The sequence below is a fragment of the Anabas testudineus genome, chromosome 5 (genome assembly GCF_900324465.2).
Source record: "Anabas testudineus chromosome 5, fAnaTes1.2, whole genome shotgun sequence".
Classification (NCBI taxonomy): Eukaryota; Metazoa; Chordata; class Actinopteri; order Anabantiformes; family Anabantidae; genus Anabas; species Anabas testudineus.
In genome coordinates, this window is record NC_046614.1 from 16721138 (window position 1) to 16856096 (window position 134959).

Genomic DNA, 134959 nt, shown 5'->3' on the forward strand with positions numbered 1-134959 from the left:
TATAATAATACATAAGAAGATGTTCACCTGTTCATGGTATTATTTGACATATTTAGTTTTTGCTGATTATGCTTTTTGCTAAAGCTACTAAACGATCATCACTAACAGTCAGTTAATCTGCTTAATTAAATATTCTCCCAGCATCAGTGATTGTTATTGTTGTTATTGTTATTGTCATTATGGGCCTATGTATTATAGTCACTTTAAACTTTGCACGAGTGATTTCAAAAACCATCTGACTGATCAAGCTAGATATTAATTTTGACTCAAACTACATGTATATTTTTTTTACTTCTGATTTGACATCATCAACATGATTCCAACACAGCTGTGTCTATCCTTTAACCCTGTCAAATACACATATATTCTTTTTATTCTTTTTTTTCCCCTTGGATTTGATGCAATTATGCAAAGTATGACCTAAAAACTTGCAACACAAATATCATAGAGATTATGGTTTGTGGTTTGCAGAACACAAGTGCAAAAAGAGTACAGATTTTAAAGACTCTTCTGCTTCCAATCTTGGTCCCAATGGGGAAAAGTCTTTTTCTCTAGAGTTGGCTTATTACTGTTTGAGAATGAGCAGATGTACAAAACCTTGAAACTCTGGCGGAAATCAGACACACCTGGAGTATATCAAGTGTTGTTACAGTGTCATACACACAATGTACATCCCAACGTGAGGTTTTATTAGACTGTGTATCAGATTAGAAATATGTTCTCCATAAATATGAGATTATTTGTCAGTGTGTGATGAAAAATGTGAGCAAATCGTGCCCAAGTCACATTCAATAGGGTTGAAATGATGCACTGTGTAGAATTTGTCTTTTGTTGAGATGCTTTGAGAGTGTTTTCATTTTTCATGATTGGACTTTTTCCTCCGCAATAAAAACTGTAATTGACAAACATACCTGAAACAGAATCATAAACTTATACCTAAATATTACCACTTACCAGTGACAGATTCACTGTGCTTCAATTTAGTCTGTTCCTTTGAATCATGCAGAGAGGGCATATTTGCATTTAATCTCATAATAACCAGCAGCACTCCCTCTTATTATAGCACCCTGCACTATCCATTAATCTATACAGTAATAGTGCTGACTTCAGCAGTCTCAGTCATCGAAGTGTCTCGCTGCTAAAATGGGAAAAACGTCCCTGCTCACGTGTGGTACTTCTGCCTATGTCTAAAATAAGCTCTCTCCTTGAAGTGTGGCTCAGACTGCTAATGAGCACTTTTGTAGGGATGCCAGAGTCACGGGCAATGTGGTAGATAATCTTTATAGCTACAGTAGCAATCAGTGCTGTTTTTTTCCTGTACGTCCCTTTTTTCCTCTCCTCTATCTCTCCCTCTTGTTCTGGGCCTCCTGCCCGAGCTGCCATTAAGATGCTTTCAGCATTTTCTAGACATCCCACACCATTCCTTTCTTCTTTCTGTTCTGTGGAATCCTCTGTGGTGGGTGTGTGTATTTATATCTCACATCAGAGCCGCCTGGCACTTAGATAAAGGACTGGGGACACACAATGTTACTGGGTATCAGTCTGGATCAAGTTTTAGTCAATAATATCTGGGGCTCTGTCTGTGAACCTATGAGCTGTGTGTGGGAGCTGAGTAAAACAAACTCCCAAATATGTTCTCATTTTGGCTGAGATGCTCCAAAGAGATACAAACATACAGAACTATCCCTCATGCATGGAAATACAAACACACTTTATTTATGAGTGAAATCTGTTCCAATCCTAAGGATACGTGATAACAGGATTCCAAAGTTATTTATGTTTGGATATTTTTACATATTTCCATTTTTAAAGGTGAATGTTAGCAGATTTCCATTTAAGGTACAAAAGACAGAAGTGGATGGATTGAAATAAATATGTAGTATTGGCCAAATAATTAATCATATTCACAATTCACAATTATTGCTTAGACATTTTCACTGCATAACTGCGACTATTTCAAAACTAATTTGTAGAGTATTTTGGTTTAGAACCAAACTGCAGAACTAATAACACTGGAGCTCTGCTGGACCTTGTGTTTAATGCTAATTTGCAAATGTTACCATGTTAACATGCTATTCTAATGCTAAGGCGGAGAACATGGCTAACATTATACCTACATTAGTGGCATTCTGCAACCTTGTATGCCCACTAGCATACAAGGTGCATGTGCATATTACAACATGCTGAAGGAGGTTGTCCTCTGCAACACACAATAGAAATAACTCACCTACAATTGTCAAATTAGCTCATAATTACTGACTTAACATATCCTCAAAGTTAAAATGGAAAATGATCAGCTTAAAAACAAACAAAAACTCATTAGACAGGGGTGGGAGTTCATGATGCCAATCAGATCACATGAGAAATTCTCCTTCATTCTTATTAATCTGGTCGGTGTAGACATTGACGATAGTGCCCAGAGACACTAATCTTAGGCCAGTTTTAATCTCCCTTAATGTGCAGGTTTTGTAAGGGGATTTTGTTTCCTTTCACTCTTCTCAGCAATTTTTAGGCATTAAAGTCACACCAGCTCCCAAGTCCACAACGTGGTTTAGTTAACTGCAGGCTCTCTGGAAGGAACCAAATCCCCTAAAATGAGGGTATATTTAATAGTAGGAAACTTTGAATATTTTCAATATCTCTGAATTAGCTTCAAAAGTTTTACAGTCTACATTCCATTCCATTTTAAGATATTATTATACACTAAATAATAATTGATAAAAAATATAAATAACATTTTTTGTTTTACCTATTGTATTATTTATTCTATAAATTATATTTGTATATATATTTACTTACATGAAAAAAAAAGGCAAAAGCAGAATATCTACACATGACAATGAAAGTCACTAAAAATAGTTGGTTTGTCTAAACAGATGACTGAGGCTCTGATTTCACAACTTTTTGTCAGTCAAATTTGGCAGCTGGTTTGAATATCCACCTACAGTACATCAGTTACTCACTGAAATCCCACGTTACATCCCTGTTGTCTACCAGCATTAACCCATTAACCCATCCCATCCCCAAAAACCACAACAATTAGACTCTCCTGAAAATGCTGAAATACACAACGTAGTTCACCTGTTTGTGTTGTCGGGGTGCAACTGTGTGAGGTTTATTGTGTGGAGCAGTTGAGCTGACACAATGACAGCTGCACATAAAATGACTCGAGAGAAACAAAACTGGTTAAAACAGCAGCTGTGAGTGTTGTTGCCCACCACAGACACATGGCACACAGGGCACAACTGAGACGGACCGGTGGTTTGACTTGTTTGTTGGAAAATGTTTGAAAAAGTCAAATCAGTGAATTGGAATTTAACTTGATTTATTGCATTTTTCCTGGATATATGTCTATTAATATATCCATCCAATAATATCCATTTCTATTAACCTTGATCTGTCTGCCTTTGCAGAAGGTCTACAATAAAGTTTCCTGGGTCACTGAGCACATTTCGGCCCCTTTTGTTTCACAGATTCATTCCAGACCACTGCCACCAGAAATCAGATGTCAGATGTCTGAGAGTAAAAAAAGCCTTTCAATTTTTTTCTATCCACTTTCTTTTTAACTTTCATGTTTGAACCTCAGTTTTTTTTCCTTATTACTGCATGTTCCTCACATCTACAAGCACCTGCAGCAATGAGTGGCCACAGAAGGAGGCAGCCTGGACCGTGTGAACTCTACAGATACAACAGTTTGATGTCTTTTCACCCTCTCTCTCTCTCTCTCTCTCTCTCTATTCAATAGCCTCTAAGTATCTTGACAACCTTGCCTGGTATTTTGGCAGCAGTCCCTTGAGTGTTGATGTCAGCTGAGAGAGGGGAGGGAGGGACAAGGGTGGAGGGGCTGAAAGAGAGAGGGGAGGGGGAGGAGTAAGCGGGCTATTCAAGGCACTTGTCCTCTGTCTCCCTCTGAGCATAGAGGAGGGGGAGGCGCACATGCATTGAGGGAAACACACTCACACACATACGAGTAGCCGCCACATTTTCACAGCCTGCTCTTCAGACTGACAGCAGCAAGCGGATTGAGCGCCAGCCCGACAGGGTGAGGGAAGAAGAGAAAGAGGGTTGGGAACAAGGGAGGCATCCACAGAGGAGAGGAAAGAAGAGGAGACCCTTCGCTGGATTTGCACTGTTTTTTCAGTTTTAGCCATTAAAGGAATCACCCCTGTACTCCTCTTAAACTGAACTTGCTTTGCTGAAGGACCTGCACCCTGCTATGGCAGCCCTAATGGGACACGGGAACACTGTCTCCCACTCACCTTGTTCTCCTCATTGCTGGACCACCCTCCTCTGGGTGCTGTTGACTCTTTTAGGCCAAGTGTGGGCCTTTAACCTGGATACTACTCACACTCTGCATAAGTTGGGAGACCGTGGCACCTTTTTTGGTTTCTCTCTAGCACTTCACCAACAGCTCACCCCTGAGCCTCAGAGCTGGTGAGTAAGTGATTGCAGCACTGAGATGGTCCTGTGAGATTTTTGACTCATTTTAAATGTGTGATATCTGCACCTGCTTCTCACACAAACATACATCTTTGTTTTAGGACAGTTAAAAGCTGGGATTTATTGTGTGTGGCCACTAAACTCAGCTTTTCTATGCTGCCCCTGCCCTCAGATCTGCTAAATCATTGCTTCACTGATAACTCTGAACTGGGTGCAGGAGTTTTAGTATGTGAGTCATGTACAGTGAGAGCTCTGAGTTAATAGAGAATGATTTACAGTAAGTGGAGAGTGGATGAGAGTGGTGGGCTTGCTGAATCAGCTGCCAGGCAGTGATTTCTCTAAAAGGAAAGAAAGGGTTTTTAAGAGATTTCTCAGGTCCGATACTGACGATCCTCTGGTAGACCACGGTAGTATCTTATAGTGTGTAGTCATGTGTGATATTGGTTAATGGTTGTACATGCATATTTGTTTGTGTACAGTATATGACTGTTTTTATTCTCTTATCAGTTGTTTGCTAACAGCTGTTTGGTGTGTCGCTCAGTGAGGACAAACCTTGTTCCTGTCCTGCAGAAATCATGAATAAATTATAACAGCTCTGCTTGTAAGTCTTTAGAAGTGCAGTCTGCATTATTATAAATAAAAGGTACTTTTCCATATTTTAACATTAAAGGTTGGACAGCAAAGCAGATATTTAATCTTACTGGTGTTGGTAACTAGTAATTTTTAAAGTTTGATGTTTTTCCATCAGCCCATGAATCTGCACTTAAAATTGACTTGGCACAATTCTAGCTCTGATACATTAACAACTTCAGGAGGTACTTCAGAAGTATGATTTCAGCTCATTTACCTACAGTATAAGTACTGTATGCATTGTGGTATTTGTATTAATGATACTTTTTGTGTAAATAGCATTTTGCTGCTGATGTTAGAGTTAAAGTTGTTAAAGTTTAACCTTTAAACTAGTAAGTATGGCTGTTACTGTAGGAAAGTACATTTTTTTATATAAGTATAAAGTAGTGTAAAATAGAGATATTACAGTACAAGTAACTCACAAACTACAAATGTAACATTGATGTGTGGCATAATTCAAAATGAATGAAGAAGAGAGTTAATTTACTACAGGTTCCTGTTTTGGAGCTCCATATTTAACTGTTGGCTCCTCAGTTTACCCAGGCTCGAGTCATCCTGTCGCCTGGTAAGACCGAAAAAATGACATCAGCATTCAGACAGACATAGTCAGTCAGAGGAGCAGGAGAGTCATGTCACCCCTCTGAAACCTGTTCGCTGTCCAGCAGCATTCTTGGAATAAAAAAGAAATGACTGTGAGCTTAAAGTTACCTGTTTAGGTCTATAAGAAAAACCCTGGTGAGGAAACTTTCTTAATACCAAAATATAAATATATATATATGTGGTTTTAATAGTGCTGGTGGCAGTACAGTAACCGCATGTGCTGATGTGATGCTTCTACAGGAAAAGGGTGCCACAAGTAGTCCAGCTGCCAGTACACTGTGATGTCATCCTTATGAATAGATGACATTATGATGATTTCATCCCTAAACCATCACCTGCTATGTGGCTTAGAGAGATGTAGCCAGAACTATAGAAAGGTTTATGTAGGTTCTCCCTGGGAAAAAAATGAGGAGACACAAGTCATTACTTACCTCTGTCTTAGCTCTGCTTTTGGTCTCCACCAACCTAATGTCTGCATCTTTAGCTGCTCAAAGCTCCACTATGTTTATCTGCTGGTCCTCAGTAAACTGCTACATTAAACCTGTGGCTGGACAGCTGTGCAAAGAGCTAGAATAAACAGAAATAATAATATTGATGATGATTTAATAAGCATTTTCAGATGATGTTGCTGCACTTTCAGTTAGATAAATGTATTAATGTGTTGTTCAGACAGCAATACAGCAGTTCACGTTTTGAATTTCCACTAAGTTTTAGTCTTTGTGTTACTGCAGATCAGGGAGTTTAGTTTCCAAGGTTCTCCTATTGTTAGGCCTGTGTGTCAACTTGTGATTTCTTGTCTTGAGACAATTTGCCTGCAACATTTTGTAAGTAGATGCTATTGACTCATTTTCTCTTTGTGCTCTGACGTTTTGAGTTACTGTTGCCAGTAGCCATAGTGTGTCATCGTCATACTCATTGTGCTATGCCGCTTGATTTAATGGTGAATATGAGATGACTGCTTTGATGTGTCATTCTGTGCTTGCTCTTGATTGTATCACACAGGCTATAATGTTGAAGTGCTAATATAGATTAGCTTAGTCATACTCTGCTTCTTTAAAGGCAGAACCACACAATGTTGGGGCACAAAAAGTTTTACCATATCTCCCCTGTTCTGGCTTGTGACAAACCCAACTGCTCCTTTGAGTATGGTACCAAAGGTCAATACAAAGGTCAACCAATGCGACATGACAATCTCATATTGACTGCGCTGTAACATGATCGTGGTCCATGACATATTGGGAGGAAGTTGAAATATGCCACATGAGAGGGATGCATATCTCAATCTGGCATCCCAGACTTTCCATGTTGTCTGTCTGAATTGTTGTTGGACCAGAGACCCCGTTTGAACTTTGTCTTCCTCTTTTCCTTGACCAAGATGAGACAAGAGGGTATTTGAGTCTAAGTTGTGTTTGTGTCTGCTATTTATATGACAATGAGCAATCAGCAGTCTATCAATACCAAAAGCTGCTGCATGTTTAGTAGTAGTAAATCTGCCAAACATGTGACAGTAGAATACATCACTCACATCTATCAACAAATATGTTGCAATGACAATGGACAATGTTAATGACTTACATTTTTGTGAGTGCTTTGTGAGTACGGTATTAATTCCTACTACATGAGTGCAATTGAAACTGTAATAATGTTGACTTAGTTTATTACTGCAGAGAAGGTCAGAAATATTGTTTTAAATATTACCATTCAGTCAGCTGTACTGCTGATAGTCTGTGTTGAGGATTAGCTGAGTTTGCATGCTGCAAGCTTTTACATTGATGTGCTTAGAACAAACTTATACAGCATGATTTAGTATAAAGCATTCTACATACATAACTGTTTATTTCAGTGCCATAGATGTAGTGTGTTTTCTTTAAATTCATCCCTGCTTGACTATTTAATATAAAAGATTTTTCTGTTTTTGAATACCCTGACAAATGTGTTGCAGTGATGTAGGTCACACATTTTCTGTTATTGTTTCTTTATGGAGCATTTCTATCTAGCCTTGAAAGACACCTATTGTCCTTTATCTCTATCTATCTGGCTCAATTATAAGCTTCGTTATGTTCTAAATTCCTCTGAAGGTCATACAATACCTTACACTACCATGTTATTTTCAATTGACATTTATAAATGTGTAGGTGCCCAGAATCACTGGTTCACCCATTAATATCTCAAAAAAGATTATTTGGGTGCTAATTTGCATTAAAATAGTCCAATAAAAGCTGCCTTTTCAACCTCAGCTCAACAGTTGAGAATGAACCTTCCCCCTTTCCCCCTCCTATTCAATTCAAGGCTTTTCTTCAGCTCCATCTCTCTTCTTTCTAGTTCATCCCACAGTAAAACACGTGAAAGCCTCATAAATGCAGGAACTTCAGCCTGTTGTAGCTTATTTCTATTAGAGATCAGAAAGAGTATATAGCATGGACTTTACAGTCTGGCCTGCACACACACACACACACGATTAATGCTCTCTACTACCTCCCACTCACTCGCTGTCTGTTTAGCATTCTCCCATTCCTCTGCTGGGCTGCCTGGGATTGGACAAAAGCTCAGTGGGAAGCAGCGCAGCCTGGCTGAGAGCTTTCAGGGATATTACTCTGTGCACCACGTGCTTGATGGAGAAAGAGGAACAATCTGCACAGTCAGGATGTAAACATGCAACTTAGATGTGATGGAGGTGCAGAAAAAAAAAAGTGCAGTGTGGCAGGACAGGAGGATCAGGACATGATCCTGCATCTGCACTTCTGAGATTATTGGCATGTAAAGTCAAGATCACACTGGAATATTAATTTGTGATGTTTTGCTTTATTGTCAAATTGCTAAATTACCTTGTTTGAGGCTAATGACTCATGTGTTTAAGGAAGATTCCTGTGTTATTTAACGTAGCTAAGCTCTTAACACATTACCTTGAATTTACTATGAATATCATATGATCTCTGTGTGGGGGAGGGTCTTATGGGGATGGGAGCTGCAGGGATGCATAAATCATGGCAGGCTTCCTCTTTCATTAATTATATGTATGTGTGTCCATGCTTGTGCATTTGGAGGCAGTTGGGTAAAGACGCAGTTTAATCAATCAGCTGATGGCAGGCCTGGGAACTGATACTGAAATGAGATCAACCACGGCAAGCAGACAGGAACAGGAAATTACAAGGGATGTGGAGGCTTTTTGTTTGTATTCATTATAAAAGATTTCATTGATTTTGCTGGATAGTCGTCAGGCTATAAATTGTCTAATTACTTGAACATTTGAAACCATTTTTCACTTGCTTTTCTTTTCTGATTTACTCAAACAATTAAAGGATAAATTGTCTTTCAGTATCTTGTGTCAGGTTTAAGAATGAATGTCAGAAGTAACTTGTAAGTGAAAGAAAGTTAAATATAACAAACTAAAGGTTTTATTTAAATCTGCACCAGTTCAATTTACAAATTCAATTTACTCACAATGTGCTTAGTAAGGGTCAGTTTAGTTTAGTTTTAATCTTGTTTAATTCATGTTTATTCAAATTTTTGCTGATTTGGAACAGTCATGATTTAGTAAACACATATGTGTGAATGGATGATAGAGACATGAATTTAAAAAAGCTTTGCCTAAAAGTGCAATTCTGTGGGGTAGACCCATGAGATATATAAAGGAGGGAACAATCTTATTGATGTGAAGAAAGCGGCAGAGTGACTTGAATATTAACGAAGCAATTAGCATCACTAACCTCTGTCTTTACCCAGATTAGGTGACAAATTACTGGGTTTCTTTTCAATGTGTGCTTCCTTTTATCGTTTATTTTACCCTCTCTGATGACACACACAATGAACATGGTAAGAAAATCCACGACAAAGACAGGTAACATGAAAACTCAGAATTGTGTAATAGACCTACCAGCAAAATATACATTACAGTATTGCAAACATCACACTTGAAAGAAAGACAATAAGTAAAGAAAAGAAGGGAAATATGAGAACCAAAATAGATGTATCTGCATAGATCAATAGACGCATAAGTGCGTAAGATGGAGATACAAAGGGGCTGTGTCCTCTTTACACTCAGGACCTGAGGGCCAATCATTACCCCATCTATGCCTGGAAATGGCTGTTCACTTATTGATCAGTAGTGGGGCAGGTGGTACGCTCAGGGGTTGTTGAAAATACATGTGCAGTAAAGTTGGGATTACAGTTCTCCCTTAATGCAGAGGAGATCAGTGATTGTACACTTGCCCACTTTCAGTAGTGCTGAAGTTTTAGTTCCAGTTTTATAAGTTAATATCTAACTGCCCTTGTGAAGTTCTTGAACATATTGGTTTAGCAGGAAGTTGAGTCACATCTGTGGGCAGTGAACCACAAAGTCCCAGAGGGCTTCTTGCATAGTCTGGCAGCTGTTTCTGTCTCTCTATTCAGGCTTTACTGCGCTTTAACCAACCTGTTTTGCTTGTGCCCGCCAGTGGGAGATAGCTGGGATGTTACAAATGTGATGATTCAAAGCAAAGTCACCTCATTCTCAGCTGTTGTTTTTTCATCAGCAAAACCGACGGGAGAAACTTTTGTCAGGTGTGGCAGCGGCCGTCCAGCTTTGTTTTATGAGACCGACTGACATATAGGATGCTGGACAGGCTGCAGTCAGAGTGTTGATCCATAGTTTACACAGTTGTCGTGAAGTCTTATGTTGTCTGGTGTGTATCCATACATGTGCGCATGTATGTGTGAGTTTGTGAAAAAATATCCAAGCCACTACACAGCATGTATTAATGTCTGCATGCATGCACATGCTGTCCTTTGCATTTATGTCTAGCTGTGTGTGTTTGTGTGTCCAGGTCAGAGGTCACTGTCTTGTCTCAGGATAACAACAGACGGTCTAAAGAGCCCCTGGCCCCTGATCCTGTGGAGCCACTGTCCATAGAGCAACAGCCTCACACTGCTCTCCAATAGACAGATGTTAAAGGGTGTGAACAGACAGATTAGTGGGGATCCACTGAAACAGTCATGAAACTAAATACTGGAAATGTTTAGGGTGTATTTTCATTCAGTATTTCACAAACTTCATTGTCTTTTAAAGTCCCATGCCTGGAAAATTCCAAGCATGGGTTGGGTTTTTAAAAAGTTTTAGATGCTCTTCAGATTACGTGAAGTCACATTTAACCCCTTTACAAATTGCACTAAATACAATGTTATTGTCTGAACTGATGCTCTGACTGTCTCCTTTTTTGGTGTGAGTGCAACTACTTGATCTCCAGAAACAAACAAAACAAGACAAGAGTTCTGTTCAGGATTGCAACATACATTTTTGAAGGAATGCTGCTGTTGCTAAATTTGCATAATCAACATAATTTTGAGCAGCAATGAAACTACAGCCTTGGGTTGAACTTATTGTTACTGGATGCTTTTGTGTTTTTTGGTGTGTGTGTGTGTGTCTAAATTGACTTTAAAGCAATACAAGAAAGAATATACTCAACACAATGTAAAGCACTGTGTGACCTGAAAAAAAAAAACAGATAAATTGTCAAATTGGGGTTTGAATGAGAACTCCAAGCTCATTCAATGAGCAAAGATGGACCAACACTTGCATACATGGTTTATATCTTTTTTTCTGCTCTGTTTCTTTAATATTTGGAGAAGAATACTGGTCAGGTGTGATCTTTTTTTTTCTATTGGATCACAATGTTTCTTTCACTCCCATTGAGACTGTATGCAGGGATGGGACTGCTGATAATGTGAGTGAAGGAGGATGGGATGGTGTATGCAGTGGTTGGATGGGGGGTAGAGTGGAAAAGATCGTGGAGTGTTGGGGTCACTGCACATGGCCCCTTTCTGTAATGACCAATACAGTGAGAGTCCTTTGTGTGTCTTTTATGGTTTGTTTTATTTGTGATGATTAACTGAAAAAACATGGATGAGTTTTATGATAATGGAGGGTGTGATCATTAGTCAGTATCCAAAAAGCTGACAATAAATGGCTCTCAAGGGGTTTTTGCAATAGGTTCACAAATTTGCTTCAGTAGACTTGACATTACTGTGCTATGTGGTTCACACAGCTCACAGTTAGGTTTTGTTATTTTCCAGTTATCAGCCCAGACTATTAACTCAAAATTTAATTTATCCAATATTTGTTTTTAACCAAAGACCTGCAAAATTAATGATATTCCCATCATTAGCTACGGTTTATGTTTACAGCTACTACGGTGATGGACACATTATACAAGTAGCAAGAAAAACTATGTGAACCTTTTGGAATTTCATGGTTTTCTGCATTAATTTGTCATAAAATGTAATCTGACCTTCATCTAAGTCAAGAGAATTAAATAAAATACAAATTTAATGAGCCTTTCATGTCTTTATTGAGACACTTGTGCTGAACTGCTACTGTTTTAGCTCTGTCATATTCTGTGTGGCTCTCTTAAAGTTGTTCCATATCATATCTATTGGGTTGAGATCTGGGCTCTGACTTCTCTGAATCGTTCAATATAGTTTCATATCAGTCCACAAAACATTTTGACAGTACTGCTGTAGAGTGTCAATGTGCTTTTTGGCAAACTTCAGGATTGGAGCAATGTTCATTTTAGTTAGTTTAACGTTTTACCTACTGTAGACTCATGAACACAGATGTTAGCCAGTTCCAGTGATGTCTTCAAATCTTTGGCTGTCACTCTGGGTTGCTTCTTTATCTCATTAATGAGTTGTAGATTGTTTGCTTAACTGTAGACTGGTGAATTTCTTAAGTCTTTGAAATCACTTTAACCCTTTCCAGCTTTCCACACACACACACACACACACACACACACACACACACACACACACACACACACACACACACACACACACACACACACACTGTCATTTACTGAAAGATGAGCGTGGCATTGGATCATGACTCGATCCTGAACAATGAAGTGAGCTATGAAGAGGGGAAATAAATGAAAGCATTATTCAGTCATGACATTTTATCTGTGTCAAATTTGAGACGAGTTGCTGACTGTATCTTTGATGTGGTACAACTTTAGATGATTAATCACTCAGTAATTTCATCCAAAATGATACAGAAGACTGGGTTGTGACCATTTTGAATTCACATAAGAGAATTCTTCTTGTGTGTAGCAAACTCAAAAAGTTTGAGTGGTTTTTGTCAGTCAAAGCAGCTCTGGTCCACAACCTCAAAATACTTTTCTTCTAGGTATGCTAATGCCTGACGTCAATTAGATTAAAAGATCTATGTGTTTTTGTTATATTATTTTAGTCACATTGTATTTGTTAATAGTCTTGACTTAGATAAAGATTAGACCACATTTTATGACAAAAAAAAAAACAAAACAAACAATTCCAAAATGTTCACATACTTTTTCTTGCCACTGTATCATACAGTACTTCAGGTCAAACCAGTGTCCTCTGTGTCTCTGTACATCTTCACTTGCCTGTAGGCTTGTTTTAATCAGTTTATCAGATTTAGAGGTTTCCTGATGCAGACTGGCCCCATGCAGGTATATTATCTAATCTTTTTGTTCTGCACAGCAATGTAAATCACACCGACTCATGCACTGCAGCCATGCTGGTGCTTTCTCTGCGACATCTGGGTTTGTGCAAATACCACTATCACACTTAACACCCTGATATCAGCTCCAGGCTCAGCAGCAACAACATGCCCACAGTGCACACACACACTGTCAAATGTGGGCTTACTGAAAGATGAGCTTGGCTTTAGATCATGACTCGATTCTGAACAATGAAGTGAGCTATGAAGGGGGGAAATAAATGAAAGCATTATTCAGTCATGACATTTTATCTGTGTCAAATTTGAGACGAATTCCTGACTTTATCTATGATGTGGTACAACTTTAGATGATTAATCACTTCATCCAAAAGGATACAAAATACTGGGTTGTGACGATTTTTGAGTACATTTTTAATTTCCAAAGCTTTTCAACACAAGAATGTTTTTTATTTGAAGAGTTGCTGAGAAACTCACTCACACCATCTCACCCGATCCTCACTCTCTCCTTTGGCTCCTTATAGGGAACATTTACTCAAAGCACAGCTTAATACAAGAAGTCCATATTTGTTATGCTTACATTCTTTGTTTCACTGTGTTCAATATTTGTAGCAAAGAATTCTAATGAATTTGGTGATTTTAGTAGTTGGGTGACTCCAATAAAAAAAATAAAAAAACACAAATTCACACACCACCCACACCCGCCCGTACACACGGACACCTGCCTGCGTATCTGCACATATGGGGGGTAACAGAGGTAACAGGGCTAACCCTCGTAAACATAAACCAGAGCCTCCTGGAATGCAAAGCTAGTGGGATGAGATTTTATCAGATGTGATTAGTGAGCTCTTGCTCCTCTTAACCAAATCTGTTGTGTTTAACAAGTGTTTGCATTAACACTGTTTGGTCTGGATGTAGAGCAGTGCCTACTTCACAGCTTTGAGTGGCTGTTTGGAGTCATTCCTGAGATATGCACAGCTGCTCCTCAACAGAGGTATTTGTTAGAAAAAAGAAAGTAGAGCTGTCTGGCAGTCTGTGTGGCATCAGGGGTAGTTTGATAGGTTCAAGTGCATCTACTCAAGTACTCTACTTAAGTGTGATTTTGAGATACTTGTACTACTGCATTTATATTTCGTGCCACTACTTTTTAATGGCTAATGTTTTACGTTTTTTTTACGTTTTACTACTTTCTATTTCACCACACTTATTGCCATTTTACTTACAAGTTATTTTGCAGATGCAGATTCAGAAAATATAATTATAATTAGGACATGTTTGCCTTTGACATAATTTTCCCATGTAAATGTTTAAATTAATAACACATTAAATGAATGTTGATTTTTCAAATCAAATTTCCAGAAAAAGGAGGAGTTTGAAGGAGTGCTTCTATTTGTATTAAAGCACTTTTTTAAGACAACGTTGCTCTTTCACTTGACTGACTTTCACTGAGTACAGAGAACAGAAGAACAGAGTGGCACCAATACTGTAAATGTATTGGAAACTTAAATGCCTCAGTGGATCTAGCTTAAGAAGGGTTACTGCACAACCAACACTCTTGTTATGACTGAATTTCTGTGACCACTCAGACGTCCACTTCTCTGTCATGACTTGTGTCATGCAGTGCTATCAGCTTGCTACGCTGTATTTATAGGCAAAATACTTCTCTGCCACAGAGATAGCTCTAATTTAAGTGTGTACATAATAAGGTACAATGTACACAGTTTAAAATTGATCTCTTTATGGTCTATTTTTCTTTCTCACATTTACTACGTTCTTTCCATCCTCCTGCACTTTAAGCTCTCTTAGATCTGTCTCGTCTCCCTCTGTTCCCATGTCTCGCTTCCATGCATTCAGTATGCCATGGGTGATAGCGTTTGGTGGAATGTGGCTCAAGGTTTGGTTTTTAAATAGCCTCTCAGCCTGAATCAGCCACTCCTAATAAGGCAGAGGGAAGTGACACTGGCCCCAGAATATCAGCAACCACCTCACTGAAAATATTTTTTCCTTCCCTTGATAGTAAAGATGCAGTACACACAGGTCAGGATATCACAACAGCATGCTCAGCTGTGGGAGGTCTTGGCAGGATTTGAATAGCTTTGGCTGAGCTGCAGGTATCTGTAATGTGTGGGACATTTCAAGTGTTTGTAATATAACAGATGTTTTATGTGACTTGATGCGGTCAGGTCAGACAGTTTCCCCTCCTACAGCAGCAAAAACCTAAGATGCTTTTAAGACTCAAATGTGAAGTTGCTTGTTGGGGTACCTAAGTTGAGTTTACAGTGCAGTTTCTGTCCATGACCCATAACCCTTTAGCATCAGCCAGCAGTTGTTCACTTCAGATATTACAATTAATATATCATTAATGTTCCTTCAGGATCCTGGTGGGGGCCCCGCAGGCTGCAGGACAGGGACTATTGCGCGGCAGTCGGCCAGGAGCCTTGTTCAGGTGTCCAATTACACCAGAAGAGTATGACTGTGAGAGGGTGGATATTGATGGAGAAGGTGAGTTTGAGGTTATTTTTATTAGAGAAAAGTGAAATGTAACTTGTATTTGAATAACTTAAGTTACATACCAATGCAAAGTTTGCTTACTGAGTTCCAGATCCAAACCATAATGATTCATTTCCTTCTGTTTTGTTTCTCAGTGAGTCTGGAGAGAGAGAGCAAAGACAACCAGTGGCTGGGAGTTACTGTGAAGAGTCAAGGAATCGGAGGGAAAGTGGTGGTAAGTTCAGTCCACGTCCAGGAAATACATATACTAAATTAATCTTTTGTATTTTGTAATAATTTTGTATCCCAACAAGGACAGTCAAGAGTGAAAATAGATCAAATTTCTTACCCCCCATCAGACCTGCGCTCATCTGTATGAGCTCAGACAACGTGTAAGTCAAACTTCGGAGACTCGTGATCCTATTGGTCGCTGCTACGTCCTGAGTGAGGACCTGACAGAGCGGGATGACCTGGACGGAGGAGAATGGAAGTTCTGCGAGGGTCGGCCGCAGGGACACGAGCAGTTTGGTTTCTGTCAGCAGGGCTTGTCTGTCAGTTTCACTCCAGACAACAACTTCATTCTGTTTGGGGCTCCAGGGACTTACAACTGGAAAGGTATGGTGTTTAAATGACCAAAGAGTTATTGTACAAAACAAACATAAGGAATTTTCCAGATCTCCTGGTTGAACTTATCCTTCACCTGGTTGCACAAAAGCTAGATCAATTAATCCTGGTCTAGTTACCATTGAGATTTATTCTGTGTTGCCTGTGTTTATCCCAACTTCATTTAGCCCAGACTCAGTTGCACTGAAGCAAGTTAAATTAAACTGAATTAGGTTACTATGGAGATTTATTCTCTGAATCCTGGTCCAGAGCAGGCTAACATCCAGGATAGATTCATCCTATACGGACCTGCATTAAGCACAGTTTATTTTGTGTTACAGCCTTCCCAATGTCATTGGTGCAGTGGATTTCACCCACATTCGTATCAAACGACCCTCAGGGGAAAATGAGGGAGACCATGTAAATAGAAAATAATAAGATAGGTAAATAGATATAAGCAAGAAAATAGCTAGTGAGGGTAAAACAAATTAAATGTACAAAATGCGTGGTGTGGATTTTCCTGAGTAACGTATGCACTGCTGATGATCCCATTTTAAGGCATTTATACTGGAACTGTTTAGTGCATATGTTCAGTAACTCTATGCTTTGTAACAATTTTTCTGGAAGGCATCTGGTTGGTAACAACAAGCAGAGTCTGCCAGCATGTTTACTTGATATAGTTCATATGTTAGCAAATTTTATGTACACAATCAGAGAAGATGGAATGCAGTATCAGATTTCATAGTTAAGCCATATTATTGAAATAAATATTAGTAAAGAATACTTTTTTTTTATTTGTAGTTGTTGGGAGATGGGTTGATGTTTATTAATGACTGCAGATTTTTATAATGGACAAAATATTATTTTAATTATATTGAGAGCCAGAGAAGGAAGCCAGCCCATGTTAATGGTCTGCCTTCAACTAACAGGATGATAATCATGCAATAAAGAAAATAAAATTGATTTATTAACCAATTTAGTGAATGGACAGTGGAATGATGCAGAACAACAGCATGCAGTTAATCAAAGGCAGCACAGAGATTAATCTGGTGGTCAGATACTTCACTGATTATATTATACTGCCATACTCTGCAACACAAGATCAATGATGTGCTTCAGTGGGTAACTCTTTTAAACAATTAAACATTTTTCATTCTGCTCAGAGTTTTGTCTCCGATTTTAAAGAATGTGAAGTCATATTTTGGGTTTCTACTGGTCCCATAAGAACTGTACTGGACATGTACACAACATGCATAATATTAATGTCAAATCTGTAATTATGCATGCACGTGGGTATGCATTTGAGAAAATGAATAACCATAGTTCAAGTCTACTGTCAGTGTTTTGTTGTTGCTGTGCCTTCACATGTTTCCATTCCAGGTGAGATGCGCGTCCAGCTTCTAAACCAGACTCTGCTTGACCTCGGTTTATATGATGACGGACCCTACGAGGTGGCAGATCAGAAGCAACTTAATGCCCAGCTCATCCCTGTACCCTACCACAGTTACCTGGGTAGGATTCACCCTCTCTGCCCACTGCTGCCTGTGAACAGCAGAGAAAGAGAGGACCAGAGGAGAGATGATACTAGGGCTCACCCTGTACCCCAACATGGCTGACACAAAACCAGGAGCTATAACTGCCAAACTGCCTCAAACTCATTGAGAGAAAACTTGTTTTAGTGTCCCCACCATTCCCTGCTGAATATTTCTGGCTTAGCCTATCTGTGTATGACTCATGAAGGCCTCAATATTACTCAGCCTTATTTTAAAATACTTTCCCATGTGAACATGGGCGAACATGTCAAACTGACACGAATTCTTCTCATCAACCCACCGACAATGACGTCATCCTCAAATCATCATCCACCCTCTTATAGAAATGAAGCTCTGGAAAATGTGTCTCAACCTTAACAGGGCGGTGTACAATGTGAGGGTACATGCTGAGCCTTAAATGTTGTCTCTCTACCAGATGTTTTGCAGAAAAAAAAAGCGCTGCTGCACCACAGAGGCAAAACACCAATCAATCACAGCTTGACTCACCTGCACCTCCCTTTCCCCCTTTTTTCTCTCTTTTCACTCTTTTGTTATCCTCATCAATTCACCATCCCATCACTCCCCTCCTACACTCCCCCTTCTGTTGCTCTTCCTATCTATCTTTTCCTGTCTTGGGCCCTAGGGCTGTTGTTCATGGCTAGCCCTGTTGAAGATGCACTGCTGTACAAAACTCTGGAGCCCTCCAGGCGGCCCACACCGTTTGAGGATGTAGCTCATAATAGCTACTTAGGTTTGTAGGCGTGAGGTGTTGTTGTTTGGATGGGGCTGGGCTTGTAGTGGAAGTAGCACAACTCTCTTGTCCTCCGTTTTTGTCCTAATTCTTTCTGCTAATTCCACCTTGTGTCTACGTATATAGATTTTAGAGTGTAATTTATGTAAGAAAGGATAGTATCACCTTCACTGTTATAAAGAGGCAGCCATCCCAAAAATTAAAACTATATTAAAACCGTTTATTTTTTATTTCTTTAGGCAGATTATTTTTCTCCATTTTATGTCTAGTGAATTGAAAAGATGGTTGTCTCTTTCCATAGCAGCAGGGTGTTTGTTCTGTCTGTAGCTTTCTGTCGTTTGAAGTGTGTTAGTTGCATGTGTGTGTGCGTGTGTGTGTCAATACAAAGCTTTTCAGGTGGTGGTGGTTTTCTTGCTGGTGTAGTTGTCATATTGATAAAAGAGTTTAACTAATTAACAGATGTCTATAGCTATGTTAATGGTTCTGTATGGCTTTACAGAGCAGAAAAAATAAGTTTCTGTGCAACTAACTGCAAACATGACCAGGAAAACATAATCATATTATTGCGACTAAAACTAATGCAATGCATTTATTGATTGAATAAAGTGCTGCATCCATTTATTAATGGAAAGCAAGTAACAGGGAGGAGGTTGTTGTGGTGGGCACATAATGTGCAGGACTGACAAAAACACAGACCACCACCTAATCTCCCTGTGTGTGGTTGGGTTTAGGCAATAAATCTCTTCGGCTATGCTTAGAGAAACGTTGTGGTTTTGTTTGTTTGTTTAAGAAACGTGTCTAAAGTGTACATTTTTCTCTATTGAGTGAGATCACAGTCTTCCTCCAACCCTAACCGAAGTGCTGTCAGTGCCTAAACCCAACTATAAAGAAAAGTGAGTAGGACTTTGAATATTTTAGCAGAAAAACCAAACGTAATGTTGTATAGGAACATTTTATTGATATGTTCAGTTAAAGCATATTTGACACCTAATTATATTGATAGAAAATGCAAACAGGATAGAGTTACATTTCTCACAGAACACAGGTTGATGGCGGTTTATTTGCATTAAATGGTAATTTTCAGGAGATGGGTTTATTTGAGCTAAATGCCAATATCATTGTAACTGGCTTACAATTAGTGTTAGCATGCTGTTGTTGAATAATGAGGTATAACAGCTAATCGTTACTGTGTTCCTTGACTCAAGGCATGTTAGTGTGCTAATATTTGCTGATTGCACTAAAGACAAACAGCCACTGAGGTTGATAGGAATGTTTTTAACTTGACAGGTACATTGACTATTATTTTAACTTGGTGATACTGTAGGTGTCAATTATTTGGGATTCATCTCTGGGACCTTGAATTTTACGATGCTCTATCCAGTAGGTGTTGAGATGTTTCAGTCTGGACGGAAGTGGTTGTTTTTGGACTATAATATTCTGAAGCTCTTCATTATTGGTCTCTCAGGATTCGGCGTCCATGTGTAACGACACATAATCTGCTCAACAGGAGCAGTTTACTGTTATGTTTGGGGCTAGTTGGTACTTTTCACTGAGTGTGTGGATCCATCATAAATTTCTGTGTTCACCCTCCTACTAACCATATTGAACAGTTTCCTTGACAACACTAATTCCCATAAGACCTTTTAGCCTTTGTTTACAACTCACATGCTTCCATTGATCCTAACCAGATGAAAACCACACCCATGCATGCTTACTAAGATGACAGACACTGTGTAAATATTTCTTTATATTTCTAAAATGTAATTATTATTTTACACAGCATTGCTCTTGCTCTCATATTATGCTCTAAAACCTTGATTACTTATTAAGGAGCAGTATTCTCTTAAGGCAAAATTATGATGCTGTCTTTATAGATGTGTTGAATAATGGTAATATAAAGGGTTAATGTTAATATCTGTGTTAGCACTAATAAATGTCCTGATGTCTTATAACTGTGTCAAGCCAGATCAAAATAACATTTAGCCTCAACAATTATTTAATGAAATAGTTTATATACGTTCACAGTTATGAGCATGATCTTGCTAGTCTAGAATAAAACAGAAAGAAGTGAAAAACTAAAGAAACATATAGAAATAATATATACAGTAACAAATACTAGAAATAGATGGATTAACAGTATCTTAGCATAAACCTTAAGTTCTTAGTTTGACTTAATTACAGCTCTATTAAGCTAATATATATATATACAGCATATTATAGTATTGTACAAGACACTGGGACAAAAATTAAAATAGCATGAAATGTGGAGTTAAACATATAACATATAATAAGTTTCATTATAAAGTAAATAATATATTTATATGATCACACAAGCGAATACTTGAGAATGGAAACGTATAGATACTAGATAATAAATATTTTGAAACCCCAAACAGATACTTTTAATGGTGATTATACATGAAATTAACATAAACCAGTTTATGTGAAAGCAGAGTCCTCTTCTTTTTTAAAAACCTTTTGCTCTATCCCACGTTTAGTTTTACAGTGTTGACCTTGTAGCAAGTCTGTGTGTCAAAAACCACCCTGTGTGGAAATAGTAGCACATTGTGGTCATTCACTGGTTTTAGAGGAGCTGAAATGCAGCCTGTTGCATTCCACACCTGCCACCCTGGAGCTGCTAGCTGTTTGTCTCTGTTGTGTCTCCCTCTGCATGTTTACTCAGGACTAACAAACATGCTGGTCTAGATTGTCCTTACTTTTCAAACACTCTGCATGCAGATGTGAAACTAGTGAAGCAAATGCATGTGGTTGCTTCAGATGAGGTGAAATGTTTGATATGATGTGCTATTTTTCACAACTTGATAAGAAAATGTCACCACAATCTTGCCAACAATCCACCTCCACTTGCTCACTCCTTTGCTTTACCTGATTTATATTCTAACGTGCACACATTCCTTTACACACATGTACACATATGCGGACGTACACTTTCACAATGCACACTCACACAAAGAAGGCAATAAATCTGATTAATGTCCACCCACTGTGTTTACAGACTGCCTTCACCAGAGGCAACTGATTCAGAGCAACAGGATCATGAATCTCATGGGACATTAGACGAAGCTCAGTGCATCTCCTTCTTTTTTCACCATAACCAGCCTTTTTGCTTCCACTAGTAGACACACAACCATTCACAGTAGACAGCCTTCTACTAGCAAACACAGCACACAGGACATTTACACACATCATGAGTTTGGCATGAAATCAATAGTCACTTAAGACACACATTTCATTAGTAAGGAGATGAGCAGGACATGCTACACTGAGAGGGAATGAGCCTCTGAGCCCCAAAATCAATACTCACCCCTGATTCTTCTTTCCTTCTCCGTCCTGCCTTCTTTCTTCTATGTCTAGGATTTTCCGTGGACTCTGCAATGGGCATAATGAGCCTCGGGGAGCTGACCTTTGTGGCGGGTGCTCCCCGGGCCAATCACACAGGGGCTGTGGTGCTGCTGAAGAAAGACAATGTGTACAGGCTAGTGCCACAGCACATTTTCTGGGGGGAGGAACTGGCATCTTCGTTTGGGTACTCAGTAGCTACGACAGATCTTAACAAGGACGGGTGAGCAAATACTGAATGTGAAGTCAGTCTGGATTGGACACCACAGAGGTCTAACATGTTCTTAATTGTAATTCTCTGTCTCCATTCGTAGCTGGACCGACCTCATTGTAGGAGCACCTAATTTTTTTGACCGTAAAGCAGAAATTGGTGGAGCTGTTTATGTGTACTTGAACCCTTTTGGACACTGGGATGATCAAGCCCGACCCATCCGCCTCAATGGGACCTACGACTCAATGTTTGGGATGACTGTCAGCAATATAGGAGATGTGGATCAGGACGGATACGGGGGTTAGAATTTCTTTTTCTCCACTTGTTCAATCACTGCCCAACAAAACTTGACTAAGACTTGTGTTCAAGATCTAATCTAAACTTCTGATGTTTGTATCAAAGTTCAATTTTAGTTTATATGAGATTACATTTAAAGGTCAGCAGGAGCTTGTTATTCACTTGTCCTTATCACAACTTGATGTTTTTAAAGACTGAAATGTAAATTTTGTTGACTGAAACAGAATTTTAATTCTAATACAACTGTAAACCAATGAATCGTGTGTCTGTATCAGATATCGCTGTGGGAGCTCCATTTGATGGAGATGGTAAAGTTTTTATCTACAGAGGTTCAGATGCTGGAATTGAGACAAAACCTGCTCAGGTGAGTTTTTTTTTAAAAAGATGTATTTATATATATTGTACATTAATGAACATTTTTATATATAAATTAGAGTAGTAGTCCCTTGTCTCATTCCTATAGGGCGAGCATGAGTAAACAGAAGTTTAGGAAAAATGTAAAGGCTAGAGGTGTAAGCATTAAATTAAATAAAAAAGTTGCTAATGATGTTGACTGAACGAGGATCATGCTTCCTTATTCCCTCAGGTGTTGGATGGTCGTGACTTTGATGTGAAACGCTTTGGATATTCCATCTCAGGTGGTCTGGATATTGACAAAAACCATTATCCAGATGTTGCAGTGGGTTCGCTCAATGATTCAGTGGTTCTCTTTAGGTGAGAAAGGTTTGACCACAACAGATGCTTTCCAGGACACGTATCAGTTACAGTATTTAGTCATTTGGAGCTACTGTAAAGGATTAGAGTTTGTGTATAAACTGACTTTAGGAATATGTCAAAAGGAAGTTCAGTCATAGATTTTACAAGTTTACAATATATTTAACCATAATTTATTAATATTTTATTAATTAATTTATTTATTATATTAATATACTGGTGTGTTTTTGTGTGTCCCATAGATCTCGTCCAGTTATTCACGTGATCAGAGAGATATCTATCGACCCTCAGAACATTGATCTGGAGCAGCAAAACTGCAAGGGCAGAGATGGAGTTTGGTAAGAACAGATCGTATGACATCCCACATAACTAAAAACTGATCTTCAAATCAATTAACTTCTACCATACAATGCTATGTTTGTTAATTTTCCACATTTAAAACCATAATGAATGTTTTTATTTATCACCATTTGCCCTTTTTTCTTAGCGTGGAGGTCAAAGCCTGCTTCACCTTCACAGCCCACCCAGAACACTACTCTCCACACATCAGTAAGTCGCACCTCGGTGTTCAAAACCTGCCTTGTTCTTCTCTTGTGTGACTTCATTTCACCCTCCTCAGGGGACAGAAGTCGTGTGATGACTCAGTGAAATGTAACCCTATCTGTGGGGCAGCATACTTTATTATGATTAAATCACAGCTGTGTAATTCTGTATTCCCTTAGATGGGGCTTTAATTCATGTGCTTCCCCTGGTGGCTCTTTAAGTGCTCTCTGTGTGTGTCCTGACATGTCTGTACTTCAATCCCTCTCCATCTCTGAGCGTTGCTCCTATTTTTTACCCCCTTTCAAGTCTTGGCTGTGCACTTTGAAGCTGACACAGAGCGCAGGAAGTTAGGCCTCCCGCACCGCGTTAACTTCCTGGGCCGCAGTTCCCTTGAGCCTGAGTACACGCAGACAGAGGAGGTTGAGCTGCATCGGCAGCGGCATCCTGCTTGCACAACCGCTGTCTTCCAGCTCCACGTCAGTGACTTATATTTTCAGTTTTATTCTCCCTTCTTTTTTCAGTTTTTGGTAGTCGTAAATAATAATTGTTTGTTTCTGTTCTTAGTTCTTCTTTTAGTTTACTCTGGTAGAAAAAAATATTCTATGACCAAATCTTTTCTTGAGAATGAACTATTTTTATAATATTTCTCCCCGTAGGAAAACATTCGTGACAAACTGCGTCCCATCTCACTGGTGATAACACACACTATCAAACCGGTGCCACCTCGCAGACACTCAGGTGCCAAGAAGCTGGAGAAGCTGGCACCTGTACTGAGTGTTTCTCCGTCCAATACGTTGCACTCTGAGGTCTGTATTAAAAAGGAAGTATTAGTCTGTATTAATTTCAATGAGCTCCTTCTACCCACAAATTAAAACAAGTTAAGGTTTTATGTAACACTTCCAATATTTATTTTCCCTTCATTAATCGCGACTCGTCAAGTTGACCTAAATATTTTATGAGACACAGCTGAGACACAGTCAGCTGAAATGTTGATTTCATTTCACAGAGGAGATGTATAGACAGCATATTGTTGTAAAATCTTTTTGTTGAAAAATATGAACAACAAAATATCCACCTATTAATATGAATTTACTTTGCAGTGGTGGAATAAAAAAGTTGTAATGTAACAGCTAAAGTAGTAGCTAAAGTAAAAATACATTAGGTAACAGAATGTCCAATTTTATTGTGTTGGATTTTGGATTAGTATTATTTTTAATACATGTGAGTGTATTATAATGGTATAATGATGACCTTTGACCTCATTTCAAACTATTTGTTGTAGCTTAAATATCTAGTAACTACAATGCAGTGGAATAAAAAGTAAACCTGTGTAGAAATACTGTTTCTACAGTAGCATAAAATACAAACACTTTGATAAAGTACAAAGACCTGAGAACTATGTTTTGAAAATATGGAAGTAAAGAGATGATGTTTCTTGTCTCCTCTCTGAAGGTGAACTTCCTGCGAGAAGGATGTGGCAGTGACAAAATCTGTCAGAGCAACCTACAACTGAGCTACCAGTTTGGAACAAGACCTCTGACCTCTGACCTTTTCACCCCTCTGCCAATGTTAGTATCTGCAAAGCTCCCTGTGTGTGAGCTGGGTGCAGTTGCCTAGCAATCTACATCCCAACATAAACAGTTACTTATATGCATGGGAACCAATGTGTATTTTTCCTGTTGGTACATTTTCAAGAAGATATTTAAGTAATTGACGGTAGTGGAGGACGTATTCAGGCTGTTTACTTAAATAAGTCCTTGAGCAGTATATGCAGAATGTAAAAATATGTTAGTACTTTTTAAAATCTTGATAAAAAAAATGACCACTGTGACTGCAGTAATTAAAATATCCTTTCTCATGCATTAATGTACATTTTTTAGTGATTATAGTTCTGAAACACACCTTTAATAAGAAATAATCTCTTTTTCAATGGGTGTTCCTGATGAATCAACAAGTTAAAATACTAGTGTCTGGTTGGACCAGGAAACACCAACCAGGGGATTTTACTGTTTACAAACCTTTTATATATCAGAATTATTAATTACTTATGAAAATATGTTAATATTTTGTTTTGCTTAAAACTGTGCTGCTATGCTGGTTGTTTAGCATTTTATTAACACCTTTAAATGTGTGTTTTCATTTTCGTTGCCTTTGTGTAGAGATGAGGATGGTGTGCAGGTGTTCTCCCTGTCAGATCAGCGGCTGGTGGTGCTGGAGATCACTGTTACCAACATGCCTTCTGACCCCCTGCACCCTGAGGAGGATGGTGATGACGCTCATGCTGCTCAGCTGAATATCTCACTTCCAGACACACTGTCATACGCTGGCTCCAGAATCCCACCACAGGTCCTAAGAATAATTATGAATAATAAGTGTTTTGAATTTTAGAGATACATTTATAAACCAGAGCTATTCATGTCAACAAACTGGCTTTAATAACTAATGAAGTGATAATGGCCCATCTGTGTGTTAGAAATCTGATACTTATCAGTTTCTACTGCTAATATGTTTTTTAACTATAGATGAGATGTCAAGCAAACCAAAATGGTTCTCAAGTTGAATGTGACCTGGGAAACCCTGTCAAACGAGACACTAAGGTAAGAAAACAAAACCAACAAAATTTTTACATTTCCTCCGGAAGGAGACATAAAAGAAATGTATTACATGTAGTTCTGGACTTTTATTGTAGATTATGTATATATCTAGTATACTTCCTCATTACCAAAACAATCATTTGGAGCAACATGGACTACAACAATATATTACTAACAGTAACAATAGAATCAGCAGGATGCTCAGAAAATTTCTTTTGTCTGATTTTGAATGTCTTTGCTTGTTTCTCAGCTGAAATTCTCCATTAACTTGAGCACATCGAACATCACCATTGAGACCACTGAGCTGAAAGCAGATCTCTTATTGACAACGTAAGCCCTCCACATCTTCTCTGACACTGAGACTGAAAACGTGAAAGGAATAGTGTTTTATTTCATATGTATTAAGCTTTGAATATTTAATTTCACATTTTTTGACTCAGACCAAATTATCCTGTGATGGACCTGCTAAACAATGTCTGTTAATTATTTTGCCCTCAGCATCAGTGAGCAGCCTGACTTAGCCCCTGTCACAGCGTTTGCTAAGGTTGTGATAGAGCTCCCTCTGTCGGTCAGTGGGTGAGTTGAACCTAATATAATACATAATATAAATAACATACACATTTTCTCCAATAGCTACCTTTAAGGTTGTTCAAATCCAACTACATGACACACTAACATGTGTCCAGTATTAGCTTTTGTTAATTAAAGACTTTGTGTTTTATGTCTACACTATTCCATTAAATGGCTGATATATTTTCTAGATCTTTTCCAAATTCTGTGTGTGTGTTTGTATATGTATCTGTCTGACACACTGATCCCGCATTTCTGCAGGCTCGCTCGTCCTCACCAGCTGTTCTTCAGTGGGACTGTGAAGGGAGAGAGTGCCATGACTAGCCTAGAAGACGTCGGCAGCCCAGTGGATTTTGAATTTGTGGTGAGGATGAGTGGATCTTTTGCTATGTCATGTGGACACACAGTTTAAAGGTGTCCAATACATTATGACTTAAGACAGAGGCCCATCTCAATTTAATCTGTAAATAAATAAATGCATTTCTACTGTGCAATGAAACTTATTGCCAAAGATGACAATCACCACAGTTTCTTCCTATATATTTTGTCAGGTTGCTAATCCTGGGAAAGTTCTGCAGACACTTGGTTCGGCCTTCTTGAACATCATGTGGCCTTACGAACTGGCCAATGAGAAATGGCTGCTGTATCCTGCTAGTCTGACGTTTGAGGGTCATCCGGACACACAGTGCACCCCTACAGGGGCCTTGAATCCTCTGAAGCTAGAGAGCTCTTCATCTGCAGAGCAGCCTGTCAATCACAAAGTAAGCAGAGCAGTTCAGTTCTGACCATGGGAGGAAATCTTATTTAATACCACCAATAAAAACAGTTTCCACCTTTGCAACTTTTCCAGCTGCATCTGACTGACTTGATTATAAAGATGTTGAGAACAGCTTTTTTCCACATTTACACAATGTCCACACAGACTTTAATGCTATTTCTTGAACCATCTCAAACGACTGACACCTTTTTTTCCTGTATGAACGCATCACTTCCACAAGGCTGGCAGAGCACGACGCTCCCACCCAGAGGAGGAAGGTCATGTTATGACAAAAGGCAACACTGCACGAACAACCCCAGCTGTGGCAGCTTCAGAGAAACGGAAGTCACTCAAACTGGTAAGAAGAGAAAAGACAGAACAAGAAAGAGGGATTAATTTATAATGTATTGACTGCTGAATACATATTAAATGTAGATGCACAAAACAAAAGCTACATGTCTGAGAACATTTTCCCATCACCTTTTCCTCCAGGATTGTCTCTTGGGGTCGGCACGCTGTGTTGTGTTTCAGTGTCCTCTCCACAGCTTCTCCGGTCAGGCTGTCCTCAAGATCCATGCCAGGTTGTGGAACAGTAGTTTTATAGAGGTAAAAAAAAGACATAATTAAATCAGCACCTGACTGTACATTACTCACCTTCAGTCCAGCTGCTGCAGCTGCTGCTGGAAATCACACTGATTTGTTATTGCACCTGAATGAGTAATAACTGTGGTGTGTTCACAATATAATTAATGGCAGATGGTTGGACACTTTGATATTAACAGAGTCAGAAACATGTGAACACAGTTGTCAGCTCTGACCACTGAGTCACCTGCAGCTGTGGATTTTCAATCTATTAATATTCAGTGGTGAATCCAAAAGTAACAGGAGTATTTGTTCAGTATTCAGTGGATTAGTCAATGAAGATGTCTGATTCCTGTGTGACATATTTGTAGGAACAAAGCTAAATAGTAAATTTAAATAATTTCTGTCTCTCAGGATTTTTCAGCAGTTAGTGCTCTGGAGCTGCTGGTCAGAGCGAACATCACTGTGAAGTCCAGCATCAGACACCTGCTCCTCAAGGATGCTGCTGCACAGGTACTCAGCACACTTCACACTGATGCACAAAACAGCTTCCAAAACAGACCTGCGCTATAAGATCTTACCTGCTATAAAATGTTATAATCCTTACATGGTGGCCAGTATACAGATGCTAGTGTTGGATTCTCGAATGTCCTTTTAAATGTTTTGTTCTTGTGGAGTAAAAACACACATACATTGCATTTTGCACGTCCATTGACTCTTTCATTCTCCTGCAGGTTCCAGTGATGATCTACCCTGAACATGGTCTTGCTGATCAGTACTGGATCCCCTGGTGGATCATCCTCATTGCCATCCTGGCAGGCATCCTGCTGCTGACTCTACTGGTCTGCATATTGTGGAAGGTAACACACACAATGCCAACTCTCGTGTACTTCATCAGTCATGTGCCGCTGATGCACCTACTTGTATCTAATCCTGTGATTGATATGACAACACTGTTTAAGGGGTAACAATAACATGCTCACTCCCTTCATGAGAAATATTGATAAATGCAGTGAAACTGCCCGTGACTTCATCCCAGTTACTCTATTTTGCATTTCTTCCTCACTTTCCACGACAGTCCAATTATTTCTGGCTACTTTGTTCTATTCTGTCCTGTAATCATTTTCTTCCTTTCACTCACTCTCAACTGCTCCTGTCCTCATTTGTACTTTGTGTTTGTCCTCTGTGTCTCATCCCTTTTGTTTTATTTCCTCTCAACTCTGTCTGGGGGCTCTTTGTTCCCCGTCCTGCTTTTCCCCACTTCCCTGTGGTGATCTGTTGCCCCAGTGTGGGTTCTTCAAGCGCAGTGAGCGGCGCCAACACTATGAGACGGAGTACTACCGCGCCCATTTGGGGGTCCAACCCTCGGAGGCGGAGAAGCAGGCATCAGAACTATAAAACAAAAATATTTAGTTCTGGCCTGTTCTCCCCTCCTCCTCTCCCTCCAAGCGGTAAAAAAAAAAATCTTACCTGCAATCGCTTTGTTGCTCAACCCGCTCTGGTGTGGCTGGTGGTGTTCTTTACAGCATGAAATGTCACTACATTTTGAATAATTATTATTAAAGGAGTTAGACCTGCGATGGTGGGATTAGTTAAACACACTGTGTGTTTGCATGACTGGATTAACCCTTCAATTTAACCTAATCTGGAGCTGAAATGAGAAAATAAATTAGCAGTGATTAAAAAAAACAAACAAAAAACATGATGACAAATTATGATTATCCAGGGTTTACGGTATTGTTGAGATTTGGAGTCACACAAAACAAATCGTAGGAATAAGTTAAGTTGGGCTTTGAAGTACTATTTTATACATTATGCATGGCCAATAACAAGCAGACCAACTGATCGGTTTGACCCCAGCGGTGCTCCTGCTTTCTGCTGTGATAATGCTAACTTGTTCCAGATTACTGAGTGAAACAACTCTCAGCTTGCCTCTTATTATTAGGCTGTAATGTATGAAATTAATTCAACCCTGATTGCTTTATTCAGCACAGTTTTCTCCATTTAATATGCACCCATTGAACACCATCCAGCCATCTCTCCTTCAGGGCTGCGAGATGCCTGTTGTGCTTTGTTTTGTGTCTTTTCACGTTACTGTGTAATTATCTGCACTTGTTCAGTCTGGCACCCGTCTGTGGGGACTATTTATTTTGATGATGTGCTTGTCATGCGCTTTTTGATCTAATAACAAGCCTATTTGACTTGCATATCATGAGCAACCAGCATCTGTAATACACTGTGTCATGCAGTATGTAATTTGTTTAGGGTGCAGTTGTCTCTCTGATCTGCTCAAAGGTTGAGGGTCAAATGTTTGAAACAAGTTTTTACACAGTGCATACTAAGAGGTTATCATCAGACTGAGCAGATTAAAGAGCTCTTTTATTTCTCAGTTAAATAGGGGTTTGTTCTCACAAGGCCCTAAGTGTCGACTAAGCATGTGAAAGTGAGCGATTGCATTGTTTTGCACTGCAGCTACTCTTTCATAACATCTGATGTAATATATTGTATGTTTTCAATACAATTTTTGTTGCTTTTGTGCAAAACAATAAATCAAATCAAATCTTGCAGGTGCCAGAATGAACTTTTAGGGATCCGTTTGTGTTGTTCACATTAATGTGTGCAGATGTTATTAATACACTTTGGCAGTGCGTTGATGTGTTTATCACAGACACTAAAGATGCTCAATTAGAAACATAGAGCATGTGGATATGCTTTTTGGTTGATTTTCTTGTTATCAAAAAGTTCCACTATCACTTGAGTACACAAGGCCACTATCAGATAATCACAAGATGAACTACACAACCACATTACTGTAATGTAATTACTGCAGTTTTATACAAATATAATTAATCTTACTGAGAATAAGACATTATTTAATAAATGTAGGCCATTTTTAATCACATTCTTAGTTCTTACAGCATGAGTTAATCACATTCTTAGTTCTTACAACATGAGTTAATTCTTTGTGTTTTCTTCCTCTCTTCCCCTCCGTCCTTCTGTCCTTTTCATCCTTAATATGCTACCTGCCTTCCTCCTTCCTGTGACGGCAGTGTGGCTTCTTCCGACGGGCTCACTACAAAGACAAACTGCCTCAGTACCACGCAGTGAAGATTCCTCGCGAGGACCGGCCACAGTTCCAGACTGAGAAGTCAGGAGTTGTCCATAAAAAGGAATGGGCCACGCACTGGAGTGATGGGACCTTGTAACTCCCTCGGAAGCACTGACTGACTGAATTAACTCAAATCATCAAATGTGGCACTCATTTTGTCTTTGCATTGGTACTAACGGACTAAAAAAATGTGCACATAGACTGAGATCATGTGTACGCTGTATTGCGTCAGTACTTGCGTAATGGCAGCCTGTTAAACTGTGATTGGGTCTATGCTCTCCTATACTGTAGCCCATTGATGGTCGGCCTCGGATGGTCTATTTATACTGTGCGTCTATCAGTGTTAGAATCAGTTTAGCTGCTCAGTGATTTTCACAGACTGCACAGATGCTCACTACCTGTCATCAGTCCTGACTGGCACAACAAACAAGGACAGAAAATTACAACTCAAAGACATGCATGGATACACAAAAATACAGTATAATGATAGTTACATACAGACACACTGGACATTGTTGATAAAGAAGCGACTGCCCGTGAAAAAGACTATTACTGTAAGACTGAAAACAGAGATGGGCACTAAAAACACATTTTTTTATATATCTTTTAGTTAGCAATAGTAAACAATGGGAAAATGCCAGTATGTAACAAACACGTAAAGTATAGCAATGCTGAACACTGAATAGGATCTGGACTAACTAACTGCTGTGGTCTGGCAGAAAGTTCACCTGGTGGTTTTTATATTTTCTTAATCAAGCAAAAGAAAGTCTTCTAAATAAGGAACCTTTTCAGTTTGTATCTTTTGCTTTTGTTGTTAATTTCTCAGTCAAATGTACTGTACATCAATAGTCGATTGCGATGACTTTAGCACTGATGAAACGCATAAAAACCAAAGGTGTCAAAATAGTGGAACAATATTTTAAATGCAGCCTGGTGCACTTGCATTGTTAGAAGTAAAATGTCAGAGCCAAAATTAGACTATTGAATGAATGTTCTGTCTTGAAAGGAAATAAAGATTTTGTCAGTAGATACATTTATAATGTTTAAAAACATACTTTAGTGTCACATGAAACCCAGACCCCCAGTGCCACTGAATAAGAAACTTTCAAAATATGTATGAGACGTATGAGATGTGAACATGTTTCACCAGGTGATTTATGACCTTTGTATACACACTGTGGTTCCCAAACTGTTTATCTGTATTAACCTACTGGTCGCACTGCTCCTGGTGATGTACTCAAGTCAATCTCGAACTCAAGTCAGGGCGAAACTGTCGTTAATTATTTCCATACTCATATTTCCAAGTGCCTTATGGTAGAAGTGGCAGACTGAGTGCTACTGGTTGAGAACAGAAGGCTACTGCAAATTAGTTCATGCAGCCCTGAATCATCTGGTGGACACCTGTGGGCATAAATACACATCCCTCCAACACTAACACAACATGAACAGAAGATTTCTAGAAGTGCAGGGGACATCGGAATAAGACAAATGTTCTTTGGATCCAAACAGGGGTTTGATGAGGTGACTGCAAAGCATGAAGAGTCAACTTGTTTTAGGTATTGCTGGACAATCTTGTATTAGATGCATGAAACTCCTGTTGCTGTGCTGACTTTCCCCTGTTTTTTTGTTTTTTTTTTCTGTTCTCATGACTCAGTGTTTTATTTATTTTTTCGTTTGGCTGCACCGTTATAACACTGTAAATAAAATAAAAGGAAACAAAATAAAAGTTGTGTCATTTCATTTTCATAAGATTTTCAGAAGTGAACCGTCCTTACTGAGCTGGAATCTGTGAAAGCTGCAGAATAATTTCAGAACACCAGATGGTGACAAAGTTTTAAAAATAACTATACCCTATATCTGCAATAAGAAGGGGTTATAAAGTAATGCTGATACAGCCTGCATGGTAGCATGCACATGTTTTAATTTTAGAGATGGGAAAGAAGATCAGCACAGTTGCAGTTCAGAATAATAATAAGAAATGTTACCCAGACTTTGTGTGCATTAGTGTTTTTGCAAAATCAAACACAATAAATATATTTGTTTTCTTGCTAAACGTTTGATGAGCGCACATATGCCCATTGTTCTTTATTATGCTAAACTCAGCTAACCAAAACACACTATACCTGTAGAACTCCCTAATGAGCATGCTAGACAGCATCAACTGGATACAGGTTTAAACAATACTAAATTTGAACTGTGAAAATGACTCATGGCTGAATTTCTAGCCAGACTAGCTAGTTTCCACTTCCATTTTAGAGTTTATGCTCAGACAAGATGATCAGCTGACTGATTGCTGACAGATTTTAGAGTTGTGCTGAGATAAAAAATATTTGTTTCAGATTTACTGCACATACCAAAATCATCTTTTATAGTAATTAAAGATTATTACTGCAATATTTACTCACACTTTCTGACATGGTTGTTATTTACAGATATGTTTTGGCTATCTGTAAAAGAAGACAGGGATGTAGTCTTGAGACTGAATGAGAACACCTGATTGGTCTTTCAGCTGACCTGTGCTAAATCAGAACCTATAATCCTTAAGGTGAAACTGCCTTCAATCAAAAAAAACAACGTTATCTTAAGCAAAATAGCAAAGGTTACACATAAATGTTAAATTTTATGATCACGTCAGAGAGAGTGAATTAGGTTTTTCTTTAATCCAAAAGCTTATGATCTTATTATAGTAATGACAACTAATTCCCCCCTGGATCCCTCAGATGTCGTGCCGGTTGCCATGGCAGTTAAACAGGAACTGTACGACTGCGTGTGTGTTGAAGTTTAAGCGGATTGTCACCCATTAGACACTTTGATGAGCCAAATCTGTTGATGTCTCATCCAGTATTGGGGAAGTGACTAATACAGTAATTACAGACATACACAAACACTAATACTGCGAACACGTGTGTGAGTGAGGCCCACTGAGGCAAAGAAAGAGGCGTAGCCCATGTACGTAAATCTCAGTCTCACAAATAAAGCATCAAGTTGTCTTTGTTTGCAATAAAGGTCAAAGGAACTCATGTTTAAAAAAATGGATCAATTCATTCTTCTTTGTCAGAAACTTATTACTGTGAATATTTCATCAACACCAGAAATGTTCCTTTACATATACTACATCTTATCTTCAACATGAGCCTGATCAATTCAGCCTGCACTCAACAAGCCCTCTGAATGACAACAAATATCTATGGCATTAATTGAGGCCACTCTGAAGCTGATCTTTCAGTAATGAATGAATCGCTAATACTGCTGCAAACCTCAAGGTGTGAGATGACATTCGATTGTGATAAGGAAAGATGCTCTCGTTCAGAAACATTAGCTCTTGTGCAAAATATTAAAAAAGAGAATTATAGTATTTTTTATTTGCCCTGACATTCTGCTGTTGGTTTCTCTTTCTACGGGTTTGTTACTTTGTTCACTACTGATACATGATTACCTAGATAATGAGTGTTTCCAGATATTGTATGTCTGTACATGCAGTTAAGACGACTGGCAACAGGGACGTGGGGATCAGAGCCCATTTTCAGGGATTTATCTGTTTAATAACTTGTAGAGTTGTGTTGCACTACCCTAAGGGCCACATAATAAGACACTCTGGTGCTCCGTCATCTCTAATGTCCTGATCCTGCTAAATGGACTGGGTTAAGTCTCACATAAGGGACGGTTTCTTCCTCTGTTGTGTCCCCTGCTTCCCTTTGCGCACTAGCATCTTTCTCAAGCTCTCCTTAGGGTTTTGGGCAAATGACCGTGAGGTGTATAAAAGACCCGGCAAGGATGTTACCACCGCTGAAGTTGGTCAGGACACTGTACAAAGAGGACTTAACCCTGACTAGGACGAGCCCTTCTTCTGTTCTCCAGGAGCTGAGCCTTTGAAGTCAACAGGTGTTACTGGGCAACGATCCCCTTCCTCTTCTTATCCCACCTTTGTCATCAGCCTTCACCCGACCTCCTCTCCAGCCTGACACCATGGACACAGCTGCAGTGGGGACTCTTCTGGCTCTGCTTATGGCAATGGCTGGCGTCAGTCAGGCTCTTCGCATCCAAGGCGGTCTGGACAAAAATGATATGGTGCCAGGCAGCTCAGAGGAGAACATAGATGATCGCCTGCTGGAGCTGGTGAGACATCAAACCGCTCACAATCTTGAATTAAAAAATGTTTATTTAATGCCTTATCTCTCTGGTTTATATGAACCTCAAGGTCTTTATCCACAGCATGGTAGACTGGCTGAGTTACAACCCCCAGGGTTTGTGTTGCAACCCCAAGTGTAGTTAACGCTTTTGATGTTTACAACATGTCTTTGTAGGGTTTTTTTAAAATTCAAAAGCTGACTTTTGATGCTGGCTTTTTCTTTCTATGTGGGTGTGAATTTATGTGTGTGTGCTCTGCAGGAGAGTGAAAACACAGAAAACAGCATTGATGATCGTCTGCTGACCTCGGTGTTGAGAGCTCTGCTGCTCGGATCTCAGAGAGAAACCAGGAACTCTGTCCTCCATCAGCCACAGAGGTCAGTGAGAGGAAAGAATCTATTTATCACAAACACACAAAAAACACTGAATTAAAACCACACATTTACCCGTCCACTCAGCGGCGTTTGGGTAAAAACATTTTCTGACAGCCTTGCTGCATCTACAAATGTCATGTTAGGGCCACTAAAGGATTTTCAGAAAAGTTGAGGTTAAAAGGGCTCCTGAAGTCATCAACATCCAGCTGTATTACAAGAGCCATGCTGGTAAATTCAAAATGCAGTTACCCATTCGTAATTATTTTCCATTCCTGAAATTACCATGTGTACCATTTTTACAAATGAGAATGTACAAATGTGACATTGTTATTTTGGATTTATTTACATGTGGTGTATGGACCCACCTTGAGCCCTTGAAATAAAGATACAGTTTGACTGGAGCTGCTCCTGTTTCTCATCCCTCGCAGGTTTGGTCGTGGCTCCAGAGGGCAGGCGGTGCCAGAGGATCAGGTACATACCCGTGACTGGGAGGCTGCTCCAGGTCAGATTTGGAGTATGGCTGTGCCCCAGAGGTTCGGCAAGAAATAAACTGGCAGCAGCCAGAATCAAACATCATTTTTGTGGTTCAAGGCCACACAGTGAGTGGAAGTGGAGAGACTATGTTTGAATGACTAAATCTGAATCACATTAAACATAATCACATTATTTTTATTATCATCCCTGCCCGTTAGACCCTGTTGACATCCAACATTTCTTAAAAAGATGACTTGAGTTTTCATTTTGTCCTCATTTCTAACACTGCAAAGCATGACGACTGGTGTCTACAGTATTATAGGTCATCGGAACAGACCTCAAATAAAAGAGCCTTGAACTTGAAAAAGCTAAACTGAAGTGTGTGTGTTTATTGTGACTACTGTAAAAAGATCAAGGTCCAGAACCTAACAGAGGCAATGTCAACATTTATGTGAAAAATTTTTTTTTTTTCAGATTTTGGTATTTCTTAAAAAGACTAAGACTATAATATTATGTAGTTCAGGAACAACTTGCACTTGCTCACGACGACCTGAGCAGAGAACTAATCAGACCACAGCGAAAACACACAACAAATTAATATCTGTGCTGTGTTTATGATTACTAAACAGCTTGCATTGAAGTTAGCACTAGTAATTTTATTGGTAACAAGGCTAAATCAGTTTGCACTGATTCCAGTTTGATTCCTAGAGAGTTTCCAGAGTGAAGCGGGCCTGTGTTTTTCTGTGTTACTATTTAATGTTTTAAATCAGCAACGTTCACAACGTTGTTGTTAGGACAGAAAGAGTTTATGCTATTTTGATTAAATTCTTTAGACCAAAATAAGTATTGTGTTATAGCTCTATAAAGGACGAAATATGATAATGATATTGTCCAGTTGGCTCCCTGATACAAACTGATGATACCAAGTCAAACATGTAAAAAATGGGTCCAGTAGGTTTATTAATTAGTGTCAATAGGTACATTCAAAAGTGAACACTGAACTAATTTAAATTAATTTACAATTTACTTAATTGCAACGCTTTTGACAGGACTATGTGAAAGGCACAATCTGTTAACTGTTACAATAACACACGTTGGCAGCTCTGAACAGTGTTAGCCTCTGTTTTACCAGTAATGACTTTTTTGTTTTTATTCATTTAGCTACTGACTTTTTAAATGTGACAAAACACCTGCTACTAATGTACAAACATAGTGACCAGCTGCAGGAAAGAATAGAGTTTCTTTTTAGAAGGCGAAAAAGATAATTAGATCATATTATGAGTGACTTTCACTAAAAGATGTCTGTATGTGTGTACACTCAAAACCAGAAGTGTAGCAACAAATACAAAGCCAGGGAGATATGAAAAACAAACAAGGGAACGGGACGCATGTTTAGACACAAAATAGACGAAGAGGGAGAGATCAGGGCGTGAGTGCTCCTGTCCACCCAGCTGTAGCCTCTGATCTGCACGGATGAATTAAAGAAAGACACAACTCATCTGAATTTCATGAGTCTGCAGGGGGCTTCAGCAAAACTCTGTGTGAAGCAATTAAAGCAGACAGAGAAAAGAGGGATAGAGGGAGATAGAAAACACAGATTGATGCAGAGGTTGGTTTGATATAAAGGTTGTCCTTGTCACCTTCTGTACACAGAAGCACTTCAGATAAATGCCTTGTCCTTACATGTCTAAGTCTGCCTTGCTGACCTTTCCTCGACCCTTAACTCCCACTTTCCCTCATGGTCATCATGTTGGAATGCAGCCATCTTGAACAGAGAGAGGGAGGTCTCATCCGTTATCAGCCACGGCAGTGACACAGCACAATTCGTCACACACAGCAGGCTGTGATGCCTATAAGGTGGCTGGATGATGATTTACTGGAGTGATTCAGACTCATCTTTAGTTCCCTGTTGTAACTTTAATGCTAGATAATGAAGATTATAATTAATGTTAATTAATACACATCAATACACATTACTATTTTAATTAGTATTTTTACCTATTTCAGTTGATTTCCTATAAATCATGTGTAGTTTACAACAATCCAAATATTGCAGCTCTGTTATTGATGTTAGATTTTTTTTAATGTATAAATACAATCAGGTTATTTTCCATTCATTTATTCATATTATACCAATGTTTGCCAGCAGATACTAGCTGTAAAAATAGCACCATATTTTTTTCAAGCACTGACCAGACTGTTTCTCAGTGCTGTAGCTAAAGCTAGAACAAAGGAAGAGACACAGTTTAGCTCAGCAATATTGCTGTAACATAGCCAATGTGAAACTAGACCATCTGGGTCCCGTTCCACACACAACAAAACATCATTCAGATGAATTAATGACATTTGAAACATTGCTAGTAACTAAAAACAATATGGTTTGGTTCAGACTGTGGGCTTGCTTAACAAAGAAAACAGTAACAGTCACTTCCCTTTTCTGTTAATAAGTTTAGTGCTTAGGTACTTGGAGATGGTACAGCTCAATTGTGACAGATTTCTTATCATACCAAAATACTTTAAATAGAATCTAATGGAAGCCTTGACAGTAGGAAGGAAAAATAAAAAAATTAAAAGCTTGTACACAATATGCATTGTAGTTAAACATGTATAATTTATATAAACACTGTGGTCTGGATGGAAAGGATTGTTCACAGGAACATAACTGACCACAACCTCATATTATGAAGTACGCTGTCATTTGTGTGAGAGATAATTAGCTGGATAAATGAAAGCACAGGGACTGTGTGCATGTGGGTAGCTTGATTAGATGATTCCCAAGAGTGCATAAGTCTGTCAGTGGTTTGTTTCTGTTATTTCCCTGACTTGCATTGGTTAAAACCTCAACATTAAATAATATGGAATATTATAGAAGATTGTAGTTTGGGGCCTTGGGTGTACCATAGCGTCATGGTACTTATCATAGATAAAATAAGATTCACTTTATTTGTCTCAATAAGGAACTTAAAAATAAAAAGAGTAATGACAATGTTAAGCACATAAGCACATGTAAACTATTATTTCTGTGGCCAAAGACATAAAATAATTAATAGTGAGTCCTTTTACAGGTCAGAATAATTTAGAAATTCAGCCTTTTTCTTTAAAGCTTGCTCAACCAGAGACACAAACGCTGTGCTGGAATACAGTAAGACCTGACAAAAATGTGCAATTTTTCTTCTCGTTCAGTGTAAACATCACAAGTTGTAAAGGAAAATGTGCAGCCAGCTGTTGTCAGCCCACTCTGTCCTACACACTCAGCATGTGGTCTCTTATAACACAAAGACATAATTCAGGAGAAGCTCTTAATACACTGACAGCTTTTTATTATCGCTCTCGTTCTTTGACTCGCAGCTACAAGATATAGAAAAAGTGCCTTTTGTGTGATGACGGTTTTGTGAGCAGAGCAACATAATGCTTGAATTAAAAATTGAATTGGTTGTGATGTTTTTATTTATTTATTTCTGGAGACAGAGTGCTTCTAAGGTGAAATCACTTACTATGGGAGAGAAAATATTCTCTTTATCCAGCTCCTCGAAATGGCATAAAACATCACACATTACATTTAGCCTTGTGGCCCAGCGGTCTGGGGTGTGTGCCATGTGGTCACTTCATCCACTGGGGCCTTGGCTGCATGCCTCCTCCCCTTTGCTGTTTCGCCATATCTCTTGGGTATTTTAGGATTAAAATGAATGGGGGACTGTTACACATAAAATCATGCATGAAGATCTTATGGGCATACTGTGTGTGAATAAAAGTTGCATGGACATTTTTGTGGTTCTAATTAAAATGCATTTATTGAGTCTGAAGACTGCAGACTTCACCACACATCTGTAGTCCAATACAGGTATAATAAGGAAAAAGAACGTGTGGAATAAAAAGATGATATTTCTGGAATAGTAATGGAGTAAAAATGACCCATGTTCTTCCCAAAATGTGCCACAGATGTAGAACAAAACACCAGCCATATGCTACTTAGCTGGTGTCAGGTGTCAGGGCCCTGTAGATGTGTGATATAGGGACACTCAGGCTACAGACGATCAATAAAAATTGTGCTGGCCAGGCAGCAGCGAAGACAAGCTTGGTCAGTTTAGCTTAGATAATCCAAATTGCGCCTGTTTTTATTGCTGTGAGAGGTTTATATGCAGTTCTAAGTTAAATGTGCAGGAGAGTGTGAGTGGTACTATTTGCTCTTTGTATTTGAAAAGCTGTGTAGGTTATATTTAAGCATGTGTAGGCAGGTGATTTTAAAAATACTTTCTCTTGAAGCAGAAGCCATCTTTCCGACCCATCCAAGATAGAGACAGAGAGAGAGTTATGTCTTTGTCATCCTCACTCTCCCGTCTGTGCAGAGGCTGCTGCAGAACAGCCCTGAGCTCAGACATCCAATGAAAACAGAATTAAATGTGAGTAGAGGGTGGGACTTAGCGTGGAAGAGAGTCCGGCACAGCAAATGAGAGCGAAGGAGAGGTGTTCCCAGCCTAGAATGTCCTTGCCTCAGTGCTGAGAGCCAGGAGAGACTGAGAGGAAGGATAGTGAAGCCAGAACAGACACACCAGCAGGTGCTGAGGATAACAAAAAAAAAGAAAAGGAGTAGAACAGAAATAGGCTGTGGAAAAGCAGGAAAATCAAGGAAAAGTGTTGAAGATAAAAGTACAGAGCAGGAAATTGTGAGATAGAAACAAAATAATTCAATTTTTTTTCATTAAACTGGAGTACAGAGCACATCTATCTTCTTTTTCAGCCACCTTCACTGAGAGCTTTACTCTCCTTCTCTTGTGTGGATTTTCCTCCTCTCCTTTGGATCGTTCCCTCCTCCACTTCATCTCGTCCTCATTTCAGACAGACTGTGCCACCATGGAAACTGGGAGCCCCAGGAAGATACAGTTCACCGTCCCTCTACTGGACACCCACCTAGACCCAGAGGCAGCCGAACAGGTAAGGAGGGAGGAGAACAGAGGCAAGGGGGGGCGAAGGAGGATGAGGAGGTGGTGTGGGTGAATCAGGACTTTGAGGCTTTTAAGGATTTCGTTACACATCAGTGATATACTTGGTTAAAGTTGCAAATGTTTGCCATAAATCATAGATAGGTAGGGTTGTGAAATGGGAATACGTGTTGGAGAGATGTTTATTTCAGTCATCAAAGAGAGCAGGTGCAGTCACCGGCGAGCAACTCAGCTGTGCAGTGTGCTCTGTTACAGGCGGATGACAAATTGCTGCTCTAAAGAAACCACATTTCTAGTGTCTTATTACCCACTTGCACCTACTTATCAGGCTGTGCCTTTTGAATGCAGCGCTAAAAGGAACATGGCAGGCTCCCACAGGCACGCAATGTCTTGGAAGTGTTAAAAAGGGCTGTCGCAGTATGTGGATGTGTATCCAGCGGTTTGGTGTAAGTTTGTTCTGAGCAAGTGACAACTGTCCTGCACAGCAGTGAGGTACTGACTTTTCTAATTTCTTCACATCCTCACATTCATTATTAGACTGTAATTGCATGACATGGCTTGATTTAAAGTCCACCAGTGTCTTATAATCAGGATCCTATAGGGCAAAACAGATCACCAGTGGGTTCAGTCCATGTGCTTGCAGAGAATATGTTGAAAAGAAACGTCCAATTTTCATAAATATAACATGATAAGTACAGGTCATTTATAATGAATGGGTAAGACCAGAAATATGTGGGTCCACAGTGTGTCTATGTCTCTCTCCCTTTGATTCTCTCTCTCTCTCTTTCTGTCTCTTTCTGCTGTGCTTGTCTTTTTCCCACTGTGACTGGAAAGTAGGTGTTTTGTGTACACAATGCATTTGGGTGGATGTGGACATTTGGGAATATAGTGAAGGTTAAACTTAGAGACACTGCTCTGGTGGACTAGGTTCACATGGTTAAGATTGTGTTGTGCTTGTTGGGTGGGTGTTAACATACATTTGCCTGTAAACATGTTTTTTTTTAGGAATGAACACAAGGGAAATGCAGCGAGACTGGTGACAGCTGCAGCTTTTCCATAGCCAGAAGTGTATGTAGCTCCAAAATAACTAACTAGGTCTGTCCCTCATCCTGTCATGTCCATCTATAATAATGCCCTAAAAAATATTCACCTCGAGTCAGGTTTTATGTTTTATGGTTCAACATAGTTGAACAAAATGTCTTTGTGTATGTTTGTGACAGTGGTTAACACCCACATTTAAATGTAAATGTCACAAGAAATAATGATCTAAATTAATAAACAGAAAAGAAAGTCAAGAATTCAGCCCCTTTTCTAGGCGACAATGTCATAAAATTAATAGAAAAATCCCAACAATTGTTAGTATAAATACTGATGATTGGGACAAACCTGCATCATCATTCCTGCGGTTAGTCACCTGTAGCACAGGTTTCATTAATGACCGTTAAATGTCACAGGGACAGTGACACAGCAGGACAACACCAAAACCCATGTAGTTTTGTTAATATTGTTTATGACACCCATGCTGTGACTAAATATCTGCTGTGAAAAATGTCGGTGAAAAGTCACCACATCCTAAAGGAGATCACTCAATTAATGAGTTTCAATTAATTGTCCTGTAAAAGCAAGGTGACCTTCAACTATAATAGCTGTAGTCTGAAATGAGGTACACATTGTGACCTCAGAAGAAATACATGTTGTACTCCTACACAGAGTACTTCAAAAAGATCATAGTTACCTATTGATTTTTACATTTTTAGCGTTATAACTTTATTGTTGTTGCCAGCAGATGCTCATAAAGGTTGGATGCTTTTAGTACTCAGACCTCATTACTTATTAGTTTGTGCTTGTGTGGAGCTAATTACTGCATGTTGGTGTTTGTACAAGCAAATTCTATAGCGTGTGTAATTATCGAAGTAATGTCAGGAACACTGAAAATTGATGCTTGTTGTACACTTGGAAAAGTGAATGTACTGTGCATCAGTGCAGTCAAATCTACCCTCGTTTCTGTGTATCTGAAAGACACAGATGTAATTATAGTTGTCCATAGCGATCCACCTGTCTTGTTTGTGTCTGGGTGTCAGGGAGTTGGTGTCAACTGTCTGTATTTATTTTGCCATGCATCTAGGCCTTCATCTCCAGCACCTGGTGTTTACCTATTCCCCAGCAGACAGACCTACTTTTAGCTTTTTTATAAGTCAAATTCAATTTACTCTTTCTGCATAAATAAATAAATAAACATATAAAGCACTTAGCTCTCAGCTTCACTAAGCATCACCAAAGTTTGATTGATTGCCACTGGGATTTTACCCTTTTACATGTTCTATTCATGCTAAGACCACTGTGAATGACTATTGAGCCTCAATGGAATGATGTTTCGCAAAAGTAAGGTCTTTTGTGTGTGTCTGTGTGAGACATCTGCTGACAAAGCCCAACACCATAATCTTTAGGAGTATGAAAAAGCCAAAAGGAACCGTGTATGTGTTTGTGTTTGCAAGCACACTTATGAATGTCACCCCAAGGGGCTTTACCCATGGTTCAGTAATCTCTACAACCTGACACCTCCCAGCATGGTGAATCAGTCTCCGTGGAGAACTACACGTCAGTCAGAACAGCCTCCCTGAACTCTGCCCCTTACAACAAAAGCACACACTCATCCTCTCATCCACACACAGATCCAGTGTGTGTCACTTTTATCATGACCTTAGATTAGAGCTTACTAACTCCAAGCATAAACAGACTGTACCACAGACAGCCAGCTGCTATGTTAACTCTCTAACATATTACATTATTATTTTAAATATCATATAATAGCTCAATAACTATTTCAAAGAAATGGTTTGATTACAAAAACTAATGTGTTAATTGATGAGTTTTAGATTAAAAACAGACCTGTGTCAAAACAGTACAGGACACCATGCTGGTTGCATTCTGTGTTGCATACACTAGTGAGACATGACATATGACCCATATTGTCCAGTTAAGTTACAAATGAATATGTCTTGGGATCTAATGTGAAGCCTTATGCAATGTCATGTGCATGGCCATAACATATTACATTCATTTTACGACTTAAATTTATCAACACAGCAACTATTTTGTCTGTCATCATGATGTTGTTGGAAGAGCTGAACCAGGTTCAACCTTAAAAACAACCCTGTGATACAGCAGCATCAACAGTCATTAGTTTAAGACAGCTTCCTGTCTTAAACTACTGTTTCAATACTTGGGAAGAAATTGAAAAAGTATATTTCCTCAAAATGCTGAAAAGTTCTGTCACAACACAGATCGGTGTCCAATAAAGACTCATTAAAGTTAACATTAAGTTAATGTTCTAAAGTTAACATGACACGAGAGCTCCATTAAACAGAAGACACATGCTGATAGTATTTACCAAGGTCTGATGGTGCATGTTGCAGACCAGTAACCTATATTCTTCCTGTTTCCCATCTTTGTGCCAAGCTCAGCTGTAAGTAGCTGCAGCCTTAAGTAAACAGATTTAAGAGTGGTATCAACCATCTCATGTAGCAACTACTGCTTTAACCCTGCATGATTTCTGCACATTGAGCAAAACTTCCATACTTAATACTATGATTATCACCAGACTGAAGTAACAGTCTGGATACTACACTAGTACCTAGTGAGATAATTAACACAGCTAGTTTACTTTAAATTTAAAAATCACATTCAGTGATGATACTGTCATTTATTCATTCACAACCACTGTCATTAATATGAGGAGCACTTGCTTCAGGAAACTCTATTCGTGGTCCACGGTAATATATTCCTAGTTGAGATGATGAATCGTGACATTTTGAGGTAATGGTCTTTTATTGCTTAGATTTCAGGCCTGGAAAATGTCCTCCCTTATTATACCCACGCTGACACGTGAGACCATCTTTGTCCTTTCCTGGGAACATAACAATTAATCTGTAATCGCTCAGGAAGGCAATTTTCCAAGAACTTTTGAGAGCAGTTCCTTATTATTATCATCACCCTGCATATTTCTTGTACATTATGGCAATTAAGGCCCATTAAACTGGAATTGTGTTTTTAACCAGGACATACTGTATAGGTTCCTCATTACTACATACAGTAGTACAGTTAGAAACAGAACATTTTAGTGGTAATTTGTGCTGCTTTTCCCTGTTCTTCAAACTCCTTCAATAAGCAGAGATACCTTAGCAAACATAATTAGGTACAGTTAGCCTTTCAGGCTTTGGATATCTTCACATCCCGCAGAAGATATTTAAAGTGAGTCATTTTATATGTTTGGTGGTTCCTTTTTTATTTAATTTGTGGTCATTCTGTTGCAAATATGCAAAAACATTGCATTTGCTTCAGATTAGATATAGAAACATAATTCATAGGACACAGCTGCAGCTCAGGTTTGTCTACCTTTGCTGGAAATCAGTGTCTTTGTTTAGGAAATTAGTTTTTTTCTTTCTCTTTCATTCAGTATTTCTCCTTCATGAGATTTGATCATTGGCATAATCAATCCCCCTGCAAAGCTTCATGGTTTAGTTTGTTTGTGGTAAATTTTTATTCACAAAAAATGACTCGCCTTGACTACTGCAGTGTGTTACTGACTGGGTTATCAACCCTCACCACGCCACTCTTCAGATGTCTGCACTGGCTTCCTGTAGCTGCCCACATCAGGTTCAGAGCCCTGACCATTGCTTGCAGAGTGGCCAACTCATCAACACCTGCCTACCTGAACTCTACATCCCTCTCGTCCACTGCACTCTACCAACAAACGACGTCTTGTGGTCCCCTCACCTCACCTCAAAAGGTTTCAGGCTAAGTTCTTCAGCTCAGTGGCTCCACGATGGTGGAACAAGCTACTAACCTCTGCATCCTCAGCTGCCTGCCTCTCTTCCAATTTAAAAGACATCTATTTATCTCTTCAATTAGCAAGTAGCACTTTGTAAAGATGAAGAAGAAGAAGAATTCTCCTGTAGCACTTTACTATAATGTTTTCTTCCTTGACTTAGATATTTTCTTATGTTGTACCTTACTTGTAAGTTGCTGTGGATAAAAGCGTCTTTCAATAATTAAATGTGAATGTAAGTTAGAAAGTGTGTCGATCATTAACATCAACATCAACATCTTAGCAGTACTGTGCTGTGCCAGAAAGATAAAAAACAAACAAACAAACAAAAAAAACTGAAAATACCTTTAAAAGTACTATATTCTGAAATAGCTCTCAGTCAATTGGCATGCCATGATGAATATTTGAACAGAACCGGCTGTTGCATGAGGCTCACTGTTTAATGCACTGAATATATTTTATGATGAACTGCAGATATTTACCTTAAAAATTCGCAGAATTTCTTAGATATATTACAGAGAATAAAAATTATATCTTGTGTGGCTCTAGCCTCCTGCTCCCCATCTGCAGCCGTATGATTGTATGATAAGAGGCGAGCGAAGAGGAGAAGAGGAGGAGAAGAAGATAAAGACAGCTCACAGGGGGAAGACAAAGGATTGATAGAGAGTATCGAGGCTGAGCACTGAAGAACTTAAGATAAAGGACAATAGAAGCCAATGATCTGGGTTTTCAAAGTTATGGGAATAATTACTCTATTCAGAGCCAAATGAGACCACAGCTGGAGAGAATCTGCGACGATTTATAATGGCTAGATACGATTTTAGCTTGAACAATAAAGATCATATTTCAAATGACAAGAAGAAGGATGAGGAGTCACACGAATCCTCTCAGACGTTAATGTCCTGTACAGTTTCGTTTTCTTTAACCTTTATTTGCAGTATTTTGTTGGGTCTGAAGCCCTTTTTCTGCTTCAAGGTGCTGACCACTGCACACGCTGCTGCTGACTTTCTGAAAAGTCAGTCAAATCACAGTTAGGAGGCAAAGTCTTTTTACACCACAGGAAACTGCATTCTCTCAAAGGAGATTCAGAACTTAAAACCTTTATTCTACCTCTGTCGCCTCAATTATGAATGAACCTATTCCATGATGACAAGATCAATCCACTTTCACCTGGTGGGATGCTGCACAGATAATGCATGGACTGAATCCCTGCTACACATTAAATCTGTTAAAGTGGCTTCAGAGGCACCTCTGTATGTGATTGATTAGTAGTATGCTTCACAGATTCAAACTACGTCAATTTGGATTTCTGTCTTAAAAGTTTCAGCAACTAAACTACATGAGCAATGTTTTGTGTTGATTCCTGCACTTTTGTGCAGCTCATTTTGCAATGTTTTAATTATTCTCACTTTTGCATGCGCGACACTGGGATGAAGTGTTTCCTGGCCTGACCTATATTTTCCAGCTAAGGGTATTTAGTCTAGTGCCCCCACCAACTAAGAATATCAGGCATGCACAGCTTTCTCTGCCCACCCATCAGTTTTGAAGGCTGTTTTTGTTCGTTGTTGGGAGAAGTGACAGAACTGCATTTTAAATGGACTGTGGGTTGAAAGGCGCACATGGTGGTTTGAGGGGTGAGCCTGTCCAGTCAGTAGTGGTATTTGTGTGAGAGGAGGATCAGGGACTTTGCTCTGCTGCTGGGTGAGGAGAATAACAATGATTCTGGGTATAATCAGTTCTACACAGTCATGGCTCGTTGTGCTTTAATGTGGGCCGACGGGGTGGATTTTCTGGAATGGCAACAAAACACACACACAAAGGGATTTACAGCTAAAAATACTTAGTGCAACCTTTCTATTGCAGTTTAAAGAAACCTTGGCCTCAGAGTATGTCTTAGTAGTTCAGTAAATACACAGGACATATCTATGAAGGCAAAAAAAAAAAACATGTAACACAATGAAAATGACTTACAGTTTAATATGACACTTATGAGGCTATAGGGCACACATAATCCAATAGATCAACTCTTAGAGTTTCACATATCTCCACTGACAGAAATAGAATAGAAATAAACAAATACATATTAAAAACTCTAGAGCTATGTACACAAAACACATTTCTGTAATACTAGGAGGAGTGACCACTACGCTGTGTAACTATGACTTGATTGTGAGTTGGTTGTATTCTGTGCTCTTGGTGTAGTTTTTCCAGGGTATATGTAAATGCTGATGCTATTGATTTTACAATTATTCTGTTGGCAGCTAAAGGATGTAGGTCTAAATTAAACTGTGCTTCAGTCTGGATCTGGACCAGACTCTGCATATTTTTTATGTGAAAGATTTGATGATTGCATGGGCTTTGGGGTGTGGGTGGATATTTTCTGAAGTTGCATTCAAGCCAGTCACAAAAAATTCCATCAGGATGGTAAACGACATATTGGACAACTAAGTTAGTGACAAAACAACAACAACAACAACAACAAAATGTGTAAGATTACTATTTTATAAAAAATAAACTTAAAAAAATTAAGTTAAAAATGTTTAATTTGAAAATATGTTTTAATAAATTTAATAATATATATGTTTTTAAAATAATATATTATACTGTGTGCAGGTGTTTGTATCTCAGTTTCTGTTAAATGTGATTTGATTGTCATCTTATAGCTGGTTATATTTTGTAGTTTGATTGCTGTTCAATAGCACAAATCTACTTTACCTGTTTTTGAAGTATTAAAATAGACATTACAAAAAACATTGAGCATGGATTCAGAAAGAAAAAAATACAAGCTCCAACCAGCAGTGCAGTGGGGGGATAAGACTAAATGGCTGACATGTGTCTGGGGATATAAGGTTCGCAGTCTTCTTGGAAAAGTGTGCACAGCAGTAAAACATGTCTGCTAGACCATAAAAGAAAAGAAAAGAAAAGGCATTCAGTACCTCTTCCTGTGAAAGCTCTTGAATTCTTAAATGCACAATTAAACTGTAATATTGAGATCCTGTACTACTGCCTACTAATTTTCCATACTGTACATTTATATCATCATAACATAAAGTGTCCTTTATCAGTTTAGAAATTACACCATGCTGGGCTTAAACTGCTAATTTGTTAGTCTTATATTGTTAGTGTTTTATATTAATTAATTATTTTTGGTAGATTTCCATTCAGGCACAGCAAAGCCTCAAAGTCAAATCTGTATGCTGACATTGTAATTCAAGGACAATGCAGCAGTTTTTGATTCTCCTCTGTCATTTTTCAGCTTTTTATATATAGTTAAGGTTTGAAATGAAAAAGGAGACCTCTTCATATTATAAACTCACATCTATCTCCACAGCTCTTGATTTTAGCTCAACCATCTGCAGTTTCACTCCTCAATAGAAAAAGTTAAACTGCTAAGCAACTTAAAATGCCATAAACTGAAGGTGCTGTACACTCTGCACAACCAGCAAGTAGAAAAGACGAGTGGACTGGAGCTCACAGCACTTCTAGCATCAGTCAGCAATCCTGCCAGCTACAGTGTAAACAAAGCATTTATGTATGATTTATGCAGGTGTGTGTGTGTGTGTGTGTGTGAATAATTGACTTTCTGTGTAAAATACTGTATATTTAAATTACAGTATTTTGGTTTTATGAAGCAATGAAATGGAAACGTTTGGGACGTTTTGGTGACAATAGCACAGTATCAATTTCAGTTGAGAGTTGCAGCCCATGTTTGACTCTAAAAGCTGTGAAGGGAAAGAAAATGGGATTGTTTCTAGAAAGTGTGGTGGATTATCAAACAAGATAGCAAAGAAAAAAGTGCATTTGTTGTTAAATGGTCACCAACGTAACTAGAAACTATGTGTTTTGCTTAATAAAAGGCAACATTTAGTCAATCAACAGTACAAATGTCAGTAGAAATGCACTCAAAATGTGCTCAGGGGTTGTGTTTGAATTGAATTACTGTGGTAAAGTTCAAGGACCTAAAGTATAGCAGATAGTATATGTTGCATTATTTTCCAAAACTTTTAGTTTCACCTTTGTGAAAAACGGATGATGGATCCCAAACTGATATATTGTTGGATAAATTTATATCCAACACTGGTCATAAGTCCAAACTTCCTGAGACAGATATACTAAGCTGTTTTTTCTGTAACATAGACACAAAATTAATTAGAAATGTTAATGAGTATGAGCTTATATCTTAAATAAATGGTTTTAAAACCCAGAGATTTAGTTAAACATTAACTACTGAGCAGCTCGATGAAATGCACATGTGTTATCCCAGAATGCTCCATTGCTGCCACACTTCACTTCAGTTGTGAGCCAAGATGCTCGTTGGTGGTGCCAGGCTGCCCTGCTGATTTGACTGCACAGCACTGTGAGATCCAGCACTGCTCTCACCCAGCTCAGGCCTCTTCAAAGTGACACCCAATCTCAAAATATGGATCACACAGACCTGCTTTGGGATGCCAGCATCACAGAAAACAATAGATGCTGATTTGGGCATTGATATCTATAAAACCACAACCATACAAGGGCAAAGGGTTAGGCTCCCTCTGGTTGGATGAGTGATACGGACATGCAGATTTCAGTGCACTGGATTAACATGTTGATTGTCTGAGCCAATATAACCCATTAGTGTGCAAAACCCGTGTGAAAGCCTGCTAGTGCTTGTAATATATCCCGTGATATTTAAAAACACGTTAGACTTGGCATCAGTGTCTTTATAATGTCCTCACTGTCATGGCAGCAAACATTTGGAATATGTTTTTTTCCACAAACGATTAAGGTCTCACTTCATAACAAAACTCTTCTGCTTTTTCAGATCAGAAGACGTAGACCCACACCTGCTACTTTAGTGGCATCCAGTGATCAATCATCACCTGGTAAGGCACTTCATACAAACACACACAACACTTGTAGACGACACATGTATTACTGAGGCTGACCTTAAACTTCAATGATAATTGTATACACTACCATACACTACTAGGTCTCTCTACTATAATGTTTGCTAACTGTACTCATAAAACAGCTTAACCAACAACATGTCAGAGGGTTTTGTCCCCATATAAACACACACACCTTCAGAAGTTGCCATAGTCACAATCTGTTTCACATACTTCAAAGCGTTTCTGTTTCTTATTTTCAGTGCTGTAATGATGCAACTATATTATGCACCAAATGAATCTTCCTGCTGCATTAGAGCAACAAAAACAGCCGTGTGTGTCCCCCTGTGGGATCTTAACGATCAAACACAACAGTGCTCCTCCAGAGAGTTATCTTGTTCTGTGACTCATCCATTGGCGTCCTGCCTTTGCTGTACTTTGGTGTGTGAGCGTGTAATGTGACCCACTGCTGAATCAAGAGATGGTCACCTGGGAATACGGGGTGGAGAGTGTAATTTTTTTCCAGATGACAAAGCAGAGGCTGGTATGCTCAGTTTATTATGAATAAGTATGGTGAAAGTTAATGCATCATTGAAGATTGCATTCGATACACTGTCATATTGTGTTTTTGAAATCACAACATTTTGTCACGGAGAGTTGTCATAGTCCATCTTTATCTGAACAGCAGTTTTTTTGTATTATCTGTTTCCTAATGTGTGTTTGTGTGCATGATTACAAGTGTGAGTTTCGCTGTTTGATTCAGTAATTGGACTCTGAGCTTGTGGAGTCTTTTAGAATCAGCCTTGTTGTCTGAATGAAGAGAGCAGCGAAAACCCTCAGCAATCCTCCCTGCTTAGTAGATCAGAGATAAGAAGAGAAAAAAGAGAAACTGTGAAGTGGTGTAGAGCAGAATTTATTTGAAGCAAAGCAAGAGGAATGTTGAAAAAGACAATAAAGGAGTGGAGGAACAACCTCATCCATTTGTTTAGCATTTTTAGGCCGTTTCACCATCAGGATGGTAATTAATTATCTTTATTATAATTAGAAATATTTGAAGAATAGAGCATTATGTGTCAGAAAAGAGATGTGTGCAATTCTTAGTTTTGCTGAGTGCCTCTCAGTGGTTCGCACCTCACTGAGCGTGTCTTCAAAATTAAAAATTCTGAGAGAGACAACCAGGCCGTGGAAAGATTTAAAACGGAGATAGAAAGACAAAATTATGGCCTGGGAAAGAGGGATTGACACAGACTCCCGAAGACAGACGTCAAATCAGACACAGAGGCACAATCACAGACTGAAACATTTACAGCTGTGTGTGTCAGAGTGGGGATGTGTTAGACAGGAGGGGGGTGGGGAGGAACAGATATGATAATGAGAGAGAGGAGCTGTGCTGGTGCAGTAATGGTGTGCCCCACATCAGACAGAGCCCTGCATTATTTAATGCTCTGCCGTGATCGCTGTGAACCCCAAAAGCACATCAGAGAAACAGCCACAGACGTGCAGACAAGTCCGACACAGGCTGCGGGTTAAATAATGAGGAAGCAGAAACGGTGTTAGGAGAGAAAGATGAAATCTGAATCTCATCTGAATAGGAGGTTCGTTGTTTGGGAGGATGCCTGTCTTTACTGATTCAAGGAGATAGAGACAAAGAGACAACTTCAGTGGGCTTGGTCAAAGAAAGTGATATGAATGAATTTTCTATTACAGTATTGTATGTTTCCTATTGATGAGCTCCTATTACATTGTGTTGTGAAGGATATATGTCAATTAAATAATGACATTTTCAAAGATTTCTTTATTATTATGTGTGTGGAAAAGCAGCCCTCATGTTAATTTTAAATGTACAGACAGACCAGGATGAAGGCCAGTAGAAACAAAAGCAGAACTCAGCATACAAGTTACTGTTCAGTAAGTTCTATAAGAACATATGGATATGCATGGAAAAGAAATGCAAAATAAGATGAATACATCTTAGTTTAAATGCCAACATTGTATCACAGCTTTCTTTGTATGAGATTGTGCCGACTGACTGGTTAAAGTGCTCATGCTGACCCCTGTCCACCACAAAGTGAAAACCAACAGGTGGTATTAATGTTGGAACTCATCCGTGTAGATGAAAATAAATTTGCCACTAAATTGTAAATAATTTGACATTGCTTTATAATACTGCTTAGGTGACATTGTGCAACCTTGGTCTGTAAAATCTAATTTTGTTTAATTTTCACATTTTATTGCCTATTAGCCAGAGGTTAATTATTTAGCAGAAAATATACAGTAGATGTGAAGAGAAAAGGGCAACAACAACCATCAGTAACAGTTACAAAAGGAAGGTTTTTTAATATTGTGATCACATCATTTAAAACAGGACATCCACACACCCAGTTTTATTCTTTTTCTACTAGACATGGAAGCTTCATCAGCCTGGTGCATGTTGGTTAGAGACCACAAATTTATTTGCGAGGTTAGTTTGAATCACTCCTGCTCTGGATAGAATCACTAAGTGGACAATGGAAGTGAAGAGTGCGAGTAGGTGTAATGGTCAGATCTCTAACAGCACCTCCTACCCCCCATTAACTGTGGCCTTCCTGGTGGAAGATGGAGTCGATTTGATTTTTCTAGGGATGGATGAAAGGACAGCATAATAATTTGGAAACAGGTTATGTCCTGTTATGGAGTCTACTTCTGTCGAGGGAGGGGTTACTTATTTACACATATAAGGCTCTCCTGTTTTCTCTGTTCAAATGTGAACATCATTGTCCTTAGATGAGTGTCTTTTATCCTTCAAATCAAGCTACACAGTTTAAACTGGTCCTGAGGTGCCATCATCGTGTGTTTAGTATCTCTAATATGACAATTCTATTTTTTCACATAATAAACATAAAAGAAACACTTTCACTTTCTTCAATTTCAAAAAAAGGTGGCGCCTGAAATTCTGTGTTAAAGCTGTGTCTTTACCATACTTTAACTACCATAAGATTTAGACGGCATGTAATATATTTCAATTTATTATTGACACAATTAGGTCAACTATTTCCTTATTTCCAGACTGCTAAGCTAAGCTAACTGGCTGCTAACAAGAACACTAATAAGCCTCATGCATAGTCCTTCCAGACAGAGAATATTTTCATATTCACTCATGGTTTATCATTGTTTTTCCTCAGAATAGTCTTTTTCATCATGCCCGATTATTATCATGGGTAAAATATTGTGATAGTATCATTGCTGTGATTCCCAGTCTCAATTTCAATATTTCCCTTATGAACGTAACAAATAGCAGCATGATTTACATTTTTATCTTTCATCTTTTTGGGGAGTTAATATCTGCATCAAAAATGCCTTCAGTGGCTGGTTTGTTTAAACTCATACAGTGTGTGGGAGGTGAGGAGGAAGAACAATATTTTCTTTGAAATTAAAAGAAAAGAGCTGCATAATAATATTTGTGGGACAAGAATGAAATTGTTGTTTTCCTACCTCTAGTTCTTCCCGTTAAAATGTAAAACAGCCCTTTTAAATGCACGACTGTGTTGACTTGTCTTTCTTTTGTCTATAACACTGTGTGTGTTTTTTTTTTTTGTTTGTTTTTTTTGCTTTCTTCTTCTGATGCAGTGCTGCAACTCCAAACCAATGCCATTTAAATTAGAGTAGCTTGACTGAATAAATAGAGCCAGTAGACCCACTCTATTCTCATCTGACTTTGTGTCAGACAGTCAGTTGGGAGCTGCAGGGATAGACTCGTCGCTGCGGAGAAATTTTTATTACTGTCCTTTTCTCTCCTCCTAGAAGCACAGATGGGCTCAAGATGAAGACAAAGCAGTCTGAATATCAATAACGTGAAAGACATATTTTAGGATTTTTCACCCAAAGGATATTCAAATTCGCTGCCTTGTACTTGTACAAGTGTAATGACAAAAAAGTTGAATCTAAACTAATTTAATTGAAACCACGCCCACTATAACAATTAAATTGTTTCTTGAAATGAAAAGATAAAATCTTCAGCCACAGCGAAATTATCCGATAACTAAACCCTAAAACTAGGAAGACGTCTGCATTTGAAGATACAATTTCATTGATAGCAATGCATGAACATATGCATCCATCAGTTTGCAGTAAACATGTCTGCACATATGCATACACGAAGATGAGATTGTTCTCCCAGTATGGGGCGACTCCAGTTAAAACAACCAAATGGTTATTATGGGAAAAACACAATAATAAAACATCTGTAACCTGAACAAAGTCATTTTAAACCAAACCAAGTTATTTATGTGCCACAACCTAATCAACCTTGAACCTTATCACTGTCACACTGAAATCATTTCTGTCTTAAAACTTATTTTAAGTACTTTTAGTAATATTTTTTACTTCTAAAGGAGCATAATCATTGAGTTAATCTGCAAGATTGTTCAATTCACTCCTTTTATTTGAATGTAATGTTTACATGTGTCTTCACCCTGTCTATTTTTGTAAAATAACATTCCTAATGCTATAGTAAATCTTTAATTACGTTTTTCTCTGGCAGAATGACGTGGTTCGATAGCTATCAGGTGTCTTTTTATAAATCGTTTGCTTTACCCTGTGACTTGAAGGACAGTCCAAGACTGGCCAGTTTCCTGGAATTGATTTGAAATAAAATCCATATTAGTTGTATGAACCTTCTCAAACTCCTGGTAGATACAATAAATAAGATTCAATTTCAAGCGTGACTGTAAACACACACACACAACATAGATCCAGTATGAAATCAAATAAAATCGTTTTTATGTCAGGTGTTTATACAACACCACGTTTGTGTTTAGTGCAGAGAATGAGGGAAATGAAGGATGTGTGATGAATAAAGAAACACACATCATAAGCATTTTGATCAGCCTAGCGCATACTTTTAAAAATAATATATACACAGGCTCACTGGCAAACACACACACACACACACACACACACACACACACACACACACACACACACACACACACACACACACACAGTGCCATCCTAGTGCCTCGGGATGCATAGGTTGCCAAGCAACAAGGTGATGTCCTAGAAAAAAGTTGCGTGTGTACTGTAAAATAAAGAGTTGGATTCAGGTTCAACACACTCACTACTGATCACAGTTTTGTGGTTTTCTTTTTTTGTCCTTTTACTGACCACAGAGTCATATTTCAGATAATGACTCCTAATAATAAAGCTTTTCTTCATGCTGGGGAATCTAGTGTATGACCTTCATATGTTTCTGAGTGTACTATCCTCTTCTTATGAGTACATTTAATCTCTACAGCTGTCGAAACACCCTGTAGCTGTTTTTAGTGGTGAAATAAATATTAAGATCCTTACATAATAATGAAAAATACTGCATTACAAGTTGAAGTCCTGCAGCTAAAGTGCTAAATTATTTTATGGTATAACACTGGATTCATTTTATAGAAACAGTAACAGTAAGATGCATTTCAATGATGTAGTTTAGTTTGCTTTATTGTTTACAATTACAGGTATATTACATACGTTACAGGTTTATTTTAATCTAACAAAAAAAAAACAGCAACTTTAGCTGCTAAATAAATGAAGTACAAACACATACATTAATAGTATTAATATACTGTAAAAATAATTATTTTTTTTACATGTATGCCAACACTGGACTTTAATACAATTGTTGTGTATATTTAATTCGTTCCACCTCTGGCTGTGTTAGTTGTATAAATCAGCTGAGCTGCACAGTACACCTCTGCAGCTGATCTGGGAAGTTTCCTTCACACTCACTTCCCTTCTGGGGTTTTGTATAAACAGTTGATTGTTTATTTTACCAGGGAAAAAAATGAGAACGGATTAGCATCCCCTTTGTTTGCGCAAAATTATCCAGAGTCTGCTTTTAGTCACAGATGAGAATAAAAAATAAAATAATTGTGCCCACAGTGCTTTGTCTAAATTGAGCACTCACTGTAACATATGATGCGTGTTAGATAACCATCTGGCTGGAGGTCACTTTTTATCCACTCTGCTCTGCCCTGTCTGGACACAGCATCACTCCAGCCACAGTACAGTGATGTACTGAACAGAGCAACTGTGTATTACTACAAGTATAAAGACAGCACAGCATCTCAGAGTTATTAATTTAGTGCCATAAGTGTGCATCTGCTTGTTTATTCTGTTTTTGCTTTAAATCCCTTATTACTGTAAGTGGCTACAGATTATTCTCTGTCTTGCAGAAATAGATGAAGACCGTCTCCCAAACCAGTTGTACAAGGTAATCAAATTTATGCTGTATTACAAACTGCATTGTAAAAAATAAGATTACAGAAATAGAATTATGGGAATTGTCTGTATCTCGGTCTCTATTAAAACAGTCTCTTCAATCTCTGCCCAGCTTTTATTTTATGTTGCTGTTTTACAGGCAGCTTTGTTGAACTCCCCTCGACAACGACGAAAAGGGCAAAAGGGAACACCAACCATGAAAGGTAGAGTCACTTATCAGTTTTGTCATCATCCTTAATGTGATGTTGGTGTTTAATGCATTACCATTAGGTTACATTAAACCATGGTGAATGTCTTATTTCTCACTTCAGTCTCTGCTAGCATTTTGCAGAACTCATTCTGACACAGATTTACCTTCTGCTTTACAAAAATATTAACACTTCATTGCTTTCTGGAGGCAAAAAATACACCATACAAGAACATTTAACATTCAGTGGTACTAAGAGGCATCTTATCTTCAATGTTACTACCAAAATTAATCTCTCTATCTTCCAGAAGCTCTTATAGACTGTAGGTAGAGCTGTTCTGCTTCATACCAGAAGGCTTCCAGGGCTCTTTCAATTCCAGACTGTCTCTTACAGTTCACATGACAGACAATGAAATACACACGGTGATAAGAAAAGGCTTGTGAGGTTGTCTTTATAATTCAAATCGGTCAGATTTTCCTGAGACTGGGCAGAGCGCAGGTGCTTATATATCTCAACAGCGAGACTACATTTTGTGAGCTAGTCAAACCAAACTGATATTATAACTGGGGTGGCATGTGGCCATGTACATTTTAAACTAAGTGTATTTCCTTTATATACAAATCAAGATTTACCAAAACAACTCAGCTCGTCAAAGAGGAAATAACAGAAGCCACAAGGGAAAAATTTAAATCCTATGAGATGTAATAAAAAAAAGTCATATACTGTAATAAATCATTAGTCAGATAAACACATGTAATGAAACAAGGCAAAGATACACTGAGACAGCTGTAAACGCACATTTACATAGAAACACAGTCACTATAATCAGTCTTTTACAGTTACAGTGTTTCTATGCTTCTATCACCCTTTAGCAAAGAAACACTGCAGCAAATTGTACTAAAAGGATTGTACCTCTGGAAGAAGACCATTTGGTTTGGACAACTCAGACTGCTCAAGTCTTAAATAAACTTCAGAGTGCACTTTAGCATTGACAAGGACTGTGTGTTTTATTCCCCAGCACCTGAGTTGCAATGATGTTAGGAGGTGATCGTTTCAGAGTGCGGACGTAAGGAATGACAGCAACCAACAAGTGTTTCAGTTCACAAAAAGAACGGTTGAAAACCAACTTTTAAATTGTCAACCAATCTTTTAATGGGTAGATAAAGCTATTAGTAAGTCCAGAATGTCAAATGTCAGGTATAGCTTGAATTTACTTTCACTTTACAAGCTAAAATAATGATGGAAGCTAGCTCTGCTTTGAGTTTTTCAACTTCACAGCCAATCAGAGCTGCACTGCACTCATTATTTTATATTTCTGACTAGAATTTTTCCCACTTTCCATTTTTTGAGCTGAAAGTTGATTCATATGAGGTCGGAGCTCTTGAGACCTCAAAGAGACACGCAAAGCCTCAGCAGTGTCCATCATCTGATACTTCTTTTGACTGTTTGTGTCCTTGCAAATCCTATTTTAAGTGCAAGATAAGAATCCAATTAAACATGAATACAACATGTGCTGTAAAGTGTTTATGCAGAGTCTATGCAGCAGAGCAGAACCATTTTCAACAAAGAAATAGAACAATGGCAGCAAGTTAAGTGAAATCTGGAGCTCTATGATGTTTATCCTCCAATTAGTTTCAGAGCTAAACCGCACTCAGTGTTTAGCAGTGAAACATGAGTCCCTTCTTAGAGAAGACCCAGGTGAGACTCAGTGTGCTTTAGTTTCACTCTACAGGGGGATTAAAAGTAATAAAACCACAGATGAAGGAGGCTGAAGCAGGTGATTAAAGTAATCGTCTCCCAGCTCTGGTGAATCTTTACCTGTTCCCTACCTCCAAACAGTGCAGTGGTTTAATTAAATCTTGTTAGCTTATTAAAAATGCTTAACCTACAATACTCTTTTGAAGTGCAGGATTTCTTCTTCCGTGTCTCCACACACACTTCCTTCGATTCTTCTGTACAAAACCTTCTTCTCTCCTATTGGTTCTCTTCATCTCACACCACTTGTCTTTTACTTGCTAGTCCTCTTTCTCTCCCCAGTGATTTTGTGCCTCTTTGATTCTGTCTATCAATCTCCTCTGGCCCTCTCATCTTCCCTTTCGCTCCCGTTAACTCTTTCCTTTTAAGCAACTTACTTTTTCTTTTTCTTTAGTTTTTTTCATCTTCACTTACCTGGATCTCTTTCACTTCTTCAACCTCCACCTCCCTCCTCCTAGAGCTGCAGTTCCTGGTAGAGCACCACCTGTACAGGCAGCAGCAGGGAGCTGGGGATGAGTGTTCCTCAGAAAGCTGTCTGTCAGACAGGCCCAGCCCCGACTCAGTTCCCACTGGGGAGGAACTTCCACACGACGATGAAGCCACTGCGGAGGCCTTTGAGAAGCTGCGCTGCCAAATGGAAGGTATGTTTAGAGACTATGAAAGAGAAGATTTCATTAGTATGGTAGCAGGATTGCAGCTGAGCAATATAAAAGTCTGACAGAGAGTCAGGTTCATGATTTTCCTCTTGGCAATTCTTATTGATCATAGCTATCAGGGTGAGAAACTCATAAAATTACAATTCAGCACTGATAAAAGAAGCAAAAAAATATTATTTTTTCTGATTTGAAGGGAAAAATCTTTTTTCATTGATGAAAAAAAAAAACAGTACAAACAATGTGTGATGTTCAATGTCCTGGGTATTGGAGATGTTTACTGTAGGTAGTTCAAGTGAGGACGCTGTACAATGAACACCAAAATACCATATGGAGCTTTCAACATAAACAACAACAACATCTTTGTGTATGTTCCATGAACCTGGGCCATTTGCTGATACCTTACATAGTTATATGTAACATATCACAGCATGAATTGTGTTCTTTTCTACTTTTCTCTCAAGGTGATTTTACTAGGAATAACAAACCCTGCACTGCCTTGAAATACTGTAAAAAAGAGTTGTTTTTTACAGCATTTCTAAAGTAGAAATAGTTCAAGTACTGTGTTTTGTGTGAAAGAACTGTCATTGATATGCAAGAACTCCAGTAACCATTTGAACATCAATATGACACAGTGCTGTTTTCTTTCTTCAGTGATAAAACAGTGACAAACATTTTACCAAATGACAAAAACTCAGGAACAGTTTTCACTGTATTGTACATTCTTTCTTTCCATGCTGGTCTAAAGGCACATACTGTAAATAGTACTACAAATACAGAAAACATACGATACCCATATTGATTGTTTGTTATTGAAGAATCTTGTACAGGGTTGCACATAGGTGCATAATTATGCAGGTAAATTCTATCAGCTGGAAATGAAAAAGGTGTACAAAGAAGTGAAACCATTGGAAATGTATAAACTAATTTACAGGAGAAGACTTCAGCTGTACAAGCTGATTTTATTAAGCATGTATTAGCGCCTGAGAAAAACACTTTAAGTAGTATTAAAAATAAATGCTTAAGTATAATGCCAAACTTAAAATTGTACAAAGTTGGTAAGATCTATAATATAAAGAACATTAATTAATGTATGAGGAGGAAAAGTGGGTCTGTGAGTGAGTGAGGCCAGGAATAGGACAAGATAGGACATGGAAATAAAATAAAAAAAGCTCAACAGACAGATAAGAGGTCACTGCAATGGCTGCTGAAAAATGGATGGTGTGGTACCAAGAGAGAAGAGCAGATGGATGAAGAGAGGATGAAGACGCAGAAGAATATTAAGGAAGATGACATAAGAGATGGGTATAGAATTAGGAGAAAAGATAGGGTTGAAGAAGAGGATAAATGATGAAAAAAGACTGAAGAGCGAATGGAACAAAATTTTTAAAGGAACAGTTTGCAAAATATTCTTATATGCTTTCTTGTTGACAGTAAGATCAGAAGGCTGTTATCATTTTTAACTGCACAGTGAATATGAAACTATAGTCAGCAGCTGATTAGCTGAAAGCATAAAGACCAGGACGACTAATAATTTTATCCAATGGTGAATACGTTCACCTGCTCACTCAGTCATGAGTTGTCACTATGATCAAAATGACAACTTTTATCATACAATTCAACTTTGCAGACACTGTAAGTGTGTTACCTTTAATGATATAAATACTGTAATACTGCAGCAGCTGCATTGATGGTCTCAGAGCAAAGCACATAGCCTACTGTGCACACGTTTAATAATTGCCTGCGACTAATGCATCATAAGTGGACGGGGCTGTTTTTCAGAAGCAATGGCACCAAAGTGCCAAATTGAAAATGTTGTAAATGTTGTTATCTACGGTATATTCATTTTAATTAACTGGGACACAGATGCTGCAAGATGACCGTGTGTTATGGATTGCTCTTACAGAGGAGCTGCAAATTAATTATCAGTCGAGATGAAAGGAACAAAGAGGAGCAAAGAGAGTTGGGGAAACGAATCAATGACCATTAACACCAGTCAGTCTAGGGTGGCTTTACTTAAATACCACCCCTTAAAAATCACTCAGCATGAGTCAATAACATGCAACTGTAAATGTCAAGAGTCACTGACTGATGAGATGTATGCTGTATTCTAAACATTATTTACTTTAATAATAAATATCAGACTGGTTTACCCTCACTACTCTATGATCATTGACGTGATGACGTTACAGTATTCAGTCATTAACCTCACCTCCATCTCATCCTCTATTTGCCTCCTGCAGAGTTCTCGAGGGAGAGTCTATTAGAGGCTGCAGGTGGACTCGAGTGCCCCCTCTCCAAGGAGAAAGAGGATTGTTCCGGCGTTGCCAGTGTAGCAGATTCATCATTGCAACAAAACAACATACAAGCAGGTACAGTAGAGCAAAAAGAGCCACGGTTATATAGGTATTGTTTCTCTCTCTCACATCTCCTTCATGGCCTTTCCCTTAGGAAACTAGTCATCATCCATTCAGCAGACAGGGATTATTTAGAGATGTTAAACAGTTCAACAGACACTTGGATTGGTGTCATGTAATAGCAGCTTGTCACTTTACATTTGTAAAGTGGCTTTGATTGACACTTCACAGAGCTCCACTATGGCTGAAATACCCTAGGAAGCAGCTAAATATGAAAGTGGGATAATCTATTTAGGTGGGCAGCTAATAAGAGGGAGTTGATTCTGTGGACGTTCAGTCTTTACTTTAGATCTTTGTTCCAAAATTTCTTATATTTAATAAAAACATCACAAAGTTGCTATAAACCCTTATTGTAAATTATATTTAACTTTTTACTATTTTATATTCTGCACAATTCTGTGCCCATCATCTTGGAGAACCTGCTTTACAAACATACTGCACAGGCCCAACGAGCAAAAGGGGTGTGAAAGATGGTGATCCTGAACAAGAGTCTCTCAGCTTTTTTTTAAATGTGTTACTGGCATTAAATTCAAAATAAGCATATATTTTAAATACAATACAATCAAATGCCTGAGTTTCAAACACAAAGCAACAGAAAGACCATAATTTCTTTTGTATTTGCAGAAACAACTACGTTACCAAATATTTTGATTGTATTAGACCATTAAAATTCTTCAAGTCAGTCAAGTCTTTTGTCTCTGTCTATACTTTGCAGGCACAAAAGCTGCAGAATCCAGTGTGAGTCAGCCAGCAGGAGAGAAGACAAAGATAAGCAACCTGGAGAAAGAGAAATAGAACAGTCTTCTGTACAACACAATGCTGCTCAGTCTGTTCAGCCAGCCCAACACAATGACAGAAGATTGTGTCTGCATTTACACTTTTTAGAAACATCAGGGCATCTATATTCCTCTATCAGGCCTTAGTTACAACCTTGAGAACAAAAATAAAGGTTTCTACTCTTATTTTGTGTCAAAACTCCTGTGTGAAGGGATAGTTATTTAATTGTAATACATTTGTTTTTATTGCTTCCCCTGCACTAAACTAAAACTAGCCTACTGGATATACAGAATGAACCAGACTGGGAGTTACAGTACTAATGCAAGAGTCTTTTCCTGTCTCAGTCACACACTCATTATCATAAATAGTCCCAACTCACATGTGTTTTCTTCTTTAATGTACAAAGGAAACAAATATTTTATTTCCAAAATGTGCCATGAACTCTGCTCTCTTGTTTCAACTCAAAGCAATAAAACTGAATGTGTACCTAATAAATAAGTGGGACTGGAACCATCACTTTAAATTACCAGTCTCAAGATAGCACATCTGAGTCGATTGACAGTACATATGTAATACATTATTCTAAATAAAGAGTATTAAGAAATAGCATGTGCCTAAAATAATAACATGTCTTTTTCATGTCTTTATTGAGAACAACCTATAAAATAATAATAAAAATAATAATAATAATAAATAAATTAACTAATAAAAAAATAAAAACCTTATAGGCACATTATATGAGTTAATACTCTTGACTTAGATGAAGATCAGATCAGATTTCATAACAAATTAAAGCAGAAAACTATAAACTTCCAAAGGGTTCACATACAGTTGCCACTGTGGGTTTCCATTATTAAGGTACAATGGAAACACCTTAAAGTCTGAATTACTTTTTTTCTTTAGAAAGTCATAAAAAACACATTTACACAAAGCAGGGACTTCATTAATTTAGTGAATGCAGACAGTGATATACTTGCAATTTACCAATGCATAAGTAGAAAACATCTCCAACAACATCCACCCGAGTCTGCCTGAAAGAGATGTAATAAAATAAAACTGAAAGCAACACAAAGTTTTCAATAGACCTCTACATAAGTCACTTTTCACCATGTATTTCTTTCATTCAGACATTTTTCATAATTCAGAAAAAAGCGTTTAGAAAGCAACTTTCCTGGCTCCATGCAGCTAAAATCTGTTAACCAAGCTTCCAAAACCAGCACAGGGCAGAGATTAACTCAGATTGCTCCTTTGCTGCATGTATACATACAGCAAAAAATATCCTATATATATATGATATATATGATTTCCAGTAACCTGGTTTCTTGAATGCATGTAAACACAATCCCCGATTACCCAAGAAACCTGGTTTCTCTCAGTAACCTGGTTACTTGAGTGCATGTAAACACACTAAGTGACATTGTAAATATCCTCAATCCTAACTCAACCTGGAAGTTGTTTTGTTTTGGTCCTCCATGTGGAAGGACATCCTAAATTTTTACTCTAGTTGAAGAGTGATATGCGAGAAAACACAGGACCATCCTTTGCATCTTTTTACCTGACAAACACATACTTTTATTATAAATCGCTTTAGGCCTGAACACTGCAGATGATCAGACTAAAACCACCATTGCAGTTTTATACCAAAATATGCTAATAATGGAATCAATTTAAGACTCACAAACTTTTATCATGTCTATGGCATCATGTTTTCTAATTCTCTCATCGCGATCTCTCCACAACAAGTTTCTTGATATTTGTCCAGTTGAACTCGAGAATACAGGTCACTGTGACCTCCCGTCCCTGTCATTCATCCTATTCTTTTGAACATGGCATCAAAGGAGCACCTTGAGGGGATTTCTCAAAATTTGGTGCATATGTTTGGTTGAACCCAAAAATGAACCGATTACATTTTGGTGATGAAAGATCAAGTTTGAGATCACTGACTTCATATCTGTTCCATTTTTGTCATTACTACTTTGTAACTCAGAAACACCTGGAGGGAATTCCATTACGTCTGGCACAAACTTCCACTTGAACTCATGCATGAACTTATAGTATTAGAATATGAGTCTGGACAGGCAAGCATGCAAACTACAACTTGACTGGTTGATATACAACCGTGATGCAGTCATTCTAGTTTTATTTCTTTTTAGATCATCCATCTGAATCTGGGTTAAATGTGGGTCTAGCAGACAAAAACCCATCAACATGTTTACTTCATTCTCTTGTCCATTTTTTCCTACAATTTTGACCAGTGTGTATATGGGCAAATCGAACTCCAAATGTCACCACTCAACTCTAACGTCTGGCTGATTGCTGATACAGCAAAGCTATCATCATCAGAAACAGATGTTATATCAGATGACAGTTCAGAGGAAAAGACATCTTGTCTAAAAACTGAGCCCCAAGGAACAGTGTCAGGTAGTGAAGCAATTCTGTCCACTGGCCAGAAAAGCATTTTTCCGATAGGGAATTACAGCAAAAGCAACAGCATTTTTTCTGAGCATGACAACACATGCAAATTGATTGTTTTTGTTATCAGAATCGCTGAGGTGTGACAGGACCAAACAATAAGAGACTCAGGGATGTACCCTGAGTCAGGTTTTCAAAACTTTCCACCATTGTGTTATTGTGTTATCAAAACTGCTGCTGGCCTTTGTGATACTGCTGAATTGCAGACTTGTAGCATTCATTTCAAGTACATCAGGAGTTTTTCACTAACAGCCAGACAGCAGGCCACTAGAAACACAAGACTCGCACAATTTGAACAACAACCCACATGTCAAAGTATCTTTATCTTGGCCTGCACCTTCACTTGTTAAATACTAACATTCACCATGGAAAAGTACATTGCTTACATCAGTTTTCAGGCTAGTTATGTAATTAGCAGGTCAGCTGTAGCACATTAAAGAGCATGTAAACAGCATGTAAATGTACCTGCAAATGCCACTTCAGTCCATTTAGATGCTGGTGTGCAACAACAACACAGTCGGCCTGTGACGTGAAAGCTATAATGTGTTTATTTAGTTTGTAGCCGAGAGGAAGCAGGAGTAAAATTACTGACCCTGGGGTTTATAGACAACTGCTCTACCAACATGTTGCCCCACTATCAGACATTTTATACACCACATACATTGCAATTACTGGCATTACTTTTTAATTCTAGTTTTGTATGTAACGAAAACACCGTCAAAGTCATTACTATACTATTACAGCTTTCATTGTCATTTCATGTCTGGTTTTGTAACACTGTGTAGATTACGTGACAATCCTTCCATAACCTCCATATTATATGTGACAAAAGAACTACACAGAAACAGAAAGCTCCACCCACCCCTAGTATTTGTGTCACTTTAGCAGATGAAGCAGTCACAGTATGAGCAGTTTATCTACAAGCTGCCAACAAAGACCACTTTGTCCACAATGAAGAAGAAAGACAGTAAAACATTCCTGTGCAAGCTTTCATTTTTTTCTGCAGTGTATTTATGGACCATGTAATGTTAGTTCTGTTTTTGAATGGTAATATTGTAATTTACATGAATTAAAACAGAAGAGTTTTGTTGCAGTTTTACTTGAATTGACTGATGATTACATCTGTAATCTAAATTTGTTTGATATAATAAAATGTTTAAATTGGTGATGGGGTGTTTTTTTTTTTTTTTTTTTCACCTTCATCTGGTCAGACTCTACAAAGTGTGCATCCACTTAATTAAAAAGCATGTTTGACAGTTGGTGTCAGGACAATCTCTGCTCCCAACTATTTTTAGAAAATAGTGATATTGAGTGTCCACAGCAGAGTAAAACAGGATCTGCTGTCCCGTTTAAATATCAGAAGAGAGGTGACCACTGGTCATGTGTTTAGCTTCACTTTGCTTTCCCACTAAAAATAGGCACTCTACCAATAAATAATTAAATGTACTCAGAGTTGGCAACACAAAAAAACGCATACATTTTTCATTAACAGAAGTGATTCTCACAAACATATTTCGTGAGACTGCAGAAATCGAAGGTGCATGTGCTATGTATACTTACATGTACTTTTAAGGTACAATAGATTGTGTGACATCACCTCTATTTTTGCTGTAACAATCCAGCGCTATCCCTTGAAAATAAAATACCAAAGCTGCGGTTTTGCACTATAATCTTTTAATGTGCATACAGTAAAAAATAAAACGTTTTTAATAAATAATAGCATAATAGTGTATGTCTACTGCTGGAGAGGTAATTCTTCATTAACCTAACTTCCTTTCCAGCCTGGTGAGCATCAACAACTCTTCTTCTAACTAAACCTCTACAAGCATGTCAGACTTTGATTAAAATGTTAAAAACCCATATTCACTTCACTTCATGATCTAATTATCTTAGAGGTTCACATACTTTTGCCACATACAGCTATTTAAGATTGGATAATTATTCATCATAAATACATGAATAATATAAATAATATTCAAATACAATGTCAAAAAAATAAACATATGATTAAATTAATATTTCTGTGACAGTATTAGTCCAAACTGTATAGTATTATCTTTATAACAAAAACATTTGGCTGATTTTGGATTGCATTAGATTTTACAGGTGTACCTAATAAAGTGACCACTAAGTATCTATTTCTGTGTTTGGAGTTGTGCATGCAAATCTCAGATCCCTCTGGGCACCCCTGGAGCTGACTCACTTTGCTCTACAGCTCCTCCTGCCGAGAGAGCAGAGATCCAAACTGAATGATTTAAAGGGCATTTGTATTTTTACAGTGGTTACATCATTTAAAATCAAACTAAGAGATAACAAAAGGTGCTTAAAAGTTACACTTTATATATTGTATATTAGAATTTTGAGCAAATTTAAAACTTGGCTCATATTAAAGAATAAAATAATTTCTTAGTCAGTTTTGTAAAACAACTTTATGGAAGTGCAACACTGAATTTATGCCAATTTAATTTGACTTAATAATTTATATGCTACAAGGCAGCATCATGTCATAACTTCAACATAAATTTTAAACTACTGTAATATGTGTTATACTGTATAAAAAAAGTGAACAATGTAACTTCAAGTCAAATGCAACCAAAGTAAGCGAATGTGCATCAATTATTTGTATTTTATAATTACTGGGTTGATGAAGACACTGGATGTACTGTAACATGTTTTGCAGGCTTAGAAGTGAAACAAATCTATATAGTAAATATCTAAAAATGTGTACTATAATAAACAATTGTAAAAATGACACATGATAGCTTTAATTCAGTCACACTTTTAGATCTTTTATCTTGCTACTTAACGGTTTCTAACAAACTATAGGGAACAAGATCCCTGTTGGCAAGTCTTACAAAAACACCTAAGAGAAAAACTGACACATTTTCAATGTTTATTTAATGATTGAGTGATTGGCGTACAATTTAAACTAAAAAAGGTGTTTGTTTAGGTGGCAAATTAAATTAATAACACAGACTATACTGTATAACATGGCCAGCATGTACACTTTGTGTTTAAATTAGCATAGCATCCTACATTTAAAATAAGGCACTGGGTCACTACTGTGATTACAGCACATCTTACCTTGGGAAGATGATCTTAACCTTAAACCTTCCTTCTCTGTCTCTCACTTATAACGTTAACCTCAGTTAACTCTTTATGTATTTTTTACATATACAGCACATCACAAATTAAGTCCTGTCTACTGGTTTGTATGTGTACTGGGGTCTTGCTGGGATTGTTCTGACAGTTCTTCTTGTCTGGAGCTCTGTTCTTGTGTCACACTGGGGTCTGAAAATCCTGGAGGATAGAGAAGATTGGAAAATACATTGGAAAATGTTGTTAAGCTGAAAGGGAAACAATATCTCCTCATGAGATCACTTTTAAAATTAATGTCCTGTAGATAACAAATCAAATCAAGGAGACTGGAGCAAAGAGGCCTTGTCTCTGCCAAATTGGTCAGATATCTAGAGATCTTTTATTCTGAGTTCACCATAGGTTGCCAAGCTTTTCATAGGTTTCATTTTAGCAAAGTGCAATAGAAGACAATAGAAAAAAAACTTAATCGCTATGAGTTGCTAAATCCTGGACAGAAAATTATAGCAACAAAATGATTGTGGGTCTTAAATATGATTCATTTTTTCATATTCTATTGAAATGTATATGATCCTATGAACGTTCACACATTTGACAGAGGTCACTCATAGATAAATTAATTTATTACAAACCATTGGAGCCACTTTCCTTCCATTTGAGCTTGTTGTCTTCGGTGTGACGTGTCCACATGGAGCGGAAGGTCACCAGCTCAGCTGTGATGTGAGCGAGACTCCACTGCAGACCTCTGGAGCTCTCCTTCCAAAGATTACTATTGGAAAATACCAAATTGTTGTCATAACAACACATTTTCCTTTGCTCTTTATCCCTGTCTTTTCTTGCCCCATTTGTTTAAAAATAATTTAATAAAGTCTGCAACACGGTTCATTTGTTCTTAAGTTCTAAATGTCAGTTTGACAGTGCTGGAAATACAATTATTTGAGAAGACTGACCAGCAGAGTCTCCAGGAAAATTTCTTCCATGAAATTAGTTCAAAAAACAGGCAAGCAGTTTCCCCCTGTTTCCAGTTTTTATGCAAAGCTAAGGTACCGAGGTGCTGAATGTAGACCCTCATCTAACTACTGGCAAGAAAATTAATAGTTGTATTTTCTGAAACATGATATATTTATTATAGGATTCTTTGTATCACCCCTGATTACACTGTATATAAGGTTTTATTCAGCACAGTACCACAACCAGTCGGTGTGTTACCTGTGTCTGTTACAAGGATCTGGTGGACCTGGATTCTCCTCCACCAATGGAATAACAATCTTTTCAGCCATGTCCGTCAGTAGAGAGAACGTTGGATACACAATAAAGTCTATGAAACCTGCAAAAGCAAATTTCGTGTGTAGAAATTTTAATTATTCAGTGATGTAAGCAATTAAGTGTAAAAAGGTCACTGCATACAACTCTAACTTGTCAAAGAAAATTTGCCCAAAATTGGCTTTTGAAATTTGGCAATTGCAGAGATAAGAATGAAGACAAACTGAAAAATGGAAGATGACTTTTAGCTACATAAATAAATATAAATGATTTTTAAGTTTTTTTTATGTATAGTTTAAGAAAAATGAAATGAAAGTCAGCACTGACAAGGAAGGAAGCACATTTTGGAAAGTGTTCTGTGAGACATACCGATCTGGGACTCAGCTACCAGAGTGCTTTTTCGATCACACAGAGGAGAGAAGGGCAGGCCGAGCTCCGCCTCTCTATCACCCTCACAAAGATAGAAAGAGAGAGAGAGAAGATATCTTAAAGGGCATCCTACGGGCTGCCAGAAAATAACTTTTAAAGGTTGTTTGACTCAACAACACCATGTTCATATGTTCATTATATGGTTATTTTCAGCACTTTAAAGAACATTTGCTGCTCCAGTTCAGCACACTGATAGATGGGTGAGCATACCGCTGTGCATGGGGATTACATTCACTAAGGCTTTCCTTGCATGCCGAATTAAAACTCTGTAAAATGTAACATCTACTGGATAAGATCAAAAGCTCCAGAACATCTACTAAACAGACTCTATCCCGCAGGTGCATTTCTTATGTGGTTTGTGAGTCTTTAAAGGCAACATCACACTACTTTTAGCATCATTAGATGGTTTGGTGTCAGGCTCATGCAGTTCTACAGTAAGCAGCAACCAAAAAACATATTTCAAAGAGATCTTCCTCCTTCTGATTGTCATATCCAAGGTGCTATTTATGTCGTGTACTTTGGTTCTGACGTAATAAAGCACTTTGAAGGTTTACCGCTCTGCCTTTAGGAGTCCGATGAGTCATTTACAAAACTGTCAGACAACAATTTGAATCATCACACCAAGATGATAAGATATCAAACCACTGAGTAAAGCATAGGACATAAAAGAACAGGAGGGAACTTTACAATACTAGTGAAAAAGTTAAAATGAAACATTGATTACTTACAGTACTCATGAAAATAAAAATAAGGATGAAAAACAATACAGTACCTCTTCTTATACAGAAGATACGGCACCACATCTATTTTGAAGTTAAAAACTAGGCCAATACAAAAACTGCAAACAATCATGATAATTGATTAACTGCTTAAGGAATTTAAAAAACAGCAAAACATTTCCACTTCTACCTATTAAAAAGTCAATATGTTCTATGGCAGTAAACTAAATTTCTCTTTTTCAGTAGTGCAAATTAAAATGACTCTCAGATTACTCCCTTGTAAATTTATTATATATGTCTGAAAGGAATGCCAGGTTTTTATAAAGGACCTCTTCTTCCCACCCAGCCAGACATAAAGTACTGCAGCATAGAACAGATGTGGTACAACCTAAGCCACAGAAGACCAGGAAAGAGCCCCAGCATGCAGGTGCTACTTTCACAAGGTTGCAGGTGCATAAGATATTACTTAAGTGCCCAGCAAATGGGTTTTTAGAGCCTCGTAGAGAATGTGGGAGAGATACAGACAGCAATGAAGAGCATATTAAGCAAGTAAGTGCTTCAAGTGAATTTAGAAAAAAGATAAAGATTCTGATTAAGTGGATGAGAAGGTTTACAAACCAGAATGAGTGAGCTAAGATAGGTATATGCTATGCTGGTGGCAATTCTGTGGGCATGCATTTGCAACTTGAACTTAATGCCAGTAACAACAACATCCAATGGGGAGCAATGGAAAGTGAGAGGAAATTGCTAGCTTGGCCAGTTAATAGTGCAGCACATTTACACTTAAAATTTAGAAATGAATTAAACAGTAATAAAGCTCCAGCTGTTGGCTCCAGCAAAATACTGAACATATTTAATGCAGTGTCATGAGACCAGTGTCAGTATTGTCCCAGAAAGCAAAGACGCCTGCATCTGAACTATTAACTAAGACACACACAGTTTAACCATGTTATTGTAAGTTTTGTAACAAACTGTACAAAAGAAGGGAAGAGAGGGAGAGTCACAATAAAAGTTCAGTTCACTACCTGCCTGAAAAACTCCTCCATCAGGTCTTTAGTCCAGCGAGAGTGCAGGGCCCAGGGCTTGGATGGATGGCTTATGTCAGCCGTGTGCAGTAACAGAGACAATGCTTTGGACTTTTCAATGCTGTTGGAGAAAGCATAATAGACTTCATGTTTTTGTTGTTGTGTTGTGCCAGACTCTAATTAACACCAGTGTGAATGACAATTTGCCTGTCCGCCTCTTTGTGCAGGGTATTTCAATCTGGTTTTTGACCTCTTTATTATGCAACACAGCGGGAACAACAGCACAGTCCATTACCGTTCTTGTTGCTCTAGACAGGATTTCATCGCTTTGACTTGGAGTAGGTGGGAGGACATGTCTGTGGACAACACCATCTCTATAACCAGTGATCTCAGCTCCCTATCCACAAACACACACGCAAAGACACACAGTTCAGTAGTTGACCTTACACAGCGGGGAGTGACTGTATAGAGCAAAAAATGTATGTAAGGTGGGAAGACTGAATGGGGTTGTAACCTTTATATATTTTATAATGGATGTTGCTGTTGCCGTGGTAACACTGGCTAATAGAAAAGGGCTATTACAGTATGCTGCTGATGTTTATGTTTGGTGAAATCTGGAAGCTTGTCCATGAATAACACCGTCACATACTCTATCTGTGTATTTTCTGTATGGATCAAACCCCCGTGAACATATATAAACTAAATTTACAGTATAAATATTTTCTTGCATCACAAACTGTACCAAGTGCAGACAATGGTTGTTTATCCTCACAAGTATATATAGAAAGTGACTGTAAATAACTTTACGTAGCATAACATTGGATTCACGTTGTTATAACATAACTATAATAAAAATGCTCATTTTAGCTCACTGACAAAACTGTTTGTGACAGATTCCAGGCATTAAACAGATAGATGTAAGTAAAGGTTGGCAAGAGTAATAGTAATAGTACCAGTAGCCTTGTAAAGTCTCACTTAAGGACAATTCACGCCAAACAGGTAATTATTTGTTTTTGTAATTATTTGTATTTGTCTGCTTTCCCCAGTATGTTACCCTTTAATGTATGTCTATAACGTAATAAAACAATTCTACACTAAAGTCAAATATCTATGTTGTGCTCACTGCAAATAAATGTCGGCATCATTGTTGTCGCTTGTGAACCCTTCAAATTTCTGATCTCTTTCAATTCCTGTCAGTTGTTTCTCAGAATGTAGTTTGGCAAAAAAAAGAATGTGTGAACTTTCTGTGGGTGGAGAGGGCAGCAGGGTTTTTCCAACATCAAAGCTCATCATACTCATGCTGGTGTAACATGACGTTGAACCACAGTCAAAAAATATAGAAATTATTATTTATTGTTTAGGTTTTTAACAGGTGATAAAGCATTGAAAGTCTGTTGTTGCCCTATTTGAAGAAACCGTGGGATCATTTTTCTAATTCTTATATGTCTGAATGAAGAAGAATTGAAAAATTTCTGTTGAACAGCTAAATTTTATATTGTAGAAATGTTGTTGTCTTACATCCATTCTTCTCGTGTCAAATTGATGAAAATGTTCATTTGCTCGTCCTGCAGCAGCCGAAATGATGCACTGAGATGATGGCTTTCCTGTACCGACCGGTCATTGTAGATCAGTGCAAAGTCTGACCTGGAACACAGACAGAGAGCGGGGAAGCAAGAAAAGGAGAGACAGAGTGTGAGAGTTGTACATTGTAGTCGTACAGCATGAAGCAGGTGAAAATGAGATAAAAGGAGAAGTAAGTAATTGAAGCACATTGCCTGCACGTCTATAATGATAAATTTAAAGGTGCTGAATGGGATGTAATAAAAACAGGCACCATGTGAGTATTAACGAATGAGTTAATTAACTCACTTCTCAGTCAGGCACCCTCTATTCACTCATTCGCATAATCTACTTTATTAGGCTGTTAAAATGGTTAACAAAGTGTACTTTGGAAAGTTTTCCAATTAGTAATTATTTTGAGGCTTCCATCCATCCCACACAGTTAAACCAAACACTGAATGAAGCAGCTCTGCAAATAGCTTAACATAACATTGTGTGTTAAAGTGGTCTTTTGTGGGCTGTGAAAATATCAGTAGGCATATTCAGTGACTTCGTGGTTATAATAATAGTGACAAGAAAAACAGCTAAAAGTTTAATTTATAGGCCCATAATTTTCTAATAATTCTATAGTACTGACATTTCCCAGTGAATGTAATTTGGTACCAATCACGGTAAAAAGAAACTATTATCTGAAAGTGATATTCTGATCTAACTGTGTTGAATATTGCAGTAGATCTCTTAACAAATTGAATCATATGAAGTGGAAAAACAAATCAATCTGATTAGTTTTCTAACATTTTTCTATGACGTATAGATGTACAGTTGGCATCAACTGCGCAATCAATTTGAAACAATCAATTATTTAACTCAAAATAAATATTTTTACTAATTTGTTACTGGAAAATATTTTTCCTCTTTTGAGATGTATACTTGCAGTGAGCAAATTAAATTGTTTTGCAATTGCAAATGAGCTCTATGATAATTAAAATGTTTGTACATTACATTATATTAATTGCAATTGTAGTAATTGTGCTTAACAAGTCCACTGGAAATACACCAATAGAACATCTGTCTTTATTTTATATTTACCACCTCATTACACAGTAATTGGAGAAATGTTTACATGATTTTACAGTGGTCTATCAACTGTTTTTTAGAAACTTATAGGACCCATGCAGGAGGTGTTTAGAGATAGATCTGTTTATATATGTTAACTATGTGGTCTCCTATTGTGAAAAGACATCTTTGTGCTTTCTTCCCAAAATACTGCATGATGATGATGATGATGATGATGATGATGGGTGCCAAGAGACTGCGTTCTTCAGCCCTCCTATGTGGAAAATCAACATCTAAAAATACTGTGTTCCCTCCATGAAGATGTATTTAGAGTGCTTGCTCTCTCACCGTCTTTCTCTGAAACAGCATTTAAGACTCACTACCTTACTACTTCTACATTCTCTAACGTCTCTTACTCAGTTCTACAGCAGGATGTGACATATATATATATATATATATATATATATATATATATATATATAGCTGGTGCTTTTTAAGTCAGAGCTATAAAATTTGTTTCAGAAAAAAAGAGCTTACTTTGTGTGGATGTGAAAGTTGTTTGTGGTTCCCGTATGTTCATAATCATGGATGGCTGCAGCAAATAGCGACGCCATCACCTCGAGCTCTGTCAGCCAGTGCTTCGAAGAAACAAGAGATATAAGAAATAAATAGAAAACATATTACAGCAAGGTGCACATACTGTGCCATGATTTAGCAGTTTGACAGACTGAGGAACAAACAATTCCTTTTGTGATGGGGCCAACATTACAGATAGACACCAAATGACAAAAATAGACACAAAACAAGCAAGAATATATGCATAACATGTAAAAATAACCTTGGCATCCTATATACTGTAGAGGGATGGAGGCAATTACCCTGTCTGTGCCTATTTTTGCATAATCTGTTTAAGGAGGTTAAAGTATTGCGAGACAAACATAATTGTAGCTGATATAGAAAAAAATATGGGATAAGGCAGTAAGTAAGTATTAGTGTACCACGAGTCCAGAGCGCAGCAGCAGGCAGTGCAGTGTCTGTGTCACATCAGCAGCATGAACTTGGTTGTGGTAGGGGTTATTGTATTTGCAGTATCCTCTCTCCAGTGCAGATAAGAACGCTGTCAGGCATGAGATGGGAATCTGAAAAAACATTATATAATCATCACAACTTAATTGCAAAATCCAAGGATTGAGATCCTGTATCAACAGTAAAAGTTAGAGCAAGTTGAATGTCGTAATAAAATTGTGGTAAGGACTGTGGTACTATCACTATGGTATGATAATAAAACCCACACGGTTAATTATATCTGTGAATTACAACACGTTTCCCACAAACTTAGAGTCTACTGATCATATTCCTGGAAGCACTGTCATGTTCACATTCCTTTAATAACATTTTGTCTGTAGATTATGTAGTGTACAATTATCTCTAAGGTTAAATGACCTTAAAACGGCTGTTGAGTTCATATCTGATGATCAGCTCAAAGAACAGAGTTTGTAACGCGTGATCAGAGCTGGCTGAGTTTACAGCAAACACGTCAAAGTTCCAGCGATCGACATCCTGAGAAAAAAGGACAAGAGGAAAGTAACTGCATCACTGATTCAAACTGCTGTGTATACATTAAGACTGCTTTTGTGATGTTTAATTTATTGTTGAAACACACAACATAAAGTGAGGTTTACGATTAGTAGAAGCCTACCCTGAGGTAGTTTACGACCGCCGCAGGTTGGTCTGGCATAGCTGCCGTGTATGCCCTCTTGAACATCCTGGAATAACGCAGTGTTTATGTTGAGTTCAGCTTAAGTTCAGATGTTGATACTGTGCAGTGAAATTGACTCACTAGGTGTTTATATAAATCCTCCAAAGTCCATGTCCCCTTTTGGAGGATGTTTTAAAGAGAAAAAGAGGCTAATATTTCACAGTGTAGCTGTCTGTGTTTTCTGTAACTGTAACAGTAAAAACACTGTATGAGCAACAGAGTTATAAGATAGAAATGGAGATCTGTCATTTACAACGAGAGTTTTATGTGATTTAATGTTATTGTCTTCAGGTGCTGTAAATAAAGTTTGAATGACTGGACCTAAATATGTCTATACTCTCACTGGCCACTTTATTAGGTACATGTCCAATGTAATCCAATACAGTAGGTCTATAATAAACTCAACTTTTAATGGGTTACGTCATATTAAAGAGGTGTTTCTAATGTTTTTGCCACATCATCTATGTAAATAAGGTGGTCATGCATTCCAATACCACCCAATACGACCTCAACAAAATCAATTATAATGTTTCTAATACGTGCAACAAAAAAATAAAAATCAGATAACATCACTTTGTAAAAGTAGACATAAATCAGTTTCTTTTCTGCAGCTGCTGGAAATTATTAAAAACATCTTTGCAGCATTACCCTGGATTCTAGACCTAGATTTCACAACATTAACCTTTTTATGATCCTTCAACATAATAAAACGAGCACCTCTCCACAAATATCCCAGCCTGCACTGCGTGCACGATGCTGCGGAACTTGGGCTTCTCATCTGAACGCCGAACGGGTCGTCGAATCCTCTGGGTGAAGGTGGATGCCAGCCAGTCTGTGACCTCTGAGGGCACCCCGTCTGACTGCAGCTGCTGAAGATCATCTTCAGACTCCAGACACTGCCTGAGAAGCAGCAGACAGACACAACAGACACGCTGATTGTTAGGACAGATGGAAGGAAGACACATGATGATATACAAACACTGGATGAAAGCCATAAATGATCTGTAGGTTTTTTAGACTTCTTTAGTATCTTAGTGGCATTGCTGGTGTTCAGTGACTTCTCTGTTATTACCTAACGTTCAGAGCGGAGAGTAGTAAAACTGGTACAAAACTGCTCTCAGCACACAAATAGTAAAGAACATATTAAAGTGTAAAGGTTATTTTACTTCTTTGTGTTTTTTTATAACTCTAACAGTGACATACAGTTTGCAAAGGCTGATTGTTACTTTTAAACGGAGCCAAGGTCAACGACCTTCCTATCTTGCTCAGTTAACCAACTGCTGCCTGTGCATAATGTATTTACCCTACACACTGCTGCATTAACTCTAAACTCTAAAAGTAATTCATAAAAATGTCTAAAAACTATTTCTTGAAGAAGGCTGTATTGCAGAGATAGTGGATTAAAAATGTTAAAAGATACTACAAAGACAACATATCAAATGTTGAAACTGTGACATTCGATTTTTCCATTTAATTTCTGCCAGCAACCCCTTTTAAAAAAGTCCGAGCAGGGGCATGTTTACCACCATGTTGCATCAGTGAATATATAAACAACAGCTTTAGTTTTGAAACCAACTTTTCCCAATCTTGTTTGAGCTTCGTTTATCATATTTCTTACTGCATATTGTGTGTCTTTTCAATGTGTCAGAGGTCTGAACTGCAGCCAGGCCTAATAGGCACATCAGTATCGACGGAGCTACAGTATGCTGGTGAAATAGCACATGCAGAACGTGGGTTTGCAGTGTCTTGCTGAAATAAGCTGGGCGTTCTTTGAAAAAGACGTCACCTGGATGCCAGCAAATGTTACTCCCAAACCTGTGTATATCATTCAGCACTAATGGTGCCTTCACAGATGAATAAGTTACTCATGCCGTGTGCACTAATGCACCAACATACTTATTATCTTTGGCCCTAAAGGAAACAGCATCCATCTTTTCCAAGAATTTCAAATGTTGACTTGTGAGACCATAGGACAGTTTTATACTTTATTTCAGTCCATCTTCAGTTACCCTGGGCACAGACTGGGCACTGGCATTTCTGGACCTTTGTGTTTTTTTCTTGCTACCTGGTCTGCAGGGTACAGAGGTTTCTCTCTGTCAATCTTTCAATGATACTGTGCACCACAGACGATGGAATCATCAAATTCTTTGTAGTTTTATGTTCAGAAATGTTCTTCCTAACTTATACTATCTGCCCACAGTCTTTCCCAGAGTGGTGAACCTTTCCCAAGCTCGCTGAAATGATCCTTTTATACCCATTAATGATACCGACCTACAACCTAATTAGTCATCAGACATTCTGTGTTTTATTTTATTTTATTTTATTTATTTATTTTGCATTACACAATATTACACTTTTTTTTGTTGTCTCTGTTGTTGTTTACTCTTTTTTTTTGTTATTGCCATTATCAAATTCAAAATGAACAATCAACTTCAAAATGTTGTTGTACTATTTCCAATCAAATAAACTATTTGTAAATCACTGTCTTCTTTTTACTTACATTTTGCATTGTTGTACTGTATATATAGTAATATTGAAAGTTGCTGCAATTTAAATGTCTCAGGTATATTGAACCGTCAGTGACTACAATTATCGTGAAAGGAGTACATTTCTTTCAATGGGAAGTCCTAAAATAGTCATTTTAGACTTTCAGGATGGGACCATATATAGTCATTGTCCTGCATAACCAATAAATCTGGCTTTGCTGGTAATAGGAAGTGTTTATAGTATCAAATGTTGGAGGATATCATGCTACTATGTGTTACCTTGTTCCATCGAGGTAAACTGCCTCTAGTAACGATGCTGTAAAATCCAGGTTCTTTTTGATTTCTTCATAGTCCACATCTTTCTCCTCCAGCTGCTTCAGAATGCTTCTCAGCCTGACATGAAACAAAATCTGTTATTTGAATGTGAACAAAACTAAATAAAAAGGCAGATACCCTTTTCCTTTTTAACAAGGTGTGGAAATGTTTGGGGTTACAGCGCCCTGGCATCCAATTCTTGCAGAATGAGTACACCAATAAAAGTTAAAGACAGAGGAAAGGTCATCTTGGACAAAATGGGGCCTTTGCATGATGCAAGCTCTCTGCACACAGCTCTGTTAACTGACAGCACTTGTTGCCTTGACTGAGTAAAACAAGGTCAGAGAAGTGCATCACAGGTTGAGACATCCTTGTGAACGGAAAAAGTTCATTTGGAAGCCATTTAAATGCCAAGCTGTCCAAAGAAAGCCAGTGGCGAAGGAGTATCATTAGTGCCAAATTTTCCATGAGAGGCAACCTTCCCATAGCTAGGGTCTCATGTAACCCACGTTTTGTCAAAGTGACTCAGAGAAAAATTATGTTTTTGAGTTTTGTGTTGACTGCAGTCTGATCTAGTATGAGAACATGTTGCTCATATGTGGTTTTGAAACTTTTAATCAAATTTCTAAAGAAAACTGGTGGAAATGCATGAATCCCCTGCAGTATAATAAAAAGCAAATGCTTGGAGCACATGTCACCCACAGCACAACCCACCTGCAGGGTGTTAGTGTAATCTAATATCAGTAATAGTTCAGAGCTTAATGCTGATGAAAAATCTCACATTCGTTTTTTTCTCCTCTAGATGTTGGAAGGAGAGGTGTCATGTGACACAAACGATTCCTCTGTGTATAGCTCAGTGACCACAATGATTGTGTTCAAACTGCCTTGGGTCTCACCAAGGAGCCAGCTCCTGGGGATGAGACCCTTACAACGTTTCAAGTGTCACGCTGGCAAGGGCTTTCAAAAGCTATTGAGTCATAAAAATAGCATCTGAATGCTGCTGCCCGCTTTCAATCTCAAGTAATCTTTAATGATAACAATGTGTTTTTTGGTTCAACTGTTCACGGGAGAAGAGCATCTGACAGGACGTTTACAGGAAATTACTTGACAAGTGCACTTAAGAAAATTTGTTTGGAGAGACAAATGATAAATGTCTTTTTGGCTCAGACTTTGTTGAATCTACACACAGCATAGTGTCATCCTTGCAAAATGAGTATCACTACACCAGTGCAAAAGAGGTTTATTGGTTTCGTCAGCACAAAATGTTGTTTTATTTTATTGCTAAAGAAAAATGAAGAAAACAACAATTTAAATCAACATCTAGTGCTGCGAATTGTCACTTGTAAATATGTACTATCTTCGAATAAGACATTTTCAGTTTTAAAAAATGACCTAAAACTAAAACACACAGGGTTTAAAGTTCTGAACCCTGCAGGCACTAATCTATCAGAGTGTTAACCAAGACAAAACCACATGACCCACTACCTCTGATACACATTTCACTCCCACAGCAAATGCATGAGTGAGACAGTTCACACAGCCACTTGGAGCCACAAGTATTGCTCTGATGTTGCCAGAGAAAATCTTGAAGAATGCATCAGTTTTAAATGTTAAGATAAACACAGTAAATATTAGACGTTTTAAGGAAATGATGCATTTCTCATTTTTTGCTTTGCATCACCTAAAGATGTGCAGATAATAAAATGCACCACAAATTCTCTGAGGGCTGCTGCATTATCACTCATCAGTGTTCACTGCAGGATGTATTTTTGAGTCATATAGTTCCATTGCTGCAAAACAACTCTTACTGCACAAGATGATCTAGACAGCCTTACTACAGCACACCACAAATGATCTGTGTTCATTTAAAATGTGTAGCATACTGGTAAAGACCTCTAGTCCAGAACATGTAGGTAAATAACTATGACATAAACTGTACTAATGGCCTGTCTTACCTAGAGATGGGGATCTGCAGACGTTTCCTACGAATTCTCACCAGTTCAGCCATTCCACAAACAAGCTGCGCCCTAATGCACCCCAGAGTTCAATAAAAAAATAACAGATTCAAAAAGTATTGCAGAGAGGTAGTAAGCAGAAAAGTTCTCCAAACCACCAATGCAAACTTTGTGTGTCCCGAGACAGACTTCTGTTTCAACAGCTCTCCCACCCACTTCTGGGGGGACCTACTCTACTTCACTCTGATTGGTTAGCAGCCCCAAACTGTGTCAGAGTGTGTGTGTGTGTGTGTGTGTGTGTCTGGTGTGCATGTCTTTGTCAGTGAGTGTTTGTGTATATGCGTACAGTCGTGTGAAGTGTGAGTGAGCTTGACCTCACTCACTGATGAAGTGTTGACTGTGAGGCTTTCAAGTCGTGTGTACTCAAATCCCAAATGAGAATTTTCCACCGCCGTCGCAAATCAAGGAACTACACAGAGAGTCTTTCACTGAAACCGAGCAGAGTCAATTGAACCAAAATACATAAACAAAAGTTGCCCTCGAAAGCCACCCACAACAGCCTGTCACGTTCACTGCTGTTCTTGATTCTGCTGTGCACAGAAAATGGGGGGAAAATGTGAACAATACGTACAATTTTGCTGAAGATGATTGAACTTAATCTTTAGTGCAGGTACAAAACATTGACTTGGACTACACTTTACTGACAGAACCATTCTCAATAAGAAGCACTGAGGCTGAACTCATTCCTGAGATCACATTAGTAATCTCCTCTAACAGCACAGCCAAAATATTTTTTTTACTGAAATGCTATATCAATAAATGTCAAATCAGTGTTTTGTGAGCACATGTCTGGCCAAAAAAAAGGCATTTTTTTGTCTAGTGAGATGCTATAAAAGGAGAGCCCACAAACCAACTGTGCAAGACAATGAAAATGATCTCTACACTTTTACAGTTGCAGGTCTTAAAGCAACTACTCCTCTGTATTTATAGAGTATTGTGAGAGCTGTGCTACAACGTGGCTTGGGAAAACCCCTGCCTGCTGTCCGTCTCCCTCCTTGCTTGTCCTGCTTTGGCTGCTGGGTCAGACTGACTCTCAAGCTCCCATGCTCTTTGACATGGCACGACATCTTGCAAAAATGAAGAGAAGTAACATTACGACATATGATTCTTTATCTCATGTGTCAGTCTAGGTTGATTTCCTCCCACCAAATCTAACGTATAATGTCAAAGAGATGGAGAACCAACATAGAAATGCCAAAGAACAGACTTCAACACATATCCATGATGTGGTATCAATTTAAAATGTTAATTAAAGACAGCAGAGGCGTAATTCATCTAATGTCATTTACTATCAGCTGAAAAATTTGAAGGCAATTTTGCTTTGCTTGTTTTATGGCTTTGTTTTTTGTCTGGGTTGGATTTATGACTGCAACATCAAGTTCCCAAAAAACACATTTTATCAATGTATCATAAGTATTTTGGAAAGTAACCATGCATATGTGTAGTTTTGGGTTTAATTTTGTTTTCGTGTAGGTTTTCATGCCTCTACCCCAGTCCAGAGGAAGTGATGTCATTTTACTGGTGCGGGTCACATTTCAGAAGTACCTGATGTTCCAGAGCCCTCACTGTGAATAATTGAATTTTTAACAATGTTATTTGAGTGTAATTTCTAATATTACAATTGTGGTTTTAAAAGGAAACACCCACAAAATGAATCCCATCAACCCACTAGGCTGGTTGTAGACTCTTCAAATTTAATTATATTAATGCTGCAAGCACCACAAATTAAATTCAGTCTCTTTCTATTGTGTTAGCTGGAGGCAGATGCATCAACTGATGTCTCAAAACCTGGATTAAATAAAACAATCTGACCCTATATAGAGTAGATAATTATCCTACTGTATATTCATTTTCAAATCATTAATGAGAAACATTTAGCACAGGTTTGTATGTTGCTACAGAAAAGAACAGAACACAGCATCCACTCAATAAATAAATGAAACCCTTTTGCATCTCTGTGTCTAACAGGAACCAGAAACTGGGTCTGAAAAAAGTTTAACTAACAAAGCTACAGAGAGTAAGAATATTTTAAATAAGTAAATTGAAAAGGAAAACCACTAGAGGCAGTCTTACCGTTCCAGGTTGTTCCTCCATGTCACCGTACTGAGTCTGTCACCCTCTCTGTGTACCTTACAAGTCGGTGTCATGGCTTCTGGCTTCGAATAGTGCAGCAAACAATGCATATGTTTGTAAGTGTTAGAGAAACACAGAACCAGCTTTTGCTTCTGTGGGTTACAATAAATCCAGCACGTGTGATTGTCTTCTGTTTGAATGTGTGTACACAGCAGCTGAGGTTTATGTTAATCTACGCTGCTCTGTGTGTTTACACTCTCAGATATATCGAGTCCATTCCTCTGTGTATGTATACTGTATTTGCAGTATTTCAGAGAGAGAGACAGAGGGAGAGAGAATGAGTGTGTGTGTGTGTGTGTGTGTGTGTGTGTGTGTGTGTGTGTGTGTGTGTGTGTGTGTGTGTGTGTGTGTGTGTGTGTGTGTGTGTGTGTGTGTGTAATTCTCAGTGTTCCACAAGTCAGCAGGAGAGGCTCTGCGTCACCAACACAATCAGCAGAGAGTCTTTATATCAGGACTAAAGTTTCCACCATTAACTGTCCTCAGGGTTTCAGGACAGGATCCACCGATGAACTGCAAGAAAGGAGTTCCTTTGTGTGCAGAAAGATATTTATAGAAAGATATAGATACATATATGAGACAAGTTAATTTTATTTTATGAATTATTACAATAAAATGATAGATCATATTGGTCATGTTTGACTTCCCTTCCCCCAAAACAGCATGTATAAGCACTGTATAAATGTTTTATAACACATCATAATTAGGTGGTAAAAAGCATGTATACAGCATATGACAGGTTTATAAAGATTAAACCAATAGTTGCCCATGTTTTTGGCTTGTGACCCTATAAAGGAAGGAATATCCTTATGAAGGAGTTCATTAAAATAAATCAAGCTTAAAGTGGTCAACTCATAAAATGTATTATTACTTATGTTTACTAGAGTTTACAAGTGTGGCTAGAGTTATGTTAATCTGTATTATAAACAATCATCTTTATATGAATGTTTATGAATGTTGAATGGGGGGTTAAAATAAGGACTTACCAATATACCAAACCCTAGTGATAAGGACAACAAACTCTAAAACCAGACAAGGAAACATTAAGGGTCTGAAAAATCAGGGGCAACTTACAAAATGGGTAGGTGCCTTTATGGTTGTTACTTCGTCATTCTTCCCACTATAGCACATGATAGAATTTCACTCCCCTGTTAAATCCTATACTTGTGCATACACTGTGTGCTTTGCTAATGTGCTCTTTTAGCACCTGCCAAATGTTTATTCATGAATGTTTTTAAGTGTTGCCTGTTTTGGGAATTGAACCTATCATACTCTTGTGAGAAGGTTCAGTCCCTCAGACTCTGTTGTTGAAACCCCCTAAATGCAACTTGCACACAAACATCCATATCTCCAGTGTGGCAACCAAACCGATACAGCTGCACAAAAGGGTGTGAAGGGAGGAGGCAGGAAAGAGGGGAGAAAAGAAAAACCCAGGGACTGCGCTGGTTGCAAAATAAAAATCACTAAAGGGTCGTCTAAAATTAGCAGCAGGCACTTTCAGTCCTGTAAAACTGGAGTGCATGATTTAAATTGTACATGAAGTATGAAGAGGACAAGACTCTTGTCCAGAGAGGAAGGATGGGAGGGTAGGTGGAGAATAGACTGGAAATAGATGAGGAACACATGTTAAATGTGGAACAGAAAGAAAACAAACAGCTTATTATCATCTTTATTAATGGAAAATTTGCAAGAAATCCGGTTACCCCACAGCTATTAATACAATAATCTATTTAAAATCTTAACAAATGTGGTTATACTCTAAAATTATTTTAATGCGTGTTTACTTTAAATCATGGCACTGGAGATGATCTGCAAAATATAAATGGATGTTAAACAATATATACTTGATTTACATGTGAATTATTGAATCTGATATTAGTGATACTACATGCCTCGAAGCTCTAGTTCAACACTGGCAGATAATCACCATGAAAGCAAATCTAATGTTTAAATGTGTGTGTCTAATGTCTGAAGATTCACAATCATCTGGGTGAGGTTATCTAGAAGATGAGTCATGGCAACAATAAAAAAAAAAAAAAAAAACAAAGATCCCATGACTCAGCTTCCATATTAGCTGTGCTCAAAATATCCAAGGCCGTGCTTAGCTTAGAGTGAATGAGCAGACCTGTATGAATCAGAGAACGACTAATAATCACAACAAAACATGCATGTACAGTAAAAGACGTGAAGGTTAAATTAAAAGTATTTAATAGTTTAAAAGTTTCAGCCCAAGGTGAAGATGCAGGTCCTGTACACCTCTCTGTAGGCGTTTCGGAGCAGAACATACGGGAAGCAGCTTTCCAGCATGTCTTGGCTCAAGAAAGAAGACTGCTCCACAATCTAAACAAATGAGTAATAAAAATGTTAACACTGGTTTTAATTTACATTTTTACCATTGTCAACATATTCCATTGAAAGATCAAAACACTGCACTCAAACGCATTTGCTCCTTTTGAAGAACAAACTAATATGTAGTAGAGGGAAACCGGACTCAGACTGGAGGAAATAGTTCACTGGGGACTAGTTTCAGCTGGAGATCACTTAATATTTGATGCGCGGAGTGTATAGGGTATTTACCACAGTGTGCGATTGACTTAAAATAAACTGCAGTTTCATTTTCACTGTGATCATGGAACATTTCTGTCCTGTGGTGTGACTTATTCATGTCTTTTTATTGGTTATCGGACAATGGTGCCCTGTGGCATAAAGAAATAAGCTGTGAAAACACTTAGTAAGATAATTCATTCATTGCTGGTATTTTCATTGAAAACAGTGACAATACAATTACAGAATAACACCTGCCTTATGTTTAAAATACATTTGGACCATGGTGATTTTCCACAGAATCACTGTGTGTTGAACATCTGATAAAATTGTTGTAGTTAAGTTTTTCAGAACAATATAAAATTATTTTGTTCTCCTTCATCTATTTTAAATTGAACACATTAAATTACACAATAATGTAATCCTTTTTACTTTGTATACATTTTTAAAGGTTGCCAGCAAAGACTTAATTTGTTGGCTCTTAAACAATAAGAAATAAGTTATTATAACAGGCATTGCAGGTTTGATGGTTTAGGCAAACCCACCATGTGCAGGAGCAGGTAGATGGATTCTCGGTTTTTGACCTCGACTTTCTCTATGTTTTGTCCCAGTTGAAGCAGAGTGGAGGAGGCCATCTGTGGAATGACACAAAGTTAAAAAGAGACACATCAAACAACTGGAACGTTTTTACGCTGCTGGGTTTGACCTCAACTGGGGCAAAAGGTTGGCAGTGTCTTGAGAAACTTTTTTACTGAAAACTGTCAGAGCAGCGTGCCCACGAAACCATTTATCAGTGGTTAGATGTTTTATTTAATGACACTAGTAAATCTTCTTGTCTTATGACAAAATAAAGAAGAACATTAAACTTTTAGTTTTAGTTTTAGTTTTAGTTTTAGTTTAGACTCCTCACTGGAGGCTGCAGATCTATGAGCATTTTACCTGATCAAGCTACTTCCTTTATGGGACTTTTTAATGACATGATGAGCTAAGACTGTGCAGTTATTAAAGAGAATAAATATAAAACACAATGCCAAGAAAAAAAGGTTTGCTTAGAATATTTCCACAAATATTAGGAACAACTTGACCACTTGTTGGAAACCGCTTTATTAAATTCCTAATTTATGAGTTTTTATTATATGTAATCTGACATTTTATTTTTATTAAGAAACTTTTCCACTCACCAAAAGAAAATCTTTGAGCTCATGCTCTATGTTCTTTTTCTGAACAGTGAACATAGCAGCAGCCAGCTGGTTGATAGCTGTAGATAAACAATGGATGTTGTTGTTGTGACCTGAAAAAATAAAAATAAAAAAAATTAACACTGAAAAATAGAGAGAACAGAAAAGCATGTCCTGTAACTTGAGCCCCAGAGAGGATGTTTTTGTGGCCCGACAATTACAGAAATTTCCTTAATGATCCGTAACACTTAGGAGGAAGCATGCTGAGCATTTTTCCTCAGGCTCACAGGATAAATGTATTTCAAACATGCCAATGGAAAATAGAGACAAAGAAAATAATCCGAGACAAACGCCACCCTGTGCTTTGATAGAAATCTCGGCTATTTGCTGCTCTTAATGTTGCAGTCAAGGCTCAGGGCCAAGCAGTTAGGGTCAGCAGGGCTACATGCCAAGATTAACTGTATCGATGCACGTCAGCTGAAGTTATCTGTAAACAAAAGTCTCTCAACAGAAACGTGTTTCTCATTAACTTTGCTTCAGACCACGTCAGTCAGACTGGAAAGTATGATACACAGAGACGCTAATAAGCCCCGTGATTCAGGGTGGAGTACTTTTTTTATCCACTATCAGCAGTTAGTACGGTACGTAATGGCTGGAAGAAGTAGTGATTAGTATTTGTTTGAGGGCTGTCTGGAGACTAATTACTGTCAAGCTGTTTGCGGGAGATTAAAATAAATGAGTGAACATTCACCTCCATGTTCTCGGCTGTATGATGAGTTGTTGTCCAGGGCCAAGATGGGCAGGGACACAGCAACGTAGACAAGCAGCAAATTGGACAGTTTATACTCTTCATCGATGGACGTGTTGTCTGCAGATCATCACAGAGACATTTGAAAATGAAACAATCTCTCTTCCTGATGACTGAGTCATTACGTCACAGCAGACTATGTACAGTACAGATAAGGTCATTTTAGTGTTACCTGTTTGCATACTGATTAAAGCTGCGACCAGGGCAGGATCAATATTACATGTCAACCCCGCGGCAGAAGCCAACTCATAAACACTCAGAGTCACCTGTAAAGTGAAATTAGGAACAGGTAAAGAAAAAGCTGTTTAACGGTTTAACACTTCTGCACGAAAAAAGATGTGCATAATTCTTAAATAAAGTGCAGCAAAACCCCTTTCATGTACGTAGTGTTTGTACTATCTTACTCTGTTTCACATGTTACCTTGTCTACAGTTTTAAGCACAGTATGTAATATACTGTTACAGTAGATTTAATATTTTATAAGCTCATCACATACTTGTATCTAACATATATAAAGTAACAACATGTATAGCTATGAAATGTAGTGTAAATACCAGTACCATGTTAAATGTGTACATATAGTTAACTGCTGTACTTCCAGTTTACTCAACTACTTTATTCGGTTAAATATATTTTGACGAAAAACAGCCTGCATATCAAAGATTTAAGCAATCCAATTTAATATACTATTTAAAGGTTCTTTATTTTATTGCATTTGATTACATCACCGTAGAAAATACAGCCAGTACGTTGTTAACGTGTGCTTTGTGTTTCACACAGCAGCCAAAATTGTCACACATTTGCTACGGACTGATATTGAATCAGTTGTGAATGTCTTTGACACATAGGTTTTGTTTGATCTTGCCCTATTCTTGGTTGCATGCATTGTCGGCTCGTCTGGGCAAAATGTTTCCAGTGATGTGGTTTTCAGTACAGAGCTGCAGCAGCGATCAGTCTCTCTCACGGAGGCATGAGGAGGCTGCTGACGTCTTTGGGGTTATCCTGGCCCAGGCTGTGGCACGGCTGTCATGCTTCACTCAGAGGCCAGACTCAAGTAAAGGGAGCGGGAGTTCATGAGGCACAGTCTCACAGATTGCTCCATAGGGAGATAAGGAATTTAATTTGGTGGGTACTAATGGATACAAAAAAATGTCTTCAACTCAGAAGCACTGTTGTTCACTGTTTATTAGACAGACTCACATTTTCAGCAGCACATTTCGCTATATTGTGCTGTTTTAACCTCTTATAGCAATGAGTAAATTCCCCAAAGTCGCAATAGAAAAATATACATTTGGATAATTGTCAGCACAATAATATTCCTTCAACTTAAAGTCTCCCACTAAACGCTGACCCTATGAAAATAAACTGTTAGGATACTGTTGATAAACTGTGATGTGATGATTCATGCACAGTGACAAGCTGATCGTAGCACTATCTTTCTCCGTGGGAGCACAACATATGGATGGCTTTTAAAAATGTATCTGTCCTGAAGTGGTATGAAAGCTGTGTTTTACCTTGATCTCAGCTTCATAGGAGTTCAAGTCTTTGAGGTTCTTGATGGGACCCATCACGAACGGGCAATGTTTATTCAGGGTCTAAGTCAAAGGATCAAATGACAAATTATCACTGAGATCATACATTATAAAACATTTGTATATATAAAGCTGTCAAGGACGGTTTTCTTCCAGGTTTATACAATGATGCAATGGGACAGCAATGAACCATAATTCACCTGTAATATGTCACAGTTTACATGCATGTCTATCCAGACTCAAATTCTAATCATCTCATCGATGATTAAGTGGAGTAAGTGCCAGATAAAAATTCCCACCATGCATTCCTGTGTATATGTATTGAGAAGACCTTGATCTTTGACCTCCGACCAACAAAATCTAACCAATTTATCCTCGAGTCCAACTGGACTGCCAGATTTCTGTCAAGAACAATATGTCTATATGAATATCAGATTCCCTGTCGTACCTACAGTGTGTTACACACTGTTCTTCATCATATCAGCTGAGGATAAAATACATTATCATAAAACACTGCTGCACGTTACATCATTTAGACAGTCCTGTGCCATGGCTCTGAAGGACAAGATCACACCGATGATGGTCATCCTCTTCAGCACGTTCTCTCCACCTAGAGGTGCAAATGAAACAAGGCTCATGGTTGTATTCCTCATGTGTTGTAGGAGTTGAGAATAAAACTGAACACTAATGTAGTGCTGATTTTTGTGATTGCTGGCTCAGAAGGAAAAGACTAAAATAGATCCATCCATTTGGGTACTCTCAAATTTTCTTCCTCCATGTTTCTTTCATTAAATCATTAGCAACAGTTCACTACACACACCAACATTTCAGACTCTTCCTTCTTCAGCATCCTCACTATTGTGAACGATTTAATACAAGCAAAATGTGAGCGCTCAGCCTACTGTACATGTCTGTGCTGATTAAAATGATCCTGCCAGCATCTTAAATTGAACATGTTAAGTCAGCTTTGTGCTCGTTTCTACATTAAAAAGGTAATTGTGCTTACCCAGGATAACAAATCAATCATCCCCTACTTTTTTCCTGCATCTTCTCTATATCTTCCCCTAAAAATTCTCTCTCAAGTTCTCACCTGTCAGCCTCTTTTTGAGATTGACCATTTCCTCTGGCTTATCAAAGTTGCTCCTCATCTGAACCAGGACATCCATATTTTCAATCACCAGTTTCTGATAGAAGAAAAAGAAGTGAGATGGGCGATAAAAATCACCTTCAGGTGGGAGCTCTAATGGAGAGAGAGGTAATAGCTGTGACAGATCTGTCTGTCAGTAATTTCAGAGCTGCAGCAGTGCTACTCTTTACTTCAATCATAGGTGTTAAATTGGGAGGCCTGACAGGTGTACAGGAGTACTAAGTGATTTCTTGTATATGAGAATCTATCATTCAAAAAGAGATACTGACAAGATAAAGGGTGGATCTGAAGCACAAACTGCACCTCAGCGAATGAAGACTTTTGTGTGTTCATTACATTTTCTTAGAATATATTTGGAAGTTTTTGCATTTTAGTAGTGTGTTAATAGATTAATAGATAGGTAGTGTCAAATAGATTTGACAAATAGATTTGACAGTACCTCTGTGAAGGCAGTGGATGTATAATCCACATTAAAAACAGAGCTAACCAGCACACATTGCAACTGCTCTTTGCTTATGTAATTTGTGGCCACTGCTCTATGCCACAGTGAGACAAGCAACCAGACAGCTCCAATAATGTAGGACAGCTTACGGTACTGAGTAAAGGCTACAGGTGAAGACAAACTGCTGAGACAGGCAGAGCTAGCCTCAGCCAAATCGAAATGAGTAACACTTTGTTTTTATTATGGCTCAGTAAATATTATCATGTAGGAGCTCCCAGGGCAGATTTTCTGTGTTAAATGAGCTGTTTTTTATTTTATTTCTGTCCATGCTTCAAATATATAGAGGCTCTTGGTTTTTATAATTTAATAACATACCTAGATAATATATAACATGAGCCTTTTCATCATACTGTACCTTCAGCTCGGTCACTTGAGAGGTGATATGCCACAACAGGTTCTCACTCAGAAACTTCATGCCATATGGCCCAATTAGTTCAGCCAGGGCCTGTAACTCTGTTCAGAGGATGATATGATCATTTAGAAGATGTGAAATCAGCAGAAGCATAAGTTGATGTCAAGCAGTTGTTTACAAAAATAAAGAAAACAGATTGAGGCTCAGCTGCAGAAGGTATTTTTCTTTCTAGCAAGGCATTTTTACAGGAATCTAATCCACATCCTGACTCTCCATCCATGACACAAATAAGAAAGGACAGCACTGTATGAAATTTGAATTGCGATTGTAGCTCAATCATTGAGAGGGAGAGACAACTGCAGCTATTAGAGCTCTCACTCAGCTTGACATCTCTGCCTGGATATGGATGGATAAGGATGTGTGTGGTTAAAATTGGAGGTGGTTAATGGACGGGCGAGTGAGTCACCATGAGGCAGGCAGATACCTTATTAAATATAGACAACGGTGATGACATTGTAAGGGGGTGCTGTGCATGAACATGTCTTATGAATGCATCTCTGGGTGTAGGTGTGTATAGTTTTCCTGTTTGCTTGTGTGCATGTGCCAAGGTCTGTCGTGGAGTGAATGCAGCTTTAATACAGTCATAGGGAGGTTCACTGCTCCTCCAACACAATAAGGGGGCAGAACAGGAGGCTGTGTGGAGGGCAAACTAGGGATGCTGGAACAGCTAAGAGCAGGGGAGATGATGAGCAATACTGAAGTTTACAATAGCCAGGCAGTGTGAGAATAAACTGCATGACAGACAGTGTGAAAGAAAACACTGCAAACCACCACAATAACAAAGCTCTGCAGCCTCTTGAGCAATAATGCTCTCTCCACATGTGGTGTCAGAGGAGTGAATGACATCTGCATGTTGAAAAGACTGAGTCATCTCTTTGATCCACGGGCCTCTAAACATTAAAAACTATAAGTACAGGGGAATTTTTGAACCTGTAAAGTGTAAAACCATGTCTGCGGAAAGTGCAAATTGACTCTTTTCTAACACGTATCAAACATTCTCACAGGAAAAAATATGTAGGAAGGGTAACTGCTTTCTGCACCCACAACTAAAATTATTCATAATTTGACGTAATTAAGGTAGAATATTAACTTAGTCTATATATGTTCTTAGCAAAACCTCGTCAAAAGTTAGAGGGTTGCTATGGTAACTTCTACAAGAGACTGATGACTATTTTCTGAATTACCTGTTCCTGCAGTGCCAATATACATGAATAAGTACATTTTATCATCACTGCACCTCCAAACTTGTTCTTTGTATTATTTATATCTTATTTCTTTTTATTCTTATAGGAGTGATATCAGAGCACAAAACGTTGCACTTCCAGCTTTGTTTACACTCTGTAAAGGGTGTGTTCCTTTATATTGTTTATGATGATATTCATACTGACACACTGTGGATTGAGTTACTGCGATTAAGTTCTGGGTCCAACCTGCTACATCTGAGAACTCCTCCGCCCTGAAACTTGGCTCGTTGTCGGTAGTCTGGTTGACGAAGCAATGCATTGTAGGACAGTGGACAATGAGGGAGTTGCTGGCTTGACGCAAGAGACTCTCCAGGTACCTGAGGTGGAGAACAGACAAATAAAAAAAAAAACTCAGCTTTATATAACGGATGTTTAAGAAGGTGAAAGTGAAAAACTAGGCACAGGAAAGACAGGAAATGACAGCCAGAGAGAGAACCCAACATAGTTGTGTGGGCTACAGTATGTCTGTGCTTGTGTGCATATGTTTCCTGTAAGTTTCTATGTATTAACATTATGTTATAGGTTTCAGTGAATCAATACACAGTAGATTTATATGTGTGTGATTTAAATGGACACTTGAATGCAGTAAAACACACCAGTTCGTGTAGAGTGTTGTGATGGTCTGCCCTCCACGCGAGTCCAGCGGCTGCGTTTGCTGCAGCAAGACACTCTTGACCAGCCGGGTGACGTCCACGTTGATGTAGCTGGCAAGGCTGTGCAGGCCGGCAACATAGGTTCTTACCCCTGCAAGGAGGTCAGAAGGTCGCGCTATCTGCTGGGTGGTCTGGTTGTAATTGGCCATTCTCACGATGATCCTGGAGAAACATGTTTAACTAAAGTCACCTATCACCCAACTGGAGTAGACTCATGGTTGGACACATGGGACATTAAAACAGGTTAAATGAGCCATGGTGGCAGCTTTCATTAGGTCGGCACATTCATAGCTTTACTGTAATGTTGTTTATTTTCGGTCATTCATTTACTCTCTTTATCTTTCTTACTTATCTTCTCTTAGATTTTGACCCTGGAAGGACCAATCACTGCAAAGGTACTTGTTTTAGGCTGACAGGAGAGATAATCATCAGCTAAGACAGAAAGACTAAGCAGAGCACATACACAGAAAGATTAGGTTGTGCTGGTACCAAGCCCCAATCTAAATAACTGTGAGTACTGAACTGACACAGAGAAAGATGTTTTTCTAAAGTGAGTGCAACACAGCCTGACATAAAGACATCAGATTGTAAAGCAGGGTCAATTATAGTGATGGAAGACACAAGCTTCAAATAATTCCCCGGCTGTCAGAAAGACAAAAAAAAACTGTGTGGAGAACTCAGAATGACTGACAATTTGCCGAACATGCAGCTTGAGATGCTTTTGTGTTTTTCCTGTTCGCTGTCTCATCGTGTCCAGAGTGATTTTACTTTTTGTGTTTAATATTTCTGCAGTCTCTGCCCAGCATCCTGGTCAAGCTACTCGACAGGATGTATGTGAGCACTCAAGCAATGAGTTTTGACATAGAGCAAAATGATTGCATTATAATAGTACACTGAGTACAATGGTACAGCGCATTTATGCGCTGGCAGACAAAACAATATTACTCAGACAATGTGATGTTTTCACAGGCAATCATGTCGGTAATTTGCATTTTTCTGACAGTAATCGTTTAGTTTTTAGAGTGGAATTTCTACCAACACAGAAACGTTTGAATAAAGAAAATTTTTCACTTTAGGAGTCGTTATATCATCCACATTTTTTCAGACAAATCTATCCCCACTTAGCATACTCAGAGAGGCGTGTCTCCAGATGAGAAAGGAGGAACTCTGTGGGAACGACGATGTGGTCGCACACAATAAAGTCACTGGTGAGACTGTAGGAGGAGCAGAGTTCTGTCAGCGTCAGATGCATCTTGTCAACACTAAGAGATGAAGAGAAAGAGACAGAGAGGAGAGAGGATGAAGTCTTTAGGACAAATATTTTGACAATGACTTTGCTATGGATGTGCTCTACTCAAACAAATAAGGTAATAAACATGTTAGAGAGTTGCAAAACACTCCAAACTGAGACAGAGGGGAGGAAAGCTGAGAAGAGGGAGAAGAACAGAATAACAATTCTTCAGATTTAATTAGGGACCTTTGTATCTGTAGCTATACTCAGAAAATGACCAAAACAATGGATACGCCGACATAAAATGTGCCAGTAAAAGTGTTTCTCTAATAGGCTAAGGGATTTTGTTTCTTGACTTTAAGCTGGATTCACTATGTCAACTCTGACTCATTCAACTTGAAGGATAATAAAGTTGGAAACCAATTAGACCTTTTGGGCCCATATTATAATAATTATTATTACACTTGCTGACGATTTACTGTAAGGCTAGAAATGTGTCAGGGGGTGAACAAAATTATTATAAGGTCCGCAAACATTAAAATATTTTAACCAACTGTGAACCCAACCCTAACCTGTGTGTTTATCTACCTGCTTTCTTGTTTTCAGAAATCAGGCATGTAGTAATTAAACTTCCTCTGCCATGTCAGTGTGCTGTGATTATCGAAGGATAACAGCGAGATAAAAGAAAAAAGCTAACTTGGTGAGGACGGTTCGGTCTTTCCTCAGGCTTTCAGTCCCTGGTTTCTCTTTCTGGATCTCTCCTTTCTTTGGCAACGGCTTCTTTTGCTTTCTATGCCGAGCAGCGCTGATGGTCTCGGCACAGTGCTTGGGCAGCAACTAAGGGGTTGCCAAGTGGGTGTAGAGGAACAGAGAAGATGGAGGAAAGAAAAAGAGAGACACAGGAAAAAAGGATTGAGCTAAACAAATATTGGGTAATCTGCTCAAAGACAACATTTGAGTTTTGCATTCACATTGCAAGATTTCAGACAAAATGTAAACGCTTTTGTCATATTTTCCTCAGGGGATTAGAAAAGCAACACAGCAGAAATGAACTCCAGAGTTTTGGACTCGTCTTATCTTTTGATTCAAATTCTCAAGTCTGTCCACTGCCTCCAGCGAGATCCACTGATGCCAAGCTAGTGACTAGTATGATTACATTTGGATATGGAGTTTTGCAGAATCAATCTTGCTACATAATGAGATTTTTTTCAAAGCTGAAAAATACTCAGACTTCACCTGATCATTGAGGTTGCATTGCTCAGCACATATCTCTAACACGACGTTGCTGGTATGCTTGGCTATCTGCTCCAGGAAGGTAACACACAGGCGCAGACCCTTTTTCTCCACTATCTCCATCTAGACACAAACAGAATTGCAGGACATAACAAATGTGAGTGAGACTATATGCACAAAAAAAAGCAGTGGTGATGGTCTTGGCAACAGTACTTGGGAAGAAAGACATATGTCAGCATGTAGAAAGCCACAGAGAAAATATTCATGGATACAGTCAGCACACAATTTACCCACTATTGAACAGGAACAGTAGGTTTAAGTTTAAACAGTTTCTAAGGAAGACAACAGGGAAATCTCTCCACTTCAGTCCATGTTCAGCTGATGATTTATAGCTTTGTCAGCAGATAACAGAACACTGACCTCTTCTGGGCAGAGTGGGTGTCCACAATTGCTGAAGTGTGAACAGACGGAAGGGAAGGACATGAGGTAACGCTTCATGGTCATTTCCTCGCTGCTTTGGGTAAACATCTTCTCAAAGACTCGTGGGTAGAAGCTGAAAAAGAAGAAAACAAGGAAAAAAGAGAGATCACGTGTCAAGAGAAGAGAAGAGAAGAGAAGAGAAGAGAAGAGAAGAGAAGAGAAGAGAAGAGAAGAGAAGAGAAGAGAAGAGAAGAGAAGAGAAGAGAAGAGAAGAGAAGAGAAGAGAAGAGAAGAGAAGAGAAGAGACTGACCAGAAGATGGACACTTCAGATGTCTCCTGCAGCAGTTCCTCCACATTGTCCACCATCCTGGAGTGAAACTGGATCAAGTTCATCACCTTTGCTAAATCAGGATAATCCTTTATTGGAAGAGGAGCCTTGTTCACACTTGTGTAGGCCTAAAAAGTGGAACGGGAAAATGTTAAGGTGAGATCTTCCACAGTCAGGAATAAAACAGAATGTGTACAACGAAACTGTTGAACTTATAAAGTGAATCTGTGTAACCTGTAATCTCAGCCAGTCCAGTCTAAGTGGTCTGAAATCAAACTCCTCTTTGTTGTCCACTGTAGAGCAAAATGTCAATATGTTATTTCTGGTCTGAAGTGAAGGTAATTCTCTTTATTTTGTTGTGATTACCTTGTTTGACTGACAGAGCAGACAGGGCTGACACAAATGAACTCATCAGGACGGACTCTTCTTCTGGACACACATACATGTTCTGTCAAAAAAAGAGAGCGTCCGGTGCTGTTAACTCATAAAGTTCATGCTGATGTAAAATAGTTATACTTCCATACATGCAACTGGTATCTGCCAGTACCTGTATGGTGTCATTGAGAACCAAGGCATCAAACTGTGCCAGGTATTGCACATGGTAGCGCTGTACTACGTGGATGTATCTTCTCATTAGAGCTCTTAACTTCTCCATGTAGAACAGCAACTCTGCCATCTGACTGAAAGAACAGAGAAAGCTAAATGAACACATTCTGTTATTCTATTATACATTTGTGAAAATAGATTATTAGAACATTTTTAAGATAAATAAGCTACTGAGCACGAATGTTCCCAGCTACTCTTTCCTTTAGAGACGTCTTAGAGGTGGAACTGAGCGAGGTTTTTCATATTGTTTTGTCTTCTTTTCTTCACTGTTGATGATAGATAAATGGCTGAGTGCGAGAGTTTTTCACAGAGTTTACTACCTCTTTACCTAAAGTATGACCTACTTGTCGATGTAGTCTTCAGGCATCTTTATCTTTGGCATATTCTCAGAGTGTCTGACGAGCCACAGGACTTCGTCACGGGAAAATGACAGAGCCATGATGACATACAGGGCCTTGGGGATTTGATTGGCACACAGATAAGAGAAGAAAGAAAAATGTTAGGAATGGAATGGGAAACCTCATATTTACGATGAAATACAGGGTAATTCAAAAACATTTTCTCCTGTATAAGTAACCGAGGATGTGTGCAGGATGGGAGCTGGATCAAACACACCCATGTGACCAGAATTTCATTTTGGATTACTTGCAGTAAAAAAATATTGAAATTCCTCAAGTACCACAGTTATGGTCATTATTGGACCTCTACCTTTGGTCCCAGGAGCCCAGGTTCATCATCCAGAACTTTAAATAATTCCTTTATAGCTCCTCTCAGGAAGTGTCTCCTCTCTCTGTGCATAGCCCCACTGTTACAGTGAAAACACAGGAGATGGACATGGACACTTAGTCTCATACAGTGTGTCACTCAAATTTTATGTTTATTATAAATCTTTCCACTCACATGTTGGTTAGAACATGCTCACGACATTCCTTGATGTCTGCAACTCGCTTGCTGTATCTGATAAAGAAAAAATAACAAGTTTAGAAATGTTATCTTCCTTAAACATAAACACATGGTCCGAACCCTTAATTAATTAATTAGAACAATTTCATATTATATCATTGTCATATTTCATTTCAGGTTGGTCAAGGATCTGCTGCACATCTTCGTGTTTTATGGAAATATAAATCTGAAATTCGTTTTTGTACCATCAAATTGATCACAAACAGAGTGTAGACATTGTTAATGTTGTAAATGACTATTATCAAGCTGCAACCTCCTGTGTTCATTAAAGAATATCTTATCTCCATTATCAGCAGATAGTCTTCAGCATTCACTGTGTATGTATGATGTTTATGAATTTAAAAGGCTAATTGATCATTAGAAAACCGTGTTATAATTATAGTAACACACATCAAAACATGCATGTTTTCATGGGAAACAGGGAGTGACTCCAAACTAGTCTTTTTCCCGCTCTATTTTAACTACATTCAGTTAATGTCTATGTTGATTCCTTTGAGTCAGGGTCGTGACAGTTATTCTGCTTCATGTTATTTCTTACAAACATCCATATTGGATTGATAATTTTTTACTTAGATACCTAAAACCTGTAATCATATATAATTTTCCCCATAAAAATCTAACTTAAAATGCAACCTGTAAAGTATCTAGTAGTTGAGACTGCTGATTCAGGCCCAGCCCAGTTCCTTCTATTCAGAATACAGTATATGACCAATCACGAGGGTGCAGTGTGTTGCACTTACTGCCTCTCGTCTTGCATTTTACATTTTTATTAATCAGTCCGCAGTGTGGCTTTGCAGCTTACATACCCTTTGATGCTGTCAAAAAGATCTTCAGAGACCTTGTGTATGTTGAGGACTTCATCTCTGATGAGGGTGAGAAAGAGGCCACTCCGCAGACCCATCTTCCACAACTCTTGTGAGGCCTGGTTAGTATTCAGGCTGCTGTGGCACAAAAGGAAACCGACTACAAAACACACACACACACACACACACACACACACACACACACACACACACACACACACACACACACAATCTGAATGTCTGTTGCTATTGATGTCTGTGATTATTAAGACTATTTTCAAACTAAAATATTGAGATGGGATGGTTTGAATTAGTCTGAATAAAACGTGTTTCCATGTTTTTGACTTTAGTTTGAGTTTTCAGTGACTTATATGAAAACTATTAGAAAAGCTGATTATTGTTAAAGGTTGTTACTTTAACTGAGTCCAAAAGCAGTGTGTCGGTGGTGCTGGAATTTATTGATAATGTTATGATGCTATTATCTTTTATTAAACTGCTGGGATGAGTAGTTATTATTCAGGATGAGCAGTACTTACTAATGATCCATCGCTCCATCACCTCCGTTGACAGGTATTCACATGCCATCTGTGGTGAAATTCAAGCTCTTTAACTACTGTACCAATACACATTATTTACAACAGCATTACATGTACTAAGGTTATGATGAAGTAAAATCCTGTATATAGGAGGTATCATAAAATGTCTTTTTGGATTGTTCTTTAGTTTTTAAGAGATTCTCTCCTATTGTGTTAAACATGCATGTTTTATAATATAGCTATAGTAGGTTTTTCCTATACACTGCGGCTTTCACATACACTGCTCCAAAAAAATTAAAGGAACACTTTTTAATCTGAGTTAAGCATCAAGTCAGTTAAACGTCTGGGATATTAATCTGATCAATTATTTGGTAAGACGAAGAAGATTCCAGAAGATGACAGGCAGCTACTCTTGGGGAGCTGGAGAGGGCTGTAGAGGGTCCTTCACTCATCAACAGGACCAGTATCTGCTCCTTTGTGCAAGGAGGAACAAGATGAGCACTGTCAGAGCTATACAAAATGACCTCCAGCAGGCCACTGGTGTGAATGTCTCTAACCAAAAAGAAACAGGCTTCAGGACGGTGGCCTGAGGGGCAGACGTCCTCTTGTGGGCCCTGTGTTCACTGCCCGGCACTGTGGAGTGAATCCGTCGTCTCATTAGGCCTCTTTGTATGGATATCAGTACTTTTTATGTATCCATACAAAGTACTGAGTACCATTTTTAGTTACTGGAATGGTATTTCAGTAAAATGGACTGACCTGCTGCACAATTTTTCCACTTTGATTTTCAGGGTGTCTTTGAATTCCTTTTGTAGGTTGATCATTTTAATTTCTATCAAACGATGTGGCATCCCTCCTTTCCTAACACATCACCCAGTCCATATCAGTATAAATATCCAGCATGACTTTTTTCTCCATTGAAATCTGGTGTGTTTCAAAGTGTTCCTTAAATTTTTTTGAGCAGTGTAAATAGTGTCTTTCACTGGAGGTTCCTTTTTTAGCTGGGTTAGAGGTTCTCATATGAGGAAGCCACCATCAACAGGGATCATGCCTATTTCATGACTGTAAAGACACTATTATTATATACTATTATATCCTCTTTCTTTCTCCTTCTGTCACAAACAAATGCCGAGTGAAAGGTGATGGCATGGCAGACTCACTGTGTCACAGCTGGCCGGGTCCAGCATGTTAGCTGGAGCACTAAGAAGGCTGAGAAGCTGGGAGCTCCGCCACTGCTCTGCTGGCAGGTTCCTGCGTGGGTAGACCATCCTCAGAGACAGCAACGCTGACGTTACAGACTAAGAGATGGACAGACAAATAGAGGAAGAGACAAACTAAATAGAGATATAGAGATTGTGGAACTGCCACATGTTCGTGTAATATTCATCGTTTGATGATCTGAATTATTTAATTGTGAAATAAGCAGTGGGAAAAAATCAGGATGGGGGCAAATTTAGCTAAACAGTAAATACTGTGTATAAATGACACACTGAGTTTACTGCCAGTGACAAATACAGTAAATGTAAATGTAGTAAATCAGAGTACTGTACTTCTACCACCCCCACTCACCTTTGTATGAGGACCAAACTCCTCCGTGAGTTTTTTCCAAGGATGCTCATACTCCATCATCATCTGGCCAAGCCGCGGGTAGGAGGGGTCACTGCAGGATTTATTACAAGTTGCAATTAATCAATGTAGGGACGAGAAGAAGGAAAAAACTAGGGTATCAGAATAGCACAATATCACAATACTGTGTAAGTATAGCATTACCTACGGGGATTTTACTGAGAAATTATATTTAACACTGCTTTGTTTTGAGGGGAAGGCTGGAATAATGATGATCTGAGACTGTTTCCTCTCAAGGGTCTAGCTGTGTGTGGTGTGCAAGTCAAATGTGACATTAAAATGTATTGGTTTGTGTTCCCCGCTCACGTCTCAAACTGAGATAAGCATCCAGCCTTCCACAAATAAATATCATGCAAAGTGGGTGGACTGAAAATGTCAGGATACCACTTGGCACTCACAAAGGGTTAGTGGTGGGTTGTTGATGTCTATGCTAATTAAAATTCAATGTAATTATGAGGAGCAGAAGAATGGTCTTATATTAATGGATGTGGAAACACGTAATGGATTTAATTATAAAACTTGAATGAAGTGTTTGTCATAGCTAGAAAGCACTTAGCAAATATAGGCCTTTGTTGACTAAATACTGCTTAATCAGTAAGGGTGATTCAATGGAAAATATACCCATCGGTCCTGCATTTATTAAGCAGCTTCATGTTTCTCACCTGCAACCATTGCTCATCTCATGGGCACAGTTGAACATGCCTATCAGTGCCTTCTTGTCATCAATGCGAGACAGCGTTATAATAACAGATGTGTAAGTAATGATCAGATCCAAGTAGTTCTTGGTGAAGTCAAAGTTGAATGCCTGAAATCAAAATTTCAGTGTAGTCATTGACTCTGAAATTACTAGCTACAACTCCCATGTATACATTTATAAAGATTATATAAAAACACACCTCCATGTAAAGACATGCAAACTGTTTGATGTGGAATAACCACATAAACAATTTAAGGTGAAAAATAAACTGTGAACACAGTAAAAAGAATTTACTTTGATGTATCTGAGTTACTATTTATTAGAACAAATGGGTTTGTGGTAGTCCTATGTGTGAGATGCTTAAAATGCCTCAAATCAGATCACAGGAGGCACAGATTACTGAATTAAATAGTAGGATATACATAATGCACAAGGCAAGGGACGTCAAGTTAAGAGACAGACAGTGAATACTCACAATATCAAAGAAGCACTGACAGGCATCTATAGTATTCAGCAACTCATAAACGTGGTCCTGAAAGAAAAACAGGGGATTCGATTAGAAGACAAAGATATGCACAATAACAAAGCAATAATTTATTTTTTACCCTTAATACGTAATAATTTTCACAGATTTATGTCTAATAATAATTATACATTAATATATATTCCTATAACTCTACAACTGAATTATTCTCAGACTTAAAAATAATGATGATGCCTTGGCCTGGCTGTGGCCTCATCACAGAAATATGCTAATTTTAAGGAGGTGTTACAATCTGCATTAAACCACATAAAACCACTGTCCTTGATATTTGGAATATAATCAATTATTTGTCTATAGCAGAATAAACCACTCTATATGTAAATGCAGTCTGAGAACCAAGAGCAAAACAATGGGTGAGCAGAGGGGAAACGCTCTGTGTTAACTAAAACCACAACCATTGCCCTGTATTTATAGATTCATGTACTCATGTATGATGTATTTATATATTTTTTCTTTTATTTTGATTGTTTTTCACCGTTTTGTAAATGTAGATAGTTGGAATCTTAGTCCTTAGGCCAAAATAAACAAACAAAAAAACAAACAAAACATCTGAAATATAGAAAAGGAAAGAAAGAAACAAAGAAAATCACCCTGAATTCAATGACATCCAGAAAAGAATCATAGTAGCTTGCTGTGGCTGTCAAAACGTCAGCTTTCTGTCGTTGGATGCTGGTCAGATTTTGCTGAAATAAACAATAACAACAAACAGCAGTTTATTAGTGGTCGAACTAGTCTCAAGGTGACACACTTGGAAATAATGCTTGAAATTCCTACTTTCATCTCATGTGAGTTGACTTTTTTTTGATACCCCATCTTTAATATAATGCTAAGTATATGGTAAATATATATGAAGGTTAACATAATGTGGACATAATAAACTTGGTCACAATGAAGAAAGCAATCCATTATAAAGCCTGGCTCAAGAGTATTTCTTGCTGGGAATATGTGAACATGAAAAATAAGCAGCTCATACTTACAATGTTTCCTCTGAAGTCAATGTTAGGAAACTTCTTGTTGATGTACTTAATGGCAGACTCCATGGCTTTTTCTGTCAGTACAGTTGGCCGCAGCTTAGGGTCTGCACAGGTCTGTAACAGGGGTTAAGAAAATTCATTTACACATTTATAAGAGCAACACATTGATTAAAATCTAATTATGTAAATGTATCAGAAAGGGATAATTTTCATCCGAAAAGAAGAAACAAACACAAGACAAACAAAAAATATTAAGGTGTACAGTATAAAATAAGTGAATAGGAACCAGATACAAATGTAAGAAGGAACAGAACAAAACCACATATTCCACCAAATTTCTTATTACAACTCACATAATGACTTAACAAATATGATCTGTCATGTTGACACACTTGTTTCCCCAGTAACCTTGTTTTAAAAAACACTATATGATTTATCTATCTCTCAAATCAGCCAGAAGTGCAGCAGAGCCATGTGAAAAAAGTCTAAATGAACGTTCTATTTATTGCGTTATGTTTGATTATAGTGTTCTTCACACATTCAGTCAGAATGAAAGCAGCGTGACTAATAATAATTTAAAAATGTAGTATTGCCTCTGCATACTTCATAGTTCATACCAGCTTAGAAGTGTGTATTTTTATAGCAAGTCACAATTATATACACACTACACTGTAGAAAGCCCAAATAGGACCCTTGTGGTATGCCGACTTGAAGTGTAAATGTGATGATGTTGTATGTCAACTATTTGTATATGCTGTCACCTTGTTGCCTATGATTATCTGTATCATATGTTTTAACTATGCCAAGAAATATGTTGTTGGCACAATTTGGAGTTTTAGTAAAATGTTTCACGAAGTCAAAATTTATCAAATCAAATAAACTTTTATTTGTATAGCCTGAACTTTGAGCAGCAGCCAGTGGTTGGAAAAGCAAGTTTGTCAGCAGAAAGTCGCTGAACCATCAGAGGGCCTGGGAAAAACCTGGGCTGAGTGAATGTTAATGCTGTCCCCAGCTCCCTCAACAACAACCCTCAGGGTGACCTTGAGCAGGATAGTTAACACCAGATTACTCCTGTGGGGCTGTTTAGAGGCTGACAGTACAAGACTACTGTATGCTGCAGCTCCCAAGTGAGAAAAAACATAACAGTTTTAACATTTCTCCTCCAGATAAATGCAAACATGCTGCACATTATCTCATGAGGAGAGTGTCACTTCCTGTATATCACATACAGAGATGTCCACCATGTCAAAATAAATCAACCACCTGTGTATTCACTACACATCAAGTTGCTATTAACAGGTATAAATGTTTAATCGCAGCCTGTCCATTCATTTTATTTTCTGAGTTTGTGCATTTGACACTGTTCTGCTCAAAATAACTGAAATGTGAAGTGACTGACAGCTCGGGGTAACTTCCTGATTACACTTCCTCTTTGGAGAAATAAGTTCAGTAGCAGTTGGAAGACAGTGTTGCCTATACTGCTAAACCAGAATACACACAAACTACTTTTAGAAACAGCACATAGCTGTTAGAATGATCTCGGATCATCCCATAAGTACAGTTTCAGTTACAACTGGCGAGTTTCCTGACATTGACAGGCAGTCAATTATAATGGGTGGCTTGCATCCTTGGTAGCTTGGTAATGTAGATACAAGTCATTACTACCAGTAACTATGTACTAGTATATTTGAAATTCGTGTAATTCGCGTAATTTGTGTAATTCGTGTAATTTGTGTAATTCGTGTAATACCATTGCACGGATAAAAATTACTGGATAATCACAATGACAAAGCATTGAAGACAAATGTCAAGTTCCTTATTTCTCGTCCCTGTTGATTCTATGAAGGTTTCTATTTGCCCTCACCTTCTTAATGTAGTTCATGCGTATCAACACCCCAGTCCCCCTCTCATTGAGGATGGTGAGTTTTTCAGCCAGCTTCTGTTGGTAGTCCATGGCTGCAGACATGCTGCACCTCTCCCTCCGTTTGAGCCTTGGCCTCCTTGTCCTGTGTAGCAGTTGAAACCTCGGAAACAAGTGCACCCAGAGCCTCACCCTGCGGGTCACATGGGGCACATGGGTGTAGGCGGAGCCACATGCTGAGTTAAGTTAAGCTGAGTGTAAAACTCAAATCATAACTGTGAAAAATCTAAAGAGGAAAAGAAAATGTCACACAGTGATATGTGGCACAAAGAAAGCAAATCATTTTTAAAATACTATGGATTTGGATTTTTTTCTTCAAATTCAAGAGGTTACAGATGACACAATTTATTTCATCACAACAACTTGATGATGATGCTGGAGATAGAAACAGAAACAGATAATATTTATAATATATTGTTATATGTATGAATGTCTAAGCCATATTTCCTCTCTGTTACACTCTGTTGTTGCCTCTTTTGTTATGTGCAGTCTGAGTTACTTCCTCTTCCAGTGTAAAAATAAAACCCTCCTCTGAGCACAGATGGGAGAAACGTATAAGTTATTTCCATGTTATTTAAGACCAGTCTTTTTGCGTAGCATAACGCTGTGACTATGTAATAACATAGTAGTAAAAGAAATTGGGAACAGGAATTAATTTTTACAGCAGAGAAAAATGTTACTCTCTTTTTAACCAGAAGATGGCATCGTTTACCCACTGAAGCTCTCTGTATGGGTAGATGGGAATTAATTATGCAACAGTGGAAGACACATTCACACAACAGTTAACTACATACGGTATATCTTTTAACTCATAACCGTGTGACATGACCTTTGTGTAGCTGCCTACAACTCACGGCTGATTGTTCTTGGACACTTTCGGGTAGTTTGTTTTGTTTTTTTGTTTTGTTTTTTAGCACACCTATTTGTGCAATTGCATAACATTAAAGCTATTAAGATACAAACACTGACAGTTTGTATCCATCCTCAGGTCAGGTTGCTGTTGTCATGTACATTTGTGGCATGTTTCTGTATTTTATTGTGCGTTCAGTGCATTTCTTTATTTTGCTGCTCTCTATGTGTAGAATGATTTTTTGTAAGACAGTATTGTCAAATAAATCAAGTTGTTTTATTAATTTCCTTGTATTTTGATAGTTTGATTGCACTTTTTGAAGTTGCAGTGTGTTGAGCTCTGTTGGCCACCATAACATCCAGCTATTCTCTGGTTCACCATAATTACTGTGACTAAACAGTTTGTCATGTAAACTAGAAAAGCCTGACGTTATTCAGCAGGTAGGTGTCATTTTTGTTTCCCCAAGAGCAGTGTATTTGGCATTTTGCAACAGGTTCAGTAAGTAGTAGAGTACAGTAGAGAGATTAATTAAATTAATTTTCAAAGCTAAAGTCAACCACTGCAAATGCAGCGCTAAGAAAAGTGATGATTGATGTTAAGTGGACTAATTATTCCCCTACTGGCAGAAGCTCAAAGAGTGGTAGACATGTTAACAAGGCTGTCTGGGAAAGCAGACAGGAGGATGTGGATGTGGGAGGAGGAGCAGAAGGAGTAGGAGGAGAAGCAGAGGATGGGGTAGGGAAGGCCGGGGGTGTAAAGTTAATAAACCTCTAACAGACTGTGAGCCATGTAAAAAATGTGGATTCTTATCTGGTTCATAATAAAAAGAAAGTAGCAAGTTTTGCTCATGCTGCATATTTAAAGAACCCAAAAGCACAAGTTGCACACAGTATGGCTGCGAGCAATGGAATGAAGCACACTTATGGTCACAAATACAAACTGATCTGCTACTTTCTGGAAAGTTGTAGCTTGTGTAAGTTCAGTATCAAAGTTCAGGGGAGATTTTGCATTGACAGAAAGACTTACATGCATTTAAATATTTATTAGAAAATTAGGAAAAATTGAACTTGTGTACCAATTACCAATTAAGTAAGTGGTGAAAATTGACAAATAAAGACAGCAGGACTCCCATACAGTCTGAGAACAGAGCTGCAGGAGGAGGTAATGGTAAGGATGAAGGTTTAGGGAAGTGCTTCCAGCTCCGGCTGCAGCCCAGATGTTGAGTAAGATAGCAAAATACATGGGCTTGTCTAATAAATACAATATAATACAGACTGCTGTGGTATGGTCCTTACCATCTGTACACTTTCTGTTGGCATCAACTATTTGTTATACATATTTTAATTTGATAAAATTAAAGATGCCCTTCATTTATTCTAGTTATTTGCCATTTCTATTACCGGTATATTAGGCAGCATGTGGTTTAGGGGGTAGAGTGGAATAGGACACATTAATATCTTTAATATGTCCGGGTTTACTCTTTTGCTTCACTCACTACTTTCATAGTTGCACACTGCATACTACCTATTGAACAAAACAGCAGGCAGAAAGGCTTCCTAACTAGCTGCTGAACACAGTGGAGCAAGTCAGACTGATTTCAGCAAAACTGAGCTAACATTAGTAAATGGGATTAAATACTGAACTTAAATACATTTACACCTTTGACCTAAAATCCAGATTAATCATGTTGTTGATCTGTATGTGCTGAAAGTGTTGCAAAAGCTACAGTAACAACATAAAAGGTGATAATTTAGTATGTCAATTTTGTGCTCCACATCAGGCCCTGATGCTGTTGGTGCCCTAGGCAACTTTTTTTTTTAAATGTACTAAACATCTATCTCTGTGTTACGACAGACATAATCCCTGCACTGGAGTGCAACAATCATTATTCATTCATTACGCCAACTATGTGTCTTCCTTGATGTATTTTGGTGATTGGATAAGCTCCAACACTGTGATTCCTAAGAAGATGTCCTACTTGTAATGATGTCCAAAACCAACAGCTCTTTTTTTCATTGATCTCCACTTGGATCTGAAGTAACACAGTGCACAGGGCTGATTTACATTAAGGAACTTATGGACAGGTTTCTCACTGTCTGCTTATCACAGCTGTATCTCCGACTGCAGTAACATGGAACAACCAAAAATATTACTATAGCCAAAAAAAAAAAAAAAGTTTCTTACTGTCTGGAGGGTTTATAAAATAAGCTAAATAGGGAATTGTCTGTAGACCTCTGAGACAGGATTGTATCAAAGCACAGATGTGGGGAAGAATACAGAACATTTTCTGCAGCACTGAAGGTCCCATCGAGCACAGATGCCTCTATCCTCTGTAAATGGAAGACGTTTGGAATCACCAGGACTCTTCCTAGAGGGGTCCGCATGGCCAAACAGAGCAATCGGGAGAGAGGATCTTAGTCAAGGAGGTGACCTAGAACCTGAAGGTCACTCTGAAAGAGATCCAGCATTTCTCTGTGGAGAGAGGAGAGCGTTCCAGAAGAACAACCATGTCTGCAGCACTCCCCCAATCAGGCCTGTGTGGTAGAAAGGCCAGAGGGAAACCACTCCTCAGTAAAAGTAGAAAAATGCACCTGCAAGACTCTCAGACCATGAGAAACAAGATTCTGATGTTCTGATGGAACAAAGATTGAACTCAATAGTTTATAATGGCGGGAACTGGGAGACTAGTCAAGATCAAAGGAAAGATGAATGGAGCAATGTAAAGAGACATCCTTGATGGAAACCTGTTCCAGAGCGCTCTGGACCTCAGACTGGGGCGATTCATATTTCAACAGGACAACGACATTAGCACACAGCCAAGATAACAAAGGAGTGGCTATATGGGACAATTCTGTGAATGTCCTTGAGTGGTCCAGCCAGAGCCCAGACTTAAACCTGACTCAAAATCTCTGGAGAGATCTGAGAAATGGCTGTGCAGCGAAACTCCCCATCCAACCTGATGGAATTCGGGAGGTCCTGCAAAGGAGAATGGGAGAAACTGCCCAAAAATAGCTGTGCAAAGCTGGTAGCATCATAGTCAAAAAGACTTGAGGCTTTAGTTGGTGCTAAAGGTGCTTCAACAAAGGATTTAGCAAAGGCTTTGAATACTTCTGTACATGGGTTTTTTTTTTTTTTTTTTTTTTTTTTATATGAAATTGCAAAGATTGTTTTTTTCTTAAATTTACGTTGTCATTATGGGGTCCTGTTTGTTTAATTTTGAGGAAAATAATTAATTTGGAATAAAATAACAAAATGTGGAAAAAGTTAAAAGAAATTTAATAAAGTCGGGACCCGACTGGGAATAATTAAAATTGCAAAAACAGTATTTGGACAAACAAGGAAAGAAGTCAGCTATTTGACTTCTCTCTATACTTACCATTTTTCTCTTTTTAAAAATGTGTTACTTACCCAGTTGTGACACTTTTCATGTAGTTAACTGAATGCAGCACTGTGAATGTCTGAATCATCATATTTACATTTTGTCATTTGGCAGATTTATCTCCGTGCTCTCTATGATGAATAGATTTGCATTCTGACTCACATTGTGGCCATTCATTGTGGTTATAATCTCTGACATGTTTGGTCAGGATGTGTCATTAGCAGCAAAAACTAAGTTCTAAAATTACAAATTAGCAATACATAAAGAAACATTTGAGAAGCATTTGAGGAATACATAAAATATATTGTTGTCAATATTTCTTTGGTAGAGATGGATGTAACGACTGAACTCAACAGCTGGTGGCAGAGTATACACTTTTTTCATGAGAACAAATTATATCTCTAACCAATTCTCACTTTTGTCTTTCACTGCATTTGGCCCTTTAACAAATAAATCATGTCATATTTCTCATTCAGAAAAATTGGGGTAAATTTGCCCCCTGGCTATGACATCCTTCACAGTGGGTAATTACACATCAAAATGGTTAAACATATAGAGGAGGTAAAAGAAACAACATTCTTCATTGGCACGTTGGGACATGGTACAAAGACAGAAAGGAAAATAAGACACTGATCATAATAAACAGCCCTGATGAAAAGAGTTAAATAGCACTGACAGAAAGGAGCAACACAAATGTTAAATCTTTACACTTTAACTGCTTCAAGGCAGGGTGGAATGCATAGCATGTGGTGAGAGAGGATACATGAACACTAATTCAAGTATATATGACTGATATTACCCCGTCAGAGTCAGATTAATTACAAGGAAACAGGGTTTTTCAAAACCACTCTTTGTGCTGCCTGGATTTCTGCTGCACTTAAACTTTATCCCCAAGAGGACTGAAGCCTGGGTTCTTTTCAGCTGGTGGGAGTTAAATGGTTTAGTCCAGTACCTACTTTACTCAATACAATAGTGTATTGTATTAGTGTGCTACTTTGATTTTACTGGCTTTTACCAAAGAAATAGTTTGCTGCAATATTGATACAGGGCAAAAAGAGACTTCTACAGTATCTACAGCGACAAACAAAGAAAGAAACAAGACTTTACTAATGACTTTTCATTTGCCATTGTCAGAAACTCTGGAAGTTTTCAGCCCTTCTGCTGTGAAAAAACTACTCAAGCAACAAGCCAGGTTTCCAGGTATAACCAAACCTGTGTCAAATAAAGTAACAGACTGGCAGAGACCACCAATCTTGGTAGTTGTATCATTTGTTGACAGCAAGTACCACAATGTCTCTGTGCTGATGTTGCAGTTTATTGAGTTATTGATGTTAAACCATGGCTTCAGGTCACAAACACAGTAACATCCTAGACCACACATAAGGAAATATACAAGTTTTTCTGGAAGCAGACAATTTCAAGCTTTGGATATGGCCATGGAAATGCAAAAAGCAACAATAAAATATTCATACTGTCTATTGTCTGTGCAGCCAAAGCCTGACTGAGCTTAAAAACACATTGTTGCACTAAGTGTCACATTATTGCATTGTGATGATGATGGAGTTAATCCACTGTGAATAAACTGTTATAGTATAGAGTTCATATATATAGTATTTGAATTGTGATTGAACTCCTGTTTATATGAAATGATTGTTTATAGTATTTATTGTCTTTTCAAAGGATTTGCTGAGAGGCTGGAGTCTCTTTAAATAGTTTTTTGATTTCCTGTAGGCAACGTCATCACTGTTTATCAGGAAGCTTTTGTGAAGTTGCATCAGCATTTTCCTCTTCTTGGGTTTTCTTGTCAGTCAAATGCATTAGCTTAAACAGTAAATAAGGTGGACGAGAGTGAAGAAACATAGTCAGAAAAATAGAAAGGAAAAAGTAAATGGTCTGCACTTATATAGTGCTTTTCTATCTTATTGGTGCGCAAGGTGCTTTTTACACTGTTTCTCATTTACCCATTTGCAAACACAAGCATACACACTCACACAGTGATGCAGAGCTGCCACGCAGCTGGCCTGACTCACTGGGGCAAGAGTAAGTGAGCAAATGACCTGAACCTGTTTCACTAAAGGGGTGTGTAACTGCAGTACCCAAAAAAGTTGTCCTGCTTTGTCTGATAATTACACAATGAAATGAGGTAGGGGCACATACAGTACAAACATACTGGAATTACAGCGTGTGTCAGTGGGCAGTTCCCGGACATGCACGGCAGAGGGACATTCACACTTGTTAATCCAATAACTCAGCTCAACTTCACAAGGAGAGCTGAGAGAGCGATGGACAACCAGACTTACTGACTGAGACACATCAAATACAGGTCAACGGAAATGAAGGAAGCGGTGGGGCATTAGGGATTTTTGAAGAATGGAGTTTGACAGTAATCCCCTAACCTGGCCAGGGGTTCATCTACCAACTTGGTTTTAGGGTCTGTCTCAGAATGTGACCTGTAAGGTCTGGTCAAAACTCAGAGATAAATAAAGTGATTCAGTGGTAAAGATCTTCATTTATAAAGCAACATACAGTACTGATTAATCAGGATATGAAATTATTAAACTTACAGTATACTTGGAGCATATTAGTTACAGAAGCTGTTAGGCTTAAGCTTTCATTTAATTTCATTACAACACAACTGTCATCCAATACATACATGCAGGGTAAAAAACAACCAAGTCTTAAGTTGGCGTGTATAAATCTCTGCACGGCTCTGGGTGTAAATTAATTCAATGTTTTTCCCCTCATGAGTTATATTTTGTTTCTCATTCTGCTCTGCTCTGGCATCTCTGAGAGCCTGTCAGGGCTCATTTAGCTGGGGTGTGTCTCTCCACTGCACATTACAGTTTTCAAAGACAAATTGGACTCTATTAATGGAGCATTTTCTCCACTGAGAAAAATCTCCACCTCTTTTTTATTTATATTTTACTTTGTCTCAGTTTAGTCCAAGAAACCATTACGAGTTGAAGTATCCAGAAACTCTGCTCAGAGAAGTCAACAATGTTATTATTAAGAAAGTGTAAAGCCTTCTGTCACATTGGTATTGGTTGTGAGTCTAATTTCTTTTATTATATTAAGACTTTGCCGAACGTGGTCAAATCCTCAGTGAAAACAATGATAATTGCTCGCAGATGGCCTGGCCCCTCATCAGAAACAGGTCAGTCAGTCTCTCAGCTGGCAGCACAGATTAAATAACAGGTTGCTTCATTTGCACATTTACTTTTTACTTTAATCACTACAGAGATCACAAATCTGAACTAGTGGTGGTTTGAGGCAGATATCTGGACACTTGGACCATAATTTATTATATGAAAGAGGATAACAGAGTTGAATAGTGTTTGTGGGCTGTGATTATTCTGGAAAACATTTCAGTACTGTTCAAAAAATATCATCTGAACCACAAATGTGACTTTTGGGAGCAAATATTTAAACATTTTCACTTTTGCCAATTGTTTTTTATTAACTCTAAGCAATAAAAACAACATTATCAAACTTTAACAAAACATTGCTGAACATCTCGTTCCTGAAAGACGCTACGCTCCTTTAAAATGATTAACGTATCACTTAGCATCAGCTGATAACATCTGGCATGAAAGGCGATGACTGAGCTGGGAGGAGCTGACCTGGGACGGGAAGAAAGGAAAAAATAGAATACAAAGAGTGAGAGGATGGGAAGAGAAGGAGGAGGAGGTAAATTTTGAAAAGAGGAGGTGAAGAGCATGGGTATAAAATTTGGTCACCTAAAAAATATTCTAGCAATTGACTGAGGGAGTAATTGTAATGTGGTGTGCACGTGTGAACCTTCTTATATCTTTTACACCTGGCACCGGCACATTTGGGAAAAAAGCGAAATGTTCCATTCGGCCCCCATCTCTCTTCTCATCTTCCCCACTGCGTGCCAGAACGTCTCGTCATGAGAAGAGAGTTAAGGTATGCCAAAAGGAAATAGCTCTAGCAGTCAAGCATCCAAACCTACCAAGAGCTGCCGCAGTGAGGCTCCATTTTTTCACAGGGAAGAAGAAGATGGTGATGGTATTCTGCTAAACAGCAGTTTAAGGGTCGATGAAAAGTTTTTTTTAATATGTGTTTCCATGTTGTTCATCACTGTTTTATTTTTGGTTTTATAGAAACACAATGACTCTTTTCCTGTCTTCTGCTACTTTCCAGTCTCATGCTTTTTTGAAGCTATTAGCTCCTCATTTTTCAATATTAAGAGTCTTAAAATAATTTACATATACTGGTGATTTTTACTTTTTATTAACTTGTCTCGGTCCCTTTCTCTTACCACCTGTAGGTGGCACACTCTTCCTGACAGACCAGAGCACCACAGTAGGGAGATGTGTGGCTTTGGCCCACTGTCTGATGTCTATGAGGCCATTGTATCAGTGAGGTAAAGATAGCATCTCTCAGTAGACATCACCTGCGTAGACACAGAGTGACCAGTGTTCACATCCAGCCGGTCATGAATGAGAGCTCAGCGGCTGGCTGGAAACTCTGCTCTGCTCCCCGAGACAAGTCTCTGCCTTCTATTTCTGTTTTTACGTCTCCCTGTGGTTACCCTAACTCCCTCCTCTTCTCACTCTCTCTCTCTGTTTTACTGTTCCTGTCCAAATTACACCAAACCACTGACCTCAATACACTTACATCCTCATCTTCAAACTCCCTCACTGATTTACAGCTACGTGTTTGTAGTGTACTCAAGTCACATGCCATTGGAGGTAGTTAAAGATCGTGACAATGCAAATGATGAAAAGTGAAGTCAACAAGTAAGTAATGATTTCACCTGTTATAAATGATGTGATCAAGGCGAGGTGTTGATATATATACCGTAGTACTGCTATTCACTAGTTTTTTCCAGGTGGAAATACCTCCTGTACTAGGTATTTGGTCTTGTACAGGTGTATTACGAACAGCAGACATGGGTCTCCATCTGTTTCCATGGTGACCCCAGGTCGGGCCAGGTTTGTGTTAACCTGTCATCACATGTGGATGGCACCTAATGAGGCTGCTGCAGGAGGGAGGTGAAGACCGACAGGGTAATTGTGTCTGTCACACAGCAAGATCTACAAACCGTGCTCCTCTGCTTCCTCAGACCTGTGCTGTAACACAAAGTGAAGTACAACACATTAAGCAGGCAGTCGTTCAAATGAACATGAAATGTGAAACTAATTAAAATGTAAAAATGTCACACACTCCCTAAACATGAACTATTAAAACTTTTCATGTCCTAGAAATTCAGTCAGGGACTTCCCTATTAAAATGTTGCTCCCATATACTGTAACAGTGTAGAATAACCTCTAATAGCACAAGTGTGTCGAACTATATTCTGTCTGTTTACTCAGGTAATTACTGGGACCCAGCCCAACTGCACTCTCCCTCTCCATCCCCACCACCATCAACTCAAATTACATACATTCCTTTCTCCCTAACCCGTTCTTCAGTCGAAAGGTGAAGGGAAAGGATGCCTGAGGAGACATCTTCAAAAGAGGTGCACATACTCTGAACAGAAAGTACCTGTGTCGGGGCAAGAGACGCTGCATACACTGTTTTAAAGTCTGTTTTACTCTATAAAGCAGTGGTACTGAATTGGCTGTAGAGGGAGCTCAAGAGCACATTCACATTCTCCTCATAAATTGTGTGGGGAGGGGAACACTGCAGTCTGGATGAATCAGTTTATATGTGTACTTTGATTGCTATGTGATAATAACATGTTCTCATCCCACAGCGTCACATAATGACACTTCCTATTTTGCATTGGAATAAAGCCACAAAGCCCTACCAGAAGTCACTATTTGAGGCTTCTGGTAGCATCACTTGTAGATGGCATGGGTGGAACTAAGAATAGAGCTGAACAATTTAAACACAGTTCAGTAATATATGATTACTTCATACTGTGCTTGTACATGAAATTATTGGATCGTTGCTTTTAGAAGGTTTATTTTACTATTTAAATTGGATAAGTGAGTCAGTATCACATGATTAAAAGGTTTAGTTAATTATCTCATCATCTTTATAAGCCCTGGATGTCACAACACTGGCAGCAACTCCAAGATATATTAACTTAATTAGTTTCTCTGTGTAGGGCAGTTTTATATCACATGGAATTATAACACAAATCACCTTCAAGTTTCTCCTCCAGCACCCCAGAACAGAGAAGAAAGAGAGAAACATCTTCCCTTCAGGAAACAGGATGTTCTGACTCAGATTTGTGCCATCAGAAGATCCAGCTCCCCAAAAAAAATAAAGTTTTTCCATTGCACAATATGGGGTGTTTGGAAGCTCAGGGGCCACCCAAAGCCTTTCTACCTGTTTGATCATCCTGTCATCTGTGTCTTTGTATCGTTCCAGAAGCAAATTTACTTCCAAGTTAAACAGGTTTCCTGTAAATTGATTCATGAGATGAATAGTGTCTGTGCTTTGATAAAAAAATGTATATATATATATATATGTGTGTGTGTATGTATGTGTATATATATACAAATGTCAACACTCCAGTTAGCAAACATTACCCTGACCTTTTTCTTCTGTCTATTGTGTTTTTATTTTTACCGATGAGATGTGGAATCTCCTGTAATTTTAGGTTCAGAATTAACAGTATACAAATATTAATTAGTTTACCCTGTGCTTCTATTAATATAAATCTAAAGCATTTCTGAATGCATGATATTTGTGGATGATCACATTATGCATGGTATTTAGGTCCATGTTGTCCGTAAGGGACTGTTACTGGGGTTTCATACTTTCTTTCTACTAGTCTGTCTATCTGAAAAGAAAAGCAGCATCAGGCATTTGGCAAGTTCCCCCAAACAAGCCATCGTGGGCATAAACATACCTTAAATATTGCTGTTAAATGAATTCTTCAACCTAAATTGAAAAAAAATCACACATAGACATCCTGAATCGTATTCATTAATATCCAGGAACTGAATAAACAATAGCCCAGTCTGTTCCCTGGTATTTTATGATTCTATTTTCACTCAGTTTTTACCTTCATTAGCTGCTACTCAGGATTTAGTACTAATTGTCCTCAAGTAAAATATCTCAGATTATACATGAACCTAATTTTAATGTAGATAAATGTTAAATTATAGCAGCATCATCATGAGTAGTCTGAGCAGCCCCAGGATTCACACCAGGTCCCCCTGGCCTCCCAGGCCATACAATCCCTCTCCCTATCTATACTTTCATTTCCTCTGTCCTCTGTGGTGCAGATGCCTGGTTTCTTTCACCCATGTGGAGATCTGAATGTGGCTCACACAGCAAGCAGATCCTAAACCACAACGGCGGGGACCTCACCCTGTCTGTTGTCTTTGCAGGTTTGCCCCTTGCTCTGTTTTCAGTGTCATGGGGGAAACGTTTTACATTACTGGGAAAGGAACATGAATGGTAGCTTTGTTGGTCAGTCTTCATGTTGATTTGATCAGGTCGTGGAGTTTCTCCACGACCACCAACACCCTATACCCCCCAAAACTCACAACTGCTGTGATTAGCCCTCTCTTACTATTGTTTCTTCATTTGTTCATCCTACTAATTAAGTCTATAAAATATTCCACCTCTCTCTACTGCTCTCTTTTTCATTATTATTACTTTTTTGATCACAGGAAGTGAAGAAATTCAGGGCAGGACTGGTGGAGCTTTGATGCAGATGGGGCCATCTGAAAGCATGAGTAAACCCAAGAGCCGAGGCTCAACAAAGGATGCTCAGTCCTCCAACTTTATTTGATGAAAAAAAAGGAAAGGGTCTGTGTTTTCATCTTTCATATGTCAACTTCAGCACATTCTTTACATAGAAACTCCCATGTGATTTTACACAGCTCATGCTTCTCTAGTCACAATTCTGCAGAGATTAAACATGTATGAAAAGTATATACACAACTGCTAAATGATTCCAGTCATATCAAATGTAAAGCTTTTACTTTAGATAATGCTTAGAGGTGCCTTTTAAACATTTTGAACTCCTAATAACAATTAAATACTTTCTTTGGGGGTACTTTTCAGACATGAATAACATTTTGCTATTTCTTGCAAGAAAACGGTGTACAGCAATGATTCTCGGGTGATGGTTTTCAAGGCAAAAAAAAAAAAAGAAATCGCTAGATGACACATCATTCAACACCATCTACACCCAAGTGGCTCCAGTGGTCAGACAGGTCATTAGAGGTCACTCCTGTTTGCAGTGCATTGGTATCCATGGATAATGCTTTGAGAAGCACGCAGAATGTGGAGAAAGGTTAGCGGGAAACAAACAGAGCTGAGGGTCAGTTTGTTTGGGATTCTTGAGAGGAGATAGCAGTTCACAAAGCCTTTCTAATGGGAACCAGCTGACTGCTAATAAAACTATGGCCAGGCTAGGGCTATTTGCTTTTGTTGTGGACCTTTAGGCGGTAGGGCTTCTGTTTATTGTGCTTTATTCACCCAAACTCCTCAAAAGGAGGCAAGAGAAACTTATACTGGGTTGAGTTCACTTTGAGTCCACTGGACTAAATCGAACTCCTGTACGAGTTTTCCCAGACTGTGAGAATTGCTGATACACCAAAAAGTTAAAGCAGAAAAATCCTCATGATTTGCTGAGCTTGTTCTTCTTTGGATGAGGTAATTCAAAAAAGTAGTTTTTACAGCAAAGGTGCAGTAATGTTTGCATTGTGAACATGCAATTATATTGCATATTCACAATGCACAATGCATTGTGCATTATATTTGTCACTATTAAGACATTTGAATATTCATTTGAGGATCAGTGTGTGTATGATGTAGATAAGAGGAAGAGCAGTGCAATGGAGCAGTGTTTAGCATTGTCGCCTCACAGTAGGAAGGTTCTGGGTTCCAAAGGTTTCTGGATTCTACAGGTTCTCCTCATGCCTGTGTAATGTGTCCTGTTTTCAGCCTCTTGCTGAAGCTATGTATTTACAAATGCATGGTTTTGCTCCAGTCTCCCTACACCTCTCTAAAGGGTGGGATGGGATAAAGGCTGTAGAGTTTATCCTCTGGTGACCATGAATCCCAATCCATTCAATTCTGATATTTCAGTGTAAAGTAAACTTTAACATCACTAGCATGACAGCATCTTGAATGTAGCCATGTAAGTGCTAAATTGTACTGTCTGCATCAAAAGAAGGCGTGACTTGTGAAACGAACAAAATCCACCTCCCTTTCTGTTTTAATGCGAAACGTCCTGCTCCCTGAGTAAAAAGTTTTTCTGCTGTTCATCCAAAATCAACATGGAGATCATGCTCAATTTATGCACAGAGGCATCAGATAAAAGAGAATTTGTTTCCCCTCTCAAGCTCCATGTCTTTTATTTTTGTTCCCAAGAAAAACAAGCGTTGTATTTTGTCTCAACTGTGCTGCAGAGCAGAGCCATATTCCTCTCAGAAGATGCTTGATTAATATGGAAATGATTCATGATGCTGTAGGTGTTTAGTTCTCTCTGAACAAAACATTAAGTTTGTAAGGCTTTGTAAATACATAAATAATCAGCAATATTGTGTTTAAGTATTCTGTTTTTAGTGTTACTCTAACCCTAACCATGTATTCATTTGCTAATACCATGCATACAATTCTAACTAACTTCTATAAAGACCAGCAATCAGGAAGTTCATATGAAACAATGTGTTTTTCATTTGATTCAACTTTATGATTATTTATAGTTGTGTCTCCTCGTCTAATAAAAATAGAGCAGGAAATTTAGTGTCTCTCAAGCACTGTCCTTCCTTTATATCACAAATGTATTTGTAATGATGTTTCAAAGGAAAAATTGCTGATCTTGTATTCAAATCTGTAAATAATAACTTCACTAGTAATTGTAATGAACAGTCAAACCATTGTGTGTCCATTCCAGTATTAACTAGAACACACATGCTGTAAATGTCCAATGTTGGAGAAATGGGCCATTTGCTACTGTTCTGGTTGTGGAGAGAGAGTTGGCAAATAGGCTCAATACTAACTGGATGCCAGGGAACATGATCACGTTTATGACACTCTCAAACTATGTTTGATTAGCCACAAAAACACTGTCCTCCACACACTGAAGGGACAACTGAATAATTCCTGGCATTTGATTATAAGTGAATTTCTTTAAAGTGCAGTCAATCCGTAGTTATTTAGATAATTAAATTAGCAAGCAAAGAACTTCAGGATTGAAAAAAAAGAAAACGTGTTGGAATTAAACAAGCAAATTCATCTAGTCATTCCTGCAAATGTGTTTAGAAGTTTATGGAATAATGTTGTATTGTTGTACAGGCAACACCAAGACTCAATCAGTTCAGTTTCCCATTTCTTTGGGAGTCTTTCTTAGCACCTCTCCTAAGTGCTGGAAAATAAAATCAGAGCAATTGCTTCACATACTTTGGACTAACTCATGTAGCAGTTATCATGAAAGGAGCCCAATGGGAAACATATTATAACCCTTATTATTTATTATACCTGAGTGCTAAGCTTTAACTCTTTCATACATTTGCACCCAAGAAGATGTTATACAGTAACTAGCTTCTCTTTCGTTTCACGTAGATTCATTTCAGACCTAGAAACTAGTAATCCAGCTAATTCTAATGCATTAGACTCTTGGATAAATCAGGACCTTGTCTTGCCCCGTATTGACACAGGCCTGTTCTCTACTGCTTGAAAAGCTCTCACTGTCTGTCTGTGGGGAACACTTCACAATCCAGACTTTTCCTACCTGGGCACGGCGTAGTTCCACCTCTGCGACCAAAGGATTCCACAGGCAGGACGTATAGAGGGCTCTCTGTAAAGAGTGGCAAAAAAATGTGCACAAGGCTGAATGAAGGTTGTTTTCATAACGAAGGACGTATATTAAACGTTGGATAAGTCAAACCCCTTTGGTTGTATAAGCTCAGTATGAAGAATATTACTACAAATATGGTGTTCACTGAGAATAGCACTTCCAATCTAAAATGAAAACTGCAATGTGATAATGATAGCGATGCGTTGACAGAGCTTTCTGTGCAGGAATTGTATTCTCAGACTTACAGTCACAATGTTAGACAGGAGGCAATAACAATCCAGGAACAAAGAGGTCAGTAGGACAGAGATAACCATACGTTGGAGTGTGAGTGTGAGACAGAGACGAGGAAACTTTATCTGTAATCTGTGTAAATTTCACCACACGTGATATAAATAAATACTGTAATTTGACAGGAAGCTGTTCACCGTTAAAGACAATAATATCCCTCCTTTGAGAGAAAAGCAGAGCATAAACAGAAACAAAAGCGGGCCTAGAGGCAATCAAAAGAGGAAAAAGTGAGCAAAAAGATTTTGTAATTTAATTATTTTTTTTGCTAAACCCCTCTTCCAAGCAGTAATTGTCCAATCATAGCCTAACCTTAACTAGGAACAGCAGGCCTGTCAAGTTCATCCATATTAAGGCAAAAGCACTGTGCTCATTTCTGCATTCAGCACAAGATTCGTAGACTTTTCAAGCGTAAATACACAAAAGTAAATTTCTAAGGAATCTGTCCTAATGTAAGCCGTAAACATTACTTTACACATAGGTGTAAAATGAATCTGTTTCTTACTTGTTACGTTAGAACACTTTAACAACTTCATGCCACTTTTCCTTTCATGTATACAAAGCTGTGGTTAACAAGCTCTCCGCTGCAATATGAGAGATGTTCTGTCTCTCTATCTACTGTGAATCTCTTCAGCTTGGATCATCAGCTAGGGATGATGCTGAAGCTTTACATTTGGCCCCAGTCTTTCAGTATGATATTGCATGTAGCCATAATGAATAGAATATTGATTTAGCATTAAGTATATGTAATTAATGTGCATATTCATTAAGATCAAGTCACTAAAATTCTTAAACTTGGGTGAGTGTGTTTTCCTCCTGTGAAGAAAAACAGGCTGTCTGTTCGACAGCAGCAGGTCTGGATCATTCCGGTGTTTCATTGACAGCTAATACTATTTTCTAACACCAAAAAGTATATTCAATGTATTACAGTTATTGCAGCAGTTTTACACTTTACTAAACAGCAAACAAAGTTTCTGACTGTTATTTTAAGTATAATGGCGCTTGCTAATGGAGCAAATCTCCTAAAAGTCATACTGTTAAGAGAGAAAGTAATACTGTGATTACAGCAAAGGATGGTTTATTTCCATGGCTGACAGTGAGGCTCTCATCAAACATTTGCTTCACCGAACTCGTCTGTTTGGTGGAGCAGGGCAGGCTGCATTTCATCCCAGTCATCAGAGTTTGTGTGGTGTCAGAAAATGCCTCTGCACCAGAAATGAATTTACCTGTGGAAACAGCAAAAACAGAGAGATGTTTTAAAATCCTGGCATGTTCAGAGAAAATATAGCTGCTAGAGTGGGAAGTTGACTTTCTACTCCTACAATAAACAATCACCCTGCAGTTGGATAAAGTTTCCATAGTGGGTGGTAGAATCATCACACCTGGCACCCTGACAGGCTTCATCAGCTCCTTTACTTTCCCTCACTGTTTCCAGCCAATGCATGGGGTAGATATGTGTGTCAATCCCCCCACTTTTACAATATTCCCACTTCCAATGACCCAAGTCAAACCAAAAGTTAGTTCAGCAGCACTGACATGCACTTTCTAAGACAATACTAAGTAGAAAATCTTCTCTGTGTTCTGTTCTGTTTTTCACGTTAATGGAAAAAAGGCCACAGGTGAACACCAGACCAGTCCTCTGAGAGGATCCAGATGGAGCTGGGAACCAAAAAGTGAGTATAATAGAAACGTACAAATGTACATATCTGAAGACAATCCAATAAGTGGACATACGTATATTCGGGGGACCTGTATGTGGTGTCTTCATTACTCCCTTTCTGGACAACACATGCGACTATAGCAGTATCTTCAGACCATAGTACAGTGCTGTTGGAAACACTTTCTCACATTATCAAAGAGGAAAAAAAGGCAACTAAAATTCAGCAGATTTCTCCATTAAGACTTAACCCCCCCCTTCTGTGTGACCATTATTGTGGAATAATCCCATTACGATGATAATGCGAGCAGAGCTATTCTAGATACCTCTGAGTTGTTTGGCAAGAATGTTTAATTCCTGATTCATTTTGTTTAATGGTGCACCATAATCAGCTTAGAGGGTTGCTGCTCTTTTGCTGATGAGGTTGACAGGCATTTCTTCCACAAGGGGGCCTTTTAATCTGAGAATTTGTGGTGTTGCTCAGTACTGAGCTCTCTGCTGAATATTTATTTTGTTTATAAATGCGTGTTCACTGGTTAAACACACACACAGATGGCATAGTCATTCCTTGCTGGATACCAAAATATAACACTATGTTCCACTATTTTCAGCCCTCACACACACACACACACACACACCTCTGTGTAAAAGATTCATATTCATGGAAACATATCATGAATAACTCCAGCCACAAGACAAATATGCTACGGTTCATATGGTTTTCTTTTAATCTATTTAAGCGTGAGCATCACCATATGTACAGCATATTGCAAGGGTAGCTTTGGCCAGTCTATAACACCTTTTTTTGTATGTCCATTAATGTAGCTCTCTCTGTTGGACCAAAGACTTCGATCATGGCCTAAAATACATCAATCTTCAACTGAAGCTGGACTGGATTACAGATAAAGCAACAACCATTAGATTAAGAATGTTCTAACATAAAAAAGTACTTTATCCAGCTCAAACCATGAGGTGTCCCAAACCTAATTAAGTTGTTTTTGTACCTAAACAACCAAACCTTCACCATGGCATTCTCACAACGATGAAGGTTACTTTCATGATGCTCATTTGTACTCAGGTACAACCTCCACGTCCTCGCCCTGTATAGAGGGAGGAGTGTCAGGACCCTTAAATTACAGAGCGAGTCCATCACCAGCTCCTTTGTTTTACCAGTGTTGAGTTTGATATGGCTGAGCCCACAACAGCCCCTGAGACTCTGTGATGTCTCCACCCTGAATACATCCTACAACTGCAGAGTCATTAGAGAAAGATGGCAGGACTCTAAGTGTTACCTGAAGTCTGAGGTATACAGGATGAAGAGAAAGGGAGAGGAACGGTGGTGGGTGATGTGTGCATACCATATAGTTGCCCAACCAGAACCTCCATCTTTAAACTTCCCCTGATTTTATGAACTCAGTCAAAATTAATCCGAAGACACCTTTCAGGTGCTCTCAGCAGTTCAGACAATTGTAGAGTCACAGTCTCCTTTTAGACCCCTGGAGCCTGCTTTGTGTGGGGGGTCTGTAACAAAAACTCCCATTATTTATCTCTTCTATCTTTTCTCTCTTCACCATTACTTACTTGAATCACCTTCATCTTGGCTTTATCCATAGCTTGTGCTAGCATCAATCACTGTGTTAGTGTTTCCTTTACATAACCATCTTCCTATGAATTTCCTCCAACCTTAAGTTGCCCTTCAAAATCAGGTATACATTTCTCTCTTCCTTACCTGCCTCACTCTATGACATTTGACTTTACCCTTCCATTTATTTATCTGCTGTCCTCACCTTTATTTTGTGTCTTCATCTCTTAAACCCTATGTACAGCACATCCCTTTTCCTACTTGCAGCAAGCAAAACAGTGATAAGCAGACATAACATACAGTTCACTTATTATGTGCATGCAAGTAGGTTCCACTTTATTGTCATGTTTCTCTTCCTCTATTTCCTACCCATACACAAACCTTCCCTCTTCTCCCTCGCTCTCCCCAAAACACCCTCTTTCCTCCTCTTCTCCACAGCCCTGCCATCTCTCAGCATTCCTCAGGTCTGCCACACAGAGCCCCATTGTGTCAGTGGGTTAGGGAGGGAGCACGCAGTCCAACCTCTCACCACGTGTTGCCACTGGACTCACCTTAGGAGACAAGCTACTGTACAGCCTTTTCACACACACACCTTGCTTCTCTCTGTCTCTATTTCCACCCTCCCCTCATTCCATCACTCTCCTCCATATCCCGTGCTTTCATTTCACCCTTCATTCCCTTTTCTTCAGCTTGTACCACTTTTGGAAAAAGGCCACTATTAACACACTTCACCCAACCAATGTTTATAACTAAACACCAGGCCTCAAAAAGACCATTGATAAAAACACTCAAGTTAGACAGCAAGCAAAACCCAAGGAGGAGGAGGAGGAATGGAAGGAAGAAGGTGGAGGGGTGAATAGTTTTAGGGGCCATGTTCTTATATAAAACCCGAGGTGCCAAGATGGTACAAGCTGTCCAGTCACTTTGGTGATCAGAAAATCATAATTTCTTGCTTTAAGGCCATTTGAGGGAAGCAGAAACTAGTTTTACACACAACACAAATATACAAAGTTACTTTCACCTGCTATTCTCTAGTTTCGTTTGTATGTATGCTTGTTGAGACTGTGACATTTTTTTTTCCATGAACAGTGGGAGTTACATTATGGACAATCAGAGTTATAACAATGTTAGTTACTAACATACATGAAGATATTATGACTACACATACTAGAGTATATTCAAAAATGGATTTGCAATAGAATGAGTGATAGAACAATTTAATTTTATTTATAGAATTTAAGGGATATTCAACACATGGTAACAAGGGAAAGTCTGTTTAAACATTTGTGGCGCAATGCAAGAATTGACCCATTTCACCAGCCTCAAGGTTAATGAGTTCAATTGGACCCATTTGAGAGATTATCACGTGTGAGTCAGAAACATAATTCTGTAAGACTCTGAGGGTCCAGAAGGGCTAGCAGACTGAACAACAAGGTTGTTTTCTTTTTGAGAAAATACTAATAGATGTTATAGACCCTTAGAGTCCTCTTTTTGTGAATATTAAAACACAGATCACACCCTTGTTTTGTAATAGTACAATCTAATTGCACTCAGAGTAAATTCTTAGTCATTGCTCATGGACATTATTTACATACAGTACATAGATTTTGTGGGCACACACACACACACACACACACAAGCTGAAGCGCAAAGTCTAACGCCACACACATGCACACTTTGCACACTCAGGCTGAGTCTGAGAATTCAGCATTCCTGAGAGGCTTAGATGCCGGTTGAAAAGAATGAGCAGCCATACAGAGGAATCTCCTCACGAGATAGAGAGCCATGTGGCCTGCTTTCAGCCAGATTACAGTCGGCCAGAGCACTCAGCGTGACTGGAAGGATACAGCTGAGAGCGAAATACAGTGGTATCATTTTTCAAAACAGCCAGATTAGTATGTGTTGTAACATTGCATTGTTGTGATCATTTATTTCTATAAAGCTTACTGTATTTTGTGACTGAAGGAGGAATTTATTAATGCTGACTAAGACATAGTTACATGACTCTTTCAAGTGATTTCACTAAGCACCTGCATGGTGTTTTGCTTTCGGCTCATGTCCCCACCAAGTCCAAAACAATCATCCATTGTAGTTCACACTTTTCATCACATAGAGGGGTCTTCAGTTTTTCTGAAAGTCTCTTTCTTTGACTCTGACATTAAAACCTGCTCCCTCAGGACTCATTCATCAATCTTACAACCAGCCACTGGTTATAAATATTTCCTAGCAGCATGCTTTTGGATAAACTTTAATTTGTCATGCTCAAATTCGTCACACTCCAACATGAATGTGATATTGTTACATGGATGAAAGTACCACTCTTTAATTTTGTATGGCATAGTAGTCTATAAAAGAAAGCTAGGAACACTTCTTAACAATGAAAAGTTTAAACTTGATTTTCTTGTTGATTTCATTTGTTTGTATCCAGCTTTTAATCTCATGATGTGGCTACTAAAAATCTAACTGGAGGGAAAATGTAAATCATATTTTAAAGCATATGTTAAAATAATGTCTTTTCTTCCTTATTTGTCATTTGTCTTACAGGATACAGGGGGGAAATGGCGAAAATTTGGAAAAGATTTCACTAGGTCAACTGTGAACACTCTTGAATTACATATAACATTGATCCTTCAGGTAATCCCAGAGTAAGGTCTCTCAGTTAGCAGAGACTGTTCTACCTGACATACAATAAAATGTCTAAATGTGAGAGTTCATCTACATTATTGTCCATGTCCGTGGAAGAAGGTTGACATCTGACCCTGTGTTGACTCTATTTTTAACAGCCTCCTCCGATATGGGTCTGACTGATGACTGTTGGTCTTCTGTCACCGGAGACAACTAGTAACCGCAGACAAAGTGATACACAAATCCATTTGAGACAAAAAACATCAATAGAAAAATTACAACCATGCATCTATCAACAGATCAAACAACGTATCAGCACTTCTCTGCTGAAGTGCACGGCTGGACTTGCGTAACAGGACTCCTTGTCCAAAAGGGCACGGGACTGAGGAAACAGTCGAGGATCTCATTCAAGTGTGAGGAATGTACGTATTTAGGAAGGGTCTGCTGTCTTGTATGTGTGAGTGTGAGTCTGTGTGCCAATGCCTTCCTGTATGAGTAAGCACATGTTTGTGTGTGTGTGAACGTGCACATGGATGTGTGTAAGTGGGTGGAGGTCAGGAATGCACCACTGTGACAGTGCTGGCTTTTATTGATTCAGCTGGGGCAAGAGAACTGCAAATGTCAGAACTGCAACAGGCCAGTGTCCAGAGGACTTCCACCACAAAATGTACTGCAAGACTCCATCCTGAGCAAACACCCTCTGTGGCAGAACTGAACATTGGTGTGATATTCTCCTAAATTTCAACAACGTCATACTCAAATGTGAGCTCCGGCTAGATGAGGACAAGGAGCAATGGAAAAAAGAGATGCAACAGATTCTATAAGATAGATACACAGAAATAAAAAACAGTAAATGTCACATGCTTATATAATGGACTTAAAAAACTAATATATAAAAATATAAAAAGAATTAGACATCACTGGTACTGTACTCTCAGTACATTACAGTACTGAGAGTACACACTGATGTGCAACTGCATGTCACATACAGGTAAGTGCACTGCAGAGATCATCAGGAAGATATTGCATAATAACTACTATTTTTGGTTCATGTTCAACACTTGCTTTGACCTTTGAACTTTGAAAATGTTATTTTGTTGAGGGATTGTTTGAGGTCAAGCCCCGGCTGATCTGGTATAGCTTTGGGGAAGCTTTCGTCATTTTTCACTTACTGGACTGTTTTGTTTTTTTTTTCCTTTGTCTTTTCTTTTCAACCAGGAGGAGCACAGCAGCTGTGCTCTCGACAGCCAGCTGCGGAGTGCTTTGAGTTTTTTAAGAGAGTGATACCAGATGGAAGTGTAGATGAGCTGAGGTAGGGAAATCCTTCACAGCTTTTCAAGGGACATGATGGTTAAAACTTGGAGAGCGGTGACAGTCCGTTTCTGTCGATGTGCGTCGAGAAAGTGTGCAAGAAGGAAGCAAGACAGAAAACATTCTCAAAGCTTCAAGACAAGCAGAGATGAAAGGGGGAAGAAAAGAAAACCCTCGGGAATGAATTAGAGTTCCTTCACTGATTACAAAGCAGCCAATCCAGTGCAGCAACACTGAAGATGTTCCACGAAAGGACAGAAGAAACCCACAGCTCCTCTGTTTTTCATTAACAGTCGAGGTTACCTTTTTTCTGTCCAGCTTGAGGCACCGGGAATCAGTTTTTCTTTTCAGCACACAGGCACAGTGCTAAATGTGTCTTTGTTTTCCACCACCAAACTGTCCCCCTTTTCTGGAGATATTTTTAATTTTCTAAATAACTCACTGTCAAATCCAACTCACATTCTAATCTGCCCATGGATGTAACAGTACTAGGACTTTATCTACTTTCCATAACACGTTAGACAGTTTAGACAATTCTCTCTCTTCCTCGTCTTTCCTTTTTCTGTCCCTCTCTTCTGGATATATGTTGATCCTGTGATTCATGGTTTTTGGCCAGGAGCGGCAGCCATGCAGTTATATGTGGAACATTCCTTTTACAGCAGCAGACACTATTTTACTGCATTATGCAACACTATTGTATCCCACTACATAGATGATGTTAAAAATGATCAATATTCTTAATATTTATAAGCATTTTGCTGAATGTGTAGTGTTATATATAAATATGACAATTCAGATAATAATGTCTAATACCTGCAAATAAGTATGGATAAATTATTACACTTCAAGAAACCTCTCTAAAATCTTTAGTTGTTCTTTTCATACAAATATACAGTCAGCAGCTGGTTATTATTAGCTTAGCATAAACAAACAGGTGGAAACAGGTAGCCTGGTTTTGCCCAAAGGTAACAAACAACAAAGGTCTAAAAGCAATTACAGTAACACATTAATCACATCATGAGGTTGCCAAGCAAACAGCAGAGCACAAAATCCCACCCCCGTAACACTACCTGTAGCTTTTATTTAGTTTTTTTGCTGACTGGTTTACTTTATTGTATTATGTCTATTACTTGCTATTGAACATTCGTCCGCACTACTGCAAGTTGTATGAAACCTTTTGTGGCTCCAGATGAAGCTGCACAAAGTCTGACAAATTGCCTAAAGTCATGTTACTTGAGTCATCGCTGGTATGGGCTCAAAACTACAGGTTTGAAAATGAAAAGACCCTGGGGTACAGAGTCAGAAAGAAGTGAAGTTCACAGAAAAAGGTACTGCTGTTACTAGTATGCAGGCAGCAGTTAGATTGCATTGTGGATTCTGCACCAGCAAGAAGAATGTGTGGAATATGAAAGCCAATATATCCGGTTGCAGTGCATTCATGTTTACACTTTACATTGTGAGTCAACTTATGTTGAACTCTTTTGATGCTGTGAGCCAGAAACAAAGTTGTCCCCATAACTGCTCCATTTAACAGGGCACAGAATGACTGGCATCAACTGAATACCTAACAGGCACTCTCTGACTTAATGGCATGTTCTCAGTCAAATGTCTGCCATTTGAAGCACTGGCGTGCTTTAACCCCACTATTACCCCACTAGAAAAGAGGCTATGATTGGTGGATTACCAAGCCTACTGTAGGCTGCGCTGCATGACCCTATTATTAAAATATATAAGAATGCTTGTCTGATTCAAAGGCTGGTGTAGCAGAGGCAGGGAAGCTTTTTATAGGTCCCTCGTTTCAAATTAAGTTTGGTTCACTTGGTTGCCCAACACTAAAAAGAAAGTAGCCGCGTATATGTTGACAGTTTACAAGATGTGTGTGAGACACAAAGTAAGACAGTGGGGAAGGCTGTCGTGTGTCTATGCTTGTATACTGTATATTCTCTGTAACTTGACACCAATTAATCTGATAGATGGCCTTGTAATTATTACCAAATGTAGGTGTGGTAAGTTGAAGATTGGGTCGCTGCGAGTTCCTGTCATTTCATGGGTAATTATCTGATTAAAGAGGTGGTGGTCTCACTTTGATATTGTTCTTTTTCATAATTGATAACTTTAGAAACATGTACAGCACTGGGGTTTATCTGAGGTTTAAATGTGCCACAGAAGAAGCAGCTACATATGGATGATTATTCTTAAATACAAAGGAGTTGAAGGATATGGAGACATTTTTCTTCAGAACAGTGTCATGGTCCTGACAGTCCATGGCTTCTTCTGAGTGACCCTGTGGAAAGTTTACCAGAGCAACCTGTGAACGTTCCCCTGTCCTTCAGGAGGACCCAGCTTGCTAAGGTCTACTGATGCAGCTGTTGTTTTGAAAAAGAAGGGAGGGACCAGGCCAGGTTTGTCTGAGGGTTCCTGAGGGCAAGAATGTGGAGAGGAGAAGGAGCGAGTACATCTAATGTGCTGAGTTCAGCACAGGAGTGGAGCATCTGTCGTCTCTGATCGTACCTGGGCACTAAAGGCTTCATAATGCTTATAACAAAATGCTGAAAGCATCTCAAAACCTTTTTCAGATGACAGAATTGGGAGGAGCAGTGTCAAGTGACAAGTTTTGTTTTGTGTTTTTTTACTGAAAACACCACACGTGCACTGACACCCTGAACATCTCCGGACTCTACCTGGGTGAGCTGTATGCGACAATGCAAAAGTTCCTCAGCTTGGAGATTCTGAGTCCCAGGAATTTTACCTCTTTACACTCTAAGGTTTTTGGAGGTCACGGTGCACCATTAGTGTCACAGAGGTTTATGATGTTTATGGGTCTTTTTTAAAAACTACAGAAAGTCACCAAATTCCAAAGCTTTACTACGTCTTGATAAAAAAATCATATTCAACTTCCAGAGCGTTACATCAACGACTGTGTGTCCTCGCTCTATACAATGAAAAACACAGACTGCTTGTGCTTGAGTCGAAATATCTCCCTTCAAGTTTTCACCACCTGGTTTCATCTACGGGACCACTCAGCTCCCATAAATAGGCCTATTCATGGGCCTAACCTACACTGATGTACTTCAGGAAATGAGCTCCATACGTACAGGGCACTGAGACTCTACAATACAGTACCCCCTCAGAAATATGGCCTCCAGTGTTTTTACTGTGTCACAGCCATCAAGTCTGAGATGCATATCAACCGGGGCATGTTTCAGATGTGTTCAACTGTGTTTCTTGTTAAACTGGAATAGTGAAATATTATCTGAACAATGCATAAGTGGACTAGAAGGGCTGAAATATTCTTTCACATATAATTTCATAATTAATTTTTAGCTTTTAGTAAGACGCTTATGGAGGTGTGTTTCTCTCAGAATAACATTCACATATCTGCTTGAGTCATGAGTCTGAGTTTAGGAAAGTTTACATCTGATTAAAACAACCCTTTCCTAATGTAACACGATTGTACATTAGATAACAGTATTAAATCACAGTGGCTGAGGTTTTTTGAGTGAAAACTGTTTGTTCTAAGAAAAAAACAAACATCCATGAGAACAATAAATACTCTGTCTGCATCTCTTTAAATCAGAGTGAGTGAATCACTCCCAGATGCTTTTGCATGGATCACAATAAAGCAGTTACTCACTGTCACTTACTTCTCCTTGTTGTCTTTGTTAAGATTTTTTTTGTTTGTTTCTTTGACCTGTCATAATGGGAATTATGTATCTTAGCACAGCTGTTACTGATTAGCCTCTAAATGTATATGTTCAAGGCGCTGTCAGTGAACGTGTCCTACAAACCTAAGGGACAGATGGCATTTACAGGAACGTCAGACAATCATCAGACATCAGTGTGGAGATCACTCTGCTCAGGGAATCAAATAAGCACTTCAAGGACATCGGTTTTGAAATCAATGCGGCACAGGCAAGCATATTAGTATAGGTTGCGTGACTATTCCCTTATTTGTTAATGTATTTGATATTATTTAGATATTATATTTGTTTATTTATATTGATGCTCCTGCGTCAGCCCACTTTCACTGCTAATGAATACTAATTTGCTTAGTGTAATTTCATATCAATCAAGTTTCATATATTTACTGACTGTACCTGTGAGTATGTTTATGTGTTTATAGTGACAATCATAGTATGTCTTACCAAAAGAAGAGGATATCTACTGGCCTACTACTACAGCTGAACTGGGAAAAACTGTCAGTGCCCCTTTTCCATGTGTTGAATATCAGTGGATCTCCAGAATTTATAAAGACAGATTTAACATTTAGTCATATGGAAGCTTGCTTTTATCCAAAGAGAGAAGAGGAGAAGGTGTTTAAAGTGTGTAAGAGGAAGTTTTTTGAATAATGGGAGGCCGACAGCTCGTTCCACCATCGTGGGACCACTGAGTTGAAAAGTGTTTATACTAAAAAGAATGTTTAACATTTTCCAGAGAGGAAATGCTAATTCATTGTTTCTATCTGCTGCTGTTCTGTGAGTACTGTAAGTCACTGTAGCATAAAAGACCACAACAAGACAACATACGTAGAGAAGTCAACTTTCAAATGAACAAAAATGATGTAGACGCTGTGATGTTAATTTCATGAGAAACATTGTTATCATTTGTTGTTTCTTAAGTCACATGCTTCATGATTTGCCGAGTTCCTTTCTATTGTGTTTTTTTCCATATTACTTTAATTGATATGCCAACTTTCTCATATATTTTAGCTTCAACCCAGGATTATTTAATGCACAAATCAAATCACACTTTTAAATCTAGTCTTGGCCAAACAAGGTTTGGTTTGAGCAACTTTAGTTTGAATAGTAAATTCAGGATAAAGCACAAGCAGAAACTGAGCTGTATTGGGCACACGGCAGTTTACAGTTGAGCTGAATGCCAGATCTTCAGATGGATTCTGTTGGAAATCTCAAGAGGCCATTGATAACAGATGTGAGTGGTGCACGTGTGAGACCCTCGGTCTTCATGGACACTTTAACTGTCCATGAAGTGGCCTTTCAGCAAGTAATATTTATACTATTCATGGTTTCTAGACACTGTATGTGACAAAAGCTTAAGAAAAAGAAAACTTTTGAACAATGCATATCATTGCATTATTTTATTTTCAACATAATAGCCTAATCAAACCATTAAAGTTAATTCAAAGAAATTCACACTAACGTGTATATTCTCAATTTCCTAAGCATGCCAGTCACCTTAAGCCCATGTTATCAACAACTCTTGTTGCAGCAATGTTCAGAGAACCTGCAGCTGAAAATATGAATTTTCTGGATGTGTTTGATGTATTGAAAACAGCTAGCAGGAAACTCGACAGCCCTCCCAAATCCCAAAACTGGGCCCTTTAGAGAGGTGGGAACACTGATCACTCTGATAGACAAACCAGACACATTCAGAGAAATGGAGACAGAGAACCAGGAAACAGAAAAATGAGTTGAGTTGAACAGAAACAAGTATAGTGAAAAAAGATGAATCAAAGCTTAATGTTTATCCTGCTGTTAAGACTATTTTTCTCATACCTAAAGTATATCATTGACAGCCAGTCAATGCTACAATTACAGATAAATCCAGATGTAAGCAAAACACATTGTTTACAATGAAATAAACAGGACATACTGTGGTTATTTATGAGGAAGTTCCACTTTAAAATACTTCAAAAATACTTTTCCTTTAAAAATATGTGAAGCAGTTCAATAATGTGTACTCCAGCATTTGCAAATGCTCCTGAAGTTTCCACTCCACCCCCCACCCACCCTTTTCCTTGATCATCATCATCATCGCTCCTCTCTCTCTCTCTCTCTCTCTCTCTCCCTCTCTGTCTAACTCTCTCACAGTAGAAGAGTCTCAAAAACACATGCCCAGACCTCTGAAACCAAGCTCTTCCAGAGATTTGGACCATTTCAAAGCACTCCCCACCCCCGACTCTGTGAAGAGATTTCCACAGATGCTGCCACATTCTATTGCTTTCCTCTATTTGCCTCTTTTTTTCTGTCTCTGTCTTTCTACCTCACCTCCATTATTAATGCAGTCAGTGTATGTCTTTAAACTCAAAAATATATATCTAATCGACATGTCTTAGTTTTTATTAAATATTTTGGATCTCATTATGAGTGTAAGGCTTCATTTTATTACTAGAGTTCACACTTAGGTGTCAACTACTGCTAATTCAAATAGTGAGAGCTTTGTGAGAGACAGTCATTGACTTATGTAAACATAATTGGGTTGTGTTGTTGACCGATGTGCTACCAGCCAGACAGAGGGTGGTCTGAGTCTGAATCATCAGGTACACAGAGGTAGCCACTCAAAAACAGACACAGATGTGCACATATATCTATATTCTCACTCTTGCAGACACACAATATCGTGACAAATGGCCAAGAAGCAATGACTCTTTCCTATTGTCTTCAGCTGACAAAATTGCTGCAACTTATTAAGGTCTTTATTTTTTGAAGGTACATTCCAAAGGGTTTTAGAAGTGATATCCTCCACCTTAGCTCAAGGTGTTGCTTAGTTATACTACTTCTGGTGCATTTTTAGAAGTCAAAAACTAAATATTTCAGATTTTCTTTCTGAATCATTAGTGCAGTGCAGTAGTAGTGCACTTGTTCCTATCTTAAAGCCAGAGTGGGACTTTTTTTAATGGCTGCATCTAGGGTAACGCATGATAGTCCAGATCTTAGCCACACTGTAATATCTAAATCCAAACAGAAGATAGGGTTTAACTGTGCCAAAACACTAAGAGCACATAGCAAAAATATCTGCTTACAAACATAATTAAAGTGTTTGCGTTTAAGTTCTAACTCTCATGGTGATGTATGAAATCAATACACCACCGTTTGTTTAGTGGCTACAGTTTATTTGACCAAGCTGGAAACACATAAAAGTGCTAGTTCCCAGACTGTTTTCATTTATCCGTCAATAAACATCCAAGTTCAAAAGACCAGGCTACAGATTTATTGTTGTTAATTAAGGTCTAGTGAATGACATAATGTAATTTGTGGCGAAAAAACCAAAAGGTCATACGTTTATAGTATAAGTAAGTATAAGTCTAGTAGTGTTACACTCATTAAGGAGTAAAACCAGTTATGAATTGATTGAGTTTTGTCTGTTCAGCCAAAGCCTAGGAAGTGTTTTATTATCAAATAACATACATAACCTCAACATCCCTTGGTTGAAGTGTGGAAGAGTTGGTGGAGACCAAAAACAGACATAAAACAGAGTGAAAACCGGACTTACATACATTCACCCGGTGGACAAATAAACTAATAAACATGTTAATAAGCAACTGTTAACATCTTTGCTGTACATGGTGATAATGTGTCAGTGTTTGTTACTCCTGCTGCACCCCAGTGAACAAACACTTCAGTAATTGAAGGTTTAACTAGAAAAATATTGTGAAATGTGGAAA

The 134959-nt window shown here is 38.4% G+C and overlaps 5 protein-coding genes across 6 annotated transcripts; 3 read left to right on the forward strand and 2 right to left on the reverse strand.

Moving 5' to 3' along the window:
• Window positions 1–3957: 3957 nt before the first annotated feature.
• itga7 (integrin, alpha 7) lies at window positions 3958–32938 on the forward strand. 2 transcript variants are annotated; one of them, XM_026349931.1, is made up of 25 exons: window positions 3958–4434; window positions 15513–15640; window positions 15784–15863; window positions 15988–16243; window positions 17612–17743; window positions 21890–22097; window positions 22189–22385; window positions 22658–22746; window positions 22969–23096; window positions 23339–23434; window positions 23584–23645; window positions 23946–24115; window positions 24296–24445; window positions 25092–25207; window positions 25799–25985; window positions 26162–26236; window positions 26484–26563; window positions 26732–26809; window positions 27065–27167; window positions 27355–27564; window positions 27802–27918; window positions 28053–28166; window positions 28557–28655; window positions 28877–29002; window positions 31193–32938. In XM_026349931.1, the coding sequence occupies exons 1-25, from the start codon at window positions 4217–4219 to the stop codon at window positions 31346–31348; spliced, it is 3375 nt and encodes a 1124-aa protein (XP_026205716.1). In that variant the 5' UTR covers window positions 3958–4216; the 3' UTR covers window positions 31349–32938. The 2 variants fall into 2 exon arrangements, with proteins under 2 accessions (XP_026205716.1, XP_026205717.1); XM_026349932.1 differs by lacking the exon at window positions 17612–17743 and adding an exon at window positions 18407–18514.
• Window positions 32939–35063: 2125 nt separating this feature from the next.
• Window positions 35064–36570, forward strand: npffl (neuropeptide FF-amide peptide precursor like). The gene is made up of 3 exons (XM_026349393.1): window positions 35064–35367; window positions 35641–35756; window positions 36182–36570. The coding sequence occupies exons 1-3, from the start codon at window positions 35218–35220 to the stop codon at window positions 36300–36302; spliced, it is 387 nt and encodes a 128-aa protein (XP_026205178.1). The 5' UTR covers window positions 35064–35217; the 3' UTR covers window positions 36303–36570.
• Window positions 36571–40719: 4149 nt separating this feature from the next.
• On the forward strand, window positions 40720–63560 carry LOC113153439 (protein phosphatase 1 regulatory subunit 1A-like). The gene is made up of 8 exons (XM_026347068.1): window positions 40720–40783; window positions 40966–41159; window positions 50800–50860; window positions 57064–57101; window positions 57249–57312; window positions 59511–59693; window positions 61949–62077; window positions 62838–63560. Exons 2-8 carry the CDS (start codon window positions 41079–41081, stop codon window positions 62915–62917), a joined length of 636 nt encoding a protein of 211 aa, XP_026202853.1. The 5' UTR covers window positions 40720–40783; window positions 40966–41078; the 3' UTR covers window positions 62918–63560.
• A 3484-nt stretch (window positions 63561–67044) lies between these two features.
• On the reverse strand, window positions 67045–81225 carry LOC113153702 (calcium/calmodulin-dependent 3',5'-cyclic nucleotide phosphodiesterase 1B). Its single transcript, XM_026347434.1, has 14 exons — window positions 81035–81225; window positions 79044–79157; window positions 76996–77178; window positions 76219–76285; window positions 75963–76079; window positions 75518–75658; window positions 75057–75157; window positions 73422–73547; window positions 72199–72300; window positions 71904–72024; window positions 70100–70181; window positions 69677–69794; window positions 69100–69236; window positions 67045–68671 (listed from the first exon to the last, which is right to left on the reverse strand). Exons 1-14 carry the CDS (start codon window positions 81085–81087, stop codon window positions 68574–68576), a joined length of 1560 nt encoding a protein of 519 aa, XP_026203219.1. The 5' UTR covers window positions 81088–81225; the 3' UTR covers window positions 67045–68573.
• A 3658-nt stretch (window positions 81226–84883) lies between these two features.
• On the reverse strand, window positions 84884–105247 carry nckap1l (NCK associated protein 1 like). Its single transcript, XM_026347433.1, has 31 exons — window positions 105071–105247; window positions 103210–103320; window positions 102823–102915; window positions 102164–102220; window positions 101654–101796; window positions 100935–101025; window positions 100526–100663; window positions 99366–99414; window positions 98833–98989; window positions 97964–98020; window positions 97772–97868; window positions 97408–97517; window positions 97005–97137; window positions 96824–96905; window positions 96692–96750; window positions 96440–96585; window positions 96129–96261; window positions 95712–95831; window positions 95173–95312; window positions 94375–94506; window positions 93188–93406; window positions 92778–92908; window positions 91291–91388; window positions 90377–90470; window positions 89814–89896; window positions 89269–89349; window positions 87927–88020; window positions 87698–87814; window positions 86950–87059; window positions 86314–86403; window positions 84884–85564 (listed from the first exon to the last, which is right to left on the reverse strand). The coding sequence occupies exons 1-31, from the start codon at window positions 105170–105172 to the stop codon at window positions 85448–85450; spliced, it is 3384 nt and encodes a 1127-aa protein (XP_026203218.1). The 5' UTR covers window positions 105173–105247; the 3' UTR covers window positions 84884–85447.
• Between the last annotated feature and the right edge of the window lie 29712 nt (window positions 105248–134959).

Excerpts from the sequence above, each read along its gene's own strand:
- itga7 (XM_026349931.1), top strand. The coding sequence starts at position 4,217 with ATGGCAGCCCTAATGGGACACGGGAACACTGTCTCCCACTCACCTTGT. Across the intron at positions 17,744-21,889 it reads ACCCTACCACAGTTACCTGG|GATTTTCCGTGGACTCTGCA; the intron begins GTAGGATTCACC and ends TTCTATGTCTAG. Across the intron at positions 24,446-25,091 it reads CCAATACGTTGCACTCTGAG|GTGAACTTCCTGCGAGAAGG; the intron begins GTCTGTATTAAA and ends TCCTCTCTGAAG.
- nckap1l (XM_026347433.1), bottom strand. The coding sequence starts at position 105,172 with ATGTCTGCAGCCATGGACTACCAACAGAAGCTGGCTGAAAAACTCACC. Across the intron at positions 103,321-105,070 it reads GCATGAACTACATTAAGAAG|ACCTGTGCAGACCCTAAGCT; the intron begins GTGAGGGCAAAT and ends CCCCTGTTACAG. Across the intron at positions 95,313-95,711 it reads AATGCAACCTCAATGATCAG|TTGCTGCCCAAGCACTGTGC; the intron begins GTGAAGTCTGAG and ends GCAACCCCTTAG.
- npffl (XM_026349393.1), top strand. The coding sequence starts at position 35,218 with ATGGACACAGCTGCAGTGGGGACTCTTCTGGCTCTGCTTATGGCAATG. Across the intron at positions 35,368-35,640 it reads ATGATCGCCTGCTGGAGCTG|GAGAGTGAAAACACAGAAAA; the intron begins GTGAGACATCAA and ends TGTGCTCTGCAG. Across the intron at positions 35,757-36,181 it reads GTCCTCCATCAGCCACAGAG|GTTTGGTCGTGGCTCCAGAG; the intron begins GTCAGTGAGAGG and ends CATCCCTCGCAG.
- LOC113153702 (XM_026347434.1), bottom strand. The coding sequence starts at position 81,087 with ATGGCTGAACTGGTGAGAATTCGTAGGAAACGTCTGCAGATCCCCATC. Across the intron at positions 77,179-79,043 it reads GTTTACCTCGATGGAACAAG|GCAGTGTCTGGAGTCTGAAG; the intron begins GTAACACATAGT and ends GCTGCTTCTCAG. Across the intron at positions 72,025-72,198 it reads TGTCTAGAGCAACAAGAACG|CATTGAAAAGTCCAAAGCAT; the intron begins GTAATGGACTGT and ends TTTCTCCAACAG.
- LOC113153439 (XM_026347068.1), top strand. The coding sequence starts at position 41,079 with ATGGAAACTGGGAGCCCCAGGAAGATACAGTTCACCGTCCCTCTACTG. Across the intron at positions 50,861-57,063 it reads CAGTGATCAATCATCACCTG|AAATAGATGAAGACCGTCTC; the intron begins GTAAGGCACTTC and ends TCTGTCTTGCAG. Across the intron at positions 57,313-59,510 it reads GGGAACACCAACCATGAAAG|AGCTGCAGTTCCTGGTAGAG; the intron begins GTAGAGTCACTT and ends CCCTCCTCCTAG.